The sequence below is a fragment of the Corvus moneduloides genome, chromosome 15, assembly GCF_009650955.1.
Source record: "Corvus moneduloides isolate bCorMon1 chromosome 15, bCorMon1.pri, whole genome shotgun sequence".
Classification (NCBI taxonomy): Eukaryota; Metazoa; Chordata; class Aves; order Passeriformes; family Corvidae; genus Corvus; species Corvus moneduloides.
The window spans coordinates 11630099-11774277 of NC_045490.1; the positions used below are offsets into that span (position 1 = coordinate 11630099).

A 144179-nucleotide genomic window follows, 5' to 3' on the forward strand; every position below is an offset into this window, starting at 1 on the left:
GGGACTGCATACCCAGCATGTCTTTGTCCACTGATGACATAACTGCTTCCATCAGTGTTTCGGCGTCCCTGAGAGGAGTGTCTTTTAGATCCGGGCGACTGGAGTAGGTGGCTTCAATGGTCTCCAGGCAATCATGGATCAATGGTTCTCTTGTACTGCCACTGAGGAAGGAAGCTGGGTTCACAATATTAGTTACCACAATTCCTACACCATCTTGTTCTGCCATTATAGCTCGGTATTTCAAGAACCCTTGCGAGGAAAGCCAGTGTCTGCCCTTTACCTCCAGGACTGTTGACACTGTGTAGGACACTAGCACAGTCATTTTCTGGCCCGAGGTGAATTTGCATGCTTCCTGGATGTTCACTGCCACTGCTGCAATAGCTCTGAGACACCCTGGCCATCCTTTAGCCATTGCATCCAGCTGCTTAGAGAGGCAGGCGACTGCTCTGCGATATGGGCCGAAGTCTTGTGCTAGTATTCCCAATGCAATCCCCTGCTTCTCGTGAGAAAACAAAAGGAATGGTTTACTCACATCTGGAAGTCTCAGGGCTGGGGCTGGGCTGAAATGAGGGCCCTCTTTAGTTGGTTAAAGGCTTGTGTTGCTTCTTTTGTCCATTGAAGGTCTCTGTTTCCTTCCGCAACCAAGGCATATAAGGGTTTAACCAACAGCCCGTAATTGTAAATCCACAGTCTACACTACCCCGTCATGCCCAGAAAGGTTTTCAGTTCTTTTACTGTCTGGGGCTTTGGAGTTTGGCATACTGCTTCTTTGCGATCTTGCTCTAAGGTTCTTTGTCCGGCACTGACCTCGTAGCCCAGATAAATAACTGTTTGCCTCACCATTTGGGCTTTCTTCTGGGATACTCAATACCCCTGTAAACCCAAGAAGTTTAGAAGGCTTACTGTCCACTCCACGCACGTCTCTTGTGTTTTAGTAGCAATCAGGAGGTTTTCTACATATTGTAACAGCTGTCCTTCTTCTGATGGGGCTTCCCAGGATACCAGATCTCTTGTGAGCTGTTTTCCAAATATTGTGGGGGAGTCTTTAAATCCTTGGGGTAGTACAGACCATGTGAACTGAGCTTTGTGTCCAGTCATGGGATTCTCCCATTCAAATGCAAAAAATTTCTGGCTAGCTTCATGGAGAGGAAGGCAAGAGAAAGCATCCTTCAAATCTAAAACGGCAAACTAAGTTAGTTCGGGTGTTAAACAGGTTAATAAAGTATAAGGGTTGGCAACCACTGGGTGTTAAGTCCTCGGTTATTTTATTAACAGCTCTTACATCTTGTACTATTCAGTATGATCCATCAGGCTTTTTGACAGGTAAAATGGGAGTATTGAATTCAGATTGGCACTCTTTTAAATGTCCTATCTGAAAAAAGTTTTCAATTATGGGGCTAATTCCTTCCTTGTCTTCCTTCTTCAAAGGATATTGTTTTACTCTAACTGGTTGTTTTCCTTCCTTAAGCTTAACTTGTACAGGGAGTGCATTCTTTGCTCTCCCTGGTATGTTAGAGGCCCATACCCCAGGGAATACTTGATCTACTATTTTCTTGCTAGTCTCTTCTTCATTTTCAACTTTGGTTTTATTTGCTATCAACATCAGACTTAACAATTCTATGTCTTGTTGATCTTTAACCTCCAAAGTAACTTTTCCATTTTAAAATATTATTTTTGCCTCTAGTTGCTCCAGTTGCTCCAGCACTTCCACAAAGTGCTGATGGAGCATTAGGCATGTATAAAAACTTACGAATTCCTCATTGTCTCCCAAGTTTATATTTTAATGGTTTGCAAAAGTATGCTCTTTCAGATTGACCAGTTGCTCCCCTCACTTCAACATAATCTTTTGTTATTGGCATTAAAGCTTTATTTAGCACGGAGTATGTTGCCCCTGTGTCTATTAAAAACTCCATTTCTTTTTCTTGGTTCCCTAGTTTAATTATAACCAGAGGGTCCCCTAGGGTGGGAACCTCTGGTCCCCTTCAGTCTTCTTTAACGCAAGCAGCCACCCCCTCCCTCTTTTGGTCTTCTCTTCTTTGATGATTGCCTTTTCTTCGTTCTGGGCATTGGTTCTTCCAATGTTTGATTTTCCTGCAAAACCGAGCGCACTGATTTCTTCCCAACCAGGGTGGTCCTTGCCCATGTCCCCCCCCTTCTTTTTCTTTTACTATTGCTATTAATTTTCTCATCCTTTGTTTACATCCTTCTCTATTGCTAAAACCTCTCCATGCTTCTTCTACCAAAGTCTCTAAATCTCGTGCTGTAGGGCCCCGTATTTTCTTAAGTTTGTGTCTGACATTCCCTGTAGATTGTCTTAAAAATAAGCTCACTAGCTGTTGCATCCCTTCCTCCGATTCGGGGTCTAATGTCATATGATGACACATTGCATCTTGCAAATGTTCTAAAAATTCTGACGGTGTTTCAGAGGGACCTTGCTTAATTGCATATAGGGCTGACCAGTTTATGGTTTTAGGAATTGCCCTCTCCAGTCCCTTTGCTATGAAATCTTGGTAATCCTCTAATCTTTCCACATGCCGGTCATCATTAGGATCCCACTGCGGATCTTGGAGAGGAAAAACATCCTTAACTCTCATTTGTGTTATTTTGCAAGCGTCCTTTGCTAAACTCCCTGCTGCTTTCAAAACTAGTCGTTTTTCTGTCTCTGTGAGGGCATCTAACAACAGCTGACAGTCTAACTAGTCAGGTCTATGTTGCTTAACCATGAATCTAAATTTCTTTGCAACACCTATTGGATCGCTTCGGTATCGTTTAGCAATCTTCTCCCAAGCTTCTAAATCCACTGTAGGAAAAGGAATTTTAACTATCGTTTTTCCTTCAGGATTTACTGCCTCTCTTGTATGATTTCTTTAGTTTGTTTCCAGGTCTGGGATGCTACAGGGCCCTCTGGGGAAAGCAGCTCTTCCCCTTCACTGTCACTGCTGGGCAATAGTAAAGCTTTAAGGGTCTTTTTCCCAGAGGGTATGGGTGAAATGGAAATTGAAGCGAAAGCTGAAGCTGGGACTGCCGTTGATTCAGCTGTACTTCAAGCTGGAGCTGCAGTTGAGATGGTAATAGCTTTAATTGGAGTGGGGGATGGAACATAAGATGGAATTGAGATTGAAATAGCTTTGAGATGGTAATAGCTTTAACTGGAGTGGGGGGTGAAATAGGAGCTGGGATAGGAGTTGGTCCCCAGGGAAATGAGGTGGGGGCTAATATAGGAGTCAATTCCCCTCATCTTTTAGGAGGTGATTTAAAGAAATCCCCCAGCTCTTGCTCCAGTGAGTCAGCTGGATACACCATCAGGGTGTCTGCAGTGTTGATTTATTGAACAGGTATTGCAACATCGTTTAGGCTTTCCCTTATTAATTTTATTATCCTTTTCTAGGGCCAATACTAAGCGATCAGAAGGGGGCTTAATTCCACAGTCCCTCTGCCACTTGGGGTGGTTTTGGAGGGAGAAAAATAGATCAGCATAGGTTACTTCTTCCCATCCCTGCTCCTGTCTCAAGAAAGCATAAGCTTTTATAGGGTCTCATAGTCTACAGTTCCAGCTGGTGGCCATCTAACACCCTCTTCGAGCTTATAAAGTGGCCACCATTGTGTGCAAAATTTAATAAGAGGCTTTTTGTTTTCTGTACCACTACAACCCACTAATTTTTTCCAGTGTGTCAAAATACATCCTAAGGGATTAGTTTGAGGAATCTCTTTACTCTGGTTGGTTCCCATTACTTTCTCTTACAGTCCTTTCTGCACGGTCCTCAGCTCTGGTTAAAATCAACTTAAAGGGGCTGTCATTACTGACTACACTTTCTGCACTGGGTTACAAAACACTGATAACGTCTGGTACAAAACCCACACTGCAATAATGTCTACACAATGCTGGCTTCTAATTTCACTAAAAATTACAAAAATGTCTCCAAATGCAAGCTATTCTACTCACTTTTTCAATTTCTATATCCCTAATAATTTTATACTAAACTCACTTCTGTTATAACTTGGGCAATTTTCCAACACAACTCTTATCTAAACTTAGTTTTTCGCTTAGGCTGCAATTATAACTTTTGACACAGGATGGCGGTATTACCTTTAAAATGCTATCTCTATTGCTTCCTAGGGTCCAGGCCCTTTTAGCGTGAACACCAGGTGTTACAGCCAATACTGTTCCCTCATAACCAAGTATACGCACCACAATTACAATAAAAAAACTACAGCACACAGCGTTCCCTTTCGAACGTTCACCATACACGCTTTGTCTCTCTCTAGTCGCCTCGTTGCGGATCCAAACTCCTGTCTTGCTCCGTGCTAAGCACGTCTCAACAAACCCTCACACAGCTGCTCACACAGTTAAAACACTCTCACAACAACATAAACAACCGTGCCCTCTATGGCACAACAACCGCTAGCTCTTGTTGACAACCCGTGCCCTCTATGGCACTCACAACAACATAAACAACTGTGCCCTCTACGGCACAACAAACAAGGATTTTGCCTTTAACACTGCTAGCCCTGAATTGGTAGCAAACCAAAACCAAGCCCTCTATGGCACAACAAACGGCAAAATCCCCTCTGCCAACAGGCAATGCCTGAGCCTCTCTGGCCTGGCATGGCAGCTCCACAGCCTTTTGCTGGCCACTAGACACCACTGCAGCTTGCAAGCACACAGGCACCAGTTGTGCGTGGGATGTCTCCCTCTGACTTACCAACGGCCTTTCATGACCACACGTACACCTTACAGGTCACTGGTTCCACTGCTCCAGTATTTTCTTTAAACATACCGGAGTTTTAGTAGTCAGGAGTCCTTGTCTGTTGCTGGATGAACAATCAGGGCAGCAGAGGCCCTCTCTCCAGGAATATCCTGGGGGAGCCCCGAGGGGTCCACCAGCCTGGGCTGGTCTCACAGCCAAACAGAATTTTCTTCTGCCTGGCTAGCCAGAATGATTCATTAAGTCCCAATATCCACGGACAAAAGACCCTCTAACTAATTAAAGTTAGAAAGTGGTATGTTTACTCAGGCACCAGCAGGCAGCATGGGAGTAGCCTCCTAAAGACATGCCAGCAAGGTACAAGGTTTTTCGTTCCCTATTTATTACTCAAAGTTTTACAACTTCTACATATGTATGACCCCAGCACCTCCCATCCTTCACTTTGTATTAAAATGAGATCATTAGTCTTTCACACATGTGCAGTTTCTCTCTTGAATTGGGTTGGTGGTCTCAAATTGGGTCAGTGGTCCTGAAAGATGAAATCAGGAATGTCTTCCTCACAGTGACCTTTCTACCTTCTTACTGTTGGCAGGCCTTCATGACCTCTTGGTGCAGCCCAAGATCTCTTGATTATTATGAAAGCCAGGTGCTGTTCTTGATTCTATTAGTTTCAATTTGTTTTGATGACAGTTCATTTATTCTGTTTCCTTCTATAAACAAAGCTTAAAACAAAATATAATGGCAAATAATGCATCACTTAGCTCTAGCTTAGGCATCTACTAATCATTAACTTATCTTTTGTTTTTCTACTTTTTATCTTAATCAATACAAATTTCTTCTAACTCTTGGCTAAAATTTTAACTTTTTAGAACCTTGACTCAAGGGTTCCCTGGGGCCGTGCAGAGCATGAGTGATGTTGGGAGATGGTTAGAGGATCAGGGGCATGGATCATTGATAGAATTATGGGATCAATAAAAGAACTGTACAAGCAAGAGCCTGCAAGCAAAAGGCCTGTGTGAGAAAAACTCTCCATGAGAAAATCCCTGTGTGAAAAACAGGGCTGGGAACAAGAAGGGAGTTTGAGAAGGTACAGCTGTGGAGATAAGACCCGGAGGGAGGAGGGTGAACTCTGAATTCTTTTAATCATAACATAACTGTAGAAGCTTGCCAATGTAAGTCCAATTAGGTAGAAGTAGAAATGCGCTTTGATAAGTTTTAAGCCACTTAAGAGTTAACAAGCTGGTATACTATGTAAGTGCCTCTGGATTGCTAATAAACGCAGCTTGCTTTTATCAACCACACTGGTTTTGGACTGCAATTTCTCTCCCCGCCAGAGTCCACAGACCTTTTTTTTTCCCAACAGAGTGACATACGCATATGCCTTGCATAAGAAGGATGGGTCCCACACCAGGACTGCTGGAGCAGAAATGATGAAATTTGAGATTAATTTCAGGCTGCTTAAAGAAGACTAGGTGTCAATGACATTTAGCAAAACCTCTGTTTGCCCTGGGTCAGTAGGCACCAAAGACAGCCATCCATTTCTACCCATCAATCTAAGCACCCTGGACCTGACTGCCAGCCGTGCTTTAAGGTCATCCAGCTGCAATCATTTCCTCGAAGAAGAAAACAGATGCACCAGAAAGCATCATCATGTTATTGATTTCTTTTTTGTTTGCCTTGTCCCTTTCATGGCCAGAGTTTTTGGCTGCCTCCACTGACAAATTTGTCAAGGAAATGGAGAGCCTTTTCCTCTGACAGTCAGTTGGGAATGGAAAAAGTGTGTGGCACCTGTGCTTATCAATGTATAGAAGAGAAGCTCTTTGGTGCCAAAGTAGTAAGTGACACTTGCCTTGGCCCTTAGATGAACAAATGAGAGAAGCATGAGAATCAAGAAATCAAATGTAACAGAAATAAAGCTCTGGCACTTGTCTGGCTTTTGGTGTGTAGGTGTGAGCGGGCTGCCCTGCCTGGCTCATCTCTTTTTTCCCCATGACAAACCAGCACCATGGCAGGCAAGTGACAGTATGTAAGATGTTTCCTCCTATATCAACTGGAGATATGCAGAAAAATAAAGAAAAGCAGCAAAATTTTCACTCCTGCCCACACAGTGGAGAAATGATGATGTCCCCAAAGTCTGGAGGAGCTACAGTGGTTTTGAGCAGCCAGGTATCCAACTGCTGATTCCCAGTTTGAATGGAAGTTAAGTCCAAGATTTACAGGAGAAGGGAGGAGAGCAACAGAGGAAAAATTTTGAGGTAGAGCCATTCAAGAATTACTGTAAAATATTTTTCCACTATTGCTGCCATTAAAGTTTTGTTTTTTTTTTTTTTTTTTTAACTCACACTCAAACTTACTCCTCTTTTTCAGGCTCAGATTTGATTTAAAGCACTGTAGATTTCCTAGATGTATTTTGGAATAGCTTTTTCAGACCAGCCTGCTGGCAGATCCCATTAGCACTTGCTCTTTCCCCCACCTTGGAGCAGTCCCTCTGGGTGACTTGGAGGGTGATGAACGGCTACAAGTGCAAACTCAGAAAAAAGCAGACTGCAGGGATGAGCTGCAGGCATCAGCTAATTCACCTGCAGACTCTGTGTAGGTAAATAGAAATCACAAGTAGCCAGACAATGCCATGCAGTGTGCACGCAGTCCTCTCTTTTTCTGGAATTTTTAATTCCCTTACTTTTAGTAAATGCCCTGGTGCATTACTGTGGATATAAAAATGCTGCTAGCAAGGATTTTCTCGCTATTTTCTAAGTCCGTGAGAGACTTTTTCTCTCTCACAGAGATAGTGGCAGAGTTCTGTAAACAATGGAACACCTGCAACCTTGAAAAGTCTTGTTTATACTATAGTAGAAAAATATTTTGACAATGGAAGTTTTAGGATTTTAGCCAATCACCCCAAGGGGTGGCTGATCCTTTGTCCAATTAGGCTATGAAGAAAAAAGTCTGTAAAAGAGTTTGTAAAATAATTAAATAAATCAATCTTGCTGCACAATTCCTGCCTGCTGGATCTTTCCTCCTCCCTACAGCTGCGGGACACGGTAATATACCCTAGGGCATTTTTTAATACATTACAAGTCTGAAAATTCTTAGGAATGTTCCCTTTTTTTCTTTGAATGCTTTTAATTATAAAAATATAATCTAGAAAATCACTGCAAGGAACACTTTTTTTATATGCAAAGGAAGGCCTACACTGGCCTCATGAGGAACTAACTACTCAAAATACCCTATTACAAATTATTATAAGCCTAAATTAGCTTTTACTCATTCTAGTTTTTCATAGTTTAAGTTCATACACTATACACCAGCCAAAAGCAGCCCAAGTCTTACTGAACACCATGCTTGTTCATTTTGGCTGTACTCTTCCACACAGAGATTTATTTTCTCCATCAGTTTTGGCAGCACCGGTGCCATGGGAAGTTACTTGATTTTAACAGTACATCCCACCATAGTTCTCCATGCCTTGATCTTCATGTGCGCTCAGAGAAGTTCCGTATGGACTTACTGAAGAATATGGAATTGTACATACAAGGAAGTAAATTCTTTGGACAAAACGAATATACTCTTTCCTCTTTGTTAATATAAGTGCCTGGAAAAACATGTAACTTATCTAAAATAATGTACATAGATACAGTATACATAGATGTATATAAATCTTCTGTTGTGCATGTATACCTTTCAGAGGAGAGATTTTGGAAATGAACACCTTTTCTTCCCAGTGTTACACCATTTCATGATTACTACTTTAAATCCTCTCACTGCATAACTGCCAGCATGAGAGTTACTTTTTGATTCATCTCCTCTTGTACAGTGCTAATTTTTTAGTGCCAAATGTGATGATTGTAACATATTTATAAAAAGTGTTAATTGGTAATTTAATGTATTTATAGGCTTTTCCATGGAGTTCAGCACGGTCAAGTCTGAATTACCTTCAAAATTTGCTAAGTGACATTGTCATACCTCAGCCTGGTAAACAAATCAGAGCTCATAGAGTTGATGCAGTGTATTCAACTAAACAGCCTGCTTTCATCTTGACAGAGGCTTTTTTCTTTCCTGCACATCACTGTAGATTTTTTTGTGAACTGCAAGCAAGTTCAAATTATACTTTCTGCCTGTTGTGATTTAGTTCATAAAGCCAGTACAAGTCTTTCCACATTGTTTCCAAGGAAATCAGAGCAAATTCATATATTTGCATGAGAAACCATATAGAGTGATACAGAAAATAGAACAAATTTCACAGCTTCGAAACTGAACTGCATTTACTATAGATGTAGCTAATTCTTGTTTTCCTGCCTGCACTGAAATGCAGAACTGCTGAGCTGAACTGCATCTTTGCAACCTCCTCCACACCCAGTCAGAGAATTTGCAAACCCACACGATTCCAGTCCGTGTAACACAAACATATGTATGTGCATTATGTGCTTGTGCACCAGGGACTGATGAGTCTATTCTGAAAATATGGATCTTTATCTAGAACAAACATAGTTTTTCTGGCTCTTTCCCAGTAACTGGAACCATAATAGGTAATATTAGAGCTTTATGATAGTGAAAAGGAGGAAAAGAGCAAAGTTCCTTTTAATTTTTCTCTTCATTTTCCTTTTTTTTCTCTTCCTCAAAACGAGTATTTCTTGATTTCTTTCTTCCCTCTTTTCAACTAGCAATGATGCTGCACTAACTCAGAGTGTTCACAAGGTGATTTCACTTACCCTGAACTGGTGAGGAATGTGTTTGTAACAATTTTCCTCCAGGCAGGAACCTATGGAGCCAGGAAATGTCTCTTAGTGGGAGTCCTCTGAAGCAAAATGGTGCATTTGAAAAGAGAGTGTCGATGAGCTTTCAAGGCTTTGGTCTATCTAGCACCATTTTTGTGATACCAACTAGTATTAATTTAAGATGCCTTCCTGTGCAGGGTAAACAATAAGTTAAAGCAGCTGCTAATTAGTTCATCTCTGTTCTGTTCTTGGTTTTCATATTTATATACCTCCTTGGGAAGTAAGAAGCAGAGGAAAACATCCAAGAAGAAGCAAGAAAGCAAAGGAAAAGAAGTGGATGGGAATTGCAAATGGAAAATTAATGAGGAGAGAACTCATTTCATAAAACATTACATAAATCTGGGCTGCATCTGTGCAAGGAACAATGACTTAGAAAGACAAACCTGTCAGTATCTGGATCAAGGTGCAAAACTTGGTAGCCTCTTTCCTTGTTAATGGCCACTGCATGTTCACCTCTGAAGACCCTACTTCATCTTCCCTCCTCTGCAGTAGGTTGGCCTCGGGAAGCCACAGGCATTCTCAGTACCCGCTGGGAGGGTTTTGGCTGAGTGTGAGTCGAGACAAAACACGATGTGGGGCCAGCAGGCCTCATCTCACATTTATTTGGCGATAGCAAACCGCCATGTGCAGCCATTTTCTTTCTATGCATTCTTCATATATAAAATGTACACATTATACATATATATATATACATAAATATAAGCACTTAGATTTTGGCCAAGAAGAAACTATTTGTAACACTGTTGCCCACTTGACTGCCTGGTGAGGATTGCCTTCCTGGGAATCTCGGAATCATTCAGAGAATAAACAAGCAGGGAAAACGTGTGTTTACAGGTGCAGCAGAAGTCTGCACAAAGTCATTGCTGCTGAACAAAAAAAGTAAAACAGAAAGGGCTACCTGTACAGTGCAAAAACCGGTAGGGAATATTTCTAGTTATTTTAGCAATTCAAACTTCCCACTATTGGGTATCACCTTTCATAGACATCCTCAGCACAAAAAGGTACCTTTCATGACAGGGTTGAGATTCTCACCTTTAGGGCTCAGTACTTAATACCTGAAAAACAAGACTCTTCACATTTTTCCAGGAAGAGAGAGTGCTGGATCAGTATGCTACTTTAAATGCCACCCCTTGCTTACCTGCCTGTTGCCCTGAGTGGAATTTCAGAATTACGTAAATTGAAAACTTTCCTCTTCTATATTAAGACCATCTCAGTAATACAGAGCAGCTCAACACTCTCCTGTTAGCTGGTTTCCATGTATTAAGCCTGTGCTTAATCTCAGTAATACAGAGCAGCTCAACATTCTCCTGTTAGCTGTTTTCCATGTATTAACCCTGTGCTTATCTCTCCCACTAAATTCTCCAGCCTGTCTTTCCCTTACTGTTCAGATAAAGAGATTGAGGCATTATCTCATATCCCATCACATAAGCTTTCTCATCTAGCATCATCTCTTAGCATTCAGTCTAATTCAATTTTTTCCAAACTAGAGAGGAGAGCCATCAGCAGCCTCCCAGAAAGAATTCAAAGGCTATAATCAAGAAATCTTCTCCGTTAACCAAAGCAGGTGCTTATCACACTTCAAAAGGCTATAAAGACAGTAAACTAGTCAATTTAGTCTAATTGGCAGGTGCAGTCTGAGCATTCAGAGTCTCATTAATATTGACTGGAAAGACAGAAATTTTAATGCCATGGATGGCTGCTGCTAGAGTGGCAGGACATGAAACAGTGTTGGTGAATATTTCTACTTGCACAAGAAGCTAATTCCAGTTTATTGTTCAAGATATTAACTACTAGCATTCATAGTCATTTAAAATTTCCACTTTGTGAATGTATTCATATTTCCCCTTGAAAAAATAGCTTTTAGTTCTCATAAGATTAAAAATATTGGTAGGGATATCTCCCTATAAATCTGATCTGGATTCTCTCCACATTTGGCACAAATATTTTCTGCCCAGCATCCCCCACTTCTCTAAGTATCCCAGTCACTATAACTTAAAGCCTGCTTATTCTCACAGGATGGCTGTGCTGAGGGCAGACCGTCCTTAAGGGGCTGGCTCAAAACGGCCCGGGGTACAAACAAGCGACATCTTAACATCAAAATTCTAATTAAAAATTGCCGTTGAGACAGCTTCAAATCAGGTAACAAAACATAAAGGCCCTGGAGAGGGATGAATTTTTAGTAAATAACAAGACTTATAAGATCTTACTGTTGGTGACAGACAGAGGGTTTCAATACATAGAGCCTAAGTCTTAGTGCCAAATGATTAAAACTACTTATGTACAGTTTCTTTTTCAGAAATACAGTAAAATTAATTACTTTCCTTTCCCCAAATGTCTGATTTTTAGCAGAGTTGAGTGATTAGTGGCTTAACAAAGAAAGAACTATACACAAGTTAACCACAGTGTTTTTACAATAAATTATCTGTCTGCCTTTTGTAAGCTGAAACCGTCTTTTCTGTCCATCACAGATAACTCACTAGTGTTCATAAAGAGAAGTAAGCAAATATATGTCTTGACTGTGAGCATTTAGAGGATTCTGCATAATTGCCTATTTCTTGTCTATCTTTAGAAAGATTTTCATTTATCACTGAACAGCAAGCAGCTCTAAATAAATTGCAAAACAGAGGTTTGCCCACAGAAAAACTTCAGCTATCTGCTTTTTACCAAACAGAACTAGTTTGCTCTTTAACTTTTTTTCCTTTTTCTTAGGTGATTGTAACCTTCCAGTATGCGAGTAAACCATTATTATATGTAACCAATAGAACATCTTTAACAACATACTTTCAATGAAATAGTTTTCAAACTTCTGATGTTTGTGGTCGTTATCATGGAGGTTAATTATTATAGGAATAATAGCAATCAATAGGTGCTGAAACTCCTACAGTCAAAGAGCAACAAAGTGAATATGACAGTTTAATGTACTGGTATTTATGTACCTCAATTATTCTAATATTTGACTAACTGCAAATTCCATTTTCCTTCAAGATTTCTACATTTTTATAGCAAAAGCACTGATTGGAAAGCTGGTATTTTGAAAATACACTGATGCCTATTAATTCTGCATTGTGATAAAACTTTTTCCATATGACCCTTGACTGCTATGGAACATATTTCTTTTCTTCAGATGATTTAAAAAAACCCCTTTTGCTTTCTATATATTGGGGTGACACAGAAATCCTGAAAATCTAGACTGTAGTTACAGTGATGAAACCACTTTATACAGAAAAAAAAGTGAAGATATGGCATAAAAAACTTTCCTGTTTCTCAGAACATGCAGACCCTGTCTCTGTGCAGTTGAAGAACCAGAGGCTTTGCCACTGACCTCACAGAAGCAAGGTCCACCAGCACAGCACCAACTCCTCCTTTCACTACTGTCTCTCCTAATCTGCCTTCCAGTCTGACACACGCTAATGAAAATGGTCTAATAAATTTGTGACTACTGATCCAAATATAAAAATATATCTTCCTCTGCAGCAACCGAAGATGATGAAGTCCTCCAATAAAAAAATTTATGTTTTCAAATACTGTGATGAGAAATCCAGTTTCAGAAACATAAGAAATGTAAACCAGAGAGAGGCCTTAAAAATGCTATAGCTTATTTCCCTATACAGCTTTTCCTGAAGTGTCTCTAGTTGCTAAGATACTACCAGAATTACCTTCCGCTATGTTATTGGTGTTTGAAATTTTATATTCTTTAACCCCTGTACAAGTCTGCCTCTGCGTCCCCTTGGGGTGGATCCCACTCAGCCCGGTCAGCTCCGGACGCAGTCGGCTGTGGGGGCCAGCCTCCGGACTCCGGGAGACCAGAGGTCTGGCTCGTGGGTCCTTCCACAGGACCGCCGGGATGGAGGCGAGCGGTGGAGGCAGGAGGCAGACTCAGAACTGGGTTAAATCTGGGAAGTTCATTGAGCCTCGGACGCGAGGTTGCACCTCCCAGGGGTGCCCAGTTCGGAGCGAGCTCCGAAGGCATCTGTAGGAGGATTTATGGGTGGGTGGTAACATGGGAGGGAACCAATCGGAGAAGGGAAGGGTGTGGTGAACAGGGTAAAAGGCGTATCAGGGAACCAACCATGGGAGAGGAAGGGAGGGATCTTTTTCCCCTGGCCAATCATACGATGCGGGCTCAGTCGGTAGAGCATGAGACTCTTAATCTCAGGGTCGTGGCTTCGAGCCCCACATTGGGCGCCAAGCTGCCTCTGCGTCCCCTTGGGGTGGATCCCACTCAGCCCGGTCAGCTCCGGACGCAGTCGGCTGCGGGGGCCAGCCTCCGGACTCCGGGAGACCAGAGGTCTGGCTCGTGGGTCCTTCCACAGGACTGCCGGGATGGAGGCGAGCGGTGGAGGGAGGAGGCAGACTCAGAACTGGGTTAAATCTGGGAAGTTTATTAAGCCTCGGACGCGAGGTTGCACCTCCCAGGGGTGCCCAGTTCGGCGCGAGCTCCGAAAGCATCTGTAGGAGGATTTATGGGTGGGTGGTAACACGGGAGGGAACCAATCGGAGAAGGGAAGGGTGTGGTGAACAGGGTGAAAGGCGTGTCAGGGAACCAACCATGGGAGAGGAAGGGAGGGATCTTTTTCCCCTGGCCAATCACACGATGCCCCTGCCAGAACTTTCTAGAAGCCTGGGAGGGGTGCCAGCATGATTGGCAAGGGCCAGGGAGGAGACAAAGGTGGGAAATGGGGTAATTGGCAGAAAATTGGGAGGATACAAACTGGGTAGATACAAAGGTACAAAACTCGAGGGGAGACCCGGACTGAACCAAAGCAAAACACACTCCCAGACAAGTCCCCTCCATGCCTTTACCTGCGCCTTTCGTTTTGGAAAGAGCAGGTGGGGAGTCTAGGTGAGAGTCTCCACGCATATAAAACCTGAGATCTTCACTAACTCCAGTGGAGCTCTCCTACCTTCCAACAACTTACATTCTGGCCTCGTGAATACAATTGCTTTATTTAGAAATCAACTGTTTTTAGGTTGTGTCATACCAGATAATGTAGACTCTTCTATAAATGCAGGCAATTTCACTGCCTAGAGGTGCCAGAAAATCAGAGTTCTGATTTTCAAAGTTTATTTGCAAACTATAAGCTCAAATACCTGATTTCCTCAATCAAAGTAATGTTTATGTCTAAATGGTTTGCATTTTAGTGCTCTACCTTCAGCCTTGAACCACCAGGAAGCCTCCAAGCTGTGGAAGTAATTTTCAGGGTTTTGTAAATGAAGCTATACATTTTCAGGGGAACTGAAGATGGAGGGATTGGAAGGAAACTTGTACTCTAAAGTTCATCACCTTCACCAAGCATGATTAAACACTCTATAACTTAACATTATTTGCTGATAGAAAATAAAAGCATTTTCCCCCAGTACGCAGACATTTATAACAGTGAAGGACATTTGCCCATTTTATGCTTACAATAACAAATCAGGTATGAAATGGATTCTGATAATGCCTTGAACACTATGGAAGTCTTGTCATCTATCACAGCATATGAGCTTGTTCCTCATCCTTACCATTATTGTGATATATTCCTATACATTAGAAGTAAAGAAAAACTTTATTTTGATAAAAAAAAGTGAATGAATTTCAAAACTCCAATAAGCATATTCTCTTCAAGCATGCCCCACTGTAGGGCTAGTCTCATTTCTCACAGGATTTGAGTTTGGTTTTTTGTTAATAAAACTTGGGTAGAAAAATATGTGACATGGATTGTCTTTCTCCTCCGATACTCGACTGATTCTGCGAAAATATATAATGGATAACCAGTTATGTGAAGTAATCTCAAGACACTGCAACTTATTTTGAATTTTAAAGAACACAAGTCAAATACACACATTGTGCCAGAACATTCCTTTTAAATACGCTGTCTTCAAAATTAGTATTAGGAATTAAAATATTTATTTGGTGTGGTGCTTGGTGCATTATTGAAGAGTGCTGGAGAGTTAGAATCCTTTTGGGTCTAAATTACAGCTTTGGGTTTTTTTCATCTAAGAACTAATAGCTGCAAACACAATTTTGGCTCTTTGATGTCTCTGGACTATATTCCTTCCCTACTGTGAAATTTAAGATTATGAAATGGAGCAAAGGATCTTAAGAAAAGATTCCCATTAATTACATGTTTAAAAGTTTTGAGAAAGCGCATTTGAATATTTACAGCATTACCTCCTCTCAAAACATGATTAAAACCAAGTTCACTTTAGGTATTGCAAGAGAGTGACAATTCTTCAGAGTCTTCTGAACTTACATGCATGGATGCACACTTTACTTGTTCTACGTGATACATGTTAGATGGACACTTAAAGCCCTTAATGACCTCTGAACAATGCTTGAAAGCAGTTCAAGATTTTGTTTAGAATGCTCCAGAAGTTCTTGTAAGAGTTCGTATTCTTCCTTTATCATTACAGTGTACTTCTTGTCTTGAAACTGATCATTTACCCCCACTCCACCCCTTGTACACAGGAAGAGAATTAAGAGTCTGCTCTGCTCTTCAGATCTTGATTTAGACCATGAAATTTCTGGCCACAAGCTGCCCAAACCTTGTGAAAGAGGATCCATTCTGATTGAGCATGTGTACATATTTGTTCTTCCTGGCAAAGTCTTTAGAATTAAAGTAGAAACAAAATGAGATAGGCACTAATAAAACTCCAATGGAATCCAGCTCATTTCAAAGGAGCTCTCCTGATCTGCCTGCAGTCTATTGATTTATGTTTGTCCTTTTTTGAATAGAAAAATAAATATCCAGAAGTTCCTTAAATGATCTGTTTGAGGTTAAATAGAAAAATGTTTATAAAATAGAGGAATACAAGCATAAAAAAGGCAAGGAACCATCTCTGTTTAGACTCGTCTTCCATTTTATTGGCTACTTTTTGGAAATATTTTTAATGTTTCCTGTCCCAGTCACATTAAAACTTTGTCTCAGCTTTATAGTGTTGAACAGTAATGGGTACAAGAAACTGTAGCATCATGACCTGGCTTCTGAAAGTGAAGGTCAACATTTAGTCTCTGTGACCCAAAACTGGACCCTTTTTTTCATTTAAGTTGATAACTTTTAGATCTCTGCTCTCCTGCTGAAGAACTCAATAACCACACCAGGTCTCTGAGCACTAACCCGGAAAGTATGGCTGGAGCTGGGAGCATACTTCAGTAGCTCCACCGGGAATGTGAGTGAATAACCCTTGCCTTGTATGCCTTCAGAAAGCAGATCTCCATATATTTTTTGAAAAATAATGATTCAGACTGTATTCTTTCTCAACCTTGTTTATGTAAATGAGAATAAGCGGGTGTTGTATTAAACAGCCAGACAGCAAGTTCTGTTTGCAGTTGTCTCACATACTGATAATTGGAGCAAGTTCCAGTCACTGGCAATGTCAAAAGTACTTTATAAGCTCTTCAGTATTATTTGGTTGTCTCTCTAAATCCCACCCTCCGTGATCATTATCTTCAAGAGTCTCTTGTCTCCATGTTTATATTTTTACTCATCAGTGCTGCTTACAAGTACCTAATCATGCCACATCCTGCCTGCAGGCACCTTACCCTTAAAGCTAATAGACCTGCACCCATACACCACCTCAAACTACAATCAAACAGATGAATAAACATTGCAATATCAGTCAACGGAAGTGGCAAAATATATGCAATTCATCCTTAGGAAAAGGAGCAGTTCACCGTGCTTCAGCACAGAACCCATCTCCACAGAGTTTTAAAATCTATGTGTATTAGAAAAGAGAAGAAACTGGAGTCCTTCCTCTCTCACACCTGAAGAGTTCTGGGTTTTAAACTGCACAGTTATTGCTAACATGCAGCAGATCTATAACTATCAGAGACATCTCCAGCGGGCCATATTGATAGAGACATGAACAAATTGTAGATGTGTTCTTCTTTCCTGAATCTTGTGTTAAAAGAGCCTAGAATTTGCCTGTTTTGAGAACATGAGGGATGGCTCTTCACTGAGTTTTGCAAGCAGCAGGGGACCGTATCTGTTAGCCAAGAGACTTAGCAGGTCAGTTCCTGCTCACCTCCTGTTTTTCAGGTAGGTACTGCTCCGTATACCTCAAAGCACTGCTGAATATGCAGTATCATTATTAAAATAACATCAGAGACAAGAATAAAAAGAATGCAGTAATTTTACACATCCCCCTCATTAATTTTACGCTTTACTGTTCAAGCAAATGAAATATTGAAGATCACCGGAGGATATTTTAAAAAGTGAGACACCTTTTCTATTATGAAGCATTCACATTAGAATTAATGAAACATGGACCTTGACAGTATTATTAAATATGTCTTGAAATACAGCTACTTTGGAAATCCAGTTAGGTCTAAATAACCCATTTAGTAAATAAACTTCCCCTCTTCCAAAGAAATTCCTTAGGGGACTGTGTGTCTTGCTGTAGGCTTGTTTTCACTGAAAAAAAAAAAGGTTTTTTTCTTGATCTTACATCCCAAATTTACCTCATTATCAAAGGGAAGTAAATGCCTGTTCACCATCTTTTTAACATGCGATAGTTCATGATAAGTGCATAGCCAAGAGCATAGGGAAGATGAAGCTGTTTAGCAGTGAATATGAGCCCAGAACTGAGGCAGCATCAGCTTTGGCAGAGGGCTGGCAGCACTGTCACCCAGGAGGGAAGACATAGAAAGTTCTGGTGCCAGCTGGAATGCAGAGGCCAAGCCTTGCATGATGCTTCCTTTTGTTTCTGTTTATTTCAGTTTTCTCTCTCCTCAAAGATCAAGGAAAACAAAAGGGTTATTTTCCTCTATGCTGCAAACTGTCCAGGTAAATTCACCCATTGGACCATTTGTGGTCATCTACCACATAATAGAATTATCGATTTATATGTTTAGCTACAGAATTATTTAATGCATCCATGCAAAATTGGATTATTTCTTTCTTTCTTTTAAGAGACCTAAGTATTTTTGGTTAAAGCTTAGAAACTACTTAGAAAAGGACTCTTCCACTTCTTTTATTCCCAGACATAGCAGGAACTCCATCACTAAAAAACTTTTAGGGGTCATTTTGTTGGCGTTCTTAATCAATCCTGTTTTCCCTTCCTTTCTTAAAAGGACCCTCCCCTCTATTCTATTTCTGACCCTAAGCCAGTGCAAGATGCACAGTAGAACTATTTTGCAGAGACTCATGAGAAAACATGAAATTAATTCTTGCCTTTCTGTCATAGGTTAGCAAGCTGAGTCTCGGACGTGATGTTCTTCTTACAGCTTTCTCTATGACCTGACAGAACATATCAGCTGGCCAGTTTGAATATGGACAATCCTTTAAACCACTTAAAATTGTGACCACCTCTGTGATCCACACTTAAGAATAGACAAACTCCCCCCCCCCAGCTCTCTCTCGTTTCCAGTGCTGGGACAGGTGGCTGTGGGCCATCCTGGAGCCGATGGGCCCTGTTCCACCCGCGGAACCCCCCACAGCCTTGCTGTGGGCAGCCGGAGCGGCTTGGCTCTCCCCCTTCTCCACTGCGATAAGCCACATTCCAGCTGCAAGGCCGAGGTGAGATTAACCGTTTATTGCTGTGAAGAGCTGAAAAACTGAGGGAAGAGAAAGAGGAGGTGCTTAAAGCTGAAATTCTGTTGTGAAGCTATGATATATCAGAGTATCGTTGTAATTTCATGAAGATATGGGGGGTGGAGTGTTCAACTCGTAAGCAAAAGCACCTGCGCTGAGATAGGCAGATGCTGACGCAGCTGTAATTTCATGAGAAGTTTGGACAGGGAGAGATGGACCAGATGAGGACTTTTGCTCCAAATGGGAAAGGAGAAAACCTCAGTTCCTAGAGATGCTCCCAGAGATAGTCCTAAAGATGAAGATGAGGAAGACCCTTTGCTCCCAGTGAAGGAGAAGGGCCTCTATTCTTAGAGATGAAATGCTCCCAGAGATGGGTGAAGAGAACTTTTGTTTCTGAACGGCTCAACCTTAAAATTGTACCCCAAAAACCTTCAAGAGTGGACCCTCGAAAGCAGTTGTGGGAAAAGCTGCAAGTCGCGGGAAGGGACTCACATGCAAGCAGAGAGACCTCTTCCTAAATGGACTGAACAGTTATTTGGAAGTGGGCGGCTGTCTCGTTGTGATAATGTTTTCATAGCACGAGCAAGAAGAGACTTCTCTTTCTAAATGGACTGAACAAGGTTATTATGGAAGTGGTAAACAGACTGAACATCTTAAGGGTTGTCTTTTTACATTGTCAGTGGGAGACGGGAGGAAAGTGGGGGGAGGAGAATGAGTTCTGAAGGTGTGGTATAATTTTTTTTCCCTTCTTTTAGGTCTGTTAATAAACTTCTTTATATTCTTTCAAAGTCGGTGCCTGCTTTGCGTTTCTCCTAATTCTTATCTCACAGAAGATAAACAGTAATGAGTATTTTGGGCCAAACCACTACACTAAATTGGTGTTTCTGCCTGGTTACAGAACCAAACCCGCTACACTTTCAATTCAGGAAAGCATGCAATTTGCATTCAATTCAGGAACTCTTCCAGATTTAGGTAACTGTAACATGTTTAGTCCCTTGCACATTCAGATAAGTTTGTCACCTTCAGACATTTCAGACCTTCAGTATTTCTTCAGACAAACATTCCTACTATACAGAGGTGCAATCTGCGTAAATATCAGTTTGCTGCTCATGGATGACAGTAGGAAAAGCACTCCTTCGCCTCTGTTTTTGTCCTCTCAACAACACAGCAAAGGCGTGACTTTATCACATTTATTTCTATGAAACACTTTACATTTTGTAGTACAGTGTGTAAAGAATTGACATCTTTAAATTCAAAGGAAATGGACCATTTAATTTAGAAAAAGTCTGTGAATGGTAAAGGATTGATGTTTGTCCTCTTGTCACACCAGGTCCATTCCCAGCCAGTAAGCAAACATTTGAACAATCTCACACTCCATTAACAATAACCTCAGCTACACTTAATTTCCTCAATTTTTTTATCATGCAAAAAAATTTACTGGATTGTTGAACAACTGACAATGAATAGTCTAACAAAAGGAGTTCTTACATATAATTTTGCTCTGGCTACCAGAAATCACAGTGGGAGATACGCTACTCAATTTTGCCCGAGTTGTATTAAAGTAAGAACTTGAAGACTCTAGCTACAGTAATTATTATAACATACAGAAGTTAAATTAGAAATTGCTAAATATGTTAGTAGACTGATCACATGTTGTGATAGGTAGCAAAGAGCTAAATACAGCATGTATTAAAAAGGCTTAAAACGTATTAAATCAAAACCAGTGGTAGATTCACAAAAGTACAGATGGCTTGAATTTAAAACTAGGTAAGATTTCATCCCACACTGTGAAGAGTAACTTGGGAAATGGTCTTACTAGTCAACATTTCTATAAGAAATACTAAAGTCACTTTTCATTGCATTGCAATAAGTAGTTATGATGGTGATATCTTATGGTTTTTCCTGAATCTTATTGCCCTGAGATACCAAAAAGGATGAATATATTATGCATATTTTAGTCATTTTACACCATGTACTTTGTACAATGTGATTAGTGACTTTCATATATGACTTGTCAAAATCTCCATTATTGTGATGCATCAACTAATACATGTGATGAACTGTGAGGAGGAGCATGATCCATACTTGATTGGCTGCAGCAGCACCACATAACAATATAGGGAATTGAAATAAACTGAATTTCTAGAGGAAAAATCAGGGGACAGCTTTAGAATTCTAGGGCATAAATGCTTGAATGTGACTTGCTATATTTATCTACTTTTGTAAGTATGAAGAAGCAGACTCTACTTATCACTGAGTTGTCCTGGCAGTTCACATAGTTCAGTATTTGTATTCTTCATCTTTGTAAGCTCATTTTTCCTTTTCTTAACAGTATCAAGTCAAATCGCTATCTGCATAAAAATCGTAAGCTGACTCTTCAGTGAAAACAGGCTATAGGGCAGATATTATTGTATGCCTAAAGTACATATATAAAAATCTGGAACATATTCTAATGTCTTTCCATTGATGTTATTGTGCAAGTACCTTTACTATTTGCAGGCAACAATTTTTCATGCAGAATTATAATTTTTAAATTAGTAAGCAATTTTTAAGATTTTGATAATAAAACCTGAAGTGGGATACGCTGCTTTAAGACTTGGTATAAAAAAGAATGGATTCTCCTTCTATTACCTCAATAGCGTAATAATAACCATTGAAACCTCACAAGTATTCCCTATTAATAAGATACACTATTTGCTGAAAAAAGTAATTGTGCAATTCTCAGCAACTGCGTGATGGTCATGTTCCTCTAACAAGACCAAACCAGGAAGAACAAAGTCATGAAATGAGAAACCCAGACAATGATGTATTCAGCTAAAGTTGCATATTAGAGTTGCTATTGCACTAATCCAGTCGCCTCTCTTTCCATTTCTAGTGAGCATAATTGCTAAGCATAAATATTTTTATTTTCCCTTTGGTGTCCTTCTCCACATGGGCTGTGGGTTGCATTTCTGAATTTTTTTTCAGAGTGTCACTGAACTCACTGACCGCCGGTGGCTTCCATTGTTAAAGTTGTTAGGATACTCTTTAGTCAATTTGCCAACCTCCTGCCCAGGAGGCGTTACCCTGCTGGGTACAAAGGGATGATGTCGAGAGAAAGGCCCTGCTGAAGGATCTGTAGCAGCAGATTCTTCCTCTGCCCACCTATTGAAGAAGTAGTAGCGTTCCTCAGGTGTCTGCCTCTCGAGAGGATTTACTTCAGAGGCAGAAAATCCCTGATTTTCTTTGTCCCCGTGAGACAGAGCTGCTGCTGGATGTAGAAACGGTGACACAAATAAGTGGCTGATGCTTTGGTCAAGGCCATCAGTAGATGCAGGTGATGCCACAGGTGCACACGAAGTGGCTTCTTTTCTTGATCTTAATTTCTGGATTTCAAGAACCTGTTGCCCCTCAGGAAGTGCATCTATTTGCTGTGCTTTTAGAATAAGAGATGCTCCAAGGGTTCCTCGTAGAGCAAAAATAAAGAACCTGATGAAAGAGGAAGAGAATGGACTTTTTTTACCAGTGGGCTTGTTACGTCTGCTACATCAAAAATACAGAAACTAATTTTCCATTCTCCATAGACATCTGGTAGACACCTAATACCTGGCAGATTAAAGTTGTCTCTTGGATCTTAACACAACATGTTACTGTATATTGACTTTGACTTGTACAGTATCATGCTGTCCTGCAGTGGTAGGGAGGAGAAGAGAGATCCAACAGGCAGGCATTGTGCAGCAAGATTCCTCTATTTAATTATTTTGCAAACTCTTTTACAGACTTTTTTCTTCATAGTCTAATTGGTCAAAGGATCAGCCACCCCCTTGGGGTGATTGGCTAACATCCTGAAACATCCATTGTCAAAATATTTTCCTACTGTACTATAAACAAAGTTTTGCAAGGTCGCAGGTGTTCATAGTTCACAGAACTCCACTAATATCTTCCGTGAGAGAGAAAAGTACCTCACGGGACTGGAAAGAAGCAAGAAAAATTCTTGCTAGCAGCATTTTGTATCCACAGTATAGAGTCAACTATATGTATATATGATCATTTTTTCAGTATTTATTACTACTTTTTTCCTGAACAGTGAAGAAAAATAGAAAAAATCTCATCAAGAGATGCAATATTGGAAAAGATGGAAGTTGAATTTATATTGCTAAAACAGCTAAAGAAGGGATCTTAATTTGTTAGATAAAAGAAGAAATTAAAAACCTCACCTTTTGGATTCTTTCAGAAAGCAGCAACAAAAGTGTCCTACCTGCCCTTTGCAGAATAGAGAATTTATGTAACTAAATATTGTGTGCTGTGAGAAAGCATATATCCTCTCTCCCTGTCATGTCAGCTTTGTGTGAAAACCAAAGTCTCTTTCAAAGCACCTTTTTATTAGGATTTGACCTTTACATAGGTGGCTTCAACATGTATTTTAAAACAAACATAGGTACTCTGTGAATTCCATTGAAAAAGCTGCCATCTTCACATCCTGGTCCTAAATGTGTGCATAAACAGAAATAACAACATTAAAAGGCTAACAAGCGACACTCAATACAGAAGGGGATTTTAAGGCAATGACTTTCTCAGCCTTGCTCAAGCAGCAGTGGATAATGTCTATTTGCTTGTGCCTGTGTTCAGGCTGGTCAATATCAACAGAATCTCAATTCTGGTCTGGAAGTTAAGAGCATGGGAGAGCCCAAGATTATCTGTATATAAATCTGCTGTGGATCACATTGTCTTGTGTCTTTCCCTTCAGCTCGATTTCTTTCTCTTTTTGCAAGTTCCAGGTAAACTAGAGAGGAGGACAGAGTAGGGATGGGAAACTGTGTCTCCCCTCCTGTGAACTTCTCTCACTTTATCCTGACCTTCCCACAGCCTTGCAGGGTGTGAGGCCTGATTACCTGTTGGGTCTCTGCAGGTGTCCTGGCAGAGCATAGTCTGCCTTCCACAACTGAGGAAATAATCAGGTTCACATGTGGAAAAACTCCAAGAGACACAGTGCCTTTGCTTGCCAATATACAAACATGAAATTTAGACCCCTTTCTTCTCAGACTTGTGGGCTTTTGTACATAATCCTGTGTGGTTTGTGTCGAGAAACGAAGTGCAGAGGCAGTATTGAGATGCAGATGTGCAAAGCAATGCCAGACAGTGCTCCACAGAAAGACTGGAGCAGGCAGGGCACAGGCCAAGCCTCCCCCTGAGTGCTGCAGCTTGAACAAAAGGCGATACTGAGGGGAAGAACACAGGAGAGCAATGATTTTTAAAAAACCTCTTAGAAGGAAACCAGAACATCAAGACTCCAAGTGAGGAGATACGGAGCAAGCAGCACAGTGAGATGGACCATGGAATGGAACTTACAACTCAGTACATTTTAGCAAAATGTGGTTTCACCAGTGCTGTATTCTACTGGCACAGCTCCGTTGCAGCAGAAACGGGGCCTGGATATTCTGCAGATGAAGGACTGTGCAGAAAATAGTCTAGGGTACGTATACGAAGAAACAGCAGTTCTCCAGATTTGAAGATATGAAGATATAGCCCTTACCCTCAGTAACCTGCTAAGAGCTTAACTGTGCTAAAATCCCAAGATGGAGATACGAGTTCTCTAACCATGCGCTTGATGGAGCTCTCAGTAGAATGCTCAGGGTCAAAATTGACACTGTGAATGTGGGCTGATAGGTAAAATCTCACAGGAGCAAACATACTGGAAAAGGATGCCCTGCCTAGAAGACATGAGATTGTACTGAACTGTGCTATTTATTCTGATCTGAACTTATACCATATAACGTGAAATCACAAGAGCATCTCAAATGGGACAATAATAATAAAGATTTGAAGAAAAATACCATCTAGTCTTGAAAGGTTCCTTTGCAGTCAAAGTTAAGGCTCAGATGCCTTAAAATATTTACAAAATCAGATACTAAAAATATTGCCCTGAATTTTGTAATACCAGTGTGCTGCACTACTTCATGGGAATTAGGATGAGAATGAAACTAGCAAGCTAGTCAAACTAACCCATTTCTTCCAATGTCCAAGCAAATATAATAAATAAATGTTTGAAACAAGCGCTGCAACTCAAAACATATATGTATAGTAAGGTATTGAACACCAAAAGCAGTACGTTTTGCATAATGAATATGCAAATATATGGGAACAGAATCATTATGTTTTTAAACCGTTTCTTTTCAGCGACACATCACAATAATTATTCATTTCCAAGTATGATCCAATCTCAATTAAGGTTATCTTTAACATATCTGATTTTTGCAATACAGCGTTGTAGATGCTAAGAGAGGTGGCAGAGAAATTTTTGGATTTTTACAGCTGCCTGTGAAAGTCTCCTTTCTCACGCTAACCAGCTGGGAAAGAGGGCTGTGTTTTGTAAACTATCTCACAGGTGCACAAGCTGTTTGTGCCTTTGTTTCCACACTGGGAAAAATATTTTGAAAATGGGTGATATGCCGTTCAGCCAATCCCTCTGGGAAGCGGATGGTCAAGCATCCAATGGTTTTATGCCACCCTTGCGAATAAAGCTATAAAGGCTGAATTATATAATTAAAGAGAGCCATTCTCTGGACTTTGAACCCGATATTGAATCCGTGTCGTTCTTTGCGCCGTCTTGGTACAACAGCGACATCTGGTGACCGGCCGATGTGTACTGCAACCGTAACCGGACTCAAGAAGGTACGCGTCTCTTCCCCCCCCCACCCCGCCGCCCCGAGCTGCGGGGACAGGACCCTAAGCTGCGAAGATGGGACATAGAGTTTCAAAAGAAAACACGGTAATTCTGCTTTTAAATCTGTGATAACGATCTCAGGAGCTGCTATAAGTGATGAAGCTCTCTGTGCGATACTTGACTGGGCTGCCGCCCATGGGTTTACCGCAGAATCTGACAATGCTCTGAGCCCAGAAACCTGGAAAAGGCTGGGGAATTAATTAATACAAGAGGTCGCATTTGGCGATAAGAATGTAGTCGATTTATTTCGTACATGGGGGACCTTGTACGAGGTGATTGCCAAATGGGCGACAGGAAGAGATAAAAAGGAGCACCCAAGCTCTGATGAATCTGGGGGAGGAGATTCTGCGGGATCTGCAGCAGATGATGAGTTAACTGAGGGAGGTCTAACTCAAGAGACCATGAACAGTACGCTCACCCTCTCTCCGAGACGAGGCCGGGAGACGCAGCGGGGATCTCACCCCTCCCCGTGGAATTATGTCCCTGCAAGATGCTCTGAGCCAGTTCAAGAGCTGGACCGCCCGCCACCTTTCGCCCCACCGACTTCCCCTCCCCCCCTCCGTGTTACAGCCGCCCGTCCAGCCACCCATCTCGAGTGCTGTCCCGGGATCTCCCCACGGCCCCGCCTTGGCTACAACTGGGAGAGGTCGGGGGTGTCGTGGCGGCCGCTGCCCCGGCGCCTGCCGTTTTGCAGGCAGCCGCTGTGCCAGCTGTTCCTCCGTGGACAAGTGCGACGCCTCCCGCTGCCCCGGCGCATGCCGCTTTACAGCCGGGTCTGGCGCTGCCGGCCGCATCACAGCCCGCTGCTCCGCAGACTGCGGTGTCGGCGGCTGCTGTTCTGTGGACAAGCGCGGCGCTGCCCGCCGAGCTACAGCCTGCCGCTTTGCAGACGGCCACGGCGCCGGCTGTTGCTCCATGGCCGGGTCCGATGCCGGCCGCTGCTCCGCGGGCGGCCCCGGTGCCGGAGGCTCGGCAGCCGAACCCGGTACCGGTGCCTGCCGTGCAGCAACCAGCTGTACTGGCGCCGCAGGGTCCGGCTGTGCCGTTACGGAGCGCGGGTGTGGCACCATCGTCTCCTGTGGCCACGCTTCCGGTGCCTCCCGGTCCTTCTCCGGGACCCGTAGCGCTCGTGTATCAGGCGCATGCTTCGACAGCCGGGCAGCTTCTGGTGCAGCCACAGACCCCACAGCCATTGGGGAAGGACGCTTTAATGCAACAACTTATGGTTGTTTTACGTGAAGCGATGCAGCAGTTCGCAGCGCTGCCAGAGCTGGTGCGGCAGGCTGCCGTTGGTGGACGCGCGCCGACATCGGCGCAGCCAACCCCGGCCGAGGCACCGAGCGTAGCGCCTGCGCAGATGACAGCGCCTGCAGGGACGGCCATGCCGCCCCAAGTGGCAGCGTTCCAAGCTGTACCACCGCGAGTGTACATCGCTGCCCTCCATGCCGCTGCCTGCGGCCCCCGCCGCTCCAGCCCCCGCCGCCGCCGCACCGCCCGCTGGCCCGGCGCCTGCGTCCTGTCAGCCTCCCGGGAGATCGGACACACCTCCGTCTGACGATGCGAGCAGCGTTGCTACGGAAACGCTTACGTCGCTACGGGAGGCTGTGAAGGCACTCAGGCGCCAGCAATCCGGACCTCGGCCAGCTCGCAACCGCCCTCGGACCCTTCCAGAATGCACGGTGATTGTTCGCCCAAAATATTCAAAACAGTCCTGGGAGGAGCTTAAAAGGTGGGCATTGGAAGCTGGGGATTGGGATTTACTAGAAAGAGTTGGGATGCCTGAAGAGGAAAGGGGACCTGAACAGGTTGCTACCTTACCTCAGAATCAGGCAGGTCAAAGTGATCTAACGAGGGACCAAGTTGATAGTGATACAGAGGGTAAACTCCAAGCTTTTCTGTACAAAAGGCTCTTCCTAATTCAGGCCAGCCCGACAAGCATGGAATCTTTGCCTGGAAAGTGGTACAGGATCTGCAAACTAAGGTTTGCTCAGTATGGATTGGGTTCTCCTGAGGTCATGCAGATTATTAGAGTACTGAATACTGATCTGCTTTCTCCATTTGATATTAAGCATTTAGGTCAGGTGTTATTTCAACCTGTACAATATCAAGTTTTTGAAGCTGACTGGAGAAGGATGGCTGAGAAGGCTGCAGCTGGGAATATGCAGTTGCGTCAAACTGATCCCAGATGTAGAGTTCCTGCAGATGCTCTCATGGGACTCAGTAACTATGGAGACCCTGATGCCCAAGCTGCCTGGCATCCTCAGATCCTTGAACAGGCTCAGAGGATTGGTATGGGAGCCTTATTAAAGGGCATAGACATGGCTGCTCCTAAAACACGGTATGTGAAAATATCTCAGGGGCCAAAAGAGCACTTTTTGTCTTTTGTGGAAAAGATTGCTGTGGCCCTTGAGAAGCAAGTTGAGGATGAGGCCGTGAGGCAGCTGTTGTGCAGACAGCTAGCAAGAGATAATGCTAATGATGAGTGCAGAAGGATTATTGATGCCTTGCCAGGGGAACCCACGCTTACACAGAATGTTGAAGCCTGTGCTAAGGTGGGATCTGTGGAGCATAGGTCTGCTCTGGCTGCAGTTCTACGGCCTCTTCAAGTAAATTCTGGTGGACAAAAAGGACAGCCTAAGACTGGGGACAAGCAGAAACAGATTAGACAAAAGAATAGAAATAAGGAAAACAGGGGAATTGTTCTATGCAAGAGGTGTGGTAGGCCAGGTCATTCCTCAGACTACTGTCAATCTGCATATCATGTCGATGGTCGAGCCCTGTTACGCCCAGGAAAAAATGGGCTGGGGGGCGCATGGGGGAATTGCGCCCCGATACAAATGTTTCCCCAAGCTCCTCCGACACAGGCCTACTCAGCCAGCTTGCAGCCAGCACCCGGGCATCAGCTGGGGTGGATGTGCACACTGCAGCAACAGTCATCTTAGACTCCTGTTGTGTTCATAAGGTTCCCTTGGATGCATTTGGGCCCCTGGGACAGGGATTCAGTGCATTGCTTGTAGGCAGATCTAGTGCCACTCTTCAAGGGATCTTTGTACACCTAGGAGTTATTGATGCTGACTTACAGGTCAGATTTGTGCTATGGTTTCCACACCCACTCCCCCGTTACTATTCCTGAAGAGACTAGAATTGGTCAACTTGTGCCTTTTAAGTCATGTGTTCCCAGGGCAGAATAAGGCAGTCGTGGAGATGGTGGCTTTGGATATATGGGACCTCCTCGGGTCTTCTGGACTGCAGACATCTCCAGCAAAAAGCTGCAGATGATGTGTACCGCAATCCTGCCAGATGCCCAGTTGCCTAAGATCCAGCTCCGAGGTTTGATCGACACTGGCGCTGATGTGACAATTATCTCCTCCTCTGCGTGGCCTTCCAATTGGCCTCTGGCCCCTGTGGGGTCGGCCATCGCAGGGTTGAGAGGAACCGCATAGAGCTATTTAAGCAAACGACCTGTGGTGGTGAAAAATGCAGAGGGGCAAACAGCTACAGTTCGGCCCTATATCACTAGAGCTCTGCTTAACCTCTGGGGACGGGATGTGTTGGCAGCTTGTGGGGTGCGGATTGGGACAAATTTTTGGTGAGGGCCACTGTTCCGAAGGGTGCAGTATATCCTACGCTGCCTTTGAAGTAGCTAGTACACAAATCTATTTGGATTCACCAGTGGCCTCTACCAGAGGAGAAATTAGTTGCCCTTCGCCAGTTAGTCCAGGAACAATTACAACAGGGACATCTTGAGCCTTCTACTAGTCCCTGGAACACTCCTGTTTTTGTAATTAAGAAAAAATCAGGGAAATGGAGATTGTTACAGGATCTCCGACAAGTCAATGCAGTGATGGAAATTATGGGGACATTACAACCTGGTATGCCCTCACCCACCATGATCCCAACAGGGTGGGAAATCCTGATCATTGATTTGAAGGATTGCTTTTTCACTATTCCTTTGCATCCTGATGACAAGCCAAAATTTGCTTTTTCTGTGCCTGCAGTTAACAATGACGAACCTGCGCAGAGGTATCAATGGAAGGTTCTACCTCAAGGCATGAAGAACAGCCCGACTGTCTGCTAATGGTATGTTGCTCAGGCTTTGTCTGGAGTCCATGAGCAATTTCCTGATGCATGCTGCTACCATTACATGGATGATATCCTGGTGGCAGCATCCACTCAAGATGAGCTGCTGAGGATACAGCCTCAGCTGCTCGCTGCTCTGCACTCTACGGCTTGCAAGTGGCTCTGGAGAAAGTTAACAGCATCCTCCTGGAGGTATTTAGGAGTCAAAATTCTGGATCTGACCATATAAAACTAAGAGATGCAATTCTCGGATTCTATAAGACCTTGAATGATGCTCAGAATTGCTGGGTATCATTAATTGGTTACGTCCTTATCTAGGGCTAACCACGGCACAACTTTCCATGCTTTTTAATATTTTTAAGGGGGACCCTGAGTTGAATTCACCTCGAAAATTGACTCCTGAAGTGCAACAAGTGCTGGAGGAGGTACAGTAGGCTGTTTCTGCTTGTCAGGTTTATTGAGTGGATCCCTCCACTGATATCACTGTTTTCATTACCATTCCAGATCTACATCCTACAGGTATCATTGGGCCAATGGAATAACAGTGGCCTCATGTTTGCTGTGACCCAGCCCACTGCTGGGCTGGGACAGGGGAATGTCAATCAATTCAGGGCACTCCCTTGGGTTAGAATTCCCACCCAGGACAGTGAAAATGAGGGAGAGTCGATAGGTGGCACAGAGGACCTAAGCCACGTCCCCTGGGTGGCACCTGGGTCCAAACCGCCTCCTCCTATTCGGGAAAATTCTCTGTTACTCAGTTGTTCCACTTGTTCTTTGTTGTAACTCCTGCCTCCCGGTTTCCCCCATTGGTTTCTTGTTGAATTGTATCCTCCCCTGGCTTGTAACTCATTGGTTGCCTTCCCTCTCCCGCGGTTTTCAAACCCCCTATAAAACTGAGGGAAAAGCCTCTCGGCACCATTATGATTATTGCCATGTTCTGGTTGCTGAACTTCTGACAATAAACCTGTTAGAAGCCAGACCAGAAGCTCCTCTCTTTTCCTTTGCCTCTGGGTTAATGTGGGCCCAGACCATTGGTTCCCTGAAGTGCCTCCTCTGTAGAGGAGTCAGCACGTGCGCCCAGCCAGCGCCTTTCTGCTGCTGAAGCTGGTCCTGTAGGACGTCACAGAAGTTAACACTGCGTTTTTTCTTCTGACTGAGGACATTTCAAGAGCTCGTGGAAATGAGCCAGGGACAGCGTTAGCCCAAGCCTTTGCATATCCTGGAATGGGTTTTTTTTGCCACATCAGCCAAAAAAGGACAGCATCTACTTTGTTTGAATTGATTGCTTGTCTGGATAATCAAATGCTGTCATCAGTGTTTGCAATTAATGGCAGCAGATCCTGTAACAATTGTTATTCCGATTTGGCAGGAATGCTTTGAGTGGAGCCTTATGAACAGTGCTCCTTTGCAAAGTGTGCTGCAAAACTTTTCGGGACAGATTGCTTATCATCTGCCCAGCCACAAATTACTGCAAATGGCAAAATCAACAAGCTTCACTTTATGACCAAAAATAGTCGGGTGGCAGTGAAAGGGCCCACCGTCTTCACCGATGGGTCCGGGAAAACTGGTAAAGCTATTGTTACCTGGAAGGAAGGATCTGAGTGGCAGGTGCTGGAAGGCCATGAGTCAGGCTCAGCTCAGCTGGTTGAACTGAGGGCTGTCACCATGGTTTTTCAGCAGTTCTCTCAGGTTCTTTTGAATTTGGTCACTGATTCTGCCTATGTAGCAGATACAACCCAACACTTAGATTGTTCACTTTTGAAGGAAGTGAATAATGCGGCTCTGTTTTCACTATTGAGAGCCTTGTGGAGTGCAATTCAAGCTCGAGTGCATCCATATTACATTTTGCATATTCGAAGCCATACCAATTTGCCAGGTTTCGTAACAGAAAGCAATGCTAGCCCTGACAGGCTAGCTAATCCTGCCTGGGTGGCGCCTCAGCCTGACAAAATTGCACAAGCTAAAGCATCGCACAGTTTTTTCCATCAAAGTGCGCATACCCTGCAGAAGCAGCTCCACCTAATGCCAACTGAGGCTCGGAACACTGTCAGTGTTTGTGCTGACTGTCACGGACTCGCTGCACCTTTGCCATTGGAGGTAAACGCCAGAGGCCTAAAAGCCTTGCAGCTTTGGCAGATGGATGTAACACACATTCCTGAATTTGGCAGACTTAAGTATGTGTACGTGTCTATTGATACGTTCTCCTCAGCTATGTGGGCGTCTGCTCATACTGGGGAGAAAGGCCGCGATGTCATTTCCCATTGGAAACTCACTTTCTCAATCTTGCGTGTGCCTTCTGTGAAAACTGATAATGGCCCTGCCTATGTCTCTCAGAAGACGTGGCAGTTTCTGCACCTATGGGGTGTAGATCATACTTTGGGTATTACGCATTCTTCTACTGGCCAAGCCATTGTTGAATGCACTCACAGCACTTTGAAGCATGTTCTGGAGAAACAAAAAGGGGGAATGCATGGAGAAACCCCACAGAGCCGACTAGAAAAAGCATTATATACAATTAATCACCTTACAGTACCACAAAATTCAAACAATCCTGTTATTTTGAACCATTTACTCTCATGGCAGTCTTCAGGCGAGACGCACCTGCCTCGAGCAAAAGTCTGGGTACAGGACCTCCTCACTAAGAAGTGGGAAGGCCCTCATGAGCTCATTGCTTGGGGTCATGGTTATGCTTGCGTTTCCACAGATACTGGGGTACGATGGCTACCTGCAAGATGCATTCGGCCTGACCTGCGGCACCAGCAGCAGAACAGGCAACCTCCAAGGCAACCTTCAAATGATGACCAGAATGTAGATCATTCAGCGAATGATCCCTCTGATGATGACCAAGATGTCGACCATCAGCCAGGTCCTTCTACAAGCAGAGACTGAATTTTAGAGATTGAACTTCAAATTTCTCAGGCTATGGAGTCAGAATGTTATGTAGAATGTTAGAGCCCTTAAGGCTATTCAGAATTAGTAAATGATGTAGAGCCCTTAAGGCTATTTAGGATTAATGACTGGACATATAGCTGGATTTGCTAGATATATTTCCCATGGCATTGCCGGAGAATCTCTCTGCCTACACTAAGTTAGTATCTGATTTGGATTTAGCTTGGTAACAGCCATTACCAAACAGATCCTTTTTGCTGTGTTTGTTCTCCTCGCTGCAAGGGATCCCGCAGAGGATTACAAACACTACCTTTTTGGTCTTTAAAACAAAAAGGGGGAATTGTAGATGCTAAGAGAGGTGGCAGAGAAATTTTTGTATTTTTACAGCTGCCTGTGAAAGTCTCCTTTCTCACGCTAACCAGCTGGGAAAGAGGTCTGTGTTTTGTAAACTATCTCACAGGTGCACAAGCTGTTTGTGCCTTTGTTTCCACACTGGGAAAAATATTTTGAAAATGGGTGATATGCCGTTCAGCCAATCCCTCTGGGAGGCGGATGGCCAAGCATCCAATGGTTTTATGCCACCCTTGCGAATAAAGCTATAAAGGCTGAATTATATAATTAAAGAGAGCCATTCTCTGGACTTTGAACCCAGTCCTGAATCCGTGTTGTTCTTTGCACTGTCTTGGTACAACAGCGACACAGAGTAAAACTAAAATTCTAGATGCAGTATATTTTTCTCATATAGAAACGCTCTTAAATTCAGTTAGTAATGCACACTAATGTACTTAAAACTGAGAATATATTTCATAATTCTCAAACATAAAGGAATATTTGAAAGACTTGCTTATATTCTTGATCTGCTTAACAACATTGTGGATAAGACAGTGAACAATAGCATAGCAGATCTGTACTGGTAAACTTTGATGCAACCCAGTAAGAAAAGTTTTCCTTATGGGAAAAGTAGAAGGTATATAGTGACTTATGTAGGGTTGCATAACTGAATAAATGAATGGTTTATGATCTGGAAGGTTGAACGCAGGCACCTGACTTCCACACTGATCAATTATCCCTGTGCAGCACATGTGTCTGACACATCACTGTCGGGGTTTTAAGAGGTCTAGTTTTTTTCTGTTAAAGGAATTTTCCCCCCAAACTGTTACTAAGACAACAAATCCCTGGGTGCTTAAGAGAGACAAAAGACCTGGCTGCTCCTTTTGTTTCACCTGGGTGTGTGGGCAGTTGGGTCTCCAGCTTCGGACAGAGAGGAGTCAGCTTGCTTCAGCTGCTTTTCCTTGTGCTGGAAAGCCCTGGCCTGGGATCCCAAAGCCTCCTTCCCTGCCCCGCTGGAGGCCAGGCTGTGGCCGCCCTGCCCTGCCGCTGCTTCTAGCCTTCGCTACGTTGTAGCCGTGCTTGCCCTGCCTGCCCAAACCCCCAGGGGGTTCCCCACTTGGATACATCTCGTCTGCCACCTGGGATTTGTGCTCGTGCCTGCCGCTCCAGCCTGCTGTTCCCGAGGGTCCGGCTGGACACTGGGATCAGCTGCCCAGGGGTTTGTGAAGTCTTTGTTCCATCCCTTCCCGGGATCCCACGGCACCGGTGCCGTGTGCTGCCCGAGCTCGCTCCGGAGCGCCCCCTGCAGCCGCGGGGGAACCATCGCACCTGCCCTGCTCACCGGGAGCCGCCAGCGCCCCTGTCGGCTGCAAGCAGAACTGCACCCAAGGGGAAAAGGGACTGGCAGCCGAGAAGGCTGGGACTGGGTTTGTGATTGTTTGCTGTTACTGCCATAGTTATTGTTGTTTGTTTGACTGGTTGTATATATAATAGTAAATAACTGTTATTCCTATTTCCCACATTTTTGCCTAAAAGCCCTTGATTTCAAAATTATAATATCTCGGAGGGAAGAGGGCTGCATCTGCCATTCCAAGGGAGGCTTCTGCCTTCCTTAGTAGACACCTGTCTTTCAAACTAAGACAATCACATATCTGTACACATCGTTATTGTTTCTTCACTCACATGTCTACAAACCCACAAAAGGAAAAATGAGAGGAAAACATTCAAACCTTGGTAAGAGTGCGATGACAGGGGTAATAAGGCACAGTAAGTAGAAGATGGGGTCTTTGAGCTGTCTCTCCATAATCCAATAAGGGTTGGTGGGCGGGTTGCAGACCAGGCAGGCAATGTTGTAGATCAGCGAGAATATGAGGTAAAAGGCCACGCTGCAGATCATTGTTCCTAGCTGGAGCAGAGTCTGCAAGCACAAGTGCAGAAAATTAAGTGATGCCTGTGAGACCCTGACTGGGTGTAAGACAGGAGGAGACGGAGACAGTTGGAAAGAATGCATCTAACAGTGTGTTTGACTGAAATCTGCAGTAGCAGAATTAGCCAGAAATGAATTTAGAAAACAACAGTGAATCCAGTTCTCTAAGTAACACTTCCTCATATATTGAAGTATGCAGATATTGTGTACTATCCTGTCCAAAGGCATGATAGAAAAAAATTCTGTCACTGTGCACATGACAATATTAAGCTGGGGCCAATAAAAAATTCTGGCACTATGTGAAATCTCAGCTCAACTTTTACTTACTCTGTGACCCAGAATTCAGGTAAATGATATTCCATGCTTACACGGGATGCAACTTTCACAAAAAACCAAGAGTGCTGTGAATAGGAAAGGTCAGACACGTACCCATGTTTTCATTTCTAGAGCCTGGTGCAAGAGAATGGTCAGGAGGGAAATGGTGTTGATGGGGTTTCCAAAGGAAAACACATCTATGTCAGAGTCCTCGTACGCCTACAAAACAGGTAGAGAGACTGTGGTGAGCCCTGACTATTCAGAACTGAATTTCCTACTTCTAAGGAGGACAGGACCCTGAGAATATTAATGAGCCTGTTACTTACGAAATAGGGGACAAAGAAGCAAATGAGGCTCTGATAGAAGGCATCCAACATTGTAATAATAAAAGTTGATCTGTTGTATATCTGCAAGAGTTAATGACAGTAGTTATGATGGGATATATACGTCTCTAGTCTGTCCTGCAAACATAATTGCTGTCTGTTTTTCTTCCATTCAGACTACTGATTATTGCTAACTGGTCTCCTCCATGAGTAAATGCCTCCTGTGCCACTGATTAAGCCAAAGGCTTATCTCTGTGTTAAGTAAAACTAGACCTTAGGAATATTAACAATTCTATAAGGAGTCTTAAAAGCTGTATTTCACTGTCGCATCCCTTCAGAAGGGATATTATGGCTCAAATTCTTTATCAAAACTCTTTCTAGAGTTATAAATTTGGTAAAAAATCCTTTCTTCTAGTGAAGCATTTATTTTTTGCCATTTTAATTTGACTATTTGTCATAGTAAACTTATCTAGTGGCAGGGGTGACAGCTCCCATGGAGTGGAATTCGATACTGGAGAGACAGAAGGCTGGGCTCCTGTTGTTTCAACGTTCCAAGTAAGCCTAAACTCTTCCTTCCCCCATTCCTAAACCAAAAAACCTGTTTACCTTGGTATTATCAAGCAGTTATTTTAGTAATCATGACATACCTCTGAATTTTGTCCATTCTTGTACAGCTCGGGCAGACGTAGGAGTGTTTCTGCAGAAACATCTTTATCAAGGGCTCCAAAGAGAAGAGGGGGCACTGAGGTGAAGAAGAGGTTGAAAAAAATCATCTGCCAGTAATCTATCATGGTGCTGCCTGAGAACCCACAGAAGAACTGGTACCAGAAGAGCAGGTTGGCGTAGCACTGTGGAGAAGCAAATACAAACACGTAGTTCCACCTGTGACGTTTATGTGGGACATTGGTTTGTAACAGAGTATCCTAAGAGACAGGTTTTGGTTAAAGGCACTGCACTTCATTCCATAACGCAGTATATCTTAAGTGTCTGTTTCACAGTGATCCACTGTGATACAGCTTTTTAAAAGCCATTATGTTTCTTTAAGAACATATCAGAGAATAATTAAGTAAACTGTTCACAGCTGTGAGCACCAGATTTTAAAATCCTTTTACAGTCTCGTTGTCCATATGGAATTAAAGGCGTGCTGCTCCCTATTGCTACTGGGGAGATGAAAGAACAGCAGCATCCCAGTCTGGAGAACTATTTCATATTGCAAATAAATATCCTTTGAACTCTAAAAGGATGTTCAATCAAAGAAAGAAAAGTGTTAATTTCCACTACAAATTTTAACAGTGATAAGAAGTAATCCTTATTGAAAATCATTAAAAACTCCACAAAAGATACCTTGAATTCTAAATAAAAAGCCTTTAATGCTCAGAGTGTATTTCATGTCAAATTGACTTGTTTGCCCAGTCTTGTAGAAACTGAATTACTTCATTTTTTCCATTTTATGTTATACTTCAATGCAGAGCTCATTTGTGTATACATTAAATTTTTAATAAAAATGACAGATATGACTGCATCTTTTCTTTCAAGTTATTCCTGTAAAAATTCAGAGGTTTCACAGGCAGGCAATTCTTAGTGCACACTCATCTTCTACATTCAAGTGCTATTAATCTGATATTCCTTATGCAAATTTTATTTTGAGGCTCATAGATATTATTAATAAAATTTCTTGTGCTACCATATAAATTTACTAAGCCTTGAGTCCTTTTTCCCTCTGGAATAATGTTATTTCAAAATATATTTAGAGCCTGTGTTATCCTCAATGCTCTATGCAGCACCTTGCTAAGAAGGAAGAGGCGTACTATAACCTTGCAAAATGAAGAAACACAAACTACAGCTTCATAGAAAGTAAGAGTATAACCTGCGAAAACCAAATACAACCGACAAAAAAACCCCCCAGATCTGGAATTAAGATTTGCTAGGATGAAAACTTCATAATTTTAATCATCTTACCACATTTTTGTAGAAAAAGTAAATCACCATCTTCGCCAGGCGAGCATAGCACCAATGTCCGTGGACAAGAAGGAGCTTTTTGAGGTGTTTAAATCGGGATATTGCAAAGTCACTGGCCATCACAGCCTTTGGGAAAAGGAATAGAACATCATTTATAGTATATCTCTTTCACAGTCTGTACAATGAAATTTCATCATAGACAGTGAAATACTTCTCTCCTATTTAATATTGTGGAAGAAAGAAACCATCAAACTAACCCTCAAGAACACATTTGGAACTTTCAATCTCTGCAGAACTCTCAATTTCAGGAAGAAAAGGAAGGGGGATGTTTGGGAAATGATTCAGGGCAGAAGACAGTGGAAGAGAATCCACAAAACCTGTAAATGCAGCAGCTGAGAGCATTCAGAATACAGCTGCTCACCTAATACTGGACAGACATCTGCTAATTTTCCAGGCTCATAAGTAAACACAGGTTTGTCCCTGCATGCTAATTTTGGCTCAAAATGTTCTTTTATTTGGCTGGACCCATAATTATGAAGTGTATATTAATTTATGAAGCCACCTTGCATTTTTAAGATGACACTTTAGAGTGTTGGGTGCTATGAAACTTATTAAGCTGCAATGGACTACCTGACAAAAGAGGAAAGGAAAGAAACTGAGATGATACCTGCATGCCTTCTTGGCCAGATATTCCAATTCCAACATCAGCTGCTTGAATCATGCTTACGTCATTTGCACCATCCCCTAGAGTTGGAAGACAGGAGGGAACAGTAACAGTGCAAGAAAAGTTACCTCCATCAAAAGAAGGACATAATCTCAGCTATGCTGATTATTTCAACTATTCCAGACTACCATGCATCTTGATCAGGAGAACTGATACGTGGCATCAAGCTTGACATCAAGGCTCTGGTCTTGGTAGGAACATCCTCCCTCTTTCCCAGGAGACTTGGCTCCACCAGGGCAAAACCCTGCATTAGGACCGGCTGGGTGGTGACACAGCCACCCCAAGATCATTTACATCAGCATAATTTTGTGGTTTTGCTTGGCCAAATCCATGTACTCAGGAACAATTTTGCAACACCCTACTTTCTCTGAATCTATGAAAAATTTTATTCAGATGACAATGTAACAAGCCAGTTTCAAGAATTATCTTGCTCATTTCAACTCAGAACAGTATGTTAAATATATAACCAAATTTCCAGGGACAGAACAGCCGATTGCTGCTTTCAATGTAGAGATTGTAAATTAAGTTAGCTGGTAAAGTAAATGATGCAGAGGGCTGAAAGCTAATGTTTTGAACTGTAAGGCAAAGCAAAATTTTAAAAATACAACAGACTCTGCTGTTGGAGAATGGTTAGAGGATCAGGGACATGGATCATTGATAAAGGGTACAAATCAATAAAAGAACTGTACAAGCAAAAGCCTGCACAAGAAAATGCCTCCATGAGAAAATGCCTGTGTGAGAAACAGGCCTGAGAACCAAAAGGGAGTTTTAAGGAGGTACAGTCCTGTGCTGATAAGATGTACTGACCATGAGAAGGGAGGAAGATCTTTGATCTCTCAAGTCAAAACATAAATAATAGAAGCTTGCCAAATGTCGTCTTTTATCTAACCCAATTATGTAGAAGTAAGGATGCGCTTTCGTAAGTTTAAACTAATTAAAGAACTGGTAAGCATGTACTTTCACACTATATAAGTGCCTCTGTATTGCTAATAAACGAAGCTTGCATTATCAATCACATTGATTGTCTGCCTGTTTTCCCCCGCTGAAAGTCAGCACTCTGCCTTTTCTGTTTTGTCCACAGAGGTGTATTTTTTTAGTTTGGAGTCATCTAAATCAATTCTGCAAGGATTTTAGTGGCATCACTTACCAAAAGTGTGGAAGAAAACCTCAAAGCATTTCACATTATTTGGAGGTAAAAGGCAAATGAGTCAGTGCTTAATACCACTCTGAAGATAACTGTTTTTACCAGTTGGGAAAATCTGACAGGAAAAGGGCTTTATGAAAAGATAAAATATTGACTAATTTTGAGTGCTTTCCAGGCCCAAAACAAGGACATTTTGGAGGGAATATGTATGTGTGTTTGTACTGTTGTGCATGAAAGGGACTGCTGGGAGATTCTGAATTTAGAGTGTCTTCATCTTGTTTAAAGGGGGGCAGATATGCTTTGTGAAAGCTGAAAAAGGACTTTTATTTGGGTTTTGATCAGGAAAAATTAATCAATGCTGTTTCCTCACTGCGTCTGTTTACGGCACAAAAATCTGCCCCGTACAATAAATTTCTACACATTTCTCTTAAAGAAAGAACCTCCTTCCCCTTTCTCCTGCGAGATTCAGAGTGGAGGTACCTATGGACAAGGTCATCACTTTCAACTGCCTCCGGATGAGCTTGACTACCATGCTCTTCTGCAGAGGAGTGGAGCGGCAGCAGAGCACGGACCGGCAGTACTGTGTCAGCTCTAGGAACTTCTCCTCCAACCCTCCTTGGAAGATGATGTTCAGTGTCTGTCCATCAATCACCAGCCCAAACTCAGGGCTGGGGGCCTCAGAGGCTGAGAAGGATGTTGGGGTGATGCCAAAAAATTTACTCCGTGGTTTGTCATATTCATAATTCTTCCTCACCTCTTCCAGGGTTAAATTCAAGAGAGATTCACAAGTTTCCTGTGAGAAAACAGACGTGGTTTGAGAAATAGTTATCTCCATCTCCCTTTACAGCACAGCACCTTGCCAAGTGCATGTTTGTATAATCATGCCAGTGGGTTTAAGCCTAAAACGTTAGGGAAAGCTTACTGAGAAATGCACTGATTCATCTGATTTGACATATTGAAATAAATACAACACCCTCCAATCCTTCAAACACTGCACATTTTATCAGCCAGTTAACTGAAGTAAGGAATTATTTTAAGAGAAAATATAATAATCTTTATATCAGGAGGGCATATCTGCATTTATGCTGGGCATTCAGAAATTAAAAAGAGAATTTTTCTTTTAAGGCTATTGAAAAATCTAGTTCTGATATGAATGATGTGAGATATTGCAGCATTGGCTTCCTTGAGAAATAAACTGTGGTAAGAGAAACAAGAAGTTCAAAATTATCCAGTAACTTTCAGAATGTGGCCTTCCCTAAGTCACATATCAGGCATGCGTCACAATTAGGAATAGAAGTTAAACTTCATGTTTTCCAGGGCTGTGCCTCAAAGAGAAAGTCCTTCTGTCATAGCAAATCTGCTTAATTTTGGATCAAATTCCCTTTTATATGCCAACAACTGGAATTGACTTGGTAGTAGATAGAAACAGACTTAAGGGGAACACTCTTACCTCTCCCATTCAGATCTCCTAAATTGGCACATCACTATCAGAGAAAACCCAAAATTATATCAAAGATATTTTGCTCCCTCTTAATACTCAAAATCCTCCTTCTGTGGCATGGCCATGAATATCTGAGGAGCTAATCACTCCTTTTTCTGCCTTTTCTGTCAGCTTTATTGAGTGATGATTCAGCTTTACAATGCTATTTTCACTTTATGTAGCATAAGGTACATGTGTAGGATGTTTGCAAGATTTAAATTACACTTAAGTGGGAGGTTCTGGAATCAAATGTGCCTCTGACATCTAATAAAAACCTGCATCTAGCCCGCACATTTAAATCCCCTAAAAATATTGAAGAAACATCATCCTTCTGCAAATAAACTAAAAACAGTAGTGGAAATTCTTGGTTTGCCTTGACTTGCCTTTTGAAACAAATCAGCCAAGCTACCTATTTACGTTGCATCTTCCTGGAAGATATTTCATTCTCAGTGTTTGAATAGCCTGCTGGTCTCAGGGGGTAAACAGAGGCCCTTCACACTGAAGTCACTTCAAGACCTAACTGGCAAAATTAACAGGTTAAGTACTTTGTATATATTACTTGTGTTCCTCACTGCTGCTATTGGGAGCTTGTTTCAGAAGTTTGTCTTTGTTTTCGTTTTGAAAGGGAGGGAACTAAACCTTATTGTGGAGAAACTCCAGTATTCCTTGAACCATGGGGTTTCCCACGAGTCCCTGTGTGTATACAGGTTGCTCCTGAGACTGGATCTAGGGCCACAGAGGCTGCTGTAGGTAAGCAGTTGTGCCAGCACTTCCAGGAGCCAGGGTGGTCCTGCCTGTAGCATCTATGCTCTGGCAGAAACCACCTTCTAATTTCCATCCTAAATGTATTCATTCTGGTTCTGATTAAAGCAGATATGCATTTCAAATGAAATTATACATTGAAGCAAGGAATGTTTTCCATGCCAGATTCCGTATCATCATTGCGTGTTTCTCTATTTCCGTGACATTAAAAGAGACAGCTATTTGCATAGAATAAAATATTCTCATTTGGAGAGCTACTTGCTGCAAGAAAAGCAGTTAGAAAGTAGGCCATCTCACTGTTCTATGCAATTGTCTACCATAAAGCAAACAGTCAGTATTTTAACAATATTTAATTAATCTTCACAATAGCTTTATTGAGAAAAGCAAGCTTGTATTGGAAACCCTGGTTCTCTGGGGGGAAAAGCTGAGACAATCCAGATGGGTGACTTGTCTGGTCACACAAGGAAGCCCTGCCTGCCCTCCACAGCCTTGTGCCAACTGTTGGAAGAGCTGAACTCACTGTGCCTCCTATTCCTGCTGAGTGAGGGCCATGAATGATGCTGCCAAAAAAAGAGCAGGGAAAAGGCAGCAGCTGCTCTGGGGGCACCTCAGGGGGCTTTCAGGTCTCTATAGGAAGTAGGATGTCACCAGCAAGAAAATGCAAAAAGGGCATCAAAGCTGGAATTTTAGATCATTTTGTGTTTAGAATTGGTCAGGGCTGACCTTCCTTAGCAAATGGGTTTGGTTTCACCATGTCTGTACATGGTGTCCCCATAATCCATCCACAAGGCAATCTGTCCCGGCCGGATGTCTGATGGGATGAGGTGTGAGGCTGTGCATAGTGATGGCCATTTCACTTTCTGGCATTAAGGCATAATTTTCCAGGTACCTTGCTTATATTGCTCCACATCCAGCAAAAGCCAAATTGGTTTGTTTAAAGCCTTTTACTTTCACCATCCATAATGGCATTTACCCTCTTTGGAAGTTAGGACTCTATTTTCTCTCTTCTGTACAGATGTTGTCAGAAATAGCCATAGATTGCACCACAGTTTGCTCACTGTGTTTTAGTGACTCACAGGAGCTGTAAGACCTGCCCTTGAGGTGATTATCCTCATTTTGGACTATGTTTGCTTCACCTACAGCCTGCCCTTCTTGTTGCCCATGGAAATAGACAAAATATTTGTGCACATCAGCAAATATGTTTGCCACCATAGAATATCAAGAAAGTGACTGCGTTTTTAACTGGCCCCTGCTTGAACAAAGATACTGGATTAAATTTTTTGCTAATAAATTTCTGATTAAGTCTAATCCTGTTAGGGAAAATGCAATTAGAAAGTTCTGAATTTACTTAAATCTGTAACTTCATACTTTTTCTCAGCTGACTCATACAGCATTTTCCAAATGTCTTGTGAAAGATATCACCTAGGGTTAAACTGAAATTTCCATTGTAAGGTGGAAATCCAGATATCCATGTTATTAAGGAATTAGGCACTTAAATTGCATATTATTTTCTTCCTAAAGCTACTAATTCAGGTAATACCTAGCAATTCAGGTAATTTTTAAGAAGAATATTTTCATTAGGAAAAATCAGAGTATTCTAATTGAATGAAACACTACATAAGTGCCTTATATTTCAATTCACCATATTATGTGTGGTCTGCAGAGTTTCTGGCCTAATGCTATGTGGAGTTTTTTGACTGTTCATTGTTGAGTGAGATCTAAAGCAAAGGAATGCCAAACTGCAAGACACAAAGAAAGGGCAAGATAGCAAATTCTCTGCATTTTGTCTTTCTTTACTCACTTTATTTTCAGTGTTAATGGTGAAGACAGTGTCCCTTTGGTTCAGAAGTTTACAGGAGTATGCAATATTCACTGCTGTCTCCTGTTTGTCTCCTGTCAACACCCAAATTTTTATCCCAGCTTCTCGGAGAGCCACAATAGTGTCAGGTACACCATCTTGCAGGCGATCTTCTATCCCTGTTGCTCCTGGGCAAACAGGAAAAGAAGAGAAATAATTTTATTTTTCTTGAAAATCAAGTTGCTATTTTCTTGCTTAAAAAAAAGCTCTTTGCTTGATGATCATGCTCTTGAACTTACCGAGAATTGAGCCAAGGTTGACCAGCAAATAAACACAGGCACATGATCTGCATTTAGATTAAGGTCTGAATGTGTCAACAATCAAGTCTAACAATCTTAATTTTGCTCTTTGCAATGCATTTCATTTCTTCCTAATAATCCAAAATGACAATGTGCTGGCAGAAGACTCACACCATATGCGTTTTAGAAATACTGCATTAAGTCCCATCAAAGCAACCAGAAATGATGAACTTTGACTGTTTAAATGCATGCTGTCCCTATTGTAAATTCAGATGCTTCAGTTGTCAAATGCAGAAGAAAAAGGAGAGTACATTTTCTTTTTGAAAATGCACAGACTTAGATGCCAACACTCATCCTGATGATGTTGGTAAGTCACCATCTGAACATTACAATACTTACCCCTTCCACTAGAGGTCAGTTTGAAGATGCTGTAACTGTTGTACATTAAAGATAGAGATCGATTTAAGGGAACACTTTTTGGAAATTAAATTGTGAGGGCACATAGAGCCTTAATAATTGGCAAAGGTAACAGATTCTGACAAGATCTATGTTACCACTTATGTGTTCTCCATATGGCATTTACTATTATTGCTCTAATTTTTAAAATCACTGCCGAGATTATGAGAAGCCACAATGCTGATATCCTGCAATCACAGAAATTCAGGATAATGAAGTATAGGCACAAACTGAATTCAGGGAAAAATGAGACTGAGACAACTCCAGAAATCAAAGTCTTAAAGAACAAATGTTTGGAAACAGAATAGAACAGAAAGCACTGAATGCTCCATAATTTAACAGAATGATGTTAGATATGATGGTGATGAATGATGCAAAAATGTCAATCAACGTAAGTTTTAATACTAAACATCCTTTTACGAAGTGCACAAAGCAAGCACAACAATGCAACAACAGCAGGAACTCAGTAGCAAAATGTCTACATGTTTAAGTTACTGGGTTTTATAATACAGTTCAATTACAAAAATTCCCTTGGAATTTGTGCTCAAAACTGAAGCTAATTTATAGTATTTTATAGGTTTATCCAAGAACATGGATGCACAATTAAATTGTAGCACCTTCATTATCTACTGTGTTAGCTGAGCCACAGTAACAACTGATGTATATGTTCTTTGCTCGGGGCACAAAATAGTTTCAGTACACTTTTTCAAAGTTACTGCTGCCCAAAATGTATGAGAACTTGTGTAGACACTGTAATTGGATTTTACATCCCTAGCCTGGAGATTTCCAAACTGCAGAGGAAGTGTTTTAGATATAGACTACAACACTGTTGTCTGTCTTATTGCCAACATGGAGAGGAAGTGATACTTCACACAATGACAACTCTCATTTTTAGCTACCCAGCAGGTTGAGTTTGGTCTCCAGATGCTCTGCTGTCTCTATTAACAACTCCTCTCTGTTATCAACTGCCGCTTCTGCCTCCCGACGAAAATTGGCCCATTTTTGAAAGTCATCTTCATTCAAGACCTGCATAACACAATTTAAACAGCTCTTATTTGAAATTTAAATAAGAGAGGAATGCCAACATTCTGGATCACAGAGCCTTAACTCCTATCCAAACTGGTAAACTTAAGTAACTTTACTTATTGGTAAAAAAGTACTGTGTCATCTTTAACACAAATTTTCCAAAAGAAAACTGCAAGAACAAGTAGTTTGTACAAATGACCTACAGCAGAGATCAAAAATATGACCTAGAAAAACTCTTGCTCGCACAATTCTTGCTTAGCTGAGAGCACAGTTTCTGAGGGTTGATTTACATTTCTCCAAAGCTTGAATATGACCTATTTGTTGCATATTGACAACTTCTGTATGAAAGTAAGATACACCAAGATACACTAACTCAGGCTGAGATCAAGATTTTTGAAAGCTGAATGCCAAGCAAAGGAAAGAAAGGTTGGCTGCTCTGCAGACTCTTTGTTTCTTGCTCGGAAGCACTGTAGACTAGGTTAGCTAGAGTTACCATAAGAGAAACAGAAATAAATGCTTTGAGACTGACTAAAATCCATCATTTGTTCATATTGAGGAAAAAGACGAAAAAAAGAGTCCAGACAAGGCAAATAGAAGGAGAAAAAGATGGGCTCTATCTGGCTAGTTGTCTGAAGCAGAATTATAACCACTGTATTTTTCTAGTAATTCTATTGACATGTACAGAGCCCAGTGCTCTCTCACCTTCTTAGCTATGCACATAGTTCGCAGTCCATCACGGGCATAGTAGTCCAGATGCTTCTGTGTTTTTTCTTTTATTCTTTTCAGTCTCTTCTCTACACTAATATCACCTGTGAAGCACAAGGAAAAGATTCCATATTTTAAGCACAGATAATTTTCGATCTAATGGCCTAAGATTAAAAAAGAGTGGGCATTAGAGACAGGTGGATTCCAATATAATACCAAGTTCTTTAATAGCTCAAAAGTGTTGGCTGTGTAGAAGCTGAAATCTTGCTAAAGATCCTTGTTTCTTTTAAGACAACATTACTTGTGTTTTTCTTTGTTAGTATTATAGCACCCTTGCTGAAAACCTGAAAAACAATGGTCCGGCCCTTATTACAGTACTATTGCAGAGTACAGAGTCCACATGAGTTAGTGCTGTCAGTGAGTTTTAATTAGCCCATTCCATATTCTAAGTACTTCTGGGGTTAAATAAATACCTTGGTTCTGATCTGCAAGGATACTATGAGAGAAAGTTTATTCTTTTTTTTTCAAATACCTAGATACAATATTTCATGCAGAAAAGACTACTGCAAACTTCTTTGTTAGGAGACACAACAGAAATATCTCCCTGGCTAATTACCTTTGGCGGAGTCATCCAGGAGGTCCATTATAACAGAATCAGCACCTTTTGTATAGACAATAATCTCCTTGGTTAGAGGGTGTCTCACCACTACAGACATCCTTTTCCTGACTGAGTCAAATCTCAAAGTGTAGAGGATATCGAAAGTCAGGAGTGTGCCCTGTGGCAGCTGCACGGTGACCTGTTCTGGTGTCCGGGACACGAGAGTGAAGCTGTAGGCCTGAGCAGCATAGACAAGAGCTGCCTCATCTGGGCTCTCAGCCTCGTAACAAAAGTCTGTTGGCAGAGAACTCTTAGTCACAGACCTAAAAACCTCATCCAAGGAAACACTACCAATATCTTTGCTGCCCTTGTCCTGGAGCTCCTGGCCTCTCCTGCTGGCACAGCAATCATTTTCATTGTCACAACTCTCCAGCACAGCAAGAGGCTCCTCAGTGTTCTTTGCACTGGAGCTGGCACCGAGGTCTGAACTAGACTGAGATGACGAAAATGATTGACTAAGGCTTGCTAATTTTAGCCTTTGAAATATCTGATGAATCTTCTCCAGGGTGATTCCTGAAGGTTTTATTGGTGGTGGGATTGTGACCTAGAAATATGAGAAAAACAAAGGTTAAAAATAATTAGATGTGAACTACAAGAGCTTCTCAAAACCTCTCTCTACTTTTCTGCATCCAAATGATGATAATAATAACTGCAACTTCCCCTTTTCCCCTCTCCTGCCATTTAACTGTGGTGCAAGGACTCAATAGAGGAGTCATATGTGAGTTAGCATCCAAATTTGATGTTGATTTGTATCTCTACCCCTGAAGCAAAGATGTAATCAAACCCTTGCAGTTCTGTCAATTGCCTGGCAGATCAGAGAAAACCCAGTGTATTCAAAAAACTTCTTACATCATATATAATACAAAAGCTAAAAGAAAAAGTGCCCATCCTGTGGTCACCACAGCTATTCATCAAACATAAAAAGACAAGCTAGAAAGTGATACACAGGCAGGGAAGTAGTAGATATTACAGAAAAGGTAAAGGAACTAGAGGAGAACTCCCAAACAAGCCATGTTTCACCATTTCAGTTTTCGATGGACACTGCTCTATGTTGTTAAATGGAAGCATGATCCATTTTCCTCATGTATTTAGATTACCCTTTGTCTTGGCTCAGTAGCTGTGGAGACCAGGACTGTATTGCAAATGGCAAGGGCAAGAAAAAAGTCAGTAAAGGATGTGGAAGTCCTCGTATGTATAAAAGGAGAAAGACTTTCAGTCTCGAGGGCAGCTTCTCTCACTCGCCTCAGCAGCCTGCAATCGGGAGTCACGTCCTTTTCCTGGAAGAGTAATTACTTAGTGAGAATTATTTTAATTTACCCTTGTCCTCAAGGAACAACTAGTGACTTCACAGACTTCTAGAAAATGTCTTTTGTACTTAACATCTATGGAAAAAAGGTATCTTTCAAAAAGCTGCATAACAAGATAATTAGAAGGAAATACATCTTCCAAAGGAAGATGATCTCAGAATTTTATTTCTTTTGAGATCTACTAAAAATCCTTATAATCTATGCTGCATCCCTTAACTTTGAAACTGCTGACTCCTGAATTAAAGGAGACGAATGTATACTTGGGATCTCCCAGTTCAGTGTGGAAGCTGATAGTTATTTCAACAGAGAATATTTTGTGTTTATGGTTTAGTTACAGCAGTATCACTTTTAGTTTCCAGAGTAGTTTCATTTTGCTCCCAGAAAAAGACGTGCTCTCAAACTTTTCTTCTCCAGTTTCTGCAATAAATACATATTTACTTGTTCCTGAAATGTTTCTGTAATTTTAGTAGCACACTCTTTCTAATCAAACCTAAATCTGCAAGCCAAACTACTTAACAGTGTCACTTCCCTACAATTAAATTTGATGTAGAGCTATGGGAATATTACTTATAATGGAAATTTCATGTTAGTGAAATCTGGTTTGGAATAAATTTGGGGCCATATTTAACAACAACTTCCAAATTTAAAAGACTTCTTCCCATGAGCCAACAGTTTTGCACGCCTTCTTTAAGGAACTGCTGAAGTTATTTAGCTGCTTTCTAGTTCATCTCAGCTATTACCCTCACCACATTCAATCTGGCACAGTTTTCCCAAGTTCCGTAATCATGGAACAGAAGTCACCCAAGCACCTTTTTGGCTGTACTGTGCTGAGCTGAGTATGTTACATTCTATCTCTTGCTTGCTAAAGTGACAAGCGATTCTTCCTAATAATTGCAAATAAATCTACTGCTCATTTTGCAGTATTTCATTTGCAGGATTTCAACTGAAATCCAAAGCTGGAACAAGGCTTTGCACTTTCCCTGCTGCGGAAAGCTCTGGTTCTTCTGGCTTAGTGTTTTAATGCTTCTTTACTTCACATACAAAGAAATGTTTGCAGTATTGATGGAGTCTTTTCTCTAACAAACTATTACATGCTGAGGATAAGCCTGATTTTTTTGTTATCTTCTCTGGTCTCCTAAAAAGAATCAGAGGCTGGAAAGTTAAAGCTGCCTATTTTAAGAAACTATTTCACAATATTGCACTGCAGCAGTTCTGTGGGTAATGGGACTGTGCCAGTACTATGCTTTGTACATAGAACAATCCCAAATAGCTTAACAGGACAATTCCAATGAAGAATACATATGTGCAGATAAAACTATCCAAACAGTTATGTTGGGAATTCTAATAAATTTGGAACATGAAGGATTAGAATTTCACCAACACCTTGCACAATTTTTCATCCAATTTCTTCATGCATTGCTGCAATTAGAATGAACACCACAAACACCAAATTATTACATGTGGATCTCAGTCTCTCCTATCTGTCATCGTCCCACTCAATTTCTTTTTGACCTATATCCTCAATGTCCGCTGCAAGTTCTTGTCAAAAAGGACAGTGGCATTTCACTTCAGCAGCAACTTTCTGAACTCAAAAGTTTCCTCTGGAAATTGAAAATTATCAGTCTAATTGAAGCCTCCAAGACAGGTTTTAAAAACAAAACTAAACAAAACAAATCAGAATTTATCAGAACTTTTTTTTTCATCTTCTTCTTCACATTAAGTGAAAACAGCGCTGACCCGAATTTTCAGCCTGAACATATATTAAAAACCCTAACCAAGCAAAAAGGAAAACTGAATAAAAAAGCACTAACGATGGTGATCACTTAAATTTACATTTAAAATGTTAACAATTTTGTTAGTGAAACTGTTGATATAAAATGTCTAGTGCCATTCAGTTTAAAGGTTTCCTCATTAACTTTATAGCATTTCTTCTACTTGATGGCATGAAAACCTGATGACCATAGGACAATGGAAATCTTTATTAAATGCTTGTAATAGCAAGGCACTACTTATTTGAACTATTACATATAGAAAAAAATGTAGTGTCACTCTCTTAATTCATAAGAACACCTAAAGGTAGAGAGAGTAAATGTTAATTCTCTATCACGTTCTATTGTTGAAAGATGGATTTTTCTTTCAAACCTCTGTCTGCTGACATACACACAGGCTTACAACACACTGTATTCCAGGGGTACTCAGGATGCTGCAGATTTGTAGCAGAGTAAAAATGCATCAGATAAGGTGATGTAAGTTCCAAAGGGCAGGAACCATAGAGACATGAAAAAATTTATTATCTCTGTTTTATTAATAGGGAATTGGCTCAGCTGGCAAAAAGGGTTAGTACTATGTCATGTAAAGGACATCATACAGGGCAGGTTCTGTGCAATATCTAAATGGCTCCATTTTTACTACATCTTCACAAGTGTCATGGGGGTTAAACAGTTTATCCAGATAGAATGACACCTATGATCAACTAAGGCTGGTTATTTCCATGAAAGCAGCTGAATCTTCTACAAAAGAGGTATTTGATACTAGCTCCTCAGATATTGCTTTACAGTGAATTAAAAAAAAAAAGGTTATTTCTAGAAGAAAAAGAAAAGACCTGTCAGTGAAAAATATAATTGGAAAATACACTGGCAAGAAATTTCTTTATCACCTTTCAATAGTCATTACCTACAAGAAGTTCTGAGAAGTCATGACTCATGTGTTTTCAAGAATCCACTGAGATGTTCTCAGCAACTCATGAGGTTTGGGTTGGAAAATGCTAGGATAGCAACTGACAGAACACCCACATTCCAAGAAAAGTAGGAGTGTTGAGTAGAATCTACTACATGACAGTGGAATTGAATGAGGTAATATAGTATCTTATAACAATTGCGGCAAAAAAAGTTCTGAGAATGCTGCATTTGTTAGACTTCTTTTAATGAAGATTTGTACGTATATTCAAGACCTTTAATTTTAATTGGAATTCTAATGTTGAAAGTGTATGACCTTCTCTTAGTGTTCACAAAAGCATTGTCTAAAATGTCTGTTAAAACACTTTCAAGAAGAGCAGAACAGTCTGACTTTAATTAGGCTCTTTGTGAATTTGGGAAGTTTCAGACCTAAATTGCAACAGATTCTGAACCCCCTTGACTGCGGCCTGCATGCTCCAATTGAGGACTGTGATTTTTTGTCTCCCCCTTCCCTCTCTTAGCTCTGAAAAGGCTTGGATTTCTCCAACACAAAATGCAATAGAAGGCATAACTTAAAAGGTGTTAGCTCAGTCTGTTGGTACTCACAATGGTGCTGCTGAAAGCCACTTGAGACTGGTTGCTGTCACGTCGACCGACTGACCTGTTCCTTGTGTGCCCCTGAAAACGTGCCCGGGCGCTCTGGCACCTCCTCAAAGTTCTCATGCTATTGTGCTTATAAGTGGCTGGTTTCTCAAGATTCATGGGAGGAAGAGTGAAATGTTGAAGTTTTGCAAAATCTTCATTGTCTAAATCCAACTCTTTGTGTGTTTTCAGGCGCCTGGCTGTGAAAGAAAAATGCAACCTTACCTCATTTCCATTGTTTAGGAGGAATTCCTTGATCAGTTAAAAAACCTGAAACAAACTAAACTAAAGCCAAAATGTTTTAGCACCAGAAAAATTTCACTGTCCACTGCAGTTTCTGGCAACTGCTACTGTTATTATTGCAAGAAAATGTGTTTTCAAAGTGATCAGTCAGTTTTATGGGCTTCTCTAAATGTTTTGTCTCTTCAGCTGCTTTTTGCATTTGGAATAGGAGAGTGAAATACGGTAATTCACAAATTTGCTAATATTTTCTGCCACAGAACACAAACATCTCTCTGGCAGCTGCTTGCCATCTTAACAGGATCCTTTCCACTACATAGAGCATGAAAGTAATGATGAAGGAGGGGCCTGAGTCAACCTCCTGAATTCAGAACACCAATTGCCAAGATCCTTCAGATCTGGACTGCAGCCAGAATCCACTTTCAGGAAAGGGTGCCTGTATTTTTCATACCACACGGAAGTGTATGGTAATTACTTTTGGACCCACTGAGTTTAAATACTAACTAATATCAGTTTGTGAGCTTATAAAAGGTTGTCCAGTGTTCACTTAGAAATGAAAGAGAAAATGTTCTTTTGATGTGCTCTAGTGGATACTGAATGCAGGGTAAATCCTGGAGGTGCCTGCAGAAGGATCTGGAAAACCTTTCCCATATGACTTCTGAATCATTTAAAATGCCTTCACTTTTGTGAATCTCTGTATCAGCAATCACTCACAAAATAGTGACTAATCCACAAAGGTCTACATTCAATCAGAGGGCTCAGTAGGTTTAATATTTAAATTAATAACATTTAATTGCTCAGACAAAAACAGCAATTATATAAAAGTGTCTCTCACCATTTTCCTGATGGGAAAACTCAATTCCATCAACAGTACAGCGTCGGAATACCATTTTGTTTTCTGTTAGTGTCCCAGTTTTGTCTGAGAAGATATACTGGATTTGTCCGAGGTCTTCAGTAATAGTGAGGGCACGGCACTGGATGGGCAAATCTGCTTCTTCATCATATAGGTCAATGTCATTGTGAATTAAGAAGACTTGGACCAATTTGACCAACTCAATTGACACATAAAGAGAAATAGGGATTAAAATCTGAAAGAGAGTTTAAATTCTCAGTGAGCAGTGATAAAAATTTTGCTGCTTTCTACCAGCAGTGTCCTGGCATAGGCATACTAATGATTTCCAAAGAAACAGTTCTTCCTAGAGACATATTATAGTACTGATGAATAATAACTCAGGGAAGAAAAAAAAAATCCTGCACACAATAGCAATGGAGAAACAGGGATAATAAGTGGCAAACTTAAGACAAAACTCCTAGAGTACCAAATTCAAAGATGGGTCTTTCAGAGGATGCCCTTACAAAGCACATTTTCTGGACATAGGATCATGCTTGTTCTTACCCTTCTGAAACTCTGAAAGGATGGACTAAAACAGACTAACTCTTAGTGTAGAAAAGTTTCATAAACCATTACTTTGCACACAAGATCTTCCACCCACGATCTTCCTTGCCCTGAAATAATAATGATTTATTTAGATGCACAGATATTCTGTTTCAGTAATGAAGTATAATCCCCCAAGGAATCCCTGAGCAGCTCTGAAAGTATATTCAGATTTTGTTCATATTAAAGAAATTCTGTCCATGTAAATGTCAGCAGTGACATCAAGAAATCTGAAAAGTAAATGTAATTCTTTTCCTCACCCAATAAAATATTCTTTCCCAATTAGACTTAATCACACTCAGATATACAAGTATCCTACTTCCAATTTAGCTTCTTTCCTAGACTAGATGAACCATACCTAGTTATTATTCCCCACTGACAAACTGGAAATTTTTGTTTCACTGTTTTTCTGAGATGTTAAGTGGCATCCTTAGTTTGGAATTCTGGATATAGGCAGAAAAAAAAAGCTGACATTTGGATGTAAACATCCTCTTTATTGCATCTGCTAGATATTCTGAGTTAAAGATATTATACGTGTGTTTCCTATTTATAGCCGTGTGCAGTTTCAATAGCAAGAAAAAAAATCTGCAGTTAGAAAGAAAAAAAAAATAAACTATTTCACACCTGGATGATTTGAAACACTCCTAGCAATATTTTCAAATAGAATTAAGAAGGCACTGCGCAGCTATTAGTTGATATTGATTGTTCATTAGTGATTATATTCAAATTTGAGTAGCTTCTTCCTTGGAGGTAACAGAGAGGTTTTTGTCTTTTACCTGCAACAGGATTATCATTGTCAGGAACATGTAGAAACCAGCAAGAACTGGAGACACAAAATTGCCATTCCCATCTGGGACATCATAAGGCGGGTGCTCCCAAAAGTTTCCTGTCCAAATGCCATGCGCTGTAGGAATGAGATACGAGATTGAAATCGGCTGAGCAGTGAAGCAAGTGACAAAGCTTCTGAAATGTGCAGATATGGACTAAAACAGAGAGAGCATTTCCAAAACAATGCTCCCCAAGCAATGCTGCAAATATTTTGGAGAATGCAAAGCACCTGCAGATCTGTGTAGCACATGCACATAATTGATACGCTAGTGAGAAATAAATATTCAGGGATGTTTTAATTCATCTCTGCTTCAGCAGGTGTTCTCTATGGCTCTTAACTCTGCACAGATCTTTTCTCATTCTACGCTTCCCTGCTGGAAGACTCCATCTCTATCACCTACCCATAAAAATCCTCAGTGCTGAAGACTCTCTTTCCTGTTACAGAAATAAAACTTAGAACCTTTGTATATAGGCAAACTAAAATATTTCTTATTCTCCCTGGCCATTCTTGATTTCAATCTGTCTTTGTTAAGAGTTGACAAACCCCCTAAATTCAGTCTGGGCAACTCATCTTTACATTCCTTCAATTAAATCATATCCCAAACTGTTTCTTCCTCTGTGTTTTAAACACCAGTAGATATTATTGCACTGTTACAACAAAGCCTCTGTTCCAGGACTTAACAACATCCCATCACAATTGTTTTACCACTTTCCATACTGTCCTTATTGAAATAAACTTTTCTCAAGGACATTATTAAATTTACAGCATCAGAAACTTCCCACGGAGCTAAGGCAACAACTTGGTTCCCCTTGTTGCATCATTTGTCCAGATGCCAAAAACCTCTATCAGTCCACATTGCATATCCAGCTCCAATAAAACTTTCATTAGCACCAGTGAACCTAGCAGTTGTTTTGCAGCATCTGCCTATTAAAATGCTGCCAAAAATATTGAAATTATTTTGGCAATGGTCTCTGGCTGCTTCAGACCACAGTCACATCTGAATAAGGACAAATCTGCTCTACAAGCCACTTCTTACCCCAATTTATCACAGTGTGCAAAAACAATCCTGATAACTGATCCACCAGTGATACTTCTTCCTCGAACCCTACATTCAGACAAGGCTGCAAAGCACAAAGTCATGGTAAAGCCTCTGGACATTTTGGTTGGATGAAAGCTAATGGACTTTTTACTGTTCTACATGTTTCACTTGATTTCTTTTAAGCTGAGCAGATAAATTATTTTTTAAATGCAGATTTTTTCATCTGAGAATTCTTTAAACCTTAAATTGAAGGATTTTATTTCTCAAGGGCTCCTACACACCAGACAAAGACAAGTCTCTAAATCCCCACGACAGCAGACAGGAAACAAGGAAAATAAAATCTCTCCCTCACACAGAGCTCAGTTGTCAAACTGAAATCCCCTTTTGGTGCCAAAAAGGCCCACTGCAACATGAAGCAGTAAAATGAAAGAAGTGATTAAGTCAGTTCAATTGTTTATTTGTTTTGGATGGCCCTTACTTCTCATGGTATTACACGGATGACTGACTGGTATGCCACATACCATACCTCCAGGGCAGGCACAGGAAAACTTGATTTGACTGTCATTAAATCAGAGCAGTAGCACTAAGCAAGTTATCACTAAAACAAAACAAATTAAAAGAAAAATGGGCTCATGGGAGCTCCTGTTTTCTCTTTAAAGCATTGCCCCATGTAAAAGTCAGTGGAGTTAAAATTTGGTCCTTTGCTCAGAATTATGAGATTCTATTAATTCTGGCCTGCCTGGGACAGATTATAATAAGAGCTAGAAGGCAAGCAGCACACACAGCAAAGATGATCTTTTTGTGATTAGCAATCCAGTAAACTCCAGTCAGTTAACACCAGTTACTAAATTCATGTGTTCACCTGCAAGGACCCCAGAAAAAAGCAGGCTATTCGAACATAAGCAATTATTCCATCTCACAGCCTGATGTAAAAGGGCTGTGAGAAGGAAGGAAGCCATGGAGGATGTAAACTGAATGAATTAGTTATGAGCAGCTAGGTTCTAAATTGTGTGTCTCTGTCTAATATCACTCCCAAACATATTAGAGGAAGACGCTACTGAAATGAAAGTAAAGCAAAATAATTTTACTTTTTCTCTTATGCACAAGGAACAAACACCCCCTCAGGAAGTGCTCAGGAAGGAAGGAAGATCTCAGCTGGCAAATACCAATTCCTACAATGAAGTCACAGAATGGCTTTCTCTTGCTTTACATGTATTATACCATGGTGGGGATGAATCTTATCTGAAACATTTATAGCCATGAGTGGGTTTTCTTCATCTGAATTGCTCAGATCTGCCATTTTAACTCATCCATTGGAAACAACAAGGACGGTCTAAGGACACCAAGAGCATTCTGCTTTAGATTTCACTCATGTCTACAAGATTGATTTTAATCACTGTGGCTCCCTCTCTCTCATAGCTGGGGCATTTGGAAGAGATAACTCAGGCCAGATTAATAGCCCAGCAAGGGGTCAGAGAGCCCAGCAAGGGCTCCAGGCATCTCCAGGCAACTGAGAGTCTGAGCCCTAGCCCTGAGTATACATCTTTGTATGAGAGCGGATGTGGAAAGAGATGAAAGAAAATAAATACCGGTTACCAAAAAACATGGTTCTTATGTCTGTAAAAGTCCTCATGAATTATCACAGAGGCAGAAGTCTCTTACACACCCCTTGGGAACATGTGAGAAGATTTCTTCCAGAAGTCTGGACATAGGTTCCGTGGTTACTTTTCCGGAAGTTGAGGGAAAGGATTTCGATGTGTGCCCCTTCAACAATTTGGTGGTAAGAAACAATGGATCCTAACTTACACTATTTCTTAGCTAGCTGTAAATTTCATGGTACCTTTAACCCCACGTGTGTAATACTAGTATTCCCATTTGTCTTATTCCTGTGTAGTAATAGTCTGTTTTAAGTCTGACATTTGTTAGTTTTGTGCCTATTAATAAATAATTCATTCTATAATAGACTGAATCAGCCATTATTAAAGAACTTGCAAATGAGAGTGGGTCTTGGAGTGCTGGCCACCTCAATAATGCGACTGCCTGCTGCCAGAGGCCTGGACAAAAGGCAGTAACTTATTTAAACCCACATAATTGATTGTTGGGGTTTTAGGAGCTCTCCTGGGTTTTTTTTTTTTCTGTTAAAGGAGTTTTCCCCATACATGTTGCTAGGGGAACAAATGGCTGGATACTTCAAAACAAAGGAGTTGGCTACTCTTTTGTTTCACCTGGGTGTGTGGGCAGTCGGTCTCGGTGTTTGGACAGAGAGGGAGGCTGCTTTCTTCGGCTGCTTTTCCTTCTGCTGGAGAAGCCCCGGGATCCCAAAGCCCGCCTTCCCTACCCCGCTGGGAGCTGGGCTGTGGCCGCCCTGACCCGCCGTTGCTTTGAGCCTTCGCTACATTGTAGCCGTGCTCACCCTGCCTGCCCAGACCTCCAGGGGGGTTCCCCGTTTGGATACATCTCGTCTGCCACCCCGGATTTGTGCTCGTGCCTGCCGTTCCAGCCTGCTGTTCCCAAGGGTCCAGCCGGACACCGGGGCCAGCTGCCCAGGGGTTTGTGAAGCCTTTGTTCCATCCCTTCCCGGGATCCCGGGGCACCAGTGCCGCGTGCTCCCCGAGCTCGCTCCGGAGCGCCCCCTGCAGCCGCGGGGGATCCATCGCACCTGCCCTGCTCACCGGGAGCCGCCAGCGCCCCTGCTGGCTGCGAGCGGAACTGCACCCAAGGGGAAAGGGCCTGACAGCCGAGAAGGCTGGGACTGGGTTTGTGATTGTTTGCTGTTACTGCCATAGTTATTGTTGTTTGTTTGACTGGTTAAACACATATAGATATATAATAGTAAATAACTGTTATTCCTATTTTCCACATCTTTGCCTAAAAGCCCCTTGATTTCAAAATTATAATAACTAGAGGGAAGGGGGTTGCATCTGGCATTCCAAGGGAGGCTCCTGCCTTCCTTAGCAGACACCTGTCTTTCAAACCAAGACATTCATTCATAACAATCTCCATTTAGGAGAAAGATTTTTGTCAGTGCTTCATACCTATAGCTCCAACAAGGCACATCACAAATAGGAGTCCCACACATAAGAAAATATCCATATTCATCCGTCGCTCTAATCTGCTGCGCTTGTAACGAGGACCGCTGTTATTTAGCATGGCCTTTGTTTCATGACCTTGAAAACACAAATGAATATCATCACGTTTATGTAATATTTTGTATTTTGGTTTGGTTTTTTAAAAGTATTTAAAAACCACTAGATACATTTTGTATATGAAATAAAATTCAACAAGTCAGTGGAAAAACGTTAATATTAAGCTTTTCAATATTTGGTTGTAAAGTACTGACAAAACTGACGAGAAATAAAAGAATCCCCAGTCCTTAAACTTAGTGAATTAGAATTGAACTGCTATACTTCTAATGGAAAAAGAGATGTGCTGTAAAAAGTCAAGAAGCAGAAATTACTTTTTCAATTCTATTAATATTATCTAAACTGTGGCTCCACAACTGGGATATTGGGACACCATCTGTTGCTGTATTAAATGGTATCTTTCACGTTTATTTCTACAGCCCTTTTCCCTGAAAATACAGACCCTGCAGACTTGTATTTAGTTTTTTTGTGCATGTGCATGATGTGTGTGACAAGGACTGTTTTCCAAACCACCGTTTAGCTTTCTCTAGGGAAGTGATTTAACCCAAAATCTGTAAGTTAGGTGCAGTTCAATCACACCTGCTGGATTCATTCCAGGTTTACATCAAAGATTGTTAATTAAGAAGAGAACTACAGAGAAAATTACTCTCCATCCTGATGTTCAGGACATTCACTCAAGAGCTGGGGCTCCTTGTTTACTATTCCAATGAATATGTAATTATTTACACAACCTGGAGCTGTGTCAGTGGGACCAGTTTATACTACCAGTGCCCCTGCCTTTCCAACTCAACATGTAAGTACAAACCCACTCGTTCCACTTAGGCAGGTATTCAGTGTACAGCTTGTGAAGCAGGAGATGTATGTTCACTCCCATATAGGCAGAACTGAGAACAAACCCTAAGCCTTCCCTTTGGTGAACAAATTCTCTAACCACTGAAGTGCACTGAAGGGGATGGGACTGCTGCTTGCATTTCTGTTCCTCCAGCAGCTGTGTGAATCTTGTTCCTCACTTTTCTTTTGTGTCAGGCAGAATGGAATGCTTTGTGTTGAAAAAAAAAACAAGCCAAACCCCTCTAATCCCTCCCAGAAAATGCTCAAGGAAGTGCTGATGAATTTATTTCAGGAAGAAATCGTTAAGAGCTTCTTTCCAAATATCAGTTCTACCATTCCTTTCCACTTTAGGTTACCACTAGGAAAAGAATACTTCTGTAACACAGTTATCATCTTGTAAGGAACAGAAAATCAGAAATATGAGGAATAAACTGCTTTGTTCTCCTCTAATCCTCACACTTCCCTATGCCATGAAACACAGCACCTCACCTACCACCCCAATGGTACCTTGTCTCTCTATTTCTGGATGCTGATGGGCTCATCTAAAACTTCTTTCTGGTACTTCAGTATTTGAAAAGCATATAATTCTTACTGCTGTCCCAACCACAATGAGAAAACTACATTGGCTGTCACTCTGTAATGAGATTTTTGTGCTTTAATGCTGTCGCTTTGTGTAGAACAATTTGGGTAGCCATGAAAAGTATAACAATCCTTGGGTCAGATGAGAACTGCACAGACCAAGCAATCTCACTAAGTGATGCCTGTACTCCTCACAAAGGCTTCCATTAGAAAGAAAGTTTGAGGAGTAATAGAGTTACAAAAATGGAAAGTGTGCCATCTTATTATGTGACTGATCTTGATTGTTCAGAAATGGTCACAGACTATCATTAAAAGCCAGAGTATAATCAATGTCAAAGAACCCTAGAAATGAAGGTGATACTGACTGAAGCCAGTCTAATTTTAGGAAAAAAAGAATAAACTTTCATGCTGACATTAACAATAAGAACTCAGGTGGAAATTGATTTGAAGACTTACTCATATGAAAACCACCACATCTTGGGAATAACTTTAAAACTCCAACCTTTGCTACTGGCAGCTTAAGCAACATAAATGGAGATCCACATTATGATCTCTGCTGGTGGTCAAGGGAATATACTGAGAAATCTGAGCTAAACAGAAGAAAATTAGGAACAGCAACAGGAGAAGGGAAGATAAATTACTCCTATTATATTGGGAATGATCCCTACTGAGATTTTTATATAGTAGCTACTTTGGAAAAAAAAAGGTTGCTGAGTTTGGCTCTGGCTCTCCTCCTCTGCCTGGTGGGCACCACCCTTGCATGTGGTGTTAAGAGAGACACACAATGAAAGACCTACAAAAGCAAAGCTACCTTGGTAAGATATGGGAGCTACAGACATTTAGAGTGCAGTGTAGTAGTAAAATAAACAAGTCTGTTTTCAGGTAAATTGTTCTGGGCTGTGGAGATTAATCTCAGCTAAATGACTCTTGTAAAGATTTGACTTCTCTTTTCTCTTAGGTGGCTCAACCCTGAACCCCTTGCTGCTGATCAGACATAAAACAGTTAATATAACTCTTTTGGAAAGATAATAATAGCTAATGGGATTAATTGTTGTGTTTGAATCGACTTTTATTTAATCTACAAATAAGAAGGTAGCTGATACACTCTATCCAATGCAGAAGAGGTCACAGCTGCAAAGGCAATGATAAATCATGCTCACTAAGTAAAAGCAGTGGTAACACTCCAAAGGTAAAAGATGCTGAGAAACAGATGAACTGACCCACTGCTGGACCTGGCACTGCTGCATTTGATCTGGGCATCAACACCATCTTTTTTTGTCCATGTGTGTCCTGCATGAAATTCATGGTTGCACAGACACACTTTGTCTATGTCAGTACAAACCTGTGCTGCTGCTTGCCTTTTCTGTCACCTCCAGCTGCTGCCTCACTGCCTCCTGCCTGCTGACACTGGCACAGATTGAATGGATGAATTAAATCCACAGATGACTGGGGTTTTTTTTCTAATTAGTTCTTCAGCAGCTCCTGTTTCTACCCTGAGGAGCCAGTGAGACCTCCCTTAGGGGAGCTGTGTAGATTTTATGACAGATGGAATTACTAGTATAGCCAGAGCTGAGGGTTAAATACACCTTAGCAATTTTTTACTTCTCTGGATATTTTTACAAGATATTTGACATGCACAAGGATACGGTCACTTGCCAAAGACCCAGTGCAAGACTTGCTGGCTTTGGAGATGAATGAGTTATTTAAAAAAAAGTTATATACTTTTTCTGTGCACTACTAGTTTTTAAAACAAAACGTGAAATTATGTTACAATATTAGACTATACTTATTTCTTTAGGGATATTTACAGGGAAATTCTCAGTTAACCTAAATAAAAAGCATGTCTTACCTGCATATATAACAATTCCTACTGCAGCCTCAGTATTTCTGATGGTACATCCACGAAGCAAGAGGTTTTCAATGTTAAAACCTACCCGTTCATGGTTTGGTTTCTCCCTAGAAGAAATAAAATCAAATAGAGCAATTAATTTTTCTGTTCTAATGGGGCGTTAAACAAAATTTTTTTGTGCATGTTTGTTTCAAGCTGAAATCAAGCAGCTTTGAAGGCCCTATTTTGCTTTTAATTCCTTCAGTTTCAAGGAAGACTCCAGCAAAAAGTTACAGAGAAGTCTAAGTCTTTCTTTTAAAGACCACGTGCGCAGTGTGTGTCATGATGCAAATACAAAGCAAGTTTGGCTTTCACTTGGAAACTTACCTGGCAGATTCAGTATCTTATGAAAGAAAACAGGGGTAATTCTGCAACTTCTTACAGAGACATTTTTTTTAGAAAGATGAGCAGAGGTTCAGATGAATACATCTATACCCTGCAAGAGCCTCTGTCACTCTGTCAGCCACCGAAGGTCTTTGTGAATTTCAGTTCACTCAAGCAGTCTTTAGGCTGAGGAGCTCATCCTCATTCTCATCCTGGATAGAAGACTTTTCATCCTGGCTAAGGGTGCCCCATCACTCACCAGATCCTTCTGCTAGCAGAACATACTGATGAAAACCATAAAGTCAGTGCTCCATCAGGCAGGTAATTTGTTACTTGGCTCTGAAAATTAATGGCACACGCCTACCCCTACCCCAGCTTTTATTTTACACTGGTAGGTTCCTCCTGAGATCTTACCAAAGCTGAGAGCTTCCATTTCAGATACTTTGTCTTGTTTTTTTGTAAATGTCAGGGTGGGAAAAGAGTTTTTTTCCTAGTATAATCATCTCTCTCTACTTTCTATTTGATATTTTGCATTTCATTTACCAGTAAACAGTCACAACTCTCAAACGAAGGGCAAGGCTAGGTGTTATATCAGGGCTAAGTACAGTCCTATGTCTAAGTGCAGCTGCACATGATTACATGACTTGAACTGGACAAGGGAAAAGGTGCAGGTGCCAACAATCTGCAGATGGTGGAATTGTAAAAACATAATGCCAGAAATCTGTTTTTCTTGGAATCTAAATTCAGCCATGGGGAACTCATTTAATAGAAGCCTTCTTGCATCCCCTTGAACAGAATTTTCTGTGATTCGACATGTGAGATGGATGTCACTAAGTTATCTCCTATCATTTTTAGCAGAGAGTAATCCTGACATTTTATAGCAAGGCAATAGAGCCTTAATAAGTTATTAAGGGTTCTTGGAGAAAAAGGTAGCCTGCTCCAAGTAATTTGTGTTTACAAAATAACTCAAATCTCAGCAGACCAAAGACAGAAACTCCACTAACTCTTAGCAAGTAATTTTCCCCAGAAAATTAGTTCTTCTATCCCTGAAGTGGGAAGAGAAGGGCATCTAATTCTAAGTGTTCCATCAAGCAGGTGAGATCATAGGCATTCACCAAAGATATTTCTGTTACAGACTTTCAGTTGAAAGTTGAATATTTTGAAGTCACTCCTGGGTCCTAAGGGTGTGTATTTGTGTGTGTTTTCTTGTGACGTATCTCCTACATTTCTATAATCTCAGTGCTCTTTGCTGTATTACAGCAGGCTAATTGGAAGAATAGCTTCAATTTAGATTATACCCTGAAGCCAACAACCATAGCCAGCAATCAATACAAACTTGACCTCTTTTCCCCTTGTAAGATGTTGCAGCAAAGGAGAAATGGCATTGCTATTAGAGGCACCATTCTTACAGGGCACAACCTCAAAACCAGATTAGACACAGTCCCGTGCTAATGGGAGAGAACTCTGGTTTACTCCATCAGAGATCCAGCCATTTTGCAGCTCTTCCAGATACAACACTCACAGTTTCTTGCAGAGTCATTAACTCCTAGTTTATCTATTGGTAAACTTAGCAAAGCTGGGGCATGGATGAGTATTCTGGCACATTCATGCAGTTAAATTATTTGCATAATAATGGGACATGCATTTGGTCTGGGGCAGTAGGTATTTTGGACAATTCTCTACTGTTGTGTGGGAATCAGCATGGACTGATGACCACTCTGAAGAGGGCCTTGGGACAGGCTGCTCTGTATTGGAGGGTAAGAGAATTTTAGGACATGAGCCATGACATAGAAATTTACCTTATAATTCATGAATAGGGTTAAATCTGATGAATTTGCTGTTATGCCTGTGCCAGAATTATTTAATGAAGAAAGACAAAAAAGAAACCCACCCTACTTTTTTATACTAGTCTAATGCATTGGTTCAAAAGTATTTTGGATGCATATTTGCTTTTTCTACATTCCTAATAAGAAGAAAATCTGGATTGTTTATTAGGTCTTGGATACCTGTCCTGGGGTTACTGTATGATACTGTATTCCCTATCATCTGCCCTTTGCCAGACATGAATCCTATGCCTTTCTGTGTCTTTAAGCTGGGTCCTAGAGAAAGGGAGGAAAAAAAAGTGAGCGGCTTTGTGTTCAAGGACACAGATATACATGCCCCTGCATTCCTGGCTGCTGCAGAGCGGAGGAAAGCATCTTCCTGCTTTTCCCAGCTCACAGCTCTCTGCAGCAGGGAAGAGAGTGGCATTCTCTTGTTTTTTAGCTAGGTTTTAACTAGTTTGTTAGCTAAAGCATGGAGCCTGGGGCTTTAGTTTCTTCTTCTTCTCTTCTGGACTGTTCAGCAACACCAGAACATCATCCGGGAGACCCTACACACCAGCCTGGAGGGGCCCACGCTGAACCCCAGCTCCGGAGAGGAGAAAGCCACACCCACAAATGACTCTGAGCTCTACCCATGTTCTCTCCACAGCGAGAGGTTTTATTATTTAGCAATTTTTTTCCCCATGCCTGCGTGCACTTTACTTGTTAAATAAATAGGTTTTTTCACTTTTCCTAGGAGGAATTTCTTCCCGAACCTGGTGGGGGAGGGATGGCTGTAACCTGCCTTCTATCAGAGGATGTTCATTTTGGACATTCCTCCGAATTTTGTCTGTAAATGTGAAGAAACTAGAGCCATGCAGCTGGATACCTTTAAACAATTAGAAGGATTTATCTAAAATCTAGCTTAGTCTAACTATCAGGTCAAACGTAAATGAGCTTATGTCTAAGTTTTGAAGAGAGCTGGAGTTTTGTGAAAATAATTTGTATGAAACAACTGCTAATACAATGCCAAGCCTTGGTTCTACCTTGCCATGAAACGGAGTCCAAGTCTACATCTTATGTTGACTTCTGAATCTGGGAATAGATAATAGCGACCATCAATTTCCTCAAAATATGTTCCTTCCATCCAATTCCTCCAAGAGTAATATCAAAGTACAGATCCAAAAGGTATTTATGGATAACAAGTACTTACATGTAACCTTTGAATTTACTGAGATCATTGTTTGGCATTTCAAAGACGATGGTGTTTTGGAAAAATTTGGGTTCAAACACAGTCTCCTGCAAGAGAAAACACAGTGAGAGAGACAAATCCAATGAGTACTTGAAATGCTAAACACTAAGAGAAGCTTAATTTAGACCACCAGGGCTTGGAGCACTTGCCCTAGAAGGAGAGACAAAGTCATTTTTGCTCATTCAGCCTGAAGCAAAGCTTCAGAAGGGCTGAGTATTTCCCCCTCTTGGAATAACAACTGGCTGGAAGTGTTCAAGGCCAGGCTGGGCAGGGCTCTGGGCAACCTGATCTAGTGGAAGGTGTTTCTGCCCATGACCGGGGGTTAGAACGAGTTGAATTTTAAGGCTCCTTCCAATCCAAACCATTATGGGATTCTATGATTCTATGAAATATTCAGATTACTTAGAAAAAGAGTAGTCAACCAAGAGCAAGCTCAAATGTAAAGAATTTCAAGATTTAACAGGATTTTTGATTATGCTAGAAGACTTATGTTACTGGCCAGGATGGTATAATCATAAAGAGACCACACATTTGAATGAATGTATCATAATCAAATAAAATGAAAAGCAAGACTAAGCATAAAACCCCACCACCCAACACTAAAATGAACAAACAAATCCAGAAGGGGGAAGGCAGAAGAATAAGCTCACACTGCTTGGAGAGACAAAATGAGACAAAGCTTTTCAGGCTAAGGGCTCACTCATACAGAGTTTGGAGTTGAGCATGATTTTATTTGAGTTCCCCAGTGTTCAGGGAAATGGCTTGGGGTTTGGACTACATGAAGCGGTCCAGAAAGCAGTCAGCACGAGAGGTACCTGACTGCCATAAGTGGTGATTTAGTCTTAACTGAAAAATACACAGAACTTTGATCTTTGATTAAGAAAATGTAATAAAAATGGGATGTGAGAAATGTGAAAGATGATAATTATTGCTGTGCCACAGAATTTTTAAAAGAACTGAAGCTCACTTAATATAAAATCCTCTGTTGGGAAAGCTGGAAATAAAGTCTGCTGCTGGGCCTCCCTACCTTTTTCTAATACAAGCACTGTGCTTTAATGTTTACATTATTTTCTCTCTCTTGTTCTTTTTTTCGTAAATGAAACATATATTCTTTTTTTTTATACTATATATATATACATAAGTACAAAAAAGTAGAGCATAGATAAAAAATTGTTGGAGGAAATATACAAGCTTCAGGAATATAAGGGCATTTTGTATACCTTCTGATCCTTGTGGCTGAGTATTTTTAGAATGCCTGTTAAGAGAGAATTTTCACCTCTGCTGAATCTTGTTCAACTCAGTGAACTTAACAGGCAAATCAGTTCATACTTGGTTTTGCCAGAAGTATTTGTACAACAGGAGAACAGGAAGATACAAAAGTCACAAAAGTCACCTGGAATGTTCATTGCTAAGAAAGAAAAGTAGTAGGCTTCTAGATAGACAGGGGTATGGAAGAATGATTCTTCTCTCTAATTTTTTCTCTTTTGGTGACAAGAATTTTGTGTTTTAAAATCCAAATTAAAAATGTCATAAAAGGAAAAAAATAATAATCCTTTCTCTGTCTTTTACAGATAGTTGTATTCAATATTCCTAAGCATATCACAGAATCAGAGAATGGTTTGGGTTGGAAGGGACCTTAAAGATCATCTTGTTACAACCCCTCCCATGGGCAGGGACACCTTCCACTAGACCAGGTTGTTCCAAGCTCCATTTAACTAGGCCTTAGACACTTCCAGGAATGGGGCCCCCAAAACTTCTCTGGGCAACCTGCATCAGGGCTTCACCCCCCTCAAAGGGAAGATCTTCTTCCTAATATCTCATTTAAACTTACTCTCTGTCAGTTTGAAACCATTCCCCCTTGTCCTGTCCCTCCATGCTCTTGTAAATAGTCTCTCTCCACCTTTCCTGCATCCTAAACTGAAGAACTAGCCTCAGTTCATATGTATTTCCTCCCTGTTTAAAGAGTCACTTTATAGACAGACATATCTGAGGGGGTTTTATGCAGTTCATAAATCACAGGACTAAGCAAAGCTCAAAGAACAAGGAAGAATTTGGCACACTAAAATCTGCATGTGTGATATTTCATGAGCTGGGTTTTTTTATCCAATGCACTGTTTACACAAACATACTACAATAACAGGGTGATACAGGTGGCTGTATCAGCTCTGACCTTCCCGAACAGTGGCTGTCACCATGGCCAGAACTGCATTCCACTCTGCTAATGTAACAGGAGTTCTTAAGTATGGACACTCCCAGGCATACAGTTTATCTCAATAACAGCTCAAAGTCTAAAGAAAATTACCATGAATAGGCAGTCTGGGGCATAATTTAGCACGTGGGTATTTTCTGATGTGAAGGAAGACTTCCTCATATTACGAACAACTGAGGCAAAAGTTTGCATTTTGTGTAATGGTAGAGCACCCTGTTCTCCTCTAAAAGCAAAAATAGAAAACCTAACATGTAAAGTAGGACTACATGACAAAAATGCAGCATTTAAAAAAATGTTAAGTAGCCAGTTTACTGTTTTTCTGCTAAATAGCTACATATTAAAAATTTCCAGTGTTTCTCAGGAACAAACCCTCTCCCTAATCATCACTGGAAGGCACTGGAAAAGGCCTGTGCTATGTGCCATAGCATCCACAATATGAGAAAGCCCTTAACTGTCTTTGCAAAGTGATTTCCATTTGAACAATGAGCAAATAACACTGGAGTACAGCACCTGATCCCAACTGGCCATGGAAATGGTGTGCTTTTATTTAATAAGTCTGGTTGCTCCCTGGCAGCTGTGTCCCACACACCAGTAACCCCAAAAGTCTTCCTAATGGCAGTGGTACTAATTGCTAAATAAATTAATTTAATTCCTAGAATTACCTGTGAGATTTTATTTCCTGTCTGCTGGACTGATTCCAATGGAAGAAATTCTTCCTCCTCACATGCTACCACTCCTTAAACTTGTTCTGGGTTATTTGAAAAACTGCCCTGCTGTGTTTTTAAAGATACTTGAAAATGTAAAAACTCTCCCTAAGTCATATTTTCTAGTTTACTTCAGGTTTATCCAACATGGGCCACGCGAATATAGCACTAAAGTGTAAAAAGGAAATGATACTGTCCATGAAAAAAAATGGTGATCTTAAGCATTCAAACTGAATCACAAGCTGATGTCAAACATATAACTTAAAAAAAAAAAAATTTACCTTGAGGTCCTATTAAACTGCTCGATCTACTCCTACACAGGATTCCATTCTTAAAATTTTTCCAACCCAATGTGCCTTAAGCAGCTCCCAGTTGAGCTACCACATCTCCACCTGCCTATGAAGTGTGTGTGGTGTGTCAGCCACAAAGGAGACAGAATCCATAAGGAAACGCACGGATGCTTTGGCAGGGAACCATGAGCTTTCCTCCAATTCCCATGCAAAAATAAATCCCTCAGTGTAGTGGCTTTGCTGTGGCACAATGGCCATAGCTGGAGACAATATGCCCGTGGGCTGCATTTTCAGACTCACCTGGCTGCTGAAGCCCATCACAACCTGGCGCTGTTTGAGGTTTGTCTCCCCATCGAGGTTGGCAGTTTCCAGGTGGCAGATCCCGTTCTGATCAGAGGAGTAGAGCAGCAGGATATCTGCTGGGATGATCTCGTTACACTGCAGCTGCACAAAGTCCCCCACTTTGACATCTTTCCAGCACTTCTCCACATAAGCGTGTTCCTCCCTGTGTATTAAAAACATATCATGGGTGATAAGTGACATTAGGAAGGCAGGACTGCTGACTTGTGGGGCTTCAAAAAGAGAAAATAGAAGATAGGGGCACAGTGATTTTTTTTTTAAGGGACACAGCACAGAAGCTAGAAATTAATGATTCAGACACTTCCATAGCACCACTTCACCATATGTCATATTCAAACCAAATCTTTACATGGAATAAAAAATATACAGCAAAAGTTCTCTTTCATTCTAGCACTAGTCCTATAATCTGCACAGCAAAATGTAGAAAGCAGTTCAGACTAACAGCAATACGTTCGAGTCTCTTATTGAAGAAATTTAAATACTTCACCAAAACCTATTGTTTTTGACCACACGACTCTTTCCCAGGTACTTTCCAAGATCAGTATATAGATCCTGAAAGAAGAAAACTGGTACCTCAGCCACGCTTGCCTCATGTCTTTCCAGTTTGTAACTCTCAATAGGTAATTACAAATCTTGAGCTTAATATACAGAAACAACTTCAAAAGGTAAAAGAGCTGACAAATGATCCCTTAGTATTAAGCAAAAAAAATACAACCAGAGCACAAGTTTAATGGAAAAGGTAAAGTGAGAAACAAAGAGCTTCTAAAAAAAAAGAAAAAGGAAAAGAAAAAGACCCTATGGGATTCAAGGAAAATAAAATACTATTTCATCAACAAACTAAGTTCAGCAGAGTTTTTTTGACTTTACATTTTCAATAATTAATCCTTCAACTGCTCTTAACCATCTAAGCAGACCAAAAACTGCACAATAAACTTTAACATTAGTTAATGGGAAAACTGCACTGGCAGCAATTGCTTGGTTCCTCTAACTCCTTGAGAGGAAATTATTTTTTCAATATAAATCATTGAATCACCTCATGCCTTGCTCTGTGAGAGGGAAATGCTCATGATACTTCACCAGACAGACAATAAAAGTCCTTTTGTAATGACTCATTCTCATTTCTGGTTAAGTTTTTAATCATCCTCATCTATTGCCTGGAGAATACCATCTTTCACTGAAGTGTTTATATCATGAGAAGGGGAGCAGTGATAGAACAGATAAAGTGTTTTGCTACAGTTCAAAGCACACATCCAAGCACTGCTTCACAGCCAGGCCAAGGGATGCTTCCTGCTAACCTACTTTCCTGGCTTTCTGCAAAGCAAAGCCAGCCACAATGCTGCCAGGCAAACCCTCACACTTGGCTTATGCCCTTATCTGCAAAACAACATCAACTAACAGTTATCTGTATAGGTTATGCAAGAAGTTAAATTCTGCACATTTCCCAGTGGCACACACTTTTTACTCAAGAAAAGAACCCCTCAACCTAATTTTTTGAATCCCTTTACTGCTTCTTTTGAGGCACTTACTAAACTATGGGGTTGTAGCAATATTTTTTTCATGTTACATTAATTTTTTTCCTGTATTTTTCATTCTTCTTTTTTTTTCTGACTCTACTTACCTGCATGTCCTTTTTCTTTTGCTCAAAAACAGACATAAAAGACCACACGGAAGAACAGAAGTTTGTTCTAAGTTAATTAGATGTTTTTTAAAAAATCTAACTAAATTTCTATTTGAAAAGTATTTTAGCAAGTATATGCCGAGTATTTAATCCTCTACAAAGCAGATACTAAGTTAATATACCAAATCAACTATGTAAGTACTAATCCTTTCCATGCCAAACACCCTCTGAATAGGACTTCTTAATGTTTTTGTTTAAAACATGAAAGAAGGAGTACAAGATCAGTTTAGAGGAAGTAGATGTCTTGTCTTACCATCCTAGACATCTGGATGCCATTTATAGTTTGCATATTATGTTTACTGTCACTTCTGCAGAGCAATCCACCTCTGTGTACGTCAACTCTTGTGCAATTCAGAAGTTTACAGAATATATTTCTGATTTTGTCCTCTCATAAAATGCTATAGAAGGACCTTGTCCAGCTGGCTGTGTTCTGCATCAGCTGAAAGAAACCAGACTAGCACAACTAATCCATGGAAATCACGGACTTGTAATATTTTTTCAATAACTCCCCATGAAACCTACATACATGTAAAGCTTCAGGGTTCTACCCAGTCACTAATTACAGAGGAGAGAGTGAGTCAGAAAAGCCAAATGATGTCTTTCAGATCAGAGGAAAAGCCTTACTTAGCACAGGGACTACAGTTCAGGAATTGCTAAAATCTCAAACCTGCATTCAGGTGAACTGACTGTCCCTCTATCCCAGTGAATATTCAAAAAACACACATTTTCTGCTCCTGAAGAAAACTCTTTATCTGGACTTGTAAGATGAAAAATTTTCTATAGCACAAAGCTTTTCTAGAACATTGTAGGGAATTTCCAGCAGATGAAAGGAAGAAAAGTACTTCATGATGAAACTGGTGCACCCCATGGCAGCACTGGCCTAGTTGTCTAACAAGATTTTTCAGATGAAGCAGTTTCCTTTCAGCAATTCCTGTAACTGGGAACACTGCCCATTTTCTGTTCAGTGATTAAAGTTCATAGCACAAGCTCTGGTTGCTAAATAAACAGAGGAGCTTAATAAATCCAAGATGGTCTGACGAGAAATATATGAAAAGGGCAAATGTATTGAACTTATAAAATAAACAAGGTGTGGTGATTTTCAATAGGTGGGAATCTGGATATCTGATTCATATAGCATGTGGCATCAGGGCTGTGGCACACTGAAGACAGGATGTAAGATAAAAATTCCTCAGTCCCTTCTCTCTTTTACCAGGCAATTTATCAAAAGCACACTCAAAAAGTGTTCCCTTGTTAATAGATATCATGACGATGCCCATCAGAGTATGATAGTGCCAATGAAAAGAGGCCTTGAACATTCAAAATGACGTCTGCCAGTGCTGTTATTGAACTCATCAAATCTGACCAGAAGGCATGAACTAAACAGATTTTATTAAGTCATTTCTGGGAAAAAAAGGACCATAAAAAGATCCTGCTGCAGTTGGAGACCACGGGGGAACTTAAATAAATTATTGACTTTGTGTCAACAATTTGATTTTGCTTTCTTGGATTCAATAAAGATAAATTTCAAACAAAAACTGGATCAAAATGGACGGTGAATGGAAGGAAATAAAAATTATTGTTCTGCTATACAGAAAAGATTGAATAAAAGTAATTTTTTTTGTGCACTCCACAGCATGTGTGTGTCCTAGACTGCCTTAAAGAAAGATCTTCAGAAATCTTTGTTACCTAGAAGCATTTTATCGGATAATTAGTCCAGTGAATCTTATTCCCTAGAATTACTGCAAGCTCCATCTTGGGATCCTTTGCAGTTTGAAATAAAGATATTGTTTGCTCTGCACTATACCCCCCCCACCCCGACCCAAATTGTCACCAGGTCATGACAACTAGAAAAATGTATCAGTGTCAGTGTCATCAATAGAGAAACCGACATATAAATATTTTTCTGTATGTAAATTTGCTAGAATGCTATATTTGAAAATGGCCTCTTTCAAGAATCACATATTTTATAAAAAATGCCAATATTCCGGGATCTCAAATCACACAGCTGCTTACCCTTCACAGTCTATTTTTGCAAATAGAAATTTCGCACACTTTTATGCTATCAAAGATTATCAGCTTTTATACGCAAACTCCTCACAAAACATTTTCAAAGATCACTTTATGGCCATGACCTCACCATTAGGAGCTACTGCCACAAAACAAAAAAACTGACAACAAAGGAGCAGATTTAGGACTCGAGGAAGGCTCAAGATCAAACAGGAACTGATTCTGAAACCTGTCCATAGGTCAGAGTACAGCACAATTGGCTGATAATGTTCTCGAGCTGCAGATACTGTTTGAGCATAGGAAAATGCCATAGTATACGTGTGGGTTTGTCACTGGCTCCTGCCACGATCTCATCCCAGAGTGGGAGGGGTTTTTCATGTCAGCACATCAGCCCAGCAGCACCAATGATGTCATTTAGCAGTGGCCAGTCCTGTATCCAGCCCCAGCCTTTCCCCAGAACGCCAAACTCTCAGTATTTGAACACTATGTTAAGACAGCAAAAGCCCTTTTTAAAATAATAGGAATGAAATTTTTCTAAAGTCTAATAAAGTACATACACTTATATCATACTGGCATTCCAAATTCCTCAATGCTAATAACAGATCTGTGGATACAAAAATGCTGTTAGCAAGGAATTTTCCTACTTCTTCTAAACTGTGGGATAATTTTCTTTCTCATGAAAGATAATAGCAGAAATTCTGTAAACTAAGAACACCTGCAACCTTGTAGAATTATGTTTATGGTACAGTAGAAAAATATTTTGACAATGGATGTTTTAGGATTTTAGCCAATCCCCCCAAGGAGTGGCTGATCCTTTGTCCAATTAGACTATGAAGAAAAAGTCTATAAAAGAGTTTGTAAAATAATTAAATAAATCAATCTTGCTGCACAATTCCTGCCTGCTGGATCTTCTCTCCTCCTCCCTACGGCTGCGGGACATGGTAATATTGACTGTGGAAATACAGATCCTATCTTTTTATGTGCTTAAACTGCCTATAGCATCATAACAAGTAACTTCTCATTGATACAAGCCTATGCTCAACTTCTGTAACCAACTGAAGTTTACATAAACTTTAAGTACCAGAACTTTATAAAAGTATTATTTGTTCATATAAATGGTTTTGGATTTCTTTTAACTCACCTTTGAAGAAATAAAATAAAATAGATGTAAACAATGTGTTGCTTAGATTTTACTAGGTTCATTTTGTAAATTGTACATTATTGTATTTAGGAAAATCTGGGGGTTTTTACTGCCTTGAGCAAAATACTGTTACAATTCTTCTTGACACCAGCTGGAATGAACAGATAATTCCAAGGTCACTCACTTAATGTCTCTTAATTGTTAGCATTAGTTTCTAGGGACTCTCATTAACTTGTGAAGTTTCTGGAAAGCATAGCCTACATCAGCTTTTTTGGTAGTCATATCCTTATATGACCATGTAGCTCTTGAGGTCACATGGTAGAAACCTGCCACTCTCCAGGTTTTAAAGGTATTTTAAAAGTTCAGACAGGTAGATGAAAATGCCATGAGGCCATGATTCTGCAGGTCTCTGAGCCAAACCCCACAGATTCTCATTTAATTGGTTCTAATGTTTAGTCATTAGCTCCTGCTGTCTGCTGTCTGCTAAGCCATTGCACCTTTTCTGTGAAGCAGCTTTAAATGCCTTGGCAGGTAATAGATCTTGAAGAAAGCTCTGACAAAGCAATACACAAACCAGTGGTAGATTTAGTAATGTATTTTATGGATTTTCTTCCACAGAGACCAGGGATCTTCTCTGTAGCAATACACCGTGACTGACAACAATTACTAGCTCACCACTCTTCCACTTTCAAATGGTGGTGCCTGGACCAGCTGAGAGAAGGTTTGCATTTAGTCAGTTCAGCATGTCCCATAATTCTTCACAATGCAATCATTATACCCCACACAAGGTTTTTTAATTTGTTCACAATTTTGGTACCACTGGTTTCAAGCAGTGTCATGGTGACGTAACAAACCTGACTATACTGTTGGATAAGGACATTTTCTCAGCTCACTGGGAGGTTGAAGAATGCCTCAAGCAGAAGGTACTGTTTGTACCTGTACTCGCTGCTAATTCAGGTATCCACAGCTAAACTAGATACAAAATTTCCACAGTGCATGAAGTACAGACAAAAGTTGTAGGGATGACAGAGCAGAGGATGCCCATTGCCAGAGAACTACACACTCATGCTTGACATTAGGGGGGTAGTAGCTTGCAACTAATCCAGGTTCATGCTTTGTGGCTGTCATAGGACTGCACCTATTCAGAAGGTGTTCAGTCTCCAGCTGATGAGATTTCTGCACTGTTCAAGGAAGGTACCACTGTGTAGACGCCTTGATATTGCTATGCCTGAGAAAATTGATTGAAATTTTGCCTGTGGTGAGGTTTTGAGTGGGACACAGGCTTCAGACCTTTCTTTTTTTGTGTATAAAATGAACCTACTAAAGCCTCCAGCAGGCTCCTAATCTTTAAAGTTATGCTTTGTCAGAAAACAAAAATAATAAAGCAGAAAGAAAAGGGTCTTTAACAAGTGAAAACTCACTGCTGCTGACCAACACTTTAAATTAAGTGTTGGCAAGAAATCTTTCTGCTCACTGTGCCCTTGGCAGGATGGGATTTTCCTCTCATCCTGCTTTCTACTTGACAAAATTTCAGGTTCACCTTGGGTTGAATGACTTGCATATGATATTTCTGAGTCCAGAGAAAAATGGTTTTCTTTGAACTCTGAGACTTGACAGTAGGTCAATTCCTGTTTTCAAGCATGTTCCCTACCATTTTCTCTGCTTTCTTCCAGATGCCCCACACTGCCCCTGGTCACTGCATCCCTGGCCAGTCCCAGGCACTATCCCAGACATGGAGAGCATGCATGGGAGGTGCAATCTCTCCTCCTTTCAGAAATCCAGCAGAACAGAGCATATGAAAGAGGTTCAAACAGAAGGGCAGCCTTTGCCTTTGCTACCCAGATTCCCTAAGAAAACATAAAGTACCCTGTATAAATTCACTTGTAGGCAAGCAAATCTCCATTTCTGTCAGAGAGAAAATTGCAGCACAGAATTACAATACTTTAATTGACTGAAATATTTTAATTCTCTTTCAAACCACTGAGTCCGGCTTAAGCCACTTTCAGCTTTTCAGCTGAAACACATTTATGAGTTCTTTGTTTTTTCCTTCTTTCTATACCTCTACTCTAGGGCTAACCCAGAGTAAGTGCTGATGCAAAAATCTTAAAATGTTCTAAAATCTTACACTAAGCAGACAAAGAGTCAGAGTGAAGGCCAGCCTAAATTTTTTGTACCACAGACATCAGTGGACTTAAGAGGAAGAGATTGATGCTTGTAGGAACTACCTGAAAACCACAGGGCCTGAAAGCATTACAGAGGAACTTTCTATGGAAAGAGTAATCAGGCTACTTAGGATGCCTGTCATTTAGGATACCTACATCTCCAAATGCTCCACAGGATGATTCAAGGCATATAAACAAGGCTTCTCTGAGTCACTGTCTCAGATATCTGAATTTAGGTTCTTAAGATTAAGCAATATGAATAGCTTAAATAATGTTAATGTTTTTGTGGCTGTTGTGCCATACTGAACTGTGCATAGCCCTTGCATTTGTATCTTAGTGTCTACCAAAACACTGAGGAAAAAATAGGTTAAATCTCCCAAAAAAGTGAAATTGATGCAAAAAACTGTCTAGATGCTATGGAGTATTTACAGAATTTGAAATAACCCTCGGGGTATAGTACAGCCAAGCTATATAATAATTACATATCAATTAGTTCCTTGAACATTATAGAACTTCAAGAAAATGAAATACTAGCTTTTAGCAACTATTGTATTGACATTCACTTTCAGGTTTGTATACCACATTCAATGCTGGCCTGTTAGTAAGTTAATGACAAACTGAAGAGAGTTTTGAGAAAAATAACCATGGTAGGTTTGGAGGGACTGACTGACAAGAAAGATGAAAAGATCAATCTGAACCAGTCTTGACTAAAAGGTGTCAGGGTGCAACAAAATTAATGTGATAAAAATCACACATATTTGAAGATTATAATTAACTGTTATGGATGTAGACTAACTAATTAGGGTTGCATGGAATCAGGTGACTTGAAAAATTGAAATGCAATTAAAGAGGGATAATAAAGCATAGTATCATAGAAAATGCTTTGGCATTTTGTAGTAACGGAAGTCTACCTTGCTTGGAAAATTTTAAAGCAGACAAAGTATATTTTAAAGAATGCCATGAGACAGCAGGCATTTAAACACAGGTCTATATCATCTGCAATTCAATTTTTTGTTCTCTCCTTTTGGTGTTGTGTGATTTGTTCCAACAGCACAGCAGTTTGTCTACAGAGTATGATTCCAAAAGTTTTGGTTCCAAAAGTACAAACTCTTCAATCAAAAATCTAGGTTATTGCACCTCCCCAAGACACTTTATTACCTATTAATTTTTCTCATTTTTTCAACTAAACATTGTTTAAATACGCTACTGGAAGTGTCTTTTCTTTCATTTGACCAGAAGACTAGATTTCCCATTCCAGCTGATCTGTGTGAAAAGAAAATTAGAATAAATATGTTTACAGGCCAGCCTATTTAATTTCCCTTGCTCTGTGTTGAAAGAAGGCAAGTTACTGCATTTCCCCTTGTCTTCAAGAAAGTTTTAGAGAACATTCAGCATTTGGAAAAGTTTGGTTTGCCTTTGTATTTCTTTTGGAACAGGTGCCAGAGTCTTTATTAAAATCTGAAATAAAGACAACATACACTCCAAGATTACCTCTTAAAATCTAAGTAATATTTCATCTTAGGATGGAAGATCAGTTGTTCTATTAAAAATAACTGTTGGTTGCCACCATATTAACAAAATGTGCAGTGTCTCAAAAAGACTTTCACCTATGTTAAAACAATTACCTGTTTTCAGCAGATGATTAATAAGGAATAAAAACTAGAAGACATCATGCCCTTCCAGGACTTTGCGACTAGCAAGAACAAGAAATATCAGCCTCTGAAAGCACCAGAGAAGCCTGATTTAAATTATTCATTATATAATAAGCTGTAGTGACTGATCTAATGGCAATTGTCATTACTCACATTTTTTCCAGACAGGATGAATGCTGTAGTCTGAAGCCCTTCTCATTTTCCTTTCCCTTACAGCACCTTTTTGGACCACAAAACTTTGGTGCAAGACAAGATCCTAGACAAGACTGATTGATAGATCAAAATCTTTTTTATTGGATGGAATAACCAATTTTAAGGCAGGCCCATCTCGTGCTGCTGCATCACAGAGCACTCACAACTATAACTTGGATCTGGATTTGAAGATATGTTGCAATTCCATCGTGGACATTTTTCCCTTATACAAAACAAGTTTTACTGTATTCCCTTCTTCTCATGTTCCCATGGTAAAAGGCTTTCAGATCTAAACTGACATAGTTTCTGTGTGTAAAGAGGAAATAAATAAGATCCCTCTGGGGATTTATTCATTAGCACCTACTGCCCCACCTATTCTGTCCCATACTGGTTTTAACAAGTATTAACAATTAATCCATTGCCTCATGGGCTAATGCAACACTGGAAAAGCTAGAACATTCAACCAGATTGAAATCGCAAAGATAGGCAGAAGAGGCAGTTTGCCACCCTACCCAAAGAGCTACCATTATTGACAGTCTTCACCATGGAAGAGAAGAAATCTTAAATCCACATTATTTAGAAACTTATAAAATGCCAGCTCTTTTGGAAAAGTTGCAAAGGAGAGCAGTGCAGTTTTTTTTTTCTTACAAGTAATTTTCTATATGTGGGCCTAAGTTTAGCCCCTAAACAAGCAAACCTATTGCTTTCCTGCTTAACTAGCAGGACATAAAAATAAAAACCTGACAAACACATGCAGAAGAAACAAACAGAAATGACAGCTCCATGTGATAAAAGCCAGAGTTCTGCAAGATCTTGCTCGTGAAAGCACATGTTATATAAAGCATTGCTGATTAATTTGAGGGATGACAGGCACATTCACGGAGATGGAAAGTTTTGCACTTCTGACTCCCAGATGTGATATTTTGTCAGGGAGAAATAATTTGCTACTTGCTAACAGAACAGTTTTGATACAACAAAACATAATTTTCAATCTTCTGAATGTCCTAAAAGCAAGAAGTCATGAAACAGTTTGAAGAAGTGAGCACACACACATGTAATTAATTCGAGATGACTAAACAGAGGCATATATTACTATCTTTCATTTTTATACTGTGTTTTTACATGTTCATTTTACATACTGCCTAAGAACGAAAAAATAACAGAAAGCTACTCAACAATGTAGAGTAGAAAATAGAATGTATTTCAAAGGGCCAGGTTTATAAGAGATTTCTTGGCATCTAAGAATGCAAATAAGTCCCATGACAGATCTTGTTCTGTGCTACCTTATATTGATAGAATTAAAGCCTCTTGAAAATGTCTTAGAAATTCAGCTGCTTGTAGCTCTTTAAGCACCTATTTTCAGCACACTGCATGTCTAAGAGGCTGATAGACACACCAATATAATGAAACTCACACTTAACTTCCCAGTACAAAAATGCTTTAAAAAAAAAAATCTTTCCCTCCATGAGAACAAATACCAGGTGATATATAGTAGCCATGACTTTCCCCTATTTCATCTAATGACTGATTTTTCAGCAGTTATTTATTAATTTTTTTAAACAAAAAGCCTCACCATTGATAAAAGATCTCGAGCCAATGTTTTTGGTAATAAAAGCTATACGAAGCTCACCTGCTGTAAATGCAGCATCCCATATTATTGATTTCTTTGTCTAATTTATACCGCCGAAAGTCCTCCCAAGCATCTTTAATGGCTGTAATGGTCATTATAACACAAATTGGGATCACAGACACCTCTGGTTGGAAAGCATTTACCACTGGCACAAAATTCAGCAGTGCAATGAAGACAAAATAAATATTGGCAAAGCGGTGAAACTGCTCATACATATTTTTAGGGAGGAAAGTTAAGATGGTATATTTCGTGGTCTTAATTTCATTGGACTCATAGTATCTATTCAGATTTTCCTTCCCCTTCTTACTTCCAAAGGGAAAATTGGAGATGATCACTCGTTTATTTTCATTTTTCTTCTTTCTTTTCCTTATTTTTCCTCTCTTCTCCAGCTCCTCATTTTGGATTTCCATGTCTGGAGCACCACATCGGCAGCAGGCTTCCTTGAAAAAATGTTTTTTCCATATCATTGTAGAGAAGCAGCCTGGAACAATTTTCCTTGACATGTTGTTTTCCTTTCAAAAAGTATCTTCAAGATGAAAACCAACAAAGTTAGAAGAGTTCAATAATCCAAATGAACTCCCAAGCGGTGGAGAGAAGAGTTGATATGTCCAAAGCCCAGGGCTTCGTCTTTCACTCCAACCTCCACCTACCCAGGGACAGGGATCATCCTGACTCAGCTGCACCAGGTCCTAGAGCCTGCTGGGGCAGCTGCACCTCACGTATGCCAAAAGCCTCCTGAATGTTTTGTTCTTCCTATCAGCAGATGCCTGGAGGCCCCGTTCAGACCATTTCCCTGGCAGTAACTCTCTGCTATCATGAAGTGTCTCTGCTTTAACACAGAGCATAGGCACAGCTGAGAACATACACACAGTTTTCACAGGTCACTCCCCGAGTTTCAGAATGACTTTATAACCCTGGGAGTTGCCAGGAAGCTCAAAGGTAATGGGTAGAGCTCCACGTCCCAGATGTCAACAGAAGATTGCTACAAGCCTCAGTACAGACAGTATTTCTCTTTTATTTCATCTATCTATTGTTTGTTTTCATGACCATAACATGGATTATTACTAAACAAACAAACAACCCCCATTCCCCCAAGCCAAGTAAACCTATGATTTTGTAGTCAGAGGAATAGCCATAAGCAAGTGAAGGGCAATGTGCCTGGATTGCCCTTCAGACTGATCCTTCTCCCCGATATACCCCAAACCTTCCTCTCTCACCCAGATACCCCTTCCCCTTTGATCCTTCTTCCTCTGACACATAAGTATGTCAGCACAGATGAGGGCTAATTTCCAGAAGAGTTAATCACATGTATGCAAACCACAGCAATTTCTTTTCTCTATGGCCTGGGCTTAAGGGCAGATGAAAAAAGGAAAGCACACAAATATTTAAACTTTTAAACAAAAACTCCTATTTGCTTCATAACGTAGTGACGAGTTAGGCAGTCTCAAGTCAAGTTAGTACTTGGACAAGAAACTGATGAAATCGAAATGTTGCAACAAGAATTGCAGTGAAAATATTTCTCTCTTCTGACTCAGTATTGAGCAAACAGCTGCCTGCAGATGTTGTACCAGCTCCAAAGCCAAGCTAGGCTGTATTGATCTCTCTGTTTACTGGAAGTCCTAGAACTTTTTCCATCTCTTGATTATGATTCACCTTGAATGTAGTTGATCATTAATTTCTGTATTACTGGTTTTAGCGTGAAACATCTGAAAGACATGGCTCCAATTTTCTTAACAGCCCCAGTTTTCTGTTCCAGACTTGGGTAAGTTTCATTTATGCTCCAGATCCTTCTGCTATCAGGAAAGGATGTTGTATGTGTTGGCAAGATGCTTTGAAAACTTAGAATGAAAACCTGTATATATCAGCACACACTGCTGTGATATGAAACAAAGCCTAAGTGATACTGAGATGACTTAAGTGAGCTAAATAAGGCATTTTTAAAGGTAGAAAAAAATCTTTTGTAACAGTTTTCCCAAACTTACAGTACTTTGAAAGGTCCGTGAGAGAATTACTGTAAAATCAGATGAGCAGTTTCTACCATAACAGAAGCAAGTAAAAAAAAATGATTTAGTTTACTTACTTGTTGTATACCCTGGTTTTAGTTAAGTCTATTGTCTTATCATACTGGTATTTTCTGTAGTGTTCAATAACATCCTTAATCATGTTGGCAAGCAGCACCACAACCAGAGGCAGCATTGTAATCTCCCTATGGAAGACTTCCACTTGTGGGAACCAGTTCAGAACCACCAGAAAGAAGAAGTAAAGCTTACCCAGCCTGAAAAGGTATAAAAAATATTAAAAGTAGTCAGAAATTAGAATGTATCCTTTCTTTAATGAACAACCCCCATTCTGTGTCAAAGGAACTTTAATAATTTCACTCCTCTACCCTCCTTTTCCTTTCTCCAGAATGAATTGATCAGCTGCTTTTCTTTAGAGTCTGTGAGATACATTTTCATACTATTATAGCTAACTCCAGTTTTGTCACATGTTAAAAACACTATTTATCTCTGGGATCTCCAAGGTCTTTAATGACCCCTCATCGCTTCAGTCTTGAAAATAAGCACAAAGTCAAACAAAAGCCAACCAAACCTTAAAAAACAAACCAATGAACTGTGGAAATGTTCCCATCAGGAATCCATGGAGGATTCTGCAAATGGAAGGTCAAATTATGAGAGGGCGGATCTAGTATACAGAATAAAAATTTCAAAGCTAGAGATGGATATACAACTTCCATTTATCTTTATTGTGATGATGGTTCCCTGGGCATCTTTTTATTTACACTTGATTATTTATGCTGGGGGATTTACACAATTTCAAACCAGCACTTGGAAAGAAACCTGACCTAGCACTTGCACATACATATATACTATTTCTACATCGGTAGACAGTCACTTTCTGACATTAAAAATAGATCAAAATTGAGCTGCTGAAATCCACAGAATTTCATAGGTGTCTCAACACATCCAATTAATTTTTTGTGCTCTTAAAAATCAGAGGTTTATGCAACACAAAACCAGAAGGATTTTTAAATAAAAACTTTATTTTTTTGCAAAGAGAACTGTTGCAGCATTCTATTACGAAAGCTGGTCACAGCAGTGGTTAAGGACTCCCAGTGCTTACTTGCTTTAATCCACAATTTCAGAGTCAAATGAATTTTGTTACAAATTATCATCACCTAAATTTTAGTCCTGTTGCAACTACAAAAGCAGCCCTTCTCCATCACACTCAAATATCACCATTTCAGAGAGAGTTTTTGAATCTCACAGATATTGAATGAATTTTTTTACCTGTGAAACTGTCCGAAAAGGTTTTGGGGCAGAAAAGTGAACCATGTGTATTTTGTTTCCAGAATATTCCTGTTTCCAGAATAAAATGCAGAAGCTTGTTTCCAGTCTTTCCACTGTCTCCCATTGTCAGGTAATACAATCCTTCATTTGTTTAGAATGAGTTTTGGTTTGTCTCTGACAGAAAGTAGCAGTAGTGTTGATTCTGATAGAGCCTGGGAGGGACTTTGAGCTCCCAGTCACTGCCAACGGTACAAAGCTGAGTCCACAGACAAACACATTTGCAGCAGGGATGGCAGGCTGAAAGACAAATGCATGACAAGTGCTGAAAACTAATTCCATTCTGGCAGAAAATTCCCTTTATGTTTTGCAAGCAGAGGTTTAACACAAAGACAAGTCTCCTGCTCAGTGCACTGTATGTTCTTTCATCTCAGAACTTCTGCAGAGAATTTACACAATAAAAGACACAACAAATCTTCAATATGACAAAATCTATTTCTATCTCTGGGGACCAGAAAATATCTAAAATCCATTTTCTGTGTCTTATAAAGTCAATTTAACAGAGGTGAGCAATGGCTTTTCCATCATGAATCCTGTATCCTATTTTTCAAATTATAAAGTGCCACCAAATCTATTCAGGCATTTTTCTTATGTGTTGATTTGGCACAGCCCGGTTTTTTGGTAGTGGGGGGGAGGGGGGAGGGGCACAGAAGTAGTTTCTGTGAGAAGCTGCTAGAACCTTCTCTGATGGCTCTGAAGATGGACATGCTGTTGGCCCAATTAGAGAGAGGTTGTTAACACATCTGTGATGACATACTTAAGAAGGAAATCAAAACCAGCACATGCACCGTTTTCTCCCAAGGGGTGGCAAGGCACTGCAACTGCCGCTATCCTGGGCCAGCGTATGGCGATCCGCAGCCGCTGCCATTTCAGTGTGGCCCACAGTGAGCCTTGCCTGCCTGGCTGCCTGTAGCCAGCCGTGCTGTGGGCAGAAGGGCAGGGTTAGCAGCATCTTCTCCTTCCCGGTGCACTGCATGAAGAGAGGTGTTAAATACTGCCAATGCTGTGGCAGCCACCACCACCCGTGTGGTAGTGGAGGGGCCATGTGGCCAGCAGTGGAAACATGGCAAGTGATTCCCCAATGAAGAACCTAAACAAAATCAACCTCTTGGCACTACAGGATGCTGCAAGAATCTTTGAATTAGTGGAACTTGTTAACAATAGTACCTATGGGCAGCAATTTTTCTTCTAGATAGAGAAGAGGAGGAAGTGAGGACATGTAAGAGAGAACAACATGGCAGCATCAAGGTCAGTGGAGAAGGGCAGGGAGGAGGTGCTCCAAGAGTTGAAACCAAAGTTCCTCTGCAGGCTGTGGTGAAGACCATGGTGAAAAAAACTGTCCCTCTGTAATCCATGAAGTCCACAGGAGATGCAGAGATCCACTCACAGCCTGTGGGAAAAGTGCTCACGCCGGAGTGGGTGGATGCCAGAAGAAACTGTGATCCAGTGGGAGACCAGAATAAAGAGAGAGGGCCACTGCTTCCAGAAATAGAGAAGGAGACCCCTTGCTTCCAAACTAGAGCAGCCTATCCTTAAAGGACTGCAACCTGTGGAGGAGTGACCCACACCACAACAATTTTGGGAAGACCATTTATCCCGTGGGAGGCACCCACAGCATAATAAAAGAAAGACTCCTCTCCCTGAGCAAACTGAAAAAGAGCTCAGTGATGAACTGACCAAAACCCCCATGCCCTGTCTCCCTGTGCTGTCAGTGGGAAAGAGGGAGGGGCTGCGGGGGGAAAAGGTTTTAAAGGCTTATTTTACTTCTCATTATCCTCCTCTGACTCTATTAATAATAAATTTATGTTGTACTTTTAAATTTGAACCTGTTTTGCACTTAGAGTGTTTTCCTCCCAGTCCTTCAGTCATAAGCCTTCATTAATTCTTTTTTTCCCTTTCCTCTGCCCAACTATAACAGAAAAAGGTGAGCAAATGGCTTTCATGGGTGCCTGATGTTTAGCCAGCGTCAAACCACAACATCTTAAAATGTCTGACTTTCTTACGATACTTTTCCTGTTCATTCTTACTTATAAAGGGACTGGTTCAGGTGTTGAATCTTAATAGCTCAGATAATAAAGAACTGCAGTATCAGCTTAATCACATTTACATTCAGGTAACAGTTTTCCAAAATCTTCAGAGAAACCTGATTTGAAAGGAAAATGCCAGCCGGCACTAAAATAATGGATGTTTTATGGGTTGGAGAGATAAAGGAATTAAATCTCCCAATACTAATCCTATTATCATTGAAAACTTGTCTCCTGATTCGTACACACATCCACAACTGCAGGTGTGATCCAGCGTGCCAGATGCTTGAGCTCCAGCCATGCAAGCATAGGTGCTGTTATGCTCAATCTAAACATAACAAAATCTTGCTCCAACAGCGTGAGTTTGAGAACTAGAAGCTGCTGTACAATGACAAGGCACTAAATGTGCAAAAGCAAACCAGAAATGAAAGGCACTGGCCTTATACAGCTTCAAGGTTCCACTGAACAAAACGTGACTGAATCCACCTCATTTAGACTGGGGGAAATACAGAGTATGTCACCCTCTTTGGAAAAAAACCCCCTTAATAATATTTAATAATATGTACAAGTTTGAGTCTTGGAAGAAGAGAGAATTACTCTGCCAGTGTGCAAATGAATGAGTATTTGACTGAAATCAAAATTACATTCAACATATACTGTCTTAGAGCCAGCATGTCCTTACAGCGTAACCTTTAAGGTGCTGAAAGACCTAAAGTGCAATCAGTGGTGCTGAAGGATTTTATAATGAAAAGGCAGAAATTCCATTGTTGGTGGTTACCAAAAGACACACAGTGAGCACTCAGTGAAAACATTGTAGCCAAATGATGCAGCTCATATTTTCTAGGCTAAAGGCTAGACACCTGGAAAATTTTTTCACCTTGTTGTTGTTCTGAGCAATTAACTCCCCAGTTGATTTCAGTTTAAATTAAGATCTGAACAGTGGATGGAAAAGTGACCCAGACACCTATTGTACTACATACATCTTTCACCACATTATACATATATATATATCTTCATATATGTTGTAGGTGACAGAATTACACACTACCTATCAGAGCACCTCATTCGGTATCTGAGATACATCAAGGTAGCTTGAAATTCCTTAGAATTTCTAAATAAAAAAAGCTATAGTTTCAGGCATATTGCTAAAAATAAAAGCAGACAAGATTAATTAAGGCAGCTTTACACATAATAGAACCATGTCTTCCACAACTTCCCCTGGGAAACTTTCTAAATCTTCACAAGTCACAATTAGGCAAGCCTGCTTGACATTCAAGAGGGCGTCTCTGCACTCCATCTTAAAAAATTTCTTAGTGTATAAATGAATTAATGAAATGATTTTGTTTTATTCACTTTGGAAATCAGCCCTCCTCCTGATTGTCTTTGAAAGGCAGTGGTCAAACAGTGTCATATCCATGAAGAGAGAGGCCAGTTGCTGCCATCAGGAAACTGAATGTGTTGCAGGAAATGTAGAGATGTCCTCACAAACCACACAGAACCAAGCAAGTGTTCTGTGGAGGGAATTACATAACTGGATGCATAATCAAAGCAGCAAGATAATGGCATTCTTGACCTGTGAACTTCAGTGCTGGGAGTGAAAAAGTAGCAGAAGCAAACAGAACTTGTTGTTTCAGATCACTAAAACCATAAAGGATCCTAAATGTGCCATCAATATTAGCAGATCACCTAACAGGAAAAGAAGAAAGCACTCAAAGATATGTCCTTCTGTAAAATGACAATTATCTATAATTCAGACAACTTCTTACAAGAATATTCCAACTCTTTGGAACTTTGATGTGTTATGTCATCTTTCGTATGGCAGGAAATCCACAAAAAATATTGCATTCTTTTTGGCAATATATTTAATGTGTCTGTCCCGACTCTGAAAGACCTTCTTAAAATCCATTTTCTGCAATTCTAGAATGTTTTACACACTTATCTGATTTATGTTTTCACAGAGATATCATTGAAAGAACCCATGAAGTGTGGATTTTTTCAACATACTTTTACTAAAGTAGCTGGCTTTCTTTCATCTGGTTAGTGAAGCTTCAGCACCACAATTCATATCCTGAAAGAGAAAGATTAAGGTGATGCAGACTTTTCCAACACCATTATGTTTGGGATTTGCCATCTATTCCACTTCAGCATAGTGATTACAACAAGTGCTTTTTCCAGTGCTGGCACATTTAGAACTATTGCAGCCTTGCCTGAGCTCCGCTTTGTCAGCCACTTCTGAAATCCTGCCTTCGAAATGAATCAGTAAGCTCCTGCTTGATTTCTTACTGGGATTTTGAGGCTTTGCATGGGACAAGGTCAGAAAGAGCAGCCAGGGCTGCAGAAAGTTGCACTGTGCTTAGTCACCCTGTCCCTGTGCAACAGGATGAGAAATATATGGACAACCCATTGCTGAGCTGCAGCTCAGCACCTGTCAGGCTTGGAAAGGAGGGGACAAAAAGAACTCATCTATGTCCTTAAATTCACTAAAAGCTAGTATGTAGGAGGCAGCCACTTCACGTAGCTATGCAGAGGAACATCCATGACACTTTCCCCTCTATTCCTATATAATCATGACAGCATAAGCTTTTAGTGTCTCATTGTCCAGTCTTTTGTGAAGTTTCAGTCAATTAATGCTGTTATCGTAATTCCCTAATCGAAAACCTAAAACGTTTCAGTTTCAAGGAACTATTTACCCTCTTTCTATTCTATTACTTACGGATGCACTGTGGGCAGTTTTCAACAGGGCAGACAGTTTTCCCATCTGTAACTCCCACATGGTTTTCTAGGAGAAAACAGTGCAATCTAGCCTAGGACAAGTCCTTGTGTAGATGCCCCTCAAAATTTCTAGACCCACAGAGATATATTCATTATTGTCATCGGTTAGCAAGCATAACCCCGGAAGTGAGTCTTTTGCAAAGAGGTGCTTACAGCCTCCTCTATGACCTGACAGAACCTACCAACTGGCTAGTGTCAGGGTCCCTCCCCCCACCATGTAGCCCTGGGAGAGGGGCCCTGAGGGGAGACACAGGGTTTCCCTGCCCCTGGTCAGCCTCGTTCCCCATTGGTTGTTTTGTGTTCCCCTGCGCGGGCAAGGACCCTCAGGTCCCGTGACTGGGGGCAGTTCTTTGGCAGATCCCAGCCATGCGGCTGGAGAAATAAACATCTCTGAAACATCTATCAAGAATCAGCCTATATATATATTTCTTTTCCACGGGCCGCCTTGTTTGATATGCGTGTTACAGTAATCCCCACCATAACAAATGGTAGAGAATTGCTGGCAAGACACCAATCCCTAAGGACAGAAAATTCGTGAGTAAAAACCACTCTAGATCTCTCTCTTCTGACCTTGGTTTGGATATTCTCTCTGGACTATGGAAGAATCATGGGAAATGCATCTCTCTGAAACACAGAAAGAAATGTATCTAGAAGTTAAAGAAATCCTTGGAAAACAAAACAAGAAAATATTTGTTCTGGGAGATCTAGAACATTTTTTTAACTGGATTTTCAAAAATTTCTTCTATATTTCTCGAGACTTACTTTTTGATATTGATCCTCCTGGAACTAACCTCAAGTGGTTTTGGTATGAGATCTGGGATAAGATAAGGGATCAAACAAAACATGGACTGCGACAGAAGCTCTCCGTGGATCAATTGTAATCAGTGAAGCTCTTGAGGAGCATTTGTATGGTCCCATTACCCCTAGAGCAGAGGATGGCCATAATCTCGTAGCCGACACCATGCGGCAGCCATCCCAGGAGTGCGTGACTGCAGCTGTGCCGGCGGAGGTGCCTGCACTGGATGTGCCCAGCCCCCTCGGGACCCCGCACCTTATCGCAGACCCCATCCCTGTCTTGGGGTCCCCTGCCACGCGACCGCGAGTGAGGGATTGATGCTGCAGGTGCCACAGATGCTGTGGGCCACGTGCAGCAGAGAGGCGGCCCCCAGGAGCAGCCAGGAACCGGGGGTCGGCGTGGAAGCCTGCTCTGAGCACATGGCTCAGAGAGCCCTGTAAAGCGAGAAGCGGCGGTTTCCATGTGACACGAGAAGCCGCGCAGCGCAGCGCCGAGCTGAAACAGGGCCGCTCTCAAAGCAGCGTGGAGTTGGCCGGAGCAGAAACCGCTCATGGGGCGCGGGGCCGGTGGCGATGGCAACACAGGGCCACGCAGAGCCCAGACATACGCCGGAGCAAGCGCCGCTCGGAGAGCGAGGAGCAGCTGCAACGCAGGGGCCTGGCCAAGACGTCAGAGTTGGCAAGGCGGCAGTCACGCGGGGCCAGCAGCCATGACAAACACGCAAGCACGTGATAGGAGAAGTTATAGCAACAAAAATCACAGGAACTGTGAAATGGTACAATGTCAAAAACAATGATGGATTTATAACACGAGATGATACAGGCGAAGATTTATTCGTCCATAGAACTGCCATTAAAGGGAATAACCCTAAAAATTACCTGCAAAGTGTAGGAGATGGGGAAGTTGTACAATTTGATATAGTACAAGGAAAGAAGGGTTTATAAGCAGTGAATGTTACTGGGCCTGGAGGTATTCCAGTCAAAGGCAGCCGTTATGCACAAAATTATAAACAATATCCATCCCAGCAACTTCCCTACCCACAACCTACTTTCCCCTTTTACCCTATATTTTACCAATATGAACCCCTTCCTAAGTTTACCCCATCCCCAGTTTATTCCTAATCCGTTTTTCACCCCATGGCTTCCCTATACAATTCCCTTTCCCTACAACTCTTCTCCAATGCCAAGGGGGGGATGAAAAGGGGGAGGAAAAAAATTAAATCCTCTCCTGCCTCAGTTTCCCCACAAAGCATGCCCGGAGAGTCCTGTCTCCCTTCTGTCAGCCTTAGGATGTTCCAGAGAATCTGTTTGGACATTTAAAGACTCAGAAGGGTGGCTTGTTTTGTTTTAAAACTGTTGGTTTTTTTTATCCAGTTGTTTTAAAAAATAAATGGGTGAAATGTCGGGGTCCCTCCCCCCCACCATGTAGTCCTAATCCTGGGAGAGGGGCCCTGTGGGGGAGACACAGGGTTTCCCTGCCCCTGGTCAGCCTCGTTCCCCATTGGTTGTTTTGTGCTCCCCTGCGCGGGCAAGGACCCTCAGGTCCCGTGACTGGGGGCAGTTCTTCGGCAGATCCCGGCCATGCGGCTGGAGAAATAAACATCTCTGAAACATCTATCAAGAATCAGCCTATATACATATTTCTTTTCCACGGGCCGCCTTGTTTGATATGCGTGTTACAGTAATCCTCACTGTAACAGGTTAGTTTGAATATTGACAAATTTTTAAGCCACTTAGAATTTTGACCACCTCTGTGGTCCACATTTAAGAATGGACAAACCCTGGGAAGCCAGCTCTCTCTTGCTTCTGGCTGGGGGACAGGTAACTGGGCTGGGCCCGTACAGGGCCCAGTGGACCCTGCTAGGCCCTGCTGGGTCTGGGCCAGGACTTGCTTGGGCTGGGCCCAGGCCAGGCCACAGCCATCCTGGAGCCATGCGGCCCTATTCCACTCGCGCCCCACCCCCCCTCCCCCCCCCGCCCCCCAAGCCCTGCTCTGTGCAGACAGCGTGGCTCCCCCCCTCCTCCAGTGTGGCCGAAGATTCAGCTGAAGCTGCCCACTGCCCGGCAAAGATCATGTGACCAACAGCGATAAGCAAAATTCCAGCTGCAAGGCCCAGGTGAGATTAACCCTTTTAGTGCTGTGAAGAGCTGAAAACCTGAGGGAGATGCTTAAAAAGAAAGAGGAGATGCTTAAAGCTGAAATTCTGTTGTAAGGCTATGGTGGTGATGGACTATGATATATCCGAGTACCCGTTGTAATTTCATGAAAGCAAGAGGGGTGGAACTTGTACTTGTGAGCAAAAGCACCTGTGCTGGAATAAGCAAATGCTGAAGCAGCTGTAATTTGAGGAGAAATTTGAACAGGGAGAGATGGAAGCGATGAGGAAGGAGAAGACCTCTGTTCTTAGAGATATTCCCAGAGATAGTCTCAGAGATGAAGATGCTTTTTTTCTCCCAGGGAAGGAGGAGGGCCTCTATTCTTAGAGATGAAGATACTCCCAGAGATGGGTGAAGAGAACTTTTGTTTTTGAACAGCTCAACCTTAAAATGGTACCCCAGTAGCTCAAGATTGGACCCTCAAAAGCAGTTGTGGGAAAAGCTGCAAGTCGGGGGAAGGGACTCTCACATGCAAGCAGAGAACCAACCACGGCGGCTGTCTCGTGATACTGAAGCCATGAGAGAACCTCTCGTGGAGATGTCTCCATAGCATGAGCAAGAGAGACTCCTCTCCCTAAGTGAACTGAACAAGGTTATTATGGAAGTGGTAAACAGACTGAACATTTCAAGGGTTGTCTTTTTACCGTGGGAGAAAGGGGAAAGGTGGGGGGAGGAGAAGTGTTCTGAAGGTGTGGTATGATTTTTTTTTTCCCCCCCTTCTTTTAGGTCTGTTAAAAAACTTCTTTATATTCTTTCAAGTTTTGTGCCTGCTTTGCTTTTTCCTAATTCTTATCTCACAGAAGGTAAATGGTAATGAGTATTTTGGACCAAACCACTACAATTCTATAAAATTATAACGGACCATTACCTCTTTTATTCTTCCTTTTCAAAAAAGCACTCCTTCCCACAGTCCAATTTTTTTTCACTCTTCTCTGTGCTTCCAGTGGAGATACTACAGTCTCAAGAGATGGGCAAAAATCTAAAACATGTCTAGGTATTCTCAATTCTTGAACTTCTGCATTTGGAACAAACAAGACAATCAACATAGAAGTGATTAAACTACTATCTATAGTGAAGGTGACTTACCATACAGAAATATGTCAGGTAGGCACTCAATTACACTAAGATGTGAGATGATAAATGTATAAGATGGTGTTGGTGCAGGAGGGTAGATGCAGTACTCACATTATTTCACAAGCTGCAACAAAATGTCTGAAATATGAAGCAATAACAAAGGTGTGAAAACCTTTGCACCTCTCCCAAAAAGCTATGGAGGAAAGTATGTCCCAGAAACTTTTCAAGATTTCTGATATTTAATGGAAGAAGGTAGCAAACAATATGCTGTAAATTAAAATGGTATCATTCACAATGTCATCAGGCAGCTATTGAAAAATGAGAATTTCTTTGCAAAAAAACGGAGTACTGGCATACTCTTTCTGTAGAGTCTGGGGTTCGATTTGGTAACTTGTGTCATCAGGCAGTTCAGAGGAACAACATAAGGAAACAATTTTTCTTTGTCATTTGCATGTGATTAAAACATCCACCTTCTTTTAACTAAAAAGCGTGCATTGTGCTATTCCTGGAAGAGACACTTTTTGCCTAACAGTTTCGTAATGGTACTCTGAAAAAACTCCTGTTTGTGAAAAGCTATCGACAACCCTGTCTCCTAAGGGGGATTTTGCATGTGGAATAAACACAACAGCAATGTATTCACTGCAATAAGCAGCTGTTAACTCTATCTTATAAAAACCAAGGCCACCATTCATGTTTTGAAATCCTCTTTTATTTTCGTCTTCTTGTATTTAATCAACGAATGAAACTTTCATCATTGGTAAGATTGTGTTACATTTCTGTCCTAAACATCTGTGAAGCCACTGTGCTCATGATTTAGCCTGCACTGTGATAAAATTTGACAAATAGCCCTTGCCTGTATCCATAACATAAAGTATCCAGGGTACATGAACACATTTGAAAAAAAGAGAGAAACAGGATAATTATTTATTCCTTCTGTTAGAAGAGCTGAAAGGCACACTGGGTTGGCAGAGACAAAGGGAATCACAGTGGCAAGTTCTTTCCAAGTGTGGATTACAACATGTACAGACGGATCTGCAGATCACAGATGAAATACCTTATACTTACCCATCTCAAGCCTTCTCAGGCAGGCCTATGCTTATTTTAAAATTATTTTATGTATGTCGTACTATAATGGGAAGTTGTAGGCATTTTTATGCAACTTGTGAACTTTCTTTTTAAGAACTTAACAAGAAAGAAACCAGAAGGAAGATAGTACTAAATACCCTAGCATGCAGTAGACACAATTTGGCTTTTACATCTTCAAATACTTTGTCTTCTATTTGTGACTACTGCAGTTGTAAGCCAGCAAAACATATTTGGGAAATACTTCCCTTTATTGGAAAAGGGATGCTACAACAGAGTACTGATGGTGTTTTCCTTTTGCATCCTGTGTTAAAAGAGCCCTTCTCAATTTTTCATAGCTAGCCTATATAATTAGCATTCTCCTTGTGATTGCTTCATCTCATCCAATACTAGAGAAAACTTCCCCCTTATATGATAGAAACAGACTGCATTAGAGAGCTATGCTGATGTTACTAGCAAGGAAGGAGAGGTTGTGACATATACAAGTATTTTTTCAAATGCTATCTCTTTTTTGAAGACTCTTGTGTAGAAAAAAGGTATTGCTAACTGTAGGAGAAAACTCACCAGAAAGCCAGCAATAAGAAAACAATTTTCCCTCTTTTGAGGTTGCCTCATTCCTGCCAAACAGGCTCAGGTGCAGATCTCTGCATCCCAGACTTAAAAGGCTGGAGAAAGGAGTCCTGTCTCTCCTGCATATGCACAAAAATTTTACACTATCATGCCTCGTGCTGTTTATAAAGGACTCCACATTAAATGAAAAAAACCCCTGCTCATAGGCGTATGTATAAACAAATTCAGAAGGTAGAGATTCTTAACAGTCACTTTCAGAGCTATCAAAGAAAGACAAGATCTGCACCTTGTTTTCAAAAGCTAGTTTTTTGGAACTTCAGGGCAAAATTTCAGACACAGTGGAGCTTAGTTTTGAAAATCAGTACTGTGAGAAAATGCAGTGGTAATGCTTGCAGGAGTGTGCCTTATCAAGAATTATAACTAAGTAAATGATTCCAAGTTTTGACCTGATATTTTCACTTCTACATTACCTGTAAATCAAGAAGGTCTCAAATAACGCAAGTCCCCTCTAAGACTTAATTCTATTATTCCAAAAGTTTTATTTTATTTCCTAATTGAAAGCAGCAACAATTTTTCTTCTTGTGTCCCCATATGGATGATGCAGCATCCATTCAAAAGAGCCACTCTGGGGAAGGTTTGACCTGAGAGATAAACGTTACCAAGTGAATTGAGTATTATAGAAATTTTGGCCACAAGCTTCTTTATCTGCTTTGCAATTATCTGCTAGAAAGCTCTTTCACTTTTTGGTGATACTATACAGAAATTCTTCCTCAGTCACATTTCAGAGAAAATATAATGTAGTTAAGACTAATTGAAAAAGGAAAGGAGACGGGGGAGAATGAGGAATGCAGTTGTATTGATTAGCAGGATACAGACCACAGCCTAAAATTATCCTGTAGCATTTTATAGTAGAGCTATAATACTTGAAGCATGAAAGAAAGTCGCTAGAATGAAAAAAAGAGCTCCAAAAAATGACTTCATTCAAAAAAACTTGGTCAGTGCAGACTGTTGTCATTCAGCTGACAAGAGAAATGTATTATGGATTAACAATTATATAATGGTTTTGAGTGCAAGTTTGTGCTTGTGGGGCATAAACAAAAAGGAGCTTTGCGTAAATCTAATACGTCATGAGACCACAGGGTTTCTCTATTCTATTACCGTACTAGATTGACACATTTTTCATGTCTTACCTAGATGCTCTTTCCTCAGGGAATAAACCCCAAAATCTTGCAATAATAGGTTAATTATAGGGCTCTTTCCTGAGCCCAGGGCAGAATTTCAGTGCTTGATGCAGAACTTTGCTGTAGCCGAGCAGTGCAGAGGCATGTTCAGGCAGCTCTCCTTTCTGCAGGGCTGCAGCTGTGTTATTAAGACTGGTTTCAAAATAGATGTGCTCTCAGCATATGCTGACATACAGGTCATGCAGACAAGTATGATTATCAGATATTATTCAAGAAGGAAGTTTCCAGCTTGCAAACAGTAATGCTGGGTGCTGTGTTAACTTCATTCTGTGTATAATGAGCTTGCTCTGGTCTCCCACATTAGGTGCTTATTTAAATGGTTAGACTAAAGTTATCTGGCTTGCTGCAAGGAATATCACTGCTGCCAGCACGCCCAAGTACTATAGTGGGCTATTATTACATTTGGGCTCACTGTATTTTTCACAAGTGTAGGCAGAGGCAGCTTCTGCCACTTGTCAACACAAGGATTACATTTGCCCCACTCACATCTTCAGCTGAGGACACATTGGGAAATGACACTTGCACAGAGCCCTGACAAAGTTCAAAATGGCAAGGTGTTACTTAGAGACATCAGATGGAAATGGCAGCCAGGGCTGTGGTTTTCATGACTCTTCTTGTGGCTTTTCTTACTGCCAGACATTGTCAGTGAATTCCTAAAAATATTTTCTGTGCATATGTATTTGCAAATAAGTAAACATAGTTGCAGACAGAAGACTGCAGGCTCACGCCAGTGCAGAAGTGAGAGTTGCCATTTTAAGAAATAGTCAGAACTACACGTCTTGGCATGGATATTGTTTTGAGGATGCACTTGAAGGTACTGTCCTAAATACAGACGTTTTCTGAAAACAGGTCTTTATCACTCTTATCCAAGACACATAAGAGACATAATACAGAATCTCTTATAGTTCACTTCAAATAATACTAAAAAATTTTCTATGCCACATGAACATACATTGGCCTAAACAAAACTGTATATACAGCCCATACCACTGACCTTTGGAAACAGCCTCCATATAAGGTCTAAAATACTGGCAAACATTCAATTCTTTCTTTGCTTATAGAAGAAAGGGTAATTAATAGAGAAAAAGTAAAAATATTTCAGACCTAACTCCTTCCTGAGCTCTAGAAAACTTCATCTCTATTCTTTCCATAACCTGGTTATCAGAAAAAGAAACCTAGATACGGAAATGAAAAGATGGGTATGCTACAGTGTCCCTCACTGATTCAGCTGACATGACATAAATCTCTAGCTCACCTCTGCTTCTTGACAGCATTCTGCATCTGGGGAAGCTGCCTCATCTATAAAAACACTGAAGACACCAATAATCTGAGAAAACATCAGCAACCAGCATCATCAGGATTCTACAATTCTTACCATCTCCCCATGGCTGGGAAAAGTCCATCTTTAAGGATTTTAAAAGTATTAAAGAATTTTGGGCCCAGTCCATTCTAAAAGAAGTAGTGGAGTAACAGACTACAATAAGCCCTCCTCAACATCAATTAAGCATGACTACAGTAACTCAGCTTGAGCAAAGTAACCTCCAGGGTAGACACAACCCTGGCCACCAGCATAACACTGTAAGAAGCAATCTCCACCCAGATCCTGGGGAAAAAGAAGCATAGAGAGGCAAGTCAAGATTATGGTAAGGCAAAGTGAGGCAACTTGTAGACCCACTGTACTGGAAACCCATTTAATCAGAAAAGGTTTACTTAGTAAACTGCAAATACACCCTTCCAGCCCAATATCTATGTCTGGCTGGGGCTTTTTGCACAGCTGTCTCTTGTTTTTCTGAATAAATCACATGAGAAGCATTCTCTGCTGTAGGATGGGGAAATGTTCCCTTGTGCTCTCATCTGCCTATTCAGAAGTCCTTTGAGTTTGCTATTGGAAAAGAAACCAATACCTGTTATCCAATGTATACCTCTGTCTCCAGCTCTCTCAGTGGTCCTGCACGCTACTTAATTAGAAGACCATGTATTTCAAATGCCAGCAATAGCAGAATTTAGTAGCATTTTAGCCCAGAAATGAGGACACCAAAATTAGAGCAATTGTCGGAATAATAATTTTTTTTGTTTGTTCCACTTAATATTCAAAATCAAAGTGAAGTGGCCTCTAAAAGACAATCTAATATTTATAGTATGTATGATTATAAAGCACTTAGGCTGAAAATTATGTTGCAGATGTTCATGTGGGAACTCAGCTATGCTGAAAAATTCCAAAAGGAAGCAGAAAAAAAATGAAAATAAACTGGAAACTGACCAGAAGATCCTTTATGTAAAAACCTTTTATGCAACCATATTTTTATCAGAATGTGCTGACTCTAATTTCAGTTCTCCAAATCTGAATATTAAAGTGCCTCAAAGAGAATAGTTACTTATTTGTATGAAATGGAAACAAAAAACAGAGAGGCTAAAAAGACTGCCAATTCACTAGGGCACAGTTCCATGTCAATCAAAGATTAAGGGAAAGCTTGATCAGGACCTAATCCCACAGCATTGTTGAAGGAATGTCTAGTGACACCTGGGCTGGTGGCACAGGTGTGTACAATGTGTACACAGGATAAACTTGTTCTGGTTCTACCTGGAGCAATTATTTTCAGGCATTTTTGAAAGAATGACATGAAAATCACTTCAGTCCAGAAACACATTCCTGGCAGTCATGCACCACATGGAGAACACCTGGAGACCTGAGAGGACCATGTCAGCTATTGGAGGATGGACACAGGTTAAACTGGACACAGGAAACTGGTCTCCCCTTCCTGCTCACAGGTTTCCTTGGCCTTGGAGACCACCACAAATTTCTATTTAAGAATCTGAGAATAAAATGCATAATAATATGTACTTGTGAAATGCTCCTTGGAAGCATTAATTCCCTTCTAAAAACCTTAGTAAAATTCCTTTCAATCCTCTCTCTCCTCCTATATGGCCATCCTCTCACAGGCTAGGTTAACTAGGATATGCATTTTTGCATTTAAATAAACTAGATAGATAAAATGGGATAATATGAGAGGAACTATTTTATAAGACCACAAAAGAGTATAATACAAAAATTCACTTGTTGACAGGGTGTTTCTCCCCACACCCATGTTAATAAAATCTAAAAGACCAAAATTTACAGTATGCCCAGTCAAGGCTAGTTTTCCTAGAAAGGTTTCTAACCGCCTAATCCTATTCATATCTCGTTTCTTCTGTGATCTTTCTTGTTCCTCCATCTGTCAAGTCATAGAGGTATAACATAATCTTAGGAAATGTCACCTTGTTCCAGAGAAAATGAGTCACTTGACAGGCAGCCAGCTCAGGCAGCAGTGACAGAGGGAGGTGGGAGAGGACAGGGGTAGGGGGTAAACACTGATCCGCTTGCACTGCAAATTACTGCAGGTGCCTAAAACTAGTCAACTATTCTGGCTCTTTCTAAAGCAAGAAATCAGGGAGAAGTGGCCTACAGGCAATGTTCCATGGAGACAAAAAGAGCTTATGTTTGTACTGCAAGGTGACCCAAGCCAGACCTTTTGCAAGGAAACAGGAATTATTAGGTAATTGGGAAACATCACATTTTATCCCCATAGAAAAATACGTAACTGAAGTAAGAGAAATTAACTCAGTCACGTCAGAAACTACATCTTTGCAGAGTATCAGATGTACTGCAGTGAGGCAGCATAAGCAGGCTGCATTTAGAGAACAGTGATATGTAAATACCAGAACCAGGAAGCATGATGAGGCACCACTTTGTTATTCAGCAGTGCATTTATTTTATACAATGAGGCAAGGCCAAGAAAAATGGGCTGATGGGAAGCAAATGCTCCATGCTGTGACTATTTCGGGCCTAACAGACTGTTATCCTAACTGAGCATCTCCTCAGGCTGCATACAAATACTTCCTTGTCAGAATCTTTGGCAAATTCAAACTTCCTCTCCCAATCTATGTTCAAGCTCTGTGTTTTGAGTAAAGTTTATCACAAAATCTCTGATAAGGAAATGAAAAGCAAACATCGGCAAATTTTTATTTCTGGTCTGAAATCTCATATGAAGCCTTAAGGTAAAAAGCAAATACATGCCTCTGTCCTTCTGAAGATTCCCTAGGTTTACTTTTTTGTTGCTTTGCAACAAATTACTTGTGGAGTCATTTTTGTGAATGCAAAATAATCATGTCAATGAGCAATCAGTTGACTGATCCCAGAAATGAGAGGCAGAATGGAATCCAAGTGATACCAGAACAGAAAATGTTAAGGCTGAATCCAAAATGAATTTAATAAATCTAATTCCAAGCCTGATCTTCATTTCCATCTGGTTGCAACATCTGAGACAATATTATCATAATCTGTGTTAATTACTACTTAACCAATGGAAATGAAGAAATTTTACTTCTGCTTAAGATTGCTCAAGTGTGAAATGTGTCCTTAAAGCAGAATGATAAGTATCAGACTGCAAAAACATTCTGAAGATTTGCACTAAATGAAAAAAAACCCTACCAAACAACCAACCCAAATACCTTTTCTGCTATTATTATCTTAATTTCTAAAATCTGAGACTTTAAATTCTAACTCATGAAAACCTGTTTTGTTCTTCTCTTCTGCAAGCTATTTGTTTGGTTGTAGAACTTTATACTATCATAAACACTGGCACAAATTTCAGGTTTTAATTAGTATGTATTTAAAGAGCAAAACATGAAGCATAAAGTCACTCTGATGATTTGTAGCCAAGATTTGTTTGAACAAAAATAGCAAATATTTTTTGCTTGCCTTTAAAGTTTGAGGGTGGCTAACTTCTGTTGCAAACTAGGACTGGTTATTTAAAATACTCCATTAATTCAATTATAATCAAAACCAGATGACATTCAGTCAAACACAACAAAAAGCATTAATGCTCTTTGGTGTATAAATGACTTCACTTCCAGGCTGACCTTTTACATACAGTAGTTTCCACTGAAATCGCATTAGGTCATGAGTCTGTTCTTGAGTCAATGGAAAAAAGTTCTTATCATCCTCTTCTTGCTTGTACTGCTGACACAAGAAAGACTTGCACCCAAGTTTTCCTCACGAATTCTGAAGTGTTACAACTGGTCCCAGAATGTGTGAGAGAGCTTCTGTATCACTGCCAAAGGTTGTGTTTTTGTCAGAGCAGTCTACTTGTGCGTTGCTACAGTGATTTCAAGCTTGCTTTTAAAAGCACCAGATTGTAAGCTATATCTTCACACTGAAGTTGATTACAATCTGCTGCTACACGTGGAACTTGACTCAGTCATCTTCTCCAGCTATTAACTGAGATGGGTTTTAGCTATAACCCTGAAGTGGGTGATGGAAACCATCTTTTTTACAGCTTTGCTTTGAACAGGGAGTACTATGAGCTTGGAAAGCTGTCAGTCTAACTTCATGGAATTTTACTCATTTGTTAGGTATCTTATGTAAGCCCAGCTGACCTGCTGTAAACAGTGGAACTTCTTTTCCTCTAAATTCAGAGACAGATTCAACAACTTTAATTGTATTTTTCCTTCTTTTCTATTCCTTAATTATATTTTCTAATGTGAGTGTTGTGGGTGTTTATCTCTTTGTCTTTTCTCATTACATGAGCATATAATGAAGTTATAAATACCACAGGATGCTGGGAGTTACATTGCCTGGAATAGAGGTGTGACACTTGCAAGCTCCTTCTAATAATATTAACCGCCATCGCTGCTTGAGTGGGTGAAGGCTGTAAAATAACCACAGCAATCTGTAGTTACTATTACATCAGTCTAAACTAGAAGCTACTGCATAATGGTTTTACTGCTTTTCTTAGCAGTTAGAAGACAAAGTCTCTCGGCAAAATCATCTATTTCTGTACCCAGTACACCACCTTTTCATTCATCAGTGCACTACAGTGCCTCAAGATATGGTTTGTTACTGTACCATGTGAATTCTACAAAAAGAAATTATTTTCAGAAGTTGCCCTTGGACAAAACCCACAGGTCACATTGGTCAGCCTTGCCATTACAACAGTCTAGTACATCTGTAATATCTAAGCAAATTTTTCATGGAACTGGCATGAAAGGCAATACATACACTTTAGGAACCTTGTTCACAAGGGCTAATTGTGGCATCCTTACCAAGGAGCTGTGCTTCCACTAGTAAGAGAAAAGTGAGCTATTTTAAAAAATGGACTGTCAATGTTCCTAGTTTTGTAGCTGTCTGAGGCATGAGAGTGGATAGCCTGATTTCCTGTTAGCACTCATCAATACTTCCCTATTGCCACACTTGCCAGTAGTTTTATCAAATTGTTCCTATGTTAAATATGTGGTTGATGGAATTCTTGATTTGATAACACTAAGAAATAAAGCAGGGATCTCTCCTAAAACAAACTTTTCTTAATCACATAAAATACAGGTATATATATAGACACAGCAGGTGGATTTCCTACAGAAATTTGAAAGGAACAAAAGCACTTTCAAGACTATTGTATAGCAAGTTCCACTTTTTGCTGACAAGCAAAGACCATTTCCAAAAGGTGATGATGGTTCTTGGGATTAGTGGTACTACATGAGGCAGTTGTCCTCAAGGTGTCACACAGTATGCTTCAAATAGGTGGTTACCCAAAGAATAGCAACACAGATGCTAAGGTTACAAAAAGAATGTCTTCTAGAGATTTTTCAGTGCAGAGGCAAGCCAGGAGGGTTGAACAACCCCAACTAATCACCCAGGACACAACTGAACAGGTAACTAGTGGCAGCATGAGAAAACAGTCACAGTGCTCAAATATTAAATGATGCCATATCAAATGATTCTGGCTCTACTTGATATAAGAGCAAGATAAGAAAGAGTTTACCACTTATTTTAAAGCCCTCTGTCTGTTTTGCAATCATTAACCTGGTAGTCATTGTAAAGAGCTGATGATGTAAATGAACCACCCATTTTGCAAATAGAAAAATGACTGTTAGTGTCACAGCAAGGAAAAAATTCAGAACAGCTGTCCCAGTTTTACACTCATCCCAACAGCATTTCACGTAAAAGTATTTCTCGTAAAAATGTAGAACTGTGAAAAATATGTTGCGTTAACCCACATCAGCTGAGCATTTTACAAGTAACAGAGCTTGGCAAATTCAAGGTATTATTTTAACAGCACAATATTTAAAGGCAAACAGCAGGTAGACAATATGGATTCAGGGCTCTATTTCCTATTTTTTTCCCCTATGTTTACATGCTTGAGCTTTGCAGGCTACTCCCATATTTAAAGAAAGGTTAACACATTATTTTGCCCCAGTTACACATGTAACAGCACTAAAGTAGGTCAGTGCCATTTATTAGATATGAGTGTTTTAGTCCAAACAATATATTTATCTTGTTGCCCTTAGGGGAAAAGTATCTACAGATTTTATGGAAAAAAACCACTTTTCTACTAGATTAGATTTTGAACACAAATTTATTAAAAATTTTCCTTTTTTTCCCCTAATGAACCTAGAAGGTGCCCTTCTCGAACCATAGAAACTAAACAAACTTCCTCTCTGAGCTATATGGTGTTAAGAAACAAATTAAAAATAGTAAGAATCTTTCTTTTTATATAGTGTGCAAGGTACAAGTAGAATTCGATACATGACTATTATAAGTTCACGAGTTGTTCCCAGCCCAGATTCAGGGTTATTTTCCCTGTGCAGCACAACAGAGATTATCAGGACAGGAACAGAGGCAGTAGGTGACTGACACAGCACATTGAAGATGAGCAGAATTGCCTAAGATTCAGAGATACCTCTACTGAAAATATTTCCACTCAGTCTGTACCAGGCAGCAAGTGAGGTATAAACAGAGCAAAGACAACTCTTTAAGTAGCAATGCATTTATTTTACAGCATGCCCACCTTAACTGCTTCCTCCGTTAGAGCACTTTGCTGTGCTCCAGGAGCTCTCCTGAAGGTAGTTACATATATGAACTGTTTGCTCGCCTTGCAGGCAGCATGGCACAACCATCACTCACTGCAAGGGAAAGGGAACCTGGTGAAGAAAAACAGGTCTCCCTGAATGCCCTCATAAATTCACATGGGGAAATAACTGTGCAGCACTACTTAAACCCTTTAGTTTTATTAATGGCAGGAAGGCAGTATTTCTTTCCAATAAATCTCCTCCAGCTTCCCCTACTGGTTGAAATGGAAGATGCTCCATGTTGGACAGTTCTACTTGCCTCGTTATTACAAGTCCTACAAAATATTAAATCATATAATCTGATTCACAGGACTGCCTGCAGAAATACACTCTCAGAGAACAAGTAAGTAATGTGGGAGTTTGAGCACCAGCAGTCTTCCCTGAAAGAAGGGCTACAGTGCAAGTGTAGCTGTGATGTTCTGCAGTGGCTGATACAGGCAGCAGACATACTCCTGTCCTAAAGCAGGCTTTAGAACTTGAACTGCTCAGCCATTTGTTTGTTTTGTTGTTTTTCCAAAGCCTCAGAGCATAAACAGGTTACTGAAACATGGAACGTGGTGTTATAAGCAAGAATGTCACAGATTCATTTTTTTACTACAGATCTCTAAGTGGGAGGTTCATTATGATGTTTTTTGCAAAAGCTGAGAACAAGTTTGAAACTCTCCAATATGCAGCACATGTTTTTTTTCTGATTTCTTCTCCTTCCCAGTAAGGAACACACTCTCCTAAAATAAGTCTTCATTTTTTTCTCCCCCTTTTTAGAGGAGGCTGAGACAGTATGGAAATGGCATCAAAACACATTTTCTGCAAGAATAATGTGAAGTCCACCTTGCACAGCTTAACATTTTTAATCACTCCCAAGCACATACCTTATGTGAGGAATAGAGCTAAAATTATGTGTTTACTGAATGGTGGCAAACCTAAAAAAGCACAAACCGGATGAATGGATACCCAAATATCTGCTTAATTAGTTAAATATAGGAGAACATGTATAATTTCAGCCTTCAATACCCGCACCCTGCACTACCCACTTCAGAGTTTTGTGTGATAAGCACTCCAAGGCATCAGCTTTCAGATGGCCCTGAAATGGGAAAATTGAATTTATGAACCATGTGGATGGACCAGGCACTGGGATGACAATATCTCCTACAATAGTGAGGGTGCTGATGTTGAACTACCTACTTTTGTACTAGTTCATTGTGTTGCATAAATGTTATGACTCAACACTATGGCCAGTTTCTGGATGCGTGGAATCTTCTGCAGGGGGTGTCCACGTCTGGAATAATCTCTTTCTCATCACTGAATTTCAGGTCGCTTTAAATACAGGTATACAGGCCAGTGATGCTTTGCATATAGTGAAAAAATGATAAAAAACAAGAAGAGGTAAAAAAGACATATTGCTAAAACAGCAGAAAGTAACTGTGTGACAGAAAAACTTTGAAAAATTAATTTTTAGGTAAACTAGAGGCAACTACTTTACAAGTTGTACTAGTTTGAAAACAAACCAGTGGGACATCGCAAGTAAGAATTATAATTTAATAGGAAAATTAGAATAAATGCAATAGTACAGGAATACTGACAGAGTAGGATACAACCTGATACCCTGTTAGTCAGGGTGGTGGTAGCAGTCCAGATGAAGTGGTCCTGTTGAAGCGGTGATCCTGTAGAAGAGTCTGGTCTTCACCTGAAGGTCCAGTGGTAGCGCTTGTCCTCTGGGGATCCAGTAGGTAAGGGCTGAGTGTGGGGTTCAGGTTATATCCAGATAGGAATGCTTGGCTCCTACCCCTGCGTGGAGCATCTCACAATGGGATGATGTAATTTTATGAGTCATGCAGTGAGGCTTGATAGCCCATTACCAGAAGATATGCCCCAGGGGGAGTTATCAGGGACGTGTCATGGAAGAGATAAAGAACATTGCCCCACCAGGTTTTAACAGATGGTGATAGAATACATACTTTTGGTTACATCTTACATTGTAACCCAAGACACAAGTACATAGTACAAGAAACATATCACTGGGGAGATGGCAGATAGGGTGAAGCATCCAGGAAAAACATAATTTTTTTACATGGATTTGCAGTTGATGATGGGGACACTACAATGCATACTAGGTCACCTCACTTGTCATTGACATGCAGTTGCCTGTAGAGTGGAAGGTAGTTACCAATTAAGAACAGATAGCAACATTATAAAAACAACTTTGAGCAATGGATTTTGAAAAGCTGTAAGGGGGAATTTTAGGTAGGCAGAATGTAATTATCTATTTGGAACTCAGCCAGATACACATAACTCTGAACTCTGCATTTGCTGCCAAACTAAATAACACCACATCCCCACCATTTGCAGTGGCAGGACTGCTAGGCAGCTCACAGATCAAGCACTAGGTACCTCATGAGCTATTTGCAGGATGGCTATAGCAAACCCTGTTGTGTGGGAAGGAAAAAGCCAGAAAAAAAGCCAGAAAAGTATCAGGCACCGTGACAAATACTTTGTTACTTTGAAGTCAAGGGCTGATCCTTTTTCACACATTAGAGATGTAAAAAGTTATTTGGCTTATCAGCCTTCTTGCAAGCAACTGCAGCCATCTGGCTTTCCTTAAACCTCCTGCCCAGACAGCTCCTTTATGTGGACAGCCCCTGGGGAACCTCACGCGTTGCTGACAGCTCCAGAAGACAGGTGCTTTCCCCTCCCTGTTCTATCTGCCTATATCCCTGCTTTGATTGACAGTACCTTTCTGTTTCCAGACGTGCTGCTGAAGCTGGAAACAAGTACCAACTGAATCAGACCTTTTCAGCAAGACGCACTCTAAACTATGTTCTCAGCACTTAACAGGCTATCTCACAATCCTCTTGGCACATGCTCTCAGTCTGTTTTCCTGCAACTACTGGATTCTCCACACTGTACTATTCATTGGAAGAGACAGGCGTATTATCCATGTTAGCCACATGGGCTGGAAAGCAGCCCTCAGAGCCCATCCAGATCACTGTACCTACTCAGTGCTGTATCCAGGATGCTCTTTTCATCCAGCATATTTAAGCACCATTTCAGAGAGCAACATTGTAGACTTAGAGCAAGGAAAGCCCTCCCCAGATCCTGAACTGTTATCCTTCCTGACTTACTAGACAGAGTAGAAATTATTTTTGCTGGTTTCTGAGCACTTTGTCTTTCAAGGAATGATTAGAGCTTGAAGAACCGTAGTAAACCACAGAGAAAATATAAGGGAAAATATATGATACACTAGGAGCATGTTTCTTGCTATCCAAATTCGAATTATAGTTGTATCATTTATAAACATATAAGATTTATGTATTCTCCTTCATTTCCTGCTTCTTGGGAACTAGGGGATGAACCTGTTCTGAATTGAGAGCTTGAAAGGAAACTCTTGTGAGGTTATGCCCTGAGCTGTTGAATTTAGTGGCACAGAATAATTTACGCTAGCCAGGACCCCTAAAGATCCAATGTCCCACACAAGAGCAGGGCAAACTTCAGAGGTAGATCAGGTTGCTCTGGGCCTTGTCTACTCAAGTTCTCCATATCTCCAAGGACAGAGGCACCACAGATACTTCTTAAGAAATTCAGAGACCAGACCACAGACGTCATAAGAGTACCAATTCTGCTGTGTGATGGTAATAGTTCTAGGGAGATACTCACTGCCAAAATACCCATATTCATATCCTAATCTTCATTTAGGCAAAAGGAAAGGTGAGAGACTTGAAAAGGATGATTTGGGAGAATCTGAGATAATACAAGGAACCTGTCTCTTGTAATTATGTAAACTGTTTAGGGAAATAAGTGTACAAAGTCAATGCTTTAAATTAAGTATCTACACTTAGGAGATGCAAATATCCAATAAAGGATAAATAACAATTTATTAAATATCCAGAAAACCTTGGAAAAATAGCACCATCCACTATTACTGTAGCACTATGGATGTCCAGAGTTTAAACTGATGAACATATTTAGAAATCTCCCCAATTTCAGACTGTCCTCCTTGTTTCACACAACTGAGCCAGTCAGACACAATATAAAATGCAGGTGTTTTAGAAGAGGTGGGCATGACCTGAAAGCTACAGCCTTTTATTCAAGTAACTTTTTTTTTTTTTAGAGCCACTTGAAATTGTACTAGATAGTGAAAAAAGGATAGGGGAAGGAACAATGTACTCTTTCTTCTCTCTGCATTGTAAAATCCACTCATGCTCCAGAGAGGTACAGAATAAAGGGCAAACATTTCTGCAGCCAGATATGTCTCTAGTTTGTTATGGGTAGTGTGGCCTAGTTTTTAATTACAGTCTAATACATGTTTAGGGCTGTTAACCTAATTAGCTACCGCATCAGAAGTGGGACACCTACATTATTTCCAACACAAAGTAGTGAAGCTATAGTAGAATGATTCAGAGAAATTTTGTTGGAGTCAAAGATTTAATCAAAATTAATATTCAGGAAGTATGATACATTTTCATTCAGAATTTAGCTGCAATGCTTTTAATGCAACTCCTTTGACAACATTTTCATTTAACTAAACCCAGCCTTTTTGAAATTGACTGCTAAATTTTTAAATGTGAGTTTAATTGGAAGCTCAGTTAATGGATACAACTAATCTGGAATCATATATTCAGATCAGAATATGACAAAAAAATAGTCAGCAAAATCAAAACTACGAAGTTTTCATCAAAACCAAAGGAGATACGTGAAAACTCTGACAGCTTTGAGGTGGATCCATCTTCTATTGCAACACATTTCTGTGGCACTGTAATAAGGATCAGTGACCCCAACCTGATGAGAGAAGGCTGTGAGAGATCCAGCCAGACCAACCCTGGCCACCTCTGGCAGAGAGCAGAATGTGTGTTGCAATAGAGTTGTGAAGCTCCAAAGGGAGCTTAGACCACAGCGTTTCCAAACTGCATCAGAGGGGTTGAGCTGTTCCCACAGGACTGGTAGTAAGGATAAGGATTAGAGGTGAAACTAACTTCCCACACCCCAGTAAGTGCCAAATAAATAGTTCAGGGGTTATAGGCTGTTATTTGACTGTCAGCAAACAAGAGCTACAGCTACACTCAGGCATACTGGATAAATTATTCAAACTACAGCAGTACAACCCTCATAATTGCCTGGCAGAAACCTTTTCCCCTACTCCTTGACCAACTGTAGCGGGTTGAGTTCGAAACCGGGCAGAAACACCAATTAAAGTAGTGGTTTTGGTTCAAAATATTCATTACTTACTTATTTTCCTTCTGTGAGATAAGAATTAGGAGAAAAGCAAAGCAGGCACAAACCTTAAACAGTTGCAGTACAATCAAAGAGTTTTATTACTAATAGAATTAAAAGTAAAGAGAAAATAACAAAAAAAAAATTAAAGCAAATCCCCCCCCCCATCCCCCCCCTTTCCAGCACTTCTCTCCTTTTACCCAGCTCGCACAAGGATAACAGAACATGGGATGTTAGTCAGTGTTCCAGTTCTTGAAAAGTCTCTCTCTTATGCTTAAGGAAAAAAGGGTTTTTCTTCAGTTGCACGTGGTTCCCAAACTGCTACTAACAGCAGACCCGCCTGGAAACAAACAATCTGCTGTGTGTAGAACATCTCTCCCATGAAAAATCTCACAGTTCCTTCACACTGCAAAACATGGGCCATCACATGGGGTTATTCATCTTTTTAAGGATAAGTTATTTTGGCCTGCACACAAAGGCTTTTCTTCACCACAAGTCTCTAACAGCCTCTTACTACTTCTATATAGCCTGGCATAGGCACTCTTCACAATCTTCACAGGCCACATGAGGATTCTCCATCCCCCCATGTTCTTCAAATGGATTAAAGAGACAAACAGTTTGTGGTATTACAGTTTCTTACCACGGCATGCAAGAAGGTTTTTTAAGCTACACGCGAGAATCGCGGCACCGCCCTCTTTTCTCCCATCGCCATGCTCAGCTCCGTCTCACGTGACTCACTTCTTTTTCTTCTGACTCTGAAGCTGCCATGTTGAAGAGTGTTCTTGTTCAGGCTTTACGGTGGGGAAAGCCTCGCTCCCTCTGTGCTGCTGGCTCCATGGTGTCTTCTTCAGTTCAGCACGAAGCGTGCTGGTTGCAGGCAGGAGGCTCTGCCGGCTCCTGTTGACTCCGCCAGCTCCGCGGAGGAGTCAGGAGAGGAGAAGGACCCGCCTGTCCCCAGAAGCCGCGCTGGATGGGTTTAGCTGTGAGCAGTCCATGGCTGGTTTTAGCTGCCTGCGGCTCTGGGACAGTCCCCCCCAGTGATCCAGGGTCCGTGCTGCAGTGTTGGGAAAGGGGGAAGGGGCTGTGGCCCCGGCCCGGCCCGGCCCGGCCTGGCGAGCTCCGACAAAAAAGGGAAGTCCCGCCTTTCCGTGCGGTTTAAATATGTAAATTGTGAGAAGCGTCATTGGTCTCAAAGACTGTCCATCAACTCAGGGTCAACCCAATACACCAACCCCAGTTAGTCAAGTAGAAACCAGACACGGCCACCTTGGTGTGTTCTGTACTTTGCCTCCTCACTGCCCACCATATCACTGATAGAAATGAGCTAATTTTTTTTAAGAGACCTCATGTTGAAAAACTATGATGGCAAAGTTAGGCTAAGGAGAGCAAGAAGCCATAATGCAGTTATGTTACATACTTTACTTGGAAGAACTGCTATCAAGTCCACTAAACAGTCTTCATGTCACTGAAAAACCAACAATAAATACAGAATGCTGTGCTCTGTGATTTTCTGCGCCAGTTATTCCAGATGCCATTTATAAGCAGATTTTATTTAAAGGATGGCACAAGTGTTTGAACAGGCTAAGTGGCAAAGAAGCAAAACATTTTCATTTTCAGACTCCTGGTTGTAAAGCAATATAATCTTTCAGCAGCCAACACTGCTAGAGAAGTTGATTTAGGTTTTTATGTGAGCTTTCAAATGCAAAGAAAGACTTGCAGCCAAACAACACATTTGAACAAAAAAATGCTGGTGGCACTGCAAGAGAAAACTCCCAAAGCACTCCAATAGCACTTGCCATCTAGAGCCCTAGAGGTTCAAGCTTGCTTAGGTCACTCTGTGAATGTGGCTGGACAGGAGCTGGTGTTTTAGTACCCAGGAACAGGAGTGTCCATCAGAGTGGCAGCAGCATTTGGCACAGTTTTCAATCTGTGTTGGGGATGAGCTCCAGATGTTATGATTTACCAAAACATGAATATCGATCTAATATTGATATCCAACTGAGACGGACAAAAACTCTCTAACAGTTTAGAGTTAGAAAGTGTTTGTTTTATTTGGCGCCAGGCACTGTGTGGGATAGTTCCTGAAGATGCAGGGCCCCGATACAAGCAAAACACAACACTTTTTATTTCCAAATATTATGAATATCCAAAATACAATGCATATTCAATAATATTAACACCGTCCCATTCTCTGCTTCATATGGAAATGAGCTTAAATGTCATTTAAGGCATGCATAGTGTGTGTCCTGAATTGAGTCGGTGGTCTTGAATTGGGTCAGTGGTCCCAAAAAAGATGAAGTAACTCATCTTCCTCATTTTGACCTTTTTGCCTTTCTGAACTTTAACAATCCTAATTACTTTAGTGATCTCTAAGTTTCCTCTTGCGTGACTTTTGAATGGGTTCCCACCAAGGGAATTGGTAATTGTCCTTGTTCCCTACACCAACTTATCAATATTTCTATTCCTCATTCTAAGCACAGCTAAGCAAACATGCAAATGACAGATCGTCAGTTATTTGGTAATCAGTTACTAACATCTTAAAACCCATTTCAAGTCCAGCTCTCTTAACTATTTTAATTAACTCTAGCTGGGCCCAAATTCCTTCCTATTCTAACTAATTTCAACACAGCTAGCCTATAACTAAAATCTTTGTTTCTTCTAAATCTATGTTTCATTCCCCACTTCTCTTTTAACAGTGAGTAAATTATTTTACTCAGTACACAGATTCCTCTTCATTTATCCAAGCGGTGTAGTCAGCCTTTTTCTCATTCAAGACTAAACCATACGCTTTGGATAGTGATGTCAAGGCTGCTATTCTCCACAGCATCTTCCAATACCAAACAAGCATCACCACAGATAAAATCAAACTTGCACTTACTAAAATGAGCAATACAATAATAGGATGATCAAGGCATGAGTATACCAAGTTGCTGTCGGTGACCATACCGAAAAGCACGTCCCACCAATGATGAGACAAAATGTCTATCGTTATGGTGGGACATGCCATCCTGAGGCAGACACAACCTTTCCGGTATACAATAGCTGCGTTGTTTGGGTTAATTGAATGCACCTCAAAGTGGCAAATGCTTTTAGGTCTGTGTCCAAACAAATGCCTTTACCTAAAATCCTTTCACGCATATGTAGCCTAACTGCTCCCTCATAGAGCAGGGCTCTAGGTTAATTGTTTGCCACTAGGCTTTTAATTCTTGTGCCCACATTCTATGTTCAGAGGGGTATAATACAGTTCAATTCATGGTCTTGTTCTTCTGTATCTTCCCAATCTGGTAATATTTTGGACAGTTTCCAATGGTTATCACCCAGGGCCAGCAAGGAGGATTGCAACGGTTGCTGCAATTTAATTAAGTCACACCTTACTGCGGTCAATTTGTTCATCATATGCTTTTGTTGCACACCCCTCTATTTTAAGTCTAAACTTAATTGCTCAAGCATTTGTCACAGCATTCAGGGCCAAATTGGATAAGCTTCATGGGCGGATGGTAAGCCTCATGAAACCCATCCTACACAAATGCATATTTGCATCTTCAAATATCCCTTCCTTCCCACAGGCTTGCGTTTGTGACTCTGAGCATTTTGTTCAAAGCCTTCTGAAAGTGAGGATCATATGCCTTCCCCTGGCATCGGGATATTTCAGTTGCGTTAGACTGGCATGATACTGCTTTAACTCTTGTTACGATTGTAAGAATAATTAGTAAAGTCCCAACTTTCCACATAATGTCCATCATAACTGAGTTCATCAATCGCCTTTTTGGGTCAGCTTCAGCTTCAATTTGTCGTCACCTGGCATTACCTCCCAAACTCCCTCAGGGGCTTTCTTCACCCGGGAGTGATGAATCCAGGCCTTCTGCTCTTTGATCTTGATTTCAGTGAAGGTGGTGAGGAGCACCTGGAACAGTCCTTCCCACTGCGGTTCCAAAGTCTTCTCTGCAAAAGACTTCACATACACACAATCTCCAGGTTGTACATCATTTACTGGCCCATCTAATTCTCTGCTTTGGGCCCCAGCCACATATATTTCAATTCTCTGAGTTGTTTATTCGAGGTCACCATATATCTGTGCAGAGTTTCTTCTCCCACCTGAATGGGTGAAGTTCCCTCCTGAACCACATACGGCCTCCCATATAAAATTTCAAATGGACTTAACTTTTCCTTTGTTCTGGGTTTTGTTTGAATTCGCACCAAGTGCCAATGGGAGAGCCTGGGGGCCAAGGCAAATTTGCTTCTTGTCCCAATCTTATAATTTGTTGCTTAATCAAAAGGTTCATCTTGTCTACTTGGCCACTAGACCGAGGGTTATATGGGGTATGTAACTCCCAATCTATTCCCAGGTGGTGACTGATTTGTTGCACAATTTTTGAAATAAAATGTGGTCCTCTATCTGAAGACATAATGGCTGGAACTACAAAGCTGGGTATTATTTCTTGCAACACACGCTTTGGTCACCTCTTGTGCTTTAGCCATCCTAGTGGGAAAGGCCTCTGGCCATCCTGAAAAGGTATCTGTTAATACCAATAGGTATCGATACCCCCCTTTTCTGGGTAATTCTGTAAAATCAATTTGCTACTGTTGCCCAGGTCCGCAGCCTTTCCCAATTTGTCCAACTTTAGGTTTTGGAATACTCTTAGGATTAGTTCAGAGCAAAGACCCACATGGCGAGTTACTTATATCACTGCACCTTGCAATCTCTCTAGCCATAATCCTATCTTCAGATAATTGTACAAAGCATCCATTCTCCCAATGTGTCTTCTCATGTTCTTCTTCTGCACAGTGGCCACAACAAATAAGAAGGTACTATAAGCTTGTTATCCTTAGTTACAGCCCATCCCTCTTGATTATAACTTGCATTTTCCTTTTTTTATAAGTTTCTTATCTTTCCTGTTGTATTCTGGCCTACCTTCAAGGCAAATCTTTCCTTCTGGTATTAATGTTGCCTCTACCTTTTCATTGGGTACTTCACCTTTGGCTGCGTCTTTTGCTTCATCTGTCCTACCAGCATATTTCCCTCTTCCAATTCAGAACTCACTTTTTGGTGTGCTTTGATGTGCATGATAGCTACCTTCTCAGGTAACTGAACCGCATCAAATAACTTCAGTGTTTCTGGTGTATGCTTGATATTCTTCCCTTGTGAGTTTAACAGTCCTCTCTCCTTCCAAATGGCTCCATGTGCATGAACCACCCCAAATGTACCCCAAATGCTTGAATCAGTATAAATACTAATCTTCTTTCTTTTTGCCAATTCTAAGGCTCGGGTTAGAGCAATTATTTCAGCTTTTTGTGCAGAGGTGTTCATTGGCAATGGTCAAGACTCTATTACCTCTCGACTGGTGGTAATGGCATACCCAGCATGTCTTTTCCACTGATAACATAACTGCTTCCATCAGTGAACCAGGTCTCAGCACCCTCAAGAGGAGTGTCCTTCAGATCTGGGTGACTGGAGTAAGTGGCCTCGATGGTATCCAGGCAGTCATGGATCACCGGTTCTCCCAGATTCCCACTGAGGAATGAAGCTGGGTTCACAATGTTAGTCACCACAATTTCAACATCATCTTGGTCTACCAGTACGGCCTGGTACTTCAGGAATCTCTGAGGGGAGAGCCAATGGCCCCCTTTCACCTCCAGGACTGCAGATACCATATGAGACACTAGCACAGCCATTTTCTGGCCCAGGGTGAATTTGTGTGCCTCTTGGATGTTTATTGCCACTGCTGCAATGGCTCTGAGGCAACCTGGTCATCCCTTGGCTGCTGCATCCAGCTGTTTGCAAAGGTTGGCTACTGCCCACCAATACAGGCCCAAGTCTTGTGCCAGTATTCCCAAGGCAATCCCTTGCTTTTCGTGGGAAAACAAAAAGAATGGTTTACTCACATCTGGAAGTCCCAGGGCTGGAGCTGACATGAAGGCCTTCTTCAATTGGTCAAAGGCTCGTGTAGCTTCTTTCGTCCACTGCAGGCTCTTGTTTCCTTCCATAGTCAATGCATATAAAGGTCTAGCAAGCAACCCATAATCATTAATCCACAGTCTGCACCACCCTGTCATACCTAGAAAAGTTCTCAGCTCTTTTGCTGTCTGCGGTTTCGGGGTCTGGCATATTGCTTCTTTGCAGTCTTGTCCCAAGGTCCTTTGTCCAGCACTTATTTCATAGCCCAGGTAAATAACTGTTTGCTTTACCATCTGGGCCTTCTTTTGGGACACTCAATACCCTTGCAAGCCCAAAAAGTTTAAGAGGCTTACCGTCCAGTTCATGCATGTCTCCTGGGTCTGGGTGGCTATCAAAAGGTCGTCCACATACTGAAGCAGCTGCCCTTCTCCTGGTGGGGGTTCCCAGGATTCTAGATCCTTTGCAAGCTGTTCTCCAAATATAGTAGGAGAGTTCTTGTACCCTTGGGGTAATACACACCATGTGAGTTGAGTTTTGCGTCCACTCTTGGGGTTGTCCCACTCAAATGCAAAAATTTTCTGGCTGGCTTCATGGAGAGGGAGGCAAAAGAAAGCATCCTTCAAATCTAAAACGGTAAACCAGGTTAGTTCAGGTGTTAAACGAGTTAACAAGGTGTAAGGTTAGCAACCACTGGGTATAAACCCTCAGTCACTTTATTGACTGCCCTCAAATCTTGTACTAACCTGTATGACCCATCAGGTTTCTTCACGGGTAAAATAGGAGTATTAAAATCAGATTGACACTCCCTTAACAATCCAATTTGCAAAAAGCTCTCAATAATTGGCCTGATCCCTTCCCTGTCTTCCCTTTTCAAGGGATATTGCTTGGCCCTCACGGGCCGTTTCCCTTCTTTAAGCTTGATTTGACTTGGCAGGGCATTCTTTGCCCTCGCTGGGGTACCAGAGTCCCACACTCCAGGGAATACTCGATCCATTATCTTCTTAATAATTTCTTCTTCATTTGCTATTTCAGTTTCTTTGGTTATTAGCATTAGGCTCAGCAACTCTATATATTGTTGGTCTCTTACTTCCAAACTGATTTCCCCATTTTTAAATATTGTTTTCGCCTCCAGCTGCTCTAGCAGATCTCTGCCCAAAAGTGCAGATGGAGCGTTAGGCATATATAAAAATTGGTGAATTCCCCACTGTTTTCCCAATTTATATTTCAGTGGTTTACAAAAGTATGCCTTTTCAAATTGGCCAGTTGCCCCTGTCACTACAACATAATCCCTTGATATAGGTATCAAAGCTTTATTCAACACTGAATATGTTGCTCCTGTATCTACTAAAAAATCCACTTTCTTTTCTTTGTTCCCTAGTTTAACTATAACCAGAGGGTCCCCTAGGGTAGGGCCCAGTCTTCTTTTACATGAGCAACCACCCCCACACCTCTCTGGTCATATTTCCTTTTTTCATCACCCTTTCTCCTTTCTGGGCACTGGTTTTTCCAATGCCCAGGTTTTGCATAAGGCGCACTGGTCCCTTCCCAGTCAGGGTGGTCCTTGTCTTGGTGGACCTTGCCCATGTCTTCCTTTTTCTTCTTTTACCACCCTTATTAATTTTTACATCCCCTGTTTGTATCCCTCTTCCCGATTGCTATAAACTCTCCATGCCACATTAAGCAAAGTCTCTAGATTCTGGCTTGTTGGACCTTGCATCTTCTGAAGCTTCTGCCGGATGTCTCCTGTTGTCCTAAAAATAAATTTACCAATTGCTGCACTCCTTCTTCCGATCCAGGATCCAAGGTGGTATGGTGACGCATCGCATCTCGCAAGTTGTCTAAAAATTCAGAAGGTGTTTGAGAGGGACCCTGCTTAATAGCATACAGGGCTGACCAGTTTATGGCTTTAGGGATTGCTCTTTCTAGCCCTTTTATTATGAATCCCCACTACCTTTTTTACTGTGCCATTTCATCTGGCTCATTAGGGTCCCACTCTGGATCCTGAAGAGGTAGTACCTTTTTAACATCCCCCTGTGTTATCCTGCAATCATCCTCAGCCATATTCACAGCTGTCTTTATAACTAATTGCTTTTCTGATTCAGTTAGAGCATCAAGCAGTAACTGAATATCAGCCCAATCAGGATTGTGTTGCTTCACCATAAATTTAAATTTCTTAGCAACCCCTATTGGGTCACTCTAGTAATTTCTGGCCACTTTTCCCCAGCTTCTGTATCTATAATAGAAAAGGGGATTTTAACTAATATAGGAATCCCTTCATGATTTACTGCTTCCCTTAAAGGTGCTACTATATTTTTTTTAGTTTGCCCCCAGGTCCTTAATGTTATAGGACCCTGTGGGGAGGGTGGTTCACCCTCTTCGCTGTCACTGCTTGGTAAAAGTGGTGTACTAGTCTGAAAACAAACTAGTGGGAGACACCAAGTCAAAATAACAATTTAATAGGAAAACAAAAATAAAGGCAGGAAACACTGGTTCAAACTGACAGAGTCAAGATACAATCTGACTCCCTGTTAATCAGGGTGGTGGTAGCAAGTCTGATAGAATGGTGGCTTGCAGTCCTCTGAAGTGGTGATCCTGTAGAAAAAGGGTCTGCTCCTCCTCAGAGTCAGTGGTGGCTGTGTAGCTCCTGTCCTCTGGAAATCCAGTGGAAGGGTTATCTCTGGTGTTCAGAATCTCAGATTATAACCAGGATGGAATGCTTGGTCCTCCCTCTGGGTGGAGCATCTCACAATGGGTAATTGAGTCATGAGGCCAAGTGTTGATTAGGCTCATTAACAGAAGATAGTCCATAGTGGAGTTATCTCTGACTCATTGCGGCAGGACAATGATGGGCCATTAACAGAAAGATAGTCTGGGGGGAGGAGGCAAGGAAACACTGCCCCACCTGATTTCAACAGCTCATGGGGATGGTAATAGAATACACTGCAACCCAGGACAGGTGGGTACAGGTTAGTTGTTATCGATTTCCCAGAGGGAGATGAAATAGAAAGTGGAGCGAGGTTCGGGGATGGAGATGATGGTAACTCTGATTCTGTATCATTTGCTACCCCTCCCCCATCTCCCTTTTTAGGGGGAGACTTAAGTAGATCTGCCAGTTCTTCTTCTTGGGCTTCCACCTGATATACCTTGTCAGGATGGGTACATCTCTGGTTTATTGAACATGCACTGCAACATTGCTTATGTTTTTCATTATTAACTTTGTTATCCTTTTCAAAAGCCAATACTAAGGGATCAGAGGGTGGTCTGACCAACACTCTTTTTGTCACTCAGGTTGATTTCAAAGAGTGAAAAATAATTCAGCATAAACAATCTCTGGCCATTTTTGCTCACGTCTAAGAAAAAGCATTAGTTGCAGTAATGTTTCATAATCCAGTATACCAAAAGGCGGCCACTTCACACCCCATTCCAGTTTATAAAGTGGCCACCACTGGGTGCATAACTTAATAAGCTCTCTCTTGGTCTCTGTACCACTATGATTCATCATCTTTTTCCAGTGTGTCAAAACACATCCTGGGGGCTACTCTTAGGAACCTCTTTGCTTTTGTTTGCCTCCATTTTTAAAGTCCACAAAAAACACTTGTTAATAAAATTCACAACACACGCACACACTCCACCACTCAAAAAACCCCCCTTCTTTTTATTCAAATCTAAAAAAAATTCACACAGCACATAAAACTCACTCCACACATTCAAATGCTTAAAACAATTTACTCAAAGCATGTAGAGCAACAATGTTAAACTTATAAAACCCACCACAAGCCTTTCACAACCCTGAGCAAATATTCTGCTGGGGTTTCACAAGGCTCCACTAAAATCTGGTGAGCTAGCGAGTTACAGCTTGTGCTGCCGTCTCACTCACTGCTGAGCGGGGGGGTTTAGCCCCTGCCTCTTTGCTTGTGCTGCTGAGCGAGTGGGGGGGGGGTTTAGCCTTGGACCTGTGCTACATGCTATGCCACTCTGCCTTGCCGCTAAGGTTAAAATTATCAGCCCTTCATCTGGATGTTACCCCGCACCAAACTACCAAATTTAAACTCACTTACAATCAAACTTTTCGAAATATACCAAAAACTTCCAAAACAAAAATCCAAAGCTACAAACTCAAATCACTCCGCCAGTCAGCAAAGTGATGCCAGACAGTTTCAAACTAGCTCCGCTCGCTCCTTTAAACACAAATTTAACAACTTTTAATCACACAGTTACTACTTTTTCACTAATACCTTAACCAAATTTCACCACCGCCATTCACACAACTTAAAGCTCATGCACACTACTCAACTCTTTTCTTGCAACCCACTCTCTAAACACAAAAAAATCCCTCTGCCCTCTCGAGCACAAAAAAATCCTTCCGCCAACTCCACTAAACACAAACTTTTATAACTTTTTCATACAAATACATGGCTAATCTGCTCTAAATACACACAAATCAAAACACATACAATACAAACTCTCACAAACTAAACACGCATTGCTAATTCACAGTTCCAACAAACCCTTTTGGCATAACCCAGCCACCATACCCCTGCAGTGCTTGTGCAGCCTAGGGGGCCCGTACTTTTTGACCTAAAGAGGCCCCTGTAGACCTCCGATGCGTCTCTAACGCATGCGCACAGCACTCAAAATAAAGTTAGTCTCTCTCTCTCTCTCTGTTCACCACTTTTATCCCAAACTACAAGCCAATGCTGCTTTTAAGCCACCGACCGGACCGGAGCCGACAGCACTCCTGTCGCTACTGCCCGTACTCCTCCGGTGTGCAACCACGTGGTCCTCGCTCCCCTGTACGGGAACGAACCAAGCTGGAGTTCCTGCAGCCGCTCAAACTCCACAGCCACACGTGCCACGCCGCCACCCACGCTGCGTGCTCAGCTCTCCTCCACGAGAGACCAAAGCAGCGTCCCTGTACCTTGTTCCCCTCCCTGGGAAACAGAGGCAGCTCTACTCCCCTTATGGGAGATGAACCTTTGGAGCCACTATCCGCTCCATTAAAAAAATTACTATGCTTTCTGCGGACACTTAAAACCAAACTCTCCCAGGCTTCTGCTTCGCACAGGGTGTCCCGCTGTGTCCTACAAGCTGCCTTCTTTAAGGTACCCCTTTATTTCTAAAACATACCTCTTTGTCTGTGGTTCCGGCAGGTCCTGGTCTCTCCCCGGGGTGTCAGAGGATCGAGGAGCCCCCTCTCCCCAAAAATGTAGGGTGGGCGCCTGAGGGGGGTCCCCAGACCCCTGGCCCTTCGGCCAGATAGAGCAGGGTCCCACCAGAGTTGCCAAAATGACTTACCAAAATATGAATATTGATCTAATATCGATATCCAACTGAGACGGACAAAAACTCTCTATTTGGCGCCAGGCACTGCGTGGGATAGTTCCCTAAGACGCAGGGCCCCGATACAAGCAAACGTGACACTTTTTATTTCCAAATATTATGAATATCCAAAATACAAATGCATATTCATAATATTAACACCTCCCATTCTCTGCTTCATATGGAAATGAGCTTAAATGTCATTAAGCATGCGTAGTGTGTGTCCTGAATTGAGTCGGTGGTCTTGAATTGGGTCAGTGGTCCCAAAAAAGATGAAGTAACTCATCTTCCTCATTTTGACCTTTTCGCCTCTCTGAACTTTAACAATCCTAATTACTTTAGTGACCTCTAAGTTTCCTCTTGCATGACTTTTGAACGGGTTCCCACTAAGGGAGGAAATCGGTAATTGTCCTTGTTCCCTACACCAACTTAGCAATGTTTCTATTCCTTGTTCTAAGCACAGCTAAGCAAACATACAAATGACAGATCATCACTTATTTGGTAATCAGTTACTAACATCTTAAAACCATTTCAGGTCCAGCTCTCTTAACTATTTTAATTAACTCTAGCTGGGCCCAAATTCCTTCCTATTCTAACTAATTTCAACACAGCTAGCCTATAACTAAAATATTTTATGTTTCTTCTAAATCTGTGTTTCAGTTACAGCTCAGGCTCCGAGCTGCATGGGAGCTAACAAGGCACCTGCAGGGCTGTCCCTGGCTGCTGCAAAGGTGGTGGTTTCAGCAGAGCTTACTGCCAGAAATTTCAGGAGATCAGCAAACTATAACTGAAGCCTTATTTTCAAGTGTTCTTGCGAATGTGTGGCTCTTGGTGGGAAACTGTGAGGCAGATTTGCAAAAGAGCCCAGGATGGAGTGTCAAGTTCCTGACAATCTGCCACCTTCCTAAAGAAGATTTTTCTGAAGATATTTGTCCTGCATTAGTCATTCACCCTCATTCACCTGACCGCAGCCCAAGTATGAGTAGAAGAAAGTTAAAGCAAAGAGGTTGAGTTTTCAACAGCGTTTCTAAGTCACAGGCGGCAGAAAACTAGTTCCCTGTCAGGGATCACTGAAAATACTCCCCCTGCTGTTTTCCATAAAGAGAACAGAAAACTGAATATATATGAGAAAGCAAGATACAGAATGGCCACAGCAGCTTTCCTGAGCTTTCCTTGCTTTCTCTATGAAACCAGTGCTCCCTAATAGCCCGTTCAGTTCTCAAGCTCTCCAGATGCAGAAGAGCAGAGGAAGAAGGTGCTTTTGAGCAAGGAAAGTGAACTTGCAAGCAGGCTAATCTTAGGAGCTGCTGCCACTTCATTTTCCTGGGCATTTGTCAATGCATTCATCCATGCTACTCTGATGCACAGAACTCCCTTGCTCTGAGATGTATTAACACAATGCTCAGTAATGGCTCTCTTAAGCAAAAATTCCATTGCACATGGCTGTGTATAAAGGAAGATGACAACAGTGGCACTCATTTGGTTTTCTGACGTGAAGATTTGTGTCTCAGTGGATTTATATCATACATGGACTCTGTTCATCCTCCTAGGAAAAAACAGTATGTTTTTTCATGTTATCCAGTATGAATTCGCTCATGCTTTCTGATTGAAATAACTTGAAAAACACAATCACAGTTTTACAGATACAGATGGAAAATGGCACTCAGGAAAAATGCCAGGTTAAATAGCAGATCAAGCAGTTGCGAGAGGCTGCAGAGAAGAATGTTTCACAACAACAGTTCTCTTGGCCTGTTTAGAGAAAAGGGATTTTATTCTTAAGTAGCAAATTGAAATCTTAAATAAGGAGAAAAATCTCAGGTTCCCTGTTTAGTTTTCCCACAGTTTAAAAAATAAAGGATTTTAAAATCCACTTCATATTCTCAGTCCTCATCTATGAAACCCCCTGTGAGACATATTGCAGCAGAAAGAGGCAGCAATAACCTCAGGGCCTCTGTGTCTATTTGGCAGCCAGTGAACTTGTCAACACAGAGAGATTTACCATTAAGCTCTAACAGTATAGCCTATTCTGGCATAATTATTGCATAATGATTTTCTTTGACTATTCCACAGGAAAAAACAGCAAGTTTTTAGCTAATCTAGCCTTTATTTCAGTCACAAATGCCAAGTTAGGAACAAGCTAAAGTAAAATTTAATATTTCTTAAAATGTTTATCCATCTTTTCCACCTCCTGGTAGCAGTGGGATTTTTTGATAATCTCTCCTCTGCATTGTCTCTTACCTCTCCTCTGTACTTGCACAAGCCATCTGCTGTATAATACATCTCAACATTAAGGATTGGGTTGCCTTGCCTATTTACGACACCTAGGACATACCAATACTGTGCCATTTTCACCTTCAAATCTGCCCCCTTTTACAAGCATCCAGATAAAAGAGCCTTGCAGAATGTTCCAAGGCCACTAAACTTTGGTTCTAACAATTTTGTTGTAGCAGTAGGAGGAATGTAGTCTCCAAGCTTACTCGGACACAAGCAATTTAGAAATTTCAAGCAGCTTATTGAATTGCACAGAGAAGATGTGTTCCCTGCAGGAAGCAACACTGTGAAGGCAGATAGACATTGTCTGCACCAACGTGTTTCTGAGTGCTCTGCAGAGCCAGCCCTGCCCAGCAGCCCAGGCTGGGGGCCTCAGGGTCCAGGATCCCACAGGAGGGGGTTCCCGCAGACCTCCTGACTGTGTGGATGGAAAACACCTTGCAATCCCCATGCTTGTTTCTCAAAGTCCAATCAGACTCGGAGTAGACACCCACGATGCCTCCTCGTGCCTGTCATCACAGGACAGAATTTGCAATTAGATGCAGAAGTGAAGGGAACCAACTCCTTTCTATTCCAGTCACACACAGCTCTCCTGTGAAAGGGATCAAATGCTTGATCATTGTCTCAGATGCATGCAGGATGGGGAGTCTTAAAGATGTTTTTTTGACCTTTCCTGTTTCCATAAAATACTTTAGGGTAAAGCCCAGACATCAGAATTAGTGTATATCCTTCCACTGGTACCAGAAGAGCCAGGTAAAGGTCTCATCTCAGTTACCCAGACAACTGCAAACAGCAGAGCCTCCTCATGCTTATTAGAAAAAAATTTTAAAAAGCATTCCATCCTGGAGACTGCAGTGGCTTCCAAGTGATTATATTCATATGTGCATACATGCTGCAAAAATAGCTTATTTATTTTCTGCCAGCCAAATTAACCATGAAAATGGACCAGTTTAAGAATGTAATTACTATAGCCTAATTTGGCAAACTAGACAAGCAGTGTTTCCTCAGCCTGGGCAGCTCTGTCTCCTAGGATTTCACTTGCCTGAGCCTTTTTTCAAGGAGCAAAGGCAGCTGAAAGCATGCACTCTATGGGGAGGGCAGGTAAGCAAGAAGAGCTATGGTGGAAGGGGCTCTTTGAGCTTCATGTCCTGCAAACAGACTGCTGCAAATCTTCAGCCAAAAGCTCAGAAAACTGTCAGTATTGCAGTGGGGAAGGGATCATCATCCCCACAATGGGAGCTGGGATCAAATATCTTCAGAGCTTAAACAACTATTGAAATGATCCAGACAGCCCCATCTGAGCCACACTTTGAGGAGGAGTAATCTACAACTGCAAAATTGCATAGTCAGTGTCTGTAAGGCACCAGATCCAGGAAGTGTGTGTGAAAAAACATGTTCTGGTTCCAGAGTGGAAATGTATTTGCTCTTCTGGACCCCAAGACACCTGAGTTGCAGTAGGCAGGACCTCAGCTGGAGTAGGCTCAGTTTAACTGCTCAGCTGTTGTGAATAGCCCTGCTGAGCCATCCATGAGCAAGACTGGAGCTTAACGTGGAGAAGAATAAGGTTGGATTTGTTTTTGTTTAGTTTTTTTTTTGGTCTCTCTTCTAATGACAGGGATTGAAAGAAGGCCACATTATGCATGCTGCTCAAGTACTGCAGATGAATTTCTGTAAAAAGTACAGCATTCTGGAAAAGCACAGAGAGACTTCCAGGCTCCTGTCCTGGCCAGGTAACACCACATACATCTCAGCAAGTGAAAAACCAGCCAAGAGACCTCCACTATTGCACCATATTGTGGTAGTGATGCACTCTTGAAGACCACTTCTATAACCTGAGGGTGACTGTTATGAAAAGAATGGATATAATTAGAAAATATATTAAGTTAGATGTTGATAAGACATTTCATTTCCTCTACCATAAAAAGAAGTAATAAACATTAAGGCACAATGAGATCTAGGAGCATGAATTCATTCTTTAAATGAGGCTTGAAAGACAGCAACATAAAAAGTTAACAAAGATTATTTTTGGATGGCACAAAACTAAGGACAAGTGTGGATTTTTACCATTTGGAAGGAAAAAAGAAGACACCTCAAGAGATATAGTGGCAATAAGTCATGTATGTAAAGCAGGAAAACAAGAATAGATGAAGCAGACAGAAAAAGTGAATAATAGCTGTGGAGAATGTTAGCCAGGGCACTGCCAACTGATTCTCCACTTTTTGTTTGTCATCTGGAGTGATTGTCACAGAAACTGGTCACTATTATCTTGACTACAGACATTTTCTCTACAGAAGATTTATCAAGCTGGACACTTTAATAGAATACCTTTGGAAACAAAAAAAGCTCTTTTTATTATTTTCAAAAAGAGACAATAACTTGATGAGGACCTTTCAAAGTGTCTGACTGTTTTCTGAGGTAACACATGTATTAGCTGCAAAATCTTTAATATAAGAACAATTTGTAAAGAGATTAGTACAAATCTATGTGAAAACCCTTGTGTTTTTTTTTTTAAATGGAAAGACCTGTCATTTCCTGCCAAATATTCCTCTGTTGGCAATTATTGTACCTATATCTATTTTTTTTTTTATTATTATTTCATGTGTTATGAGCTGGGTGTAAAAAAAAGTCACATCAAAGTACAAATATAAAAATAGGTTGTAAAAGCCTTACAAAGGGGATGCTTTAGAAAACACATGAGACGACATTCTCATGTCCAAGCAAGGTAAGAGTTATTAAACCTTACATCTGGAGTTAGGAAAGAATGGCTCACTTTGCAGGAGGAAGATGAAAGCCCCAGCAGTTAACAAAGACAGATAATAAGTACCTATTATTGCCTGTATAGACATGAACAGTTACAAGTGAATGGCTGTAATAGTGACTGTGCACTGGCCAAAAATGGCACATCCTGTTATGTTTGTCACCTCTTTTCCATCAGCCCCTCAATGCTTTTCCTGTTGATGTTAATCCCACTGACTATTTGCACAGAACAGCTCTGGGTAAACACTTGGTTCTGAGACAGCAACTTTCATGATTCAGAGAATCCTCACTTCCACTTCTGGGAAAAGCTGATACACATTCCTTTCGGTGTGCTGACTGCACTTTCTCCCAGGCCAATTCCACTCACTTCTGAGGTGGCTTTAGCTATTCAATCCAATATCCTCAGGAACATGAAGGGTGAATTGCAACTGCTTTTCTGCAAAGCAGGAGTGTTTGCCCTCTGGTGCACTGTTTTTCTGTGGTTAGATCAGACATATGAAACAAGCCATTTGTTTATACATTTAAGTTCTGCAAGTACTGGAGGGATTTCTGCCCATTCAAAAGAAGAAGACCTCTTTGACATAATGAATATTTTTTTTTACTTTTAAATTAAATGTAGAGTTTCACTCAAATAAAAACAGAACTCTAAAAATTGATTGGTGGGGTCATCTGAGGAATTATTCCAATGGCAGAAATGGTTTGTTGTATAAAGATTTTTGTTCCAATTCAAGAACTAATGTACTGACAGACCCTGCATTTACAACTGTATACAGCATTACCCATTCTGCAATAAACACCTTTTTTTTTTTAATCATATCCACCTACTCCAGCCTCTAAGATTTTCATGCTCAAAGTCAAAAAACTGCATATCACACAGTACTATTAACATTCTTCTATGCCTCCAAGTCACAAAGTCAGGTTCTTTAGCCACAGAAGCTAGTACAACTTTATGAAAACTTTATTTATTAAATATTTGAATTTATTTAGAACCCCAGAAAATAAGAGCCTACTGAACTTTCCATTTATTCCAGTCTAGATTTGACCCATTGTTTTGTGTGACATAAGCAATTTGTCTTGCTGAAGCCCCTGTTTAAAGGTTATGAGAGTTTGCACAGGACAGAAGAGAACTTGCAATGTCATTACTCACAAGGCTGCAACCTTCATTGTTGACATCTTATCAAATAATTTCATTTAAAACTTGGCCTGAGTTACTGAGTTACTTAAAATGACACTTTTTCCATTGCCTGAGTGACTGAGTCAGCCAGTAATTGCTACTCAAAATAATATAAATTCATAAAAGTAAACTATAGGAGATAGTTATTTTTAACACGTTTGACCTGGTTCCTGAAATATCACTCAATGACACACAACAATAACTCATGGAAGGGTGAACCAGCTGTAAAGCTGGAGTGGATTTACTGGAGTGGACAGCATTGGAAGTAACAGCACAAGAGGCTCTGCTGCCTCCTGCTTCCTTCCCCCCACTGCTGCATCCACATTTGCACAGGAGCTACCAAAACACTCACTGTATAGGTCAGGTAGATGCCAAAATTTGTTAAAACGTGGTGTTCAAAATTTGTTGAGACCTAGAACTGCTTTGTGAGTGACACATGAGATGAGATGGCAAATTTCTGGGGTTGGTCATGCTAGTTTTCATTTTTCCATCTAACCTGAATTTTAAAACAAGCCTTCAGAGGAGAAAGAGTTAAACATTTTAACTTTCAAGTATCTTCTCTCCAAAGCACAAGCTTGCAGATACACAGGTACACCTCTACTAACATGCAGATGTGTAAGAGACAAGCTGAATTTCTATATCAGAAAGACCATGATCCCAAGCCAGATCAAGTTTTATAGTTTTACAGAGCCTGTTATATTGGCCAATTACATAAATTAATTTTCCATTAGTGGTACCTAGAGGTTTAGCACCTTGTCACATGATCATACATCTTGGGTCAACACTCTTCTGGAGAAATCCCTGTCCCTCAAGTACTCAGCCACCTGGTCTGTTGTTTTATAGCAACCATGACCCTTCCAAACTACCCTGAGGGTAAAAGCAGTGCAGCCTTACAGGACCTCAAGGGAACCAGACACCAATGCAGCTGTCAGTGATGCTGAAGCTGACACCAGTGACAAGTCTGTGTTTAGTCTGGGAAAGGCAGACTCCCTCAGGAGAGCCACAGTGACACACAAGTGTTACGAACCAGTTTAACCACAGAAGAGCAAAGAAAACTAAGTCTCTGTGAATAAAACAGATTGAAGCCACAAAAGTTCGAAATATACCCCAAAACTTGATTAAAACCAAACGAGGTTAGATGTTGGTGCCAAAGAAAGTGACATATTTTATTTAATAGTAGAGGAGGCAAAGAGAAAGAAAATAAAGAAAAGAAAGAAAAGAAGGAAGGAAGGAGTGCGGGGTTGGGGCGACAGAGTGACAGGGGTTAGGTAGAAACATATCACCCTTCCAGGGGTCCCAATGACATCTTGTGGCTTCCTTCCATCTTCTTGGTGGTGAGAGTCCCCCACCACCGCCACCAAAAAGGAAAGAATCCAATGGATTAATTATGTTTGGGCCAGGTGGGAACGCCCATGTGCCTCCCCTGGGGAGGGCAAGTTTGACACTGTCCCTTGCAACACTTTGGATCTGTTGCATCATGTTGCAGTGCTCTGGTGCAGGGTCTGGGGACCCCTTTGGGGGGCCTTTGATGGGCCATGTCACCTCCTCTGCTGTCCTTCATGTGGATGCAGCTTTTCCTGGGGTGCAGGGGCCCACAGCTGAGCTGGTCTGCACAGTGGAGGATGGGCGTTCACTGCCTCTCATCAGAGGCTTTTTCACTACACACCCAAAACCTCTCTCCCCACCACCCTTTGGTGTGAGGGTCTGTTCGAGCCTGGCAGCTGATAATCCCAGGGTTGTGGTCTCTACCCCGAGGGTGCTAAGCTTGATCCCTCTGTGAATGTATTCTTCTTCCCCCAGCCCAGACCTGAGTCACTTTACTTATCTCCATCAATGAGCAGTGCAGGGCCTTAGTCAGGGTGCAGTAGTCTTCTCTGCAGCTTTTATATGCTTTTGCTATAATAGGCAAAAGTCCTTCATGAAGATGTTTTAGCCATTAATTATAACATTTCAGTCTCCGACAAGAAGGTACAAGTTTAGCTTTTGAAATGAAATGCCAAACATGTTAATAAAGTTGCTGGGCATAACTGATAGTTGGGAACAAGAAGGTTAGAAACAAACAAACCAAAGAACCTGACACAAAACATCCAAAAAACCCAACAACAAGGAAAAGACCTGAATGATCAAGACATGAAACACTAGCGAGAATTGACTTGCTTACTCTTCACACAGCCATTGATTTTAACTCTGGGCACTCATTGCCAGCTCTTTTCTTTTCCTGAAATGGTTCCAATTCAATGAGGAGGAAAAACTATGTATTTCAAATTAGAAGACTTTAGTTACTGTAATATGAAGAAAAGGAGTAAGTTTCTAAGTTCTGGAGATGAATATATGTCTCCATCATCTTTTCTGTCCCCAGGGTGATGGTGTAACCATTAAGACATGTTCATTAATACTGTCTTGTCCCCATGGATGCCTGCTGCCAGTATAGCACTGTAATGCCTGCACTTGCTGTATTTGGGAGATCCTTTCTAGTTTCCACTTTGTCACAGGACTGTGTATGACCTGCATTTGTTTGTGATGCTTTTTAAACTGTCTTAAGTGCAAGATCTTTTGCCATTTCATTCATGGCACAGCAAGTCTGTCTGAATGTTTCCAGTACTAGTCAGAACTTGAAAAGACAATTTTTTCCACTAAGAAGTTGCTGTCCACAATTCCACCATCATTTTTCTTCAATTAAAATACCCTGTTAGTGTAGGCAGTATTATGTTGCAATATCCAGAGACCATTGAGGGCTTCCCTTTTTTCTCAGTAGCACATTTACTTGCTTCGGAAAAGGTATTCTGCATGTCTAGATCAAAGAACAGCTGTTTCTCTTCATTAATCAATTATTTAATCAATAAGTATATGATATGCCAAGAAGGAGTTCCAACCGCAAGGTGGACACAACGTGCACAGTTTAGTGCACGGTTCTGAGACACTTCATCGCTTGTGCCTGTGTGGCTCTGGCTGTTCAGAGCTTGGTTTGACAGACACTGAGCCCAATTCTGTATTACCAGGCAATAAGCCAAGGACTAAAGCCAACAGAATCCCACATATTTCAGTTTGCACTCATAGGTCTACCTCTGCTCTTGAAAGACAGAGAATGAGCGGACTGACCTAGTTAAAACTGCCCAATTAGCTGAGTGAATGACACAGTCTGAGGAAAGTGAGAAAAAGCAATATTCTAGGGAGGGAGCTGTCAGGTACTTTGCTGAGAATAGGGAGGATCTCCCTATTATGATGAGACCAAACTCAAGTTTCTAGTCCTGTTATTCGTACTACTTCCTATAGGTAATTTAACAAGGCAGGTGAAAAGACCTGCAGTAAAAGGTGCTTTAATTCCCTGTGTATGAGAGAGCTTGTACCTGTCCTCAAAGAACAACACTTCTTTCTTATGCTTTTATAAACCACATTAACTGGAAAAGAAAATAGCAAAAACATATAGATTTTTTTTTGGTATTCATCTGACTAATAAAATACAAACTTTTTCAGCCATATGATTAAAAGCATATTTGCCATACGGTATCACCTTCTTTGTTACTGGGAAAACAAATACATTTACCTTCTCTTTCCCATTATTGTCCTTAAGAACATAAAGGTGTGACTTGAAGACAGCAGAAGAAACAACAGTGAAAATACATAAATAATAACAACACCCTGGTTCAAGAGACTGGACCAAATTTAATTATACTGATTTTCTTTGACAGATGCTCTACAAAGGCAGCAGAACATTGTGGACTTAGCAGAACATATTAAAGCACAGCCTCTCTCATCACATCAGCCAAGTTTCACTTCTCTGCAACTGTAACTGCTTTTGTGCTCCTCAAGATTTACAGGCCCCCAAGAAAAGGCCTGAGCACGACACATTAATTAATACATTCAGAGCAATCTTAGTGTCTCACTCTCTTGATGAAATGGCCAGAAACTGCAAAGGAATATTTACTATTCAGGATTTGGGCAAAATGTCAGAGACTGCACTGAGGACAAAACAAAAACCCTAGCTTAAAAAAAACCCCCGTGGTGTAGCCACTCTTTTCTGCTATTAGAATTCTGTAGCCAAAGCAAATTAGCAGCATCAGTGCCGTGTCACTCAGTCCTGTCTGGTGGTCAAAGAGCATGGCAGGATTTCCTTATTACCAGGCACTAATGATGCAGCATTTATGCCTGTGATTAACTATTGTTATAGTGAAAGGTTGTACAATATCTTCCATTGATACTGTTGCCAAATAGCAATTAAGAAGCAAGGTTTAGAGTCATTGCTTTGACCAGATGTAAAAGTAGATCATAGCGAGTGGGATGATAATTCTTCTAGCAAGGGACATGCTCTGGTCCCTCCAAACCTTTCCTTCATGGTTTGCATGGAAGTGATGCTGCTCAGGTAAAGCATTTTCTCCTATTCCAATCTTTAAAAAAAAAAAATTATCTAGCCCATAGAAATTTATATATGCTAATGGCAAGTTCATTTTTTGATTTACCACATTTGCCTAGCCCAATTTTTACTTATTTTAGGACAAACTCATGACACTGCTGCAGTGTGTGCTGTATGGGTGTCACGATCTGCTAATGCAAGCGGGGGTTGTGATGGTTCGTTTATCGATCTCAGAGTGTAAAAGGACACAAAAGAGATTTCAGTTTTAATCAAAACAGTGCACCTTTATTAAGTGCCCACAACACAGTAATGCAATAGAAGAGAGTAAGAGAGAGAGAGAGAGAGAAAAACAAAGTAGAGAGGGGGAAAAAGAGGGGCAATAGCTACCAACGGATGAGACGAAGTCCTCGTGGTCCTCCGCCAATAGATTCGTCTTCTTTCCGTGGGGAGATCTCCGACTCGGTTATTTCAGAAAGTCCCTTTATAGTCCTTTTCAGAAGCGAGGTGCAACTGGCCAAGAGGTTGGGAAATCTACAGCCGTTGTTATGGGGTCCGTTGCTTTGGGAAACAGGTACAGGACAGACGTACAAGACAGGTGTACCGGAGAGGTGTACAGGACAGGTCATTCCTTTCCGCTTCAGCGCAGTCCTTCCCGCCTGGGCAGCAAGAACGGCGCAGTCCATTGCGACTTGCACTAATTTTCCTCAGGAATGCGTACCAGTTCCCAGCGGGCACACCTGTAGGCAACACTTGGCAGACATCCCACCTCAGCCAGGCCAGGACTCCTGTGTTCAGTCTCTGTCCTTGGCGATGATCGTGAGGCAGATGAGGGATCTTCGGACCATCTCTTACAATGGGTAGTTTTGGGGTTTTTTCAAGCAAATAAGAGGCTGTGAGTGGAATGGATTTTTTCTGATAGAGATTCTGAAAACAAGAGAACTGGAAACCAGGTGTAAATCACAAGCTATAATTTCTTCCAGATGCTGCAAACCTATAAAATAGACTACATATCTGATTTCCAGACAGATGCTTTGGTGCCCTTCAAGTCCTTGTATGAGATGCCCATAGGTGAACAAATAAAAAGATTTGCATTCCAGACCATATATCAAGACCTAAGTAAGTCTCTAATGTAGCAGAGATTCAGGCTTCCCCACCCCAGCAGCTACGTGTCAGATTTTGCATACCAAAAGGAAAGGGCCTTGCAATATAAATGATGCAGTTCCAGCATTCGCTGCAGCTTACACGGATGAATTGTTTCCTCATGTGTTGCTGAAGTAGCTGAAGGGGTGACATTAGTGACTTCATGCTGAATCCTTGAGATGAGAACAAGCAAAACTGAAGCAATCTTCTGCAAGGACAGTCAGTACCTCAAAAGGGAGGGATAGTTTAAAAAGCAGCATGTAGCATTTCTGGTAATAAAATAAATTTTTCTTTTTTCTCCCCAATACATAGTTAAATCCTCTCTTACTTTTTTCTTTTATTTCAGCCCTTTCCTCTGCCTGAAAACAGCAGAAAAATGAGAAAAATAAGAACACTCGTAACTTTAAATGGGAGAAGACTCTAACACAAAACATGAGTCTTATCCCCAGTTCTCATTTCTTGAGAGAAATTTTTGGTAAAGGAGAGCAGAGGAGAATGACAGTAAGTTACACATCCTGAAATGTGAAATTTCAAAATTGCTACAGAAAATTGTTAATGTGATCCTTAACTTCAAGGTTCTGCAGTGTTGTGGTTGATTCAGTAGTTATAGGTAGGACAAACCAGTAGTTTTACAAAGGTTTAGGAATGTTTCTTAATATGAAGTCTGTGACTAAAACTAAACTCCAGAACAAACAAGATCATTAAAGTAATTATGCATGTTGAGTGAACTTTGCTGTCCTCTGACTGTTTGATGAGAGATTCCTCAGGCACAACTTAGCTCAAATGAGCTTGCTGTACAATGTATTTTCTTCATGGATATCCACTTCAGTTCTTTGTAAGTGTTACATGTTATTAAAAATCAAGGTGGGTTTCAACAAAACCTTTTCTACTCTCAAAGACTGAAATATTGTCAAGATTATCCCTTTGCCTTTCTATCAATTATGAAAATTGACAGAAGGGGAAAGTGTTATTTATGAAATTAACAGCTTTTAAGTACATAGGACCTATGTGGCATACAAATTTTACAATACTTATACATTCAATCCATTCTTCACAATTGCTATATTAAATTAAAATGCTAAACTCCATCTGCAGACAAATTCTCCAGGTACTTGGGATTTCTTCCTAGCAAATAGCCTGCAGGTGTGCAACTAAGCATTCACAGTCCATAGCAGATGTCAGTGTCTGATTAAAATTAGAATTTTAAAGGGTATGCTCTTTATGCTACTGTTGTTTTTTTGTACAGCACATAGCTGCTCATCACTGTCTGTGTGGAACAAAAAGATGTATTGACAGAAACTGGTGAAACACACAATTCAATTACTACCAGTAAATCAGACTTTACATAGAAGAATAATGAAAGCATTAAATTATGCTCAAAGATTGCCATTATCTTCTCAAGCACCCAAAGGAGCTAAAAGTTGTTTCTTTGTCTATCTTACCTTGTTATGAACAACGCAAGAACAATTAGTACCTAGCTCATGTACTCAATTAAGAGGATGACTGCTATCATGGACAGCTGGACAAGAGGAAGCTGCATCAGTCTGGATCTTCCTCTTCTGATGGACCAGTCCTACAGAATCCCCTATCAATTATTATTTATGACAATTCCAGTGTTTAAAATAGAAGCACCACCAACATAAATACTTGCAGAGGGAGGAGGCTGCTTTAACACAGCATCAGTTAGCCAAGAGCATGAAAGCCACTGTTCATTATTTTCTAGATAAGTAATAAGCAAAGTTTGGCAAAGCCAAGGAATACAGTAGCCTAGGAGAAGAGCTCTCCTCTCCATCGTTAATACAGAAAATCTAGTCACATTTCCCCCTAAGGCTACATTTTAGATTGGAGTCACAGTTTCTTCTTTATAAAGAGCTTAAAAACATAAAAGTCTCTGAGCAAGTGTTGAACACCAAAATATGTAACAGCTTGTGGATATACAAGTAGGAATCTCTTTAAAATTCTAGAAATATCCCTCTTTTTTCATCTTACAGAAAGAAACTCTCATTTATAACACACATTAATGAAAGTCGCATCCAGATACTATGAGGGACCATGGTCTCAAGTGTCCATGTGGACATAAAAGACACTGCTACACCTAAGATCTTGTCTTTACAACATAAATAACCAACAAAGACATATGCATGACTTTCCAAATATACCTTCAGCACTGAGGGTCCTGATGAGGAACTACTTTATAAAACAATAGAACCTGCAGGGTTGATTATTCTACTTTGCCCCCTTCTTTTGCAAGTCTCAAATCAGGAGTTTCTTCTTATTCTTTATTTTTAACTAGCTATAGAGATTAGTCAAAACAGGTAAAAAAGAAGACTGATAAATTTAAAAATTATTTTAGATTTAGAACAATTTAACTACCTGTATTTCAGAGCTCACTTGTGTCACAGTATGAGACTCATATGTTTGTGAGTGGGGAGGTCATGGTTTACATAAAAGCATGACCTTTTCACCTGTACCAGTGTCTTTTTTTAATCCTTTTCATGTTCCACTTGGCAAAGAGAAATGCTGTTACCATCTTAGAAGTTTGTCTTCGAATATAATATAGGGATTTTGAAATCATCCCCCATATCTATGTAGTTCCAGGAAAAAAAATATTCCACAACAATAAGAAATCATTATTACCATTATGAAAGTGTAAAATTCTGTTCTGCAGGTGAGGGAAGTGACAAGCACCAAAGCCTGCTCATTTTTGTTATAAGGAGGCTGTTTCAAAGTTGGCTCCATCAGTATAAAATACCAAAGAGACACATTCAACAAAAATGCAGTTAAGGTGTTAAGTTTTGTATAGCAGCTGCTCCAATGCGCAGTAAACACAATTATGGTACCAAGAGGCATTAATACTGTTTGCAGTAGTGAGATTAAAAGCAATTAATCAAAAGGCAATATGGTGGCTGTACTAGTTTGAAAGCAAATCAGTGGGACATCCCAAATCAGAATGACAATTTAATAGGAAAATTAAGATAAAGGCAATAATACAGAAACATTGACAGAGTCAGAATACAACCTGACACCCTGTCAGTCAGGGCAGCGGTAGCAGTTCTGAAGGCATGCTGAGCCAGGGGAAAGCCCAGAGGTCTGGCTGCGCCCTCACCAATTGTGACTCTGCAGTCAATGAGTGAACTCCTCACCCCAGGGAGCTAATCCCAAGATGAGCTGTAAAGGCATGCAGGCAGAGGCAAAGAAGAAGGAGGGACTCTCCATATGGGTTCCACAAGCAGATTTACTGCAGGTGAAAGTTCCAGGGACAAAGAGCAGATTTTACAGAGGGTCCAGGGATTTTATACTCTGAGAAATTGGGGTGGAGAGAAGGGAGATAGCCAATAAGGAAGGGCAGGAGGGGAGGAGTCCATAGGGAGTTAACCAATGGGGAACGCTTGTAGGAGGGGTAACAGAGAATAACCAGTGGGGCATCGAGGAACATAGAACTTTCCAGAACTAATACATATTCAACTAAAGGGAAAAATATTTATGGGCTTTTACATGAAACTTGGAGGGAAGAACAGGAACCAACCAACTCAAAATAAGCAAATTAAGGAGCCCAAGGATTCTGGGGCCTCGCCATCACCACAGAGGTGATCTTAGACGTTGGTGCCTGACCACCAGGATTTGGATGTTGTTGTTCCCTCTGGGGTCATTGTGACCACAGCCACTTGCACTGCAACACAGTTCGATTAAATGGTGGCTGCAATCCTGTTGAAGTGATAGATGTAGTTCTGTTGAAGCAGTGATCCTGTAGAAGGGTCTTCCTCCGAAGGTCCAGTGGTGGTTATGTAGCTCTTGTCCTCTGGGAACCCAGTAGGTAAGGGTTGAGTGTGGGGTTCCAAACCTCAGATTATATCCAGGTAGGAAGGCTTGCTTTCTACCCCTGGGCGGAGCATCTCACAATGAGATGATATAATTTTATGAGTCATACAGTGTGACTTGATAACCCATTAACAGAAGATATATCCTGGAGGGAGTTATCAGGGATGGGTCATGGAAGAGATAAAGAACACTGCCTGACCTGTTTTTAACAGCTAATGAAGATGGTGATAAAATACATACTTTAGGTTACATCTTACATTGTAATCCAAGACAGTGGCACATAATGGATTCTGGCTACTCGCCGCCATGAGCAAGAATGGAGTTCATTGAAATAATAATTACACAGGTTTGGTTTTTTTTCACTGGAGTGGGACTTTCCATCTCCTATTTACACAGCAGGTATTGGGTCAATGAGCATTTCAGAATCCTTTTTTCCCCTTGCAAAACACACATGCAAATGCAAAACTGAAGGACAGATTTCACGTCAGCCAAAAATGAATATAAGTATTTCTGCTCTCCTGCATATAAGGGTAATAATTCTAGGCATTGTATTTCTACTGCATAAACAAATAAATAGTGACAAGTGCAATCAGAAAATGCCACCATGATTTGACTGGCAGAAGGTCTAGGCAGGCAAATCTAGAAAGCACTCTGCAGACAGCCTTTTATTAAAAGTAATTTCTTGTTTATAAATTAGAATCATGGGTCATTAAGCTTTCTGCAATAAACATAATGCTACCCAACTAGTCAACCAAAGCAATGAACCATGAAGGACAAATGAGATTATATATTTTCCTAATTTCAGTTTGTAAATCTGAAAAGAAATTTTGTCGGCTAGCAGTGATTTTTGTCCTGCATAGATCTGCACTCATGTAATCCACCCATGACATTCAAGGTAATGTTGCCTTGGAAGTTACTTGAAAAAGGAAAAACTCCACATTCTCTGTGCAAACCTCTTTTCATCTGTTTTTACCTTGTCCTCATTACTTCATAGCACTTATGTGCTTTACTGAAGTACTGTGCACCTGTCTGAAGGACTGGAAAACATTCCAGGAAACAGAATGTGTGATCAGAAAAAAGAGTCTATAGCCTTATCTGAAAACCTTTCTGCAACTTTGTCTTTCTTCCCGGTTAGATTATCTTCTACACCACTTTGTCTTGGGTTACAATGAAATGTGTAACCAAAAGTATGTATTCTATTACCATCTACTTAAAATGTTAAAATAGCTGAAGAAGTATTCTTTATCTTCTGCAAGATTCAGCTCTGTTAACTCCCTCATCACTATCTAATTGCTATCACCACTAATGGGCCATCAAGGTCTCACAGAATGACTCACAGAATTACATCATCCCATTGTGAGATGCCCCGCCCAGGGGGAGGAACTGAACATTCCTACCTTTATATAATCTGAGGCCTGGAACACCATGAGAGCACTGCCACTGGATTCCCAGAGGACAAGAGCTCGATAAGCATCATGGGGCCTCTAGAGAAGGACCAGATCTTTCTACAGGATCACTGCTTTGACAAAACCACATCCATCATTCCAACAGGACTGTAGCCACCATTTAATTGGACTGCTACCACCACCCAAACCAACAGGGTGTCAGGCTGTATTCTGACTTTGTCAGTTTAAACCAGTGTTTCTGTACTATTGCCTTCATTTTAATTTTCCTATTAAATTGTAGCTCTGTCTTGGAATCTCACGCAAGATCTTTGTGTGGAGTTAATTCCTCCCGCTGGTTTGCCCTCAAACTAGCACACACTTACACAGCCTACAACTGCCCTGAACTTCCCTTCTATGCAACCTTTGTAAAGTCAAGCTCTGCTTACAGCTTTTCAACAGTTTCTTTTCCTTTTAATTGCTTTCCTCATCTTGACATGACAACCTCATTCCTATTCTCTTACTCAAGGGACATGCCCTTGGTGTCTCTCAAAAAGACTCAAGCTCATCTATTGCATATTGTGGTAAAAATCACTTTAATGTCCGGTGATGCTTAAAAAACATTTTGCAATTTTCTAGAATCCCATATCTCTTCTCACTTTCTGTAAATGGAATTTACAAGAGCACTAGGAAGTGGTTTTTAAGGGACAAGGGTAATGATAGATTTTTATTTTGCCCCAGGGCTTCCCAACATTTTTGTGCTTTTAGTGGTCAGCATCATTATTTTCCTCTTTTCTGATAATATATTAATCTTTATTTAAAATATGATCGTTTAAAAATATTTAACATCATTGATTTCCTTTTTCAAAAATACCTTTCTCAATACATTCAATAATAATGCTCCAAGTTCTACCCAGTCATATAATTTAAATGAGGATATCTGGACTGAGTATACAAGGCTTATCTAATTCTCTTTATCCTTCATCAACTCATGAAAAATTCTTAAAAATTAGCACAAAAACCCCCCTGTGACAGAGGGTTGTGGCAGAAATTCCTTACTGTGGTAATTCACCTGACAAGACAATGACTAGAATTTTTTTTCAGATAGTGTTTTTATGTACAAGGTGTTCCAACGTGATTTACGAATACCAAGTTATAAAACAGCCTGGCAGAGCAGATACTGTGAACTGAGAGATACATTATATGCTTCTAAAGGCTCCAGCATGTTTTGAAAATTGGAAATGAGAAACTAGCTGCTAAGTTGGAAATGCTCAGGTTGAGTAGGAAAATGATTTAAAATAGCAGAGGACATTACCAAAGGACTACAAAAAGGTCTGGTGGATGAAGGATCATCCAAATATCAGGAGAGAAATACAAGAGGAACTTTTAGTTTTACTATTTGCCCAGTTACCACATTATGTTGACTAATAAGCCATATTCTACTGAACCATCAGACCTTGAATAAATACCATTAGGATGGTAATGAGAACCTTACAGTAATGCCAAGGGGTTCATGAGTCTCAGCCTGTCATGGGAGATCAGGAGAGACTCCTAACTCCATCCTGACTACGGAGAAGTGCTCTCAGTGACACTGCAGGGAAGTCTGTGCCTAACCCGCAGAGAGCTTACTCTTGTCTGAGAATACTCAATATAAATGAATAACAGTGATGATAAAATGCATGTTGCCCACCAAAACTGAACTTCCTTAGAACTCTGCTCAGACCTGTCATAAGGAAAAAGCAGTGTGTTGATACATCTTGGTACATACACACAATCTCTCACACTGTTTTAAATCACACTTCAATCATTTTTCTCTTCTAGGCCTTGAAACATGAAAAAAAGAGCATGCAGTCACATGTTTGAGATGTGACCATAGGTGGCAGTTCCAAACCAAAAGCCTCTCTCTCTTTTGAATTACCAGTCACAGAGATCTCTCCATGTTAGAAATCAGCTACTCTCAAGCAGCTTCTTGAAAGGTCATACAGTGGCAGGCATGGAGCAAACAGCAGGAATGTTCAGCAATCAGACACCCCTTGGTGACCCCTGAATCTTTCTGCACTGTCTTTCCCAAGCCCCGCTGGCTGGCCCCAGGCAGGAGCCAAGCATGGACTGCTGTCCACAGATCTCGGACTGCTGTCCACAGATCTGGGTGTCAAGGAGTTCTGCCTTCCCAGTCCACTCCACACTGTGGGAAGTCCCTATGCTAGGAAAACTGAGGCTGAAAAGCCATTACTAAAATGGACATCATATGACAACAGGTTTAAGAAATTCTGAAAGTAATTTTTTTTCATTTTTAGATAATCATTCCCAAATACATGCTGTGTTATAGAAAATAAAAATCAGCTACAATAAAAAAGCAATCAAATAAGGAAATGTGATAAAACAGATAAACCCTGATTTATTAAAGTCCATTTTTGTAAAGGAAATTTGCCTCATCTTCCATAAATTGGACTTTCAGCATTCAAAAAACCCCCTTTCTTTGCTTATAGTAAAGATGTACAGTAAGACTGAAAATGGGAAACTTTTCACAGGAGGGGAAATTTCTGTTCTGATCCAAGTGGTTGAAAAAGTGATTAAAACCTGCAGAGTTCCACAGCTGCAGCTGAAACAAACTCTCAAATGTGAAGGTTATTTTATGAAGACTAATTAATAATCTACGGGGATGTACAGGTCTCTCACTTAATCTTTGTCATAAGAAATCAGGGATGTAAAGAGCATCGCTGGTATCTTTTGTTGCAAGGTATTCTTCCTTCCTTGCAATCACTTATCGTTCAGATGAAGTAAGTGCAGGGGTTTTTATCACATCAAAGAGCAAATAAGACAATTTGAAAAAAGCATTGCAGCTGTATAAGAAGGAGCTTTTTAAAAACAGCCATTGCAATTTTTTACTTAAACATAAGGATATTGATCCAGAAATGTTTCTTTTTCATTAATGTTTCTTTTTATAACTTAATATAGTTTTGCTAAGTGCAAATTACACATAGAGTAATGGAGATATTTAAAATGAATGTTTCTATTTACTGAAACTAAATGCCAAATACAAACTGTATTTTTAAGAATTCACAGTAGTCATTGGTACAAAGACAAAAACCCTGCTGAATTTCCCAGACAAACATTGTATTAAAATTAATTAAAAGAAAATGTTAACTTTCTTTTTCCTTGAAAAAACCTCAAAACCCAAAACTTTTGAGTGTATTGCTCATGGTTAAGCCTACAGAAATAAATAGGATACTGAATGCAAGGTTTTCCAAGAAAAGAAATGTCAATGTTTAAGCTTCTAAACAGCATTCCAGGCTCTCCAGTATTGCAGGAGAAGGGATTAAAAATGTTTTAAAAAGACATCAGTAAAGACTGAATCTTTAGCTTTCCTAGTTGGGATCTTATTACTGTGGTCTCAGACAATGAAGATTTTGGGAACATAATCTCAGAAAATTAATATTTTTCTAGATAAGAAGCCAAGAAGCACCAGAATGTGTGATTTAAGTACTCTTCAATGCTGGGAGATACAAAGAAACACATGAAATAGTCACTGCCTAGTAGGTTGTACAGGTGGCAGCAGTGAATTATCAGATGATTATGGCAGCCTGTGCCATTCGTTTGGTAATTTATTTTCAGTTTTAAATATTCGTTGTGCAAGAGTATAATCTCAAAGGTATGCTTTCACTTTTTCTTACTTATTGGAGTCAGCAGAGCATCACAGTCTCAAAGATCACCGCCACATATGCCAGTGTGACTTTGAGGTTGGTCTGCTTATTGTTTTGTCTGCAGATGGGAGCTCTCTCAGCCTGTCTGTTGAGCTCAGAACATGTGACTCTGCTCCAAAGCAGAAAGCTGTGTAGCTGTGGTTAAAAGCACTGAGCCCAAGCTAATGAGCCCCTTGGAGACATGGGACTTAATGGCCTGGCCTCACTGCCTCTGCCTCATACAGTACTTGTGTTGAGTAGGTGGAGCAAATCTTGCCAGCAAAAGCGTATCTGCATCCCCCAATGAGCCTGCGCTGTTGTTTCCACAGGGAAATGAATTCCCAAAACATGCAGGTATTCCTGATAACTCTGCTCGCATTTCCCAGCTCAGGACTGATTGAAAACCATTGGCAAATCTGGCAGCTCAGCAGGTCACATCCCTGAGCCCTCTGCCTGAGTCTTCTGCCAGAGGTCACCACTTCTGGTCACAGCACATGTGCCCACACACACACCTCCTGATCCTGATGGTATGGCTCACACTCAGTTCAGCCAGGACACTGCTCTGGGGCACTGACTTGAACCTTCCTGCTGGGTACTATGCACAGCAGCGAACCATGGCTGAGCTGGGCAACTTCTAAAACTCCTGCAACAAGACTCACTTGCACTCACCTGGCAAGAACAACTGCAAAACTGTGTACAGAAAAGGAATAAATAAGCTGTGTGCTTAAATTATGTCCAAATTGGTCGCTGTGGACAGCACTGAGAATCCAAACTGGACCTTCAGAAACCCACATGCTCCTTGAAGAGCATGCCAGGTAGCAAAGGCAGATGCTACCCTTGTGCACAAACCACAGCAACTTCAAGACTCACATTCCCTTAAGACAGAGTCAAAAAATAGAATTGCTGCTAACTAAACCAGCAAAGAAAATAAACCACATGGTACAAGAACTTTAGCTATTTGGTATTTTAGTCTTGGAGGTACATAAACCCACTAATCAGCTCATGAAACAGTATTGCCTGCAAAGTTCAAGATGTAAAGGCTGGTCTTCTAGCAAAGTCAAGCCCTGCAATAAACGTCTGGATCAGATTACACTACCAAAGACATCTTTAACACTTTATTAAATGAACCAATTTGCTTGCTATTGCTTTGATCACTCCCAACAACATGCAGGCAATAAACACTGACAAAAGCTCAGGACTAGACCACTGCTACAATACTGCTTTTCCTCATTTAGTCACAACATGCAATTTTTTCTTACAGATCCTGTGTCTCTTGAGATTATCATAATAAAAAGATATAAGAAAGAGAAAACATGCTGCTTCTCCCAAGTGGTTTTACTTTGACAGCACTTTCTACTTAATATCAGTACTTTTCTTGTACTGTCACTTTTTGTGTCTATATTGACTTATTTAATTTCCTGGCACTATCACAGCACTGGTGGGAGTTACAGAGCTGTCACATCACCTACAATTTTTCTGAAGTTTGGAGAAAATGGTGACTGTGCCAGCTGCCAGTCAACCACAGCAGATGCACTGCAAAGGGAGGATGAAGAAGGGATCATTGCAGGGAAGACCTTCACCTGCCAGCTTCTGTCCCAGACAGGTCTGACACAGGAACAGAGAAAAGATACCACTCAAAAAGACACCAAAGAGGAGCAATTTTGAAGCATGTACAGCACCTGAACCTACCTAGCAATAGGTGAGCAGTTTCATTAACGTTTGTAAATGAATAAGAGTTTCTGACCAGACACGATGCAAGCACAAAGAACAAATGAATAATGGAAAGTCAAACAACAAAATCTGTGATCCTGCAAAACTACAGTAACACCTAAAACATCTGTATTATTTATGTACTTTAAGAACTACTTAAGGTCAAGTTTCCAGCTGTGAGTACTACAGCTGTTCCCCAAACGTGTTTGAAAGTAGTGATTCATGTCCTCAGGTGCTTTGACAGAAGCTTACACAGTGTGCCAATAGAATAATTAAGAGAGGAGAGGTGTGTGTACCTAACAGGATATTTGGCCTTAATATCTGTAAAACCTGGCACTCTCTTCTTTATAACCAGAAAAAGAACATCTGACAAGACTGAAGTCAGAGGGTGGTTTGGCCTGAACGCATCCATACACACACACGCCCACAGTCTACTGACCATGCTGCTCAGAAAGTCTCAGAGCTGCCCAAACCTCTCTCTGGCTAATTAAACTCCAGACAATGTAGAAAATGACGGTATTAGCTCTCTACTCTCTGTGCTGCCTGGTTTTATAAACAAATCCTAGCAGACCTTCCTGAACAACTGTTTGGTAAAAATAACATAATGAGTTGGAAAAAGGAATAATAGAGAACACCCACCCCCATCTGGTGAGGAAAGGCCACTTCTGAGGATCTCAATGCCTTATCTTCCAGAGGATGCTAATGAAGAAGGACTTCGCTGCACACAAAGGAAGGAGGAGGGGCAGAGAGATGAAGCGTAGGGAGGGATGCCTTGGGAGAAACATCCCTGCCTGTTCCCTAAAAACACCTTCTGTAAATCCTGATGGTTTGCTGTCCAATCCAGAACAGACTATTTACAAGTTCTCTGCAGGACTCAAATCCAAAAATTAAATAAGAGACTGTAAAATTCTTTCAGTGTGACAGAAACATTAACACTGCCCAGTATACGTGAGTACTAGTTTCCTGAATTTCTGCTTTTCAAATGTACTTTTAACTATTCTAGGCTAAAATATGTATGCTGCATGGTGAGGCAAACCTCCAGCTGCATAGAAATGAAATATTACTGAAAGAGGTTGTTTACCAGAGCCAGCTGGAGCAGCTAATACATGTTATAGTATGCTAAGGTCTGACAGTCCCATATCAGTTGCAATTAAAAATGCAGTAGTTCTAAGATTGAGGCAAATTAAATTCTCTTTATTCATGAAGTAACTAAAACAATGGGCAGGGAAAGAAAAGAGTATCTGTGGTAAAAGGTAACAATTGGTAACAGACAGGCAGCAGGCAGCAAAATATGCTTGTTGACAGCATCCTGGAGAATGCTATAGAAAACACACAGATTTCTTTAATTGGTTCTTTCTTACATGGTTTGATTGAGGCATGTAAACTCTAATAAAACAATGAAAACAGCCTTCTTGGGTTTACTCATCACATAAAGTTTATTTCAAAATGAAACCCTGGGTGCCTAGCAAAGACCCTCCACTCTTCCAAAGAATTTTTCCGAGCATGGTACAGACAGGCACAAGCCCAGCCTGCACACAGAGAGGCAGCCCCAGGTCTGCTCCTCTGAACAACTGGGCCCACTCTATCAAGATGTCTACTCAAATAATTACAAAGCTTACTAAAAGCAAGAATAGGGAGAAAACATTGTGTTGACTGGTTTTTTTCAGACTAATACTGCACATAGCTCAAGGCAGAATAAAAGTGGCACAGCCAAAGAACAAACATAGAAAATGAGCTACTGTGCAAATGTAAAGGTGGTACTCTTTATTTACCTGTGTACAGTACCTGCAGAATCTCACCTACCTCTGCCAGCCTTTGTCAACTGAGAATGCTAGATTATTGTCAGTTTTACAGTTGATGGAGAAACTACTAAAAGCATGTTGCCAGAGTGACTGAGAACATGTGGAATTCAATAACCTCAAATTAGGACACTTGCTTAGAGGGTTCAGCCTGCAATACCACATGGGAGAAAAATCTGCCCGAGTGCAGCGTAACTCAAGGGTGTTTGTAATCAGAGGTGTGGAAGGGCAGGAGAGTGAGTGCTGGCTGCTGAACCTGAGGTCGGCACAAGCTGAGGAAAAGAGAACAGGCAATCCCAGAACAATGTTATTTAAATGTCAGTGCATTTCTGAAACAGGGAGGAGTTCAACAAAAAATAGCACCAAACCATAAGTATGCATGCTTGTTAACAAGCAGATAGAGCTTTACTCTTCAAGAGAACCCAGAGGTCTCTATTGTACAATGTAATAACAGCAATCTGCCAAAATTACCTCTGTTCCTGAACAGCGATGGGTAAAGAGACAATGGGGTGTAAGGGCTTGGTCTGTAAGATACAGGGGACGCAGAGAGAGTTGCAAAAGGATATGGCTATAAGAAAGAGTTAAATAATTCAGAAAATGGCCCTCAGCGTCAGGAAGTTTGGTAGCCTCTGCCCTACAGCTTCACAGTCTGCATTAACTTATGCTCAATAGCTCAGGAGCTTAAATCCATGCAAGATTTGCAGAGTACTTTATCCACAAATGGTGAGAAGAACAAGCAGCTGAACTGGTGGTCCAAATTAAGCCTCAGAAATACAAAAGAATTCAAATATTGGTATGTGTTCCTAGTCCACACCTTCCTAATCCTCCTGAAATTACCATATAAATAAATTGTCTCTGTGGATTTAGTCAGTTAGTGATCACTTGCAGGTAAATCCCATTACTGGTCACACTAATGGGAAGATTGTAAATAGGTAAGAAAAATAAAGAGAGTGGAGTCTCCAAATATTTTGTTAAAAGGGTATTCAAAATGAAAACCTTTCAGAAATCTTATCTTAATGACAATATTATTGTACATATGGGCAAAATATAGCATTCATGTTCTTACCTTTCTAAAAGAAACGACTATTAGCCATCAACCATCCCCCACCCACACAGCCAATACCCAGGCATGAGTCTGACTGAGATTGATTCCTCAACTTGTCTAATTGGTCTGAGGACACAGAATATTAACTGGATCCTGCTCTGCCTGAGATAGCAGCTTTTCTCTTTCCTGGGAACAGAAAAAAAGGAAGATTACACAGTACTTATTGTTATGTCATTCTCGCTAGAAAAAATTATAAGTAGTTTTCTCTGCCAGGGTTATTATTTCTTTTGCATAGAGGCTTATAATTTTTGTTTTGTTTGCTTGATAATTGTTTGTTTTCCTGATGCTTGTTTTAATTATTGAATTTCAAAAAGCTTTTTTAAAAGCCTGGAATTAAGGAGCTTATTCTTTGGAATGGGGAATGGTGAAGGATGACTCAGAATGCTCACAGAGGTAAACGGAAACACATCTTTGCTTGTCTCAAAGTTCACACAAACAGCCCTGCAATGAAATTGCTGAGGACTGAAACATGCAGGGTAGTGATGCACCAGCACTACCAACATACCACTTACCCTTTAGAACTCTTTAGACTCTGTAAGCACTCCATCTTTGCATTATTTTTTCCCTCATACATCTTTCAGTACACAAAGCAGAATCAGCGGGGAACTTCAGAAATGCTGCTGTGAGGAGCACCACCAGAGCACTGTTTCCTGTGGTTATGAGTTTTCAGCAGCCAACACTAGGGCTGAAGTTACTCTGCAGCCTTTGCATTAGTGGGGTCACTTACTCTACACAAAACATGACAAGTCTACCTCAAGCTATGACATAAATTACCCCACTACAGGTCCCCTCAGGGGGCAACAGTTTTCTCCGGGGCAGAAGTTTTCCTCCCTAATTGCTTCCCAGACCAGGGTTTCTTTAAAATATGAACCGGACATAAAACTCACAGAAGTTCCCAATGCAGTATTCTCTTCCTTTTTTGTTAATAAAAGGATTATTTTTTCATTCCTGTCTCCTTGAGAGTTCTTTCATTTTCATGTTTAAACTTCTATATTTCTTCCCTCAATCTCCCTGGAAGAACTCTTCTGCACTCTCCTGTGAA

General features: G+C 40.9%; 3 protein-coding genes and 2 long non-coding RNA genes across 7 annotated transcripts; 4 read left to right on the forward strand and 1 right to left on the reverse strand.

Moving 5' to 3' along the window:
• Positions 1-20169: 20169 nt before the first annotated feature.
• On the reverse strand, positions 20170-80798 carry ATP10B (ATPase phospholipid transporting 10B (putative)). 3 transcript variants are annotated; one of them, XM_032124988.1, is made up of 21 exons: positions 80663-80798; positions 68061-68265; positions 64519-64604; positions 61141-61247; positions 57774-57905; positions 53647-53774; positions 52271-52523; positions 51160-51395; positions 47669-47848; positions 46530-47115; positions 45911-46017; positions 45082-45208; positions 43431-43615; positions 39868-40180; positions 38187-38263; positions 37520-37645; positions 36208-36408; positions 35564-35644; positions 35352-35456; positions 34726-34913; positions 20170-22461 (listed from the first exon to the last, which is right to left on the reverse strand). In XM_032124988.1, the coding sequence occupies exons 1-21, from the start codon at positions 80776-80778 to the stop codon at positions 21957-21959; spliced, it is 4044 nt and encodes a 1347-aa protein (XP_031980879.1). In that variant the 5' UTR covers positions 80779-80798; the 3' UTR covers positions 20170-21956. The 3 variants fall into 3 exon arrangements, with proteins under 3 accessions (XP_031980879.1, XP_031980878.1, XP_031980880.1); XM_032124987.1 differs by lacking the exon at positions 80663-80798 and adding an exon at positions 78583-79452; XM_032124989.1 differs by lacking the exon at positions 80663-80798 and adding an exon at positions 76914-77248.
• On the forward strand, positions 27124-33316 carry LOC116451479 (translation initiation factor IF-2-like). The gene is made up of 2 exons (XM_032124990.1): positions 27124-27425; positions 32481-33316. Exons 1-2 carry the CDS (start codon positions 27139-27141, stop codon positions 32521-32523), a joined length of 330 nt encoding a protein of 109 aa, XP_031980881.1. The 5' UTR covers positions 27124-27138; the 3' UTR covers positions 32524-33316.
• Positions 35454-37082, forward strand: LOC116451480. The gene is made up of 2 exons (XR_004243206.1): positions 35454-36115; positions 36235-37082. It is a non-coding gene; the product is annotated as an uncharacterized LOC116451480 (long non-coding RNA).
• Positions 80161-83356, forward strand: LOC116451481. Its single transcript, XR_004243207.1, has 4 exons — positions 80161-80344; positions 80758-80865; positions 81932-81999; positions 83119-83356. It is a non-coding gene; the product is annotated as an uncharacterized LOC116451481 (long non-coding RNA).
• Positions 83357-117274: 33918 nt separating this feature from the next.
• On the forward strand, positions 117275-119049 carry LOC116451598. The gene is made up of 2 exons (XM_032125225.1): positions 117275-117729; positions 118607-119049. Exons 1-2 carry the CDS (start codon positions 117322-117324, stop codon positions 118955-118957), a joined length of 759 nt encoding a protein of 252 aa, XP_031981116.1. The 5' UTR covers positions 117275-117321; the 3' UTR covers positions 118958-119049.
• Positions 119050-144179: the final 25130 nt, after the last annotated feature.

Excerpts from the sequence above, each read along its gene's own strand:
- LOC116451479 (XM_032124990.1), top strand. The coding sequence starts at position 27,139 with ATGCCGCTGCCTGCGGCCCCCGCCGCTCCAGCCCCCGCCGCCGCCGCA. Across the intron at positions 27,426-32,480 it reads TCCTGGGAGGAGCTTAAAAG|ATACTGGGGTACGATGGCTA; the intron begins GTGGGCATTGGA and ends GCGTTTCCACAG.
- ATP10B (XM_032124987.1), bottom strand. The coding sequence starts at position 79,085 with ATGTCAAGGAAAATTGTTCCAGGCTGCTTCTCTACAATGATATGGAAA. Across the intron at positions 51,396-52,270 it reads GTTTTCCCATCAGGAAAATG|CCAGGCGCCTGAAAACACAC; the intron begins GTGAGAGACACT and ends TTTCTTTCACAG. Across the intron at positions 35,645-36,207 it reads AGAATGGACAAAATTCAGAG|ATATACAACAGATCAACTTT; the intron begins GTATGTCATGAT and ends TAACTCTTGCAG.
- LOC116451598 (XM_032125225.1), top strand. The coding sequence starts at position 117,322 with ATGCTGCTTTTAAGCCACCGACCGGACCGGAGCCGACAGCACTCCTGT. Across the intron at positions 117,730-118,606 it reads TACAAGCTGCCTTCTTTAAG|TTACAGCTCAGGCTCCGAGC; the intron begins GTACCCCTTTAT and ends TCTGTGTTTCAG.